At 41.6% G+C, this 118,184-nt stretch overlaps 1 protein-coding gene across 1 annotated transcript; it reads left to right on the top strand.

The window, feature by feature from the left end:
- The first annotated feature begins 20,390 nt into the window (after positions 1-20,390).
- PXYLP1 (2-phosphoxylose phosphatase 1) lies at positions 20,391-108,250 on the top strand. The gene is made up of 6 exons (XM_054040374.1): positions 20,391-20,563; positions 43,759-43,890; positions 75,292-75,453; positions 76,546-76,672; positions 101,575-101,714; positions 105,533-108,250. Exons 2-6 carry the CDS (start codon positions 43,812-43,814, stop codon positions 106,462-106,464), a joined length of 1,440 nt encoding a protein of 479 aa, XP_053896349.1. The 5' UTR covers positions 20,391-20,563; positions 43,759-43,811; the 3' UTR covers positions 106,465-108,250.
- Positions 108,251-118,184: the final 9,934 nt, after the last annotated feature.

A 118,184-nucleotide genomic window follows, 5' to 3' on the forward strand; every position in this document is an offset into this window, starting at 1 on the left:
ACACTTTGTAATAAGTTAGTGTGTGTAGTTGAATTTATTATTTTATATATATTTAATGTTATTGTAGATAGGTGAAATCCAGTTCCCTTTGTTCTGGTTTAAATAAAAACCTGGTTCTGGCTGTAAACAAAAAAAAAAAACCCACCTACTTGCATTATCTTGTCTATCATTAGACACCACCTCCCTCACCTGCTAAGTAAGTTATACCACCACTGTGATGGACCATTATTAAATCTTGGTCAGTGGTTTTTGGACAGGGTGAGCTTGGACGCATTTCAAATTATAACACAAAAACTCTACACTGAGAGGTCAGTTTACAAATGCGATAAAGGTAACAAGTGGTGGACAAAAACTTTTATATCACTATAGTAATAAACCAGCCTAATGTCACTGTGCATGAGATGGGAGTAATCTTGCATATGCTGTACCCCAGTTTATTGGAAACGTCGTGAATTGAGACAGTGAAGCACAGTCTTTGAGGGAAGAGTCTGACTATTTCTGTTATTACAAACCCTGCCTGCTGTTGAGAGAACACACCAATCCCTAAAATGGCAGCGCTCTTTTTAAAAAAAAATATATTTATTATTAATTCTACCTCCTCTCTACTTTAGTAAGTGAGAAAGCTATTATAAAGCTGAAAGCTGCTATGTTTGATCAGGGTATGTATTAGCAATGCAAGAATGTGAAGGCTTCTTGGTAAAAGTATGATAATTAGCAATTAAATATATTTGTTTTTTCAAGGGAATTTTTAGCTTGTCAGGGTAAAATGAGCCAGTAACTGCAAAGTACTCTAAATGCATTAGAAGCATTAGATTTCTGGAGGACTCCCTTATTAAAGAGAAATTTAGCATCAAGTTTTCTTACATTCTATTAAAAACCCAAATGTGACAGTACTACTGTGTCATTTTGAAATTACACAGACCACTAAATGATTCAATCACTGCCTGCTCTGTAACCTTGGGTGCCTTAATACTTGTCTGCTATGGCTAAGAGCCCTGACACCAATATCCTGCTCACAGACAGAGGTCTCATCCTGGCTTCCACCAGCCTAGTTAGGTGCTTAGTCTTCCTATACAGTAAATGGAGAGAAATAGGCACCTCAGAATGCAATCCACAAATACCAACATACTTGGTATGGAGCTACCTAAGCTAGCTAGTGGGAGAGGCTGACCAGAGGGGTATGTACTAAGCCCCACCCCTCTCTGGTACCTATCTCTGCTTAACAATCCACAAATGGAAACCCCTCTTAGACACCTCAGCTGTTTCTTGAGGGGAAGGGGGGAAATGAGTTAGGCACCTGCATTGCTCCACACAAAAACAGTTGGAGAAGAAGGAGCTGAAGTTGACCTTATACAACTTTTAGACCACTGTTTAGAGGACTCACCTGAGAAGTAGGAGCCCCCTCTTCAAATCCTTTCTCCCCAACAGACAGAGAGGGGAATTGAACAATTTAAGTATTTATCCATAGTGGAACAGTAATTGGGCAAGAGAGAAAGCAAGTGAGCGGGAATGATTCTCCAGTCCAGTTGTTAGGGCACCCATGTGGGATGTGAGAGGCCCAGGGTCTAGTTCTCCTTTTTCACTCTTCCATTATTTATCCACAGCTTCACCATGAGAGACGGAGGGTGCCCCACATCAGAATAGCTCAGTGGTTAAAGCTCCACATCTGGCCAAGCAGGGAATTGAATCTTGGCCTCCTGCATTTTAGGTGAGTGCTCTAACCACTTAGCTAATAGTTATAAACTGAGCCAGGCTATTACCTGCTACCACATTTTGCATGAGACCTGACTTGATAGGCAGCCTCAAAGGCCATCTACCAGATCAGGCCCTGCATATGATGAAAGTAGATGAACGCCTATCTTCCCGTGGTTCATGAATTGCTCGGAAGCTTAAGTGGGTGTCCAGACACCTAGAGTGAGGCACAGTGCACGTGCCCAGAGGCAGAAACATAGGTGCCAAGGGAACTGTTACCCTGAAAACGTAGGTGCCACACAAGTTTAGGTGCCTACAGGATTACACAGGCATGGATTGCAGTTCAGCCAAAAACTGGTCCTTGGGCACCTAAATCTAGGGTGTAGGCCCCAAAGTACCTTTGTGTTAGCCACCATTGCTGCTTCCAAAGCTCTGCTGACCTCAGTGGAAATGGCACTGCAAACATAAATGCTATTTTAATTTCAAATCCTATTTTAAGCCTGAAGGAAAAAAAAAAAAAGATCAAGGCATGGTAAAAATGAGACAATAGATTCTGAATGGGATATCAAAAACAGTGGATGTGGGGGAAGGGAGTAAGTCTCAAAGTATTTGACTGTGTCCTCCTGGAGGCTGAGAGATAAATAGCTGCATGGTTGCCTAGAGCGATGATTGTGATGACTGCTTGCTTTAATTAATGTCAAGGAAAATAGTTCCATTTTCTGCACACTGGGGCAGCTGCACACAGCATGCAGTGCTTGGTGCTAGGATACAGATTCAAATCTAATTCTGCCACAGTACAGATATGTGGAAGAGATTCCAAATTAACTAGGGAGTGTTTGTAGTCTGTGTGAATGACACTTACTATATGAAGAGCGAACATGTTCTGACTGTGCATTAGTATGTAATGCTATATATGTACGTTATTTGTGTCTTGTTTGCAGAGCTGCACAAACCTGAGCAGTTCCATGGATTTTACTTGGAACCATTCTGGCCAGACTAGCCTCAGGCTAATATACCCTTTACTCTCATATACCTGGGGCTGAGGCTTTGGTCCTATGGCAGCAAAGAAATTCTCCTTTTCCCCCACTTCCACACATGAGAACACACATCAAAAGGTCCTACAGCTAGATCACTCTTCTTTGGGGGATAGGGTGGGATTAATGAATTTCATATTGACAGGTTCATCCATTTCAATGTGTTTGCTTTCAGATGTGGCATTTGGAGCTCAGTTTGGAGTTAAGTGCTTGAGCGTTGCTTGGGCACTCCTTTTTATAATGAATATGAGTATGTCTTTTATGTATTCTGTGACAGATGGGAGATCTTGGAAGTCTAGAAACTTCAAAAGAGATGTGCCAGAGGCTATGGACACATGGGATATTCATAAACTATTGTATCAATAAGTGGTGTATGTATCGTGTTCCTGGCTTGCTGGGTTGGTTTCCTGGGGAATCTGGAATCACTGGGGAGATAGGGTGAGAGGGAAATTACTGCAAGTTTTCAGTGCTGGTTATGCAGATACCCAGCCCTTTGAAGTTCACCCCCTGGGGGCAGTAGCCTTGACTGGCATTACCTGGGTCAGGAGCATAGGCGTGCGTAGCCCATTTCATTAGGGTGTGCACCCAGGGAGCCCCGCCCTAGCCCCGCCCCCATTCTGCCCCCATCCACTCCCTCCTACTTCCCGCCCCCTGACTGCCCCCCTCAGAAACCCTGACCCGCCCCCTGCTCCTTGTCCCCTGACTACCACCTCCTGGGACCCCTGCCCTTAACTGCCCCCCAAAACCCCTCCCCCTATCTAAGTCTCCCTGCTCCTTGTCCCCTGACTGCCCCCTAGGACCCTACCCCCTACGTGTTCCCTGACTGCCCCGACCCTTATCCACATCCCTGCCCCTAGACAGACCTCCAGGACTGCCCACCTATCCAACCACTCCCCACCCCCTGACAGGCCCCCCCCCAGAACTCCTGACCCATACAACCCCCTCTGCTCCCTGCCTCCCCAACCCCTCTCCAACCCCTGCCTCCTGACAGCCCCCCAGAACTCCTGACTCATCCAACCCCCCCAGCTCCTTGTCCCCTGACCACCGCCTCCAAAGACCCCCCCCAACTGTGCCCCCAGGACCTTCCTTGCTCCCTGTCCCCTGACTGCCCTGACTCCTATCGACCCCCTGCCCCCTGACAGACTGTGGGACTCCCATGCCCCATCCAACCCCCCTTGCTCCCTGACTGCACCCTCCAGGGACCCCCTGCCCCTAACCACCCCCCCGGGATCCCACCCCCTATCCAACCCACCCTGCTCCCTGTCCCCTGACTGCCCCCACCCCTTATCCAAACCCCCGGCCCTGGATCCCTTACCATGAGATGAGGGTCCTAGCCTCCCCACAGAGCCAAATACTGCTCCGCAGAAGCATGCAGCCCCAGCTCCACAGGTGGGCTCCCGAGACGGGAACTTCAACCCCACATCTTCTACCAGGGTCCAGGGCTTCTTCTCCCTGCCCCAGTGTGGCTCCTCCGACCCCCCCCCCCTGAGTGCGGGATTCTCCCCTCCCCCCCACAGTGCAACTCCTGCCGGGGTCCGGGCTTCTCCTCCACCCCCACTCCCTCCCCCCACGTGGCTCCAGCCCTGTCTGGGGCTTCTCTTCCCCCACCCCCGCATGGCTCCTGCCGGTATCTGGAGCTTCTCCCACTGCACCCAGCTGTAGGCTAGCGGGGATCCCTTGGGTCACCTGCTGCCTGCTGTGGCCGGAGTGGAGCCTGGCTGGCAGGGAGCAGCCATACACGTGGACGCCATGGCCACCAGCCCAAGAGGTGCAGGGCAGCCCTAGGCAAGCAGGGGCTGTGCTGCTGCTGATAGCCCTGCACTCCCGCCCACACCTAACCCTAAGGCTTTTTGTCTGTGTGTGTGTGAGAGACTCACTTGGCCCCTGCCGGAGCAGGGAGGCAGGAAGCAGTTGATTTGAGCCTGCCCGGCAAACAGCTGAGAAGGGGAGAGGGGAGCAGCAGCCTTCCCAGCCGGATCTCAGGGCATTAGGGTGTGCCGGGGCACACCCGGCACACCCTGTGCGGACGCCTATGGTCAGGAGGCCTGGGAGACAAAGTTCCCACACTGTAAAAAAAGTCAGACTGATCTGGCTGAGCAGACTCACTCTGGAATAAAGAACTGAGATGTGTGTATGGACCTACCAGGATCCTAGGCAGTGACTTCTAGTGACTTCTAGTAAGCTTAGTGTGCATGTAGACTATTGTTTTATGATGCTTTCTCTGTATTGCTTTTGCCCTAAATACATCTATGGTGCTTTGATTAACGCTGTCATTGTCCCAGAGACAGAAGAACTGCAGGCGTTGAACTAAAATCAGATATACTGGGATAGGCATAGTGAACGACAAGGGGACGGCAGTCCTAAGACTGTGATCTGGAAGGAGAGGAACACAGCTTCCAATCTGGTCACACAGTTCACAATCCAACTCTTTTCCATTCTAGACTCGAGTCCCTCCCACCTCTCTCCTGAATTTCCCTGCCTTTGAGACATGCTAATAAGCTGTATGCAAAAACTGAGCATCATCATTATATTTGAAGGAACAATTGGAAATGGATATGAACAGGGAATATTGCCTGATGTCTGTGTCAAGAAAAAAATATACCGTGGAAGTCTAGAAGCAAACTCATTCTCTTTATAAAATGAAAATCTAAGGGAATGTAGGCATTAAACAAAGGATGTAATCCCAAATACTAAAGGATTCTTGACTCCTGGACCTCAAAAGACTATGGCTTCTGGGCCTTATTCTGATTTAAATCAGGAATAACTACTGTAGACAATAGAGCTATGGCCCTGTAAAAACAGCATGCCAAACCCTGTTTTTTTGTTTTGTTTTTGTCAGAAAAGAGTCTATGTAGGGGTTCTGTGACATCACAATGGGGACATCAAACTGGTGGAAAAGCAGCAACTTTAGGCTGCATGACAAGATAAATTTTTGCCACATACAGACCCAGGTAACAAATTACCAGATCCTTGGATCTCTATGATCTGTGCTTGGTGCAGGACCCCAGGCAAAGGTGGCTTCAAGCCACCTTTCCAACAACAGAACTTAGCACCACCCAGCACCTCAGAGCTACTCTCTGTTATGCAGTCAGTAAGTTTCTTAGGCACTGTTCTGTTGGCCAGGGTTGGTCCCCAGTATGTTCCCTGTGCCAGGAAATGGGAGCTGGGAGTGGGCTTTACAGCACTGAGGGATTCTCTTATGCCAGGAGACTCCTCAGCTGCCCCACCAGTTTTCCAGCTCTGTTTTGGTGCCCAAACAGGGCAAATCAGCTAGATGAACAGTCCAGGATCTGGCCCAGAGCCTCTAGTTTGTAACTAAGCTCAATGCCAATCTAGAAATGCTTTCTCTATAGTGTTTATTTTTAGCTCTTTTATTTAATTTTTTTTATTCTACATCACTAAAATTAAAGATTTATTCTCATGAAGACCAGGCCTGGATAGCCGAAGTGTTAATGAAAGACACACTTGGAGAAATTAAGTACTCTGGCCTCTCCAGGGCAATGAGGAAAGAAGTAGGCAACTGATGGTACAAAGTCACAGCTGTAGAGGCGACTGAAGATCTTTCCCCAGAAGTGCCACACACGTACTTGTAAGAGCCATCATGAATACAGGGAGACTTGCCTGATCTGAAAGTAGTAAGGCATTGTTACAATTGCCTTTTCCCAATTTGGACCTTTCCAGCGCATTGAACCACTCCTGCTGGTTGCAGCTGTTCACAGTAAACTCACCTAGATTTAATGGGCTGATTGTTTATTTTTATACTGTCTCGTTTGAGATTAAGTTTGGATAGGGCTGGAATGAATGCCCAGTTTTGACTGTATTTGTACAGAATCTGCTCACTGGGCAAATATTCACTCATACAAGTTTCACTCAAAAATAAAGATCAGGCAACGGATAATTAAAATAGCCACCCTATGTGGTGGTGGAAGCCACTGCAAGGGTAGCCCAGCCCCATTGACAGCTCTTCCTGTCTTCCCTTTGCAGTCTCAGAAAGCTGTGTCTATTCCCTGCCTGCTCTCTGCCAACAAACACCCTCCCCACCAGCCCACCCTCTATGACACCCCTCACCAGCCTACCATCTACTATATTCACTACCAAAAAGGATTCTGTGATTCTTTTTGCTTCCTGGTACCTAATAGCTCTGTTCTGTTACCCTTCCTCTGGGGAACTATTTGTGATAATGAGCACTATTCACTATGAGCAGGTTGAAGAAAGAAAGATACATTCCCAAGCCTGCATAATCCCTGAATACAATTAAGGTAGTAAGATAAATTCAGAGTGTTTGGGTTAAGAGGCTGTTTAGATGCACAGTACTTTAATGTTCTATATAGAGAGAACTGGGATGAGTGTATATTGTAGATTCTGCAGAGGCAGACAACGTGTATTGGGCAGAGACCCTGACTGATTTACAGAATCCCTCAGCAGGTGTTAATTTTAAGCAGGGATGAGACATTGGAGGTGAGTGTCACAATGGTGTGCATCTTCACTTAGGTATGACACAGCTCCAGCTTTTACACAGCTTACATTCTAGTCACAGAAATGGGGAACATAGTGGCTTTGGTGTCACAACTATTAAGTCATATTAGTGTTTCCCCAAGTAAGCAAACCACACTAGTTTATACACATTTCCACCACCACAAATCATAATGTGTTTATTTCCTTTATAAGATGGAACTGCAGGTTGGGATGCTAAAGGATCTCCCTTGCAAAGGTAATTGTACTTGCCTGCTCTAACATATACTAGTATTAACAAGAAGTTAGGAAGAAAGATTTTAGTAATGTGTATTGTCTTTGGGTTTATTTTCTTTTTACAGTACAGGATCTTATTAGAGAGTGAATTATGCCTGTGTTAACTTGAGATCATCTGTGTCTCCATCTAATGTTTTTAAGGTGCTTATTATCTTTTTAAGTGTTAATAGGTACAATGATATATGAAATGTAAATACACTTGTTAAATGTTGGTAGCAATTTTAATAGTGAGGGGAGGCTAAGGATTTTAAAGGTATCTTCATACCCTCTTACACCCAAAGGTGGTCCCTCCTTGACAGGACTGAGGCATAGTAACTGAAAGGGCAGTAAGGAAGATAGCAATGCCACTGCCCAAATTGTATCTCTTCTGTAAAGTAGGGGACTTCCATGTTCACTATTATCAAGCTAGCATTTCTCATAAACACCAAATGCATTAGAAAAATGTAAACACAAAATACATTTAAAATTCAGAAGTTTCTTGGGTAAATCTTCAGCTTATCTAACTACTGAGCAGTAAAAAAAGTTTCCCTGACATAGCATCTACATAGGGTGACCAGACCACAAGTGTGAAAAATCAAGATGGGGTGGGGGTTAATAGGAGCCTATATAAGAAAAAGACCCTAAAATCAGGACATCTGGTTGCCTCTACATCTACAGATTCCTCTGGCATAAGAGAATCCACAGATTGTTTAAAGCTAGCACTGTTGGCTCTATGCCACCTTATCCTATCCCACTCACTGTGGAGGGGCACATCCCAAACAGGAGTAGCTATCACTTTTCACAACACCACTGCCCAGGCAACATGGCTCCTACATGGGTCTGAATTTACCTAAAACCCCACAAAAAATAATACACTCCATTTATGACAGAAACATCATGATCTGAAAACCCTCCTTCGCTCCCCACTGTCCTACTGAAACAACCCCTCAATTACCATGTAAATACTGCAGTAATGTGTTCAGGGCACCAGTGGTTGCCTAGGAAGCCAATTGCTGTTCCTAGGGGATCTGTTTGAAATTCCAATCCAGATTCTAGTCAGGCTCGAGACTATGGGAGTAGAACTCCTGAAGAGTAGGTAGCTTTGAGTTTCTCCCTCCCCAGCTTCTCTGGGCTAACAGAAAGCAGGCTGTGCCAGACAGAACAGGTGGACCCTGTTACCCTTATAACCAATTAAGGTTATATAAATAGCCTTTCTCAGCAGCATGACAGGAGGAGTTGCCTAGAGAATATGGGATTTAGGAGGGTAGCTTTGTACATTTAGGGGGGAAGGGAGGAAATCTATCAGCCCATGCTGATTATTTTCTGCCTTTGCTTGTTTTGTGTCTGCTGGCTTGGGATAGTGATACTTAATCTGAATCAGCCAAAACCCATTTCACTTGTACAAGGAAAAAAAAAATCCTTTGAGATCTGGGTCATTCAGTGGGGCTAATCCTAGCCCTGCTCCAAGTTAATAATTAACACTGCCTGAAAAATATTGACTCTGAGAGCAAGGATGGATAAATAGACAAATTTGCCACCTAGAATGAATATTAGCAACTACTGTAAAATGGAGATATATTCACTGGTGCGTTAGGGAGTAACCGTACTTTGCTGGCCACCTTTTGAGGAGCCTGAATGGATGTGGCAGACCATCTAGTTATCCCCCTTAAGAGCCTGCCTACTACCTTACAAGGTCATTGGTGATTTAAGGCCATAAATTGAGGGGTAAGGGCCATGAGTAAGGAGCAATAGGTGCTATTCAAAATGGAGGATGGTGGTCTAAACAGCATTCAGATACAGTATTAGGACCCCTGAATATGAATTAGCCATAACTGTAAACCTATTCACCCATCATGATAGCAGATTTTAGAACAAAAGCTAGGCAAGAGTGAGTCATTTGCTTATGCTGTTAAATTGAGTGTACAAAATTATCCAAAGCTACTTTTAGTTATAAGATATTAACAGCAGGACTGTATTAGGATTTGCAAGTGAGATCTGAGAAAAGCATAAGTCACCATTCTTGACAACAAATGGTAAACATTACTTCTTAGTACAAAGCACTTCAAAAAATTACATCACAAAGTGCCATTCAAGCTCGTCTTCCAGTGGCATTGAGCAAAGTGATATCTGTTGATAAAATACTGTACTAGGCCTGATGTAAACATGTTCATGCTGAATGCGGTTTGGCTACAAAGAATACCATTTAACCTCTGCAAAGCAGTAGCAGATGTCAGGGCCATGAAAGTTGGTTTTCCCACTGAAAAAATAATCAGTACTATGGAGTGTGGGTATTTTCTTCGTTTAATTTGGTATTATATTCACCAGTCCTTAAACAGAGAGTCACAAATGGCGCACAGGCAAACCCCTCTTCTGGAAATCTAAGCCCAAAATCCAATGCCTGGTTCTCAGGGAGTAGGGTTTCCAACAGCCTTGTATTATAAGGGAATTCATTATTTAACTAAACAAAATTGCTTGTCCTGACTAGATAAGTATAGATAAGTCCTCACTAGATAAGTACTTTTATTCTGTTTTGCTGAATCTGACCTACTCTGACAACGCTACATCCCAGTTGAAATTCAGGATAAGAGGTGTCCCTGTACGGATTTAGAATTCTAGTGGAGGTGGCCAGGTCAAATTTGCATGATGTTGCAACCCCATGTACCAGGTCACAAAACCCCTAAAAGCTGGCCCCGCTGGCCCTCCGTCATGCTGACAGAGGGATGGCCAGGCCCATTCCATTCAAATTTGGCTTTACCATTCTTCCATCATACATTTACTTTTGAAAAATGTTCACAGTCCTACTAGGGAGCAAGTGCACCCCAGCAATTTAAAGGTATTACAGGACAGAGCAACCTCCCATAAAGAAACTACATCATAAAACTAACACTACATTTCTCAAAAACTGTACCTCATTTGCACACTAAGAAAAAGCACTTATAAGACTGTTGTAGCACCACCTGGTGAGTCCCACCATTATATTAAAGGTAAGTTGCCCTGCTGTGTAGCTGGAGTAATGTCTACACTGATGTTAAACAAGGGAGGTGCTACAGTGACAGCATAGAGTGAAGCTTGCAGTCTCTAGAGAACATTTGCTACCCAAGAGGATGTAATTAGAGTATGTTGAGTTTTGTGGTGATGAGCACATTTGTATTGCCAGAAATGTTACCCCATTTTCATGAGTGTAAAAAGATCCTTTTCACTTCTCTTGGGAGAAAAACAATCGTTATTTTTGAAGATGCTGGAATTAAGAGATCTGATGTTTCAGCTGAACAGGTTAGTAGTTTGCTAGCAGGCACATTATTTATACCCCAGAAAGCTAAAACTTAACAATTAGCACTGTTCTGCACTCACACAAGAGAATACACAAAGGCTGATTTTTACATGAGAAAGAAGGGTATTTGCATATACAGCTGGATGAGCATCCTTTGCTTGTTTAATACCCTATGGTAACAATACAGATTTTGTAGATTATCATTAGGGATTAAATCAACTAGTGAAATAGTCCAGAAAAAGAATGAAATTGTTAGTAATATTCCTGGACTGTATGTACTGTAATTGCAGATTATTGCTTCAACTGATGAATCTGAGCATGATAACATTGTCAGGAAGTTCATGACAAGAGCAAGAGATGAATATACCACATTTAACAGGAACCAGATACAATACAAAATAAAGCTTTTTGAGGGTAAATGTGGTGATTCCCAAAGAAAGTAAGCAAAGGTCATAATTTAAATATCATAAGCTCATAAATGGAAAAATGGCAGACATCTGAGACTGAGGTAACAAACTCTAAAAGGAAACTGGAAGAGATGCTGAAATGCAATGGTACATTTATACAGAGGTGGGTGACTGGCCTTGCTGACTAAATAATGTCATAGTCACCAACTGAATGTCATGAAAGATTTTGCAAAGACTCCAGATGGACTAATATTGATAGGTAATAATATACATATCCCAGGAGGAAGTAGGAATATAATGTTAGAACAGTTACATGTGAGTGAGTCATCATGGTATCAAAAGGAATAGAACCAGGGCTACTTCAGTCAGGCATTGATCATATATGTCATATGACATTCCAAATGCTCTAGAAACATACAAAATTTGTACAACATGAACAAAGCAACCCAAAAGAATCTGGGAGACCACATTAGTTTCCAAATATGATGTGGCAAAAAGCAGGCACAGAATTGTGATTTCAAAGTAAATTCTTTTTAGCTGATTATAGGATGTTCATCTAAATGCTTATACATACTGAGAATGAGTGATGAGACATACCAGCCTGTAATTAACAAGCTTAAAGCAGTGTTTGCTAGAAACAAGATACTATCAGAAATGGTTAGTGACCTTTGTCTAGATGAGAGATTAAAGATTTAGCAAAGCATTGGGGAACATGTTAGAGAAATACACGCCCAGGGTATCCACAATCAAACAGTATAACTGAAAGAATGATTAGGTAGTTAAAACTATGATTTTAAAAAGGAGAAATAGACCTCAGGTTCTGTTAGATTTAAGAAATTGCCTGGGGACTGGTGCATTATATTCTTCTGCTCAATTGCTAATTGGTATTTCACACAGAAATAGATTGGCATGTACTTTAGATGTGCCCAGCTTCAGATAAAAGTGGTTGAATCCCTCTTTAAAGTGCAAACCTCAGCTTAATCTTAATTATGGAAGAGCAAGTTCTGCCTCTCTGCCTTAGAGAAAACAGGCTGCTTCATGTTTTTGGATCTTATGTGTTATGCTGAATTTTAAGAAATAAAATGTTATATTACAACCTTCTAGCAAGAGAAGGTATGTTTTTATTTGACTTCTGTTTGTTTTCAATGAAACATGAGAGAAATGTTACCAGGATGGCTACATACTGCCTGTCAGGATCATAATAAGGACAGCCAGATCCAAGGGTTAAAGCAGCATGAAACCTCAGGCTGGGAGTAACAGAAAAGTTAATAATCAGGTTTCAGGGTCTGAAAGCAAAGTTCAAATCAAGCCAAGAGCACACATGGTCATAGCAATTACAGGAAATCCACACTGTTACCTGAACTGCCCCTTGTGTTTATATAGAGTGGGGGGCCAATCAGTAGCCATGAGCCTGCTGCCTGTCAAACCCCTTCAGGCAGGACTTCCCATAGTCTGTGTCCACAGTGGGTCATGGGCATTGGAGCATAAGCAGGTTACAGCTGTTGCTGGGTAGCAACCTGGAGCAACCAGCTACCTGGTAGCTCTGTAGGCCTCCTAGACCCATTACTCCTGGAAGAATTCAGCACCACTGTGCATGTGCAGAATTCATGTCCCCCGCAAGTTTCCCCCCCCCATAGAAAATACATTCTGCCGGGAAGGCGCTGCAGTGTCACCGACCAGGGGCTGCTGTCTTGCCAGAAGAAAGGGCTGCTGGCTCAGGCTGCTGTGGAGGGGGAAGGGGATAGGTTGTCTTCCTCACAGCGACTTGCCTGTGGGGCCAGGTGAAGAAGCACAGGATATGGGGGCAGGAGGATGGAAAGAGCAGGGCACATGGGGCTGCTGGGGGGTTCACATAGACTGGGTTTCAGAAGGACTAGTGGAGGGGACAGACTGGGGCAGGAGCACAGGAGCTAGTGGAGTGACAGCATTGATCCAAGGAGGGCTGAATGGCAGTGGGGGTGCAGGGTCAGATGGGGGTAGGAGGTGGGGAGTGCAGGGACACAAATGTGGATGGGGGGAGGGAGTGGCTCTGTGGGGGTACAGGGACACTTGGGGATGGGAGAGGAGGGGTGGCTGAGTGAGAGTGCAGGAGCACAAGGGGACTGAGGTGGCTGAGTGGGAGTGTAGGGCCATGGTGGGTGCAGGGACACATGGGGACAGGGAGAGTGGAGTGGTTGAATGGGGTGCAGGGTCACCTGGGGTTGGGTGGAGAGGGGTGGCTGAGTGGGGATGCAGGGACACATGGGAATGGGGGGAGGGAGGGTGCAGGGACAATGGGAACAGGGGCAGATGTACCTGACTGAATGGGAGAGGCTAGGTGTCAGCCAGGGTCTGCCTGGGGAAGGCTCCCCAACTCCCTAACAATTCCCCCCTCCCCCCCAAAAACCCTGTTCATAATTCTCCCATCCACACCCAACAACTCTCCAAGTTCACTCCCAGGTTCCTTTCCAGCAATTACTTCCCTCTCCCTCAGCTCATCCATTACTCCTAACTCCCCCAAGCATTCACATTGCTTCTGAGTGGTGTGGGAAATCCATTTCTGTATTGTAGTTTAAATGAATTATTACTCAAAGTTCTTTATTAATATGCCTAGTAAGAAATCTATTTGTCAAAAAACATTTCCTGAATCTTTTTTGTTGTCTGTATTGTTACAGACATACTTGCTGACAGGTATTCTGAAATAAATTATCAAAATAATTGAAACTGGCATGATTATATGGTGTTATTTTGACAAAATATGCAGAATTTTAAAATATTGTGTGCAGGATTTTAAATTCTTTGGCACAGAACTCCCCAGGAGCAACCTGAGGGGTCTTATAGTGTTTCATCAAGAATAGGAGCAGAATCCAAATCTTATCACACTGATACCTCAGAATATGGCATCTATTAGAGAAACAAGAGCTACTTAAAAAGAAACCTGGCATAAACCATCACACATATATCACTTCTGTAGGGGAGAAAAGACAACCACAGGACACTGCAGATCCTAATAGGATGAATGAAGATAGTGATGGCCTGAAATGAAAGCTAATGATGAACTAGCTACGATATATCTGGACTGGCATCAACATTAAGAGGGTGGAATGTCTGTTTTCCAGGAACAATCAAAGAGTCTGTCATGTTAAAATTGGTAAAGACCAGACTTCAATAGTTAAGTGCTAGTAACTGCTGACTCTATGATGTGATTTCAAGGTAGAACAGTAAGGCCACACACAGGCTGAAGCAAGTTGAAGACTGTTAAGGGTGTGAACAATGGGACTGAGTTTAAAGTCTGCATCACATGTATTTTAAAAACATTGTATGGAACAGAAATCTTCAGGAAGAAATGTAATAGATTGTGGTATAAAAGGAGAAAAAAAACTTCCTGTTTGTGGGTTTGAGTCAGGGTAGCAGCATGCTTCAAAGTTCTAGTTACTTCTCAGTAAAGTTTCAGTTTGTTTATCTGCTGCTTTCTTTGCAGCATCAGAAGTGCTTAGCTCCCATGATGCATTTCTAACCCGTGGACATGAGAGGTTCATGAACACATTCTTATCTTATCCAGGAAGGTCAGACAGTCTACAGGTAAGGTAACACAATCTTCTAATGGATAACATTTAAATTTACAAGGATTCTTACAATTTCCAGTGTAAACAAATGGTCAGAAATTGTATATTGTACCATATATGGCAAGTGACTTTACCTCTGACTTTATGATAAGAAATCAATTGCTACTGAAATTCAGATACATAGTAGGGCCCAGATCCTCAAAGGTATGTAGGCACCTAACTCCCATTCGCTTCAATAACCACTGGACTACAGCATCATTCTCATTCTCTCCCTGCGGTCCAGTTACTGTCCCACTGTGGATAAATACTGAAACAATCTTTAGGCCAGAGAGGGAGAGAGAGAGACTCTATAATACAGTGGTTAGGGCACCAGCTGGGAGGTGGGAAACCCAGGGCACAGTTCCCTGCTCTAATCACTCTTTCATTTATCCACAGTGGAACAGTTTCATCAGAAGAACTTGAGGGAGTCCATGTCAGAATATCCCAAAGATCAGTTTTGTGCTAAAAGTTGTATGGTGAGCATCACCTCCTCCTCCAGCTGGAGTTTCAGTTGACCAAATCTAGTAGGTGGCTTCTGAGCACACCTACCAGATTACATCCTGCAAGTGATTTAGGCGGCCAATCACCTTTTTCGTGAATTGCTCAGGAGCTTAGGCAGGAGACAGGCATCCAGATGCCTAGAGGGAGGCAGAAGTGTGCATGCCTAGGGGCAGAAACAGGCACCTAGGGAGCTTTTATTTTGAAAATGTAGGTGCCTACAAGGAGTTTGGGTCCATCACAGTGGCCCCAAAACTGGGATTAGGCACTTAAATCTGATATGTATATGCCCAAATCTGGGGGTTAGGTGCCTAGGTATCTTTGAGGATCTGGACCAAGTTGCCTTGCTTCACTGAGGTGGTGGTATGAGAGCAGTGAAAAGCTAGTCTGTTCTAAATAGTTTAAGACTGAATGCTTAAAGAATTCTTTTCGAAAGGAAAATTTCTCAAGTGCCTGAAGTATTACCCAGAGGCTGTCTTGAGTGAATCATATGGAGTCTCACACTGAGGCAGGTGGAGTAGATAAAGACTAATGATAATCTTGGTTAAATAAAATGTATTTATTAAGTTTGTTCTTTGTATGTACAAAGTACATTTTCCTTCTGGTTTGTGGGTGTATAATTTAATTCTTTATAATCTGGAGTTGCTTTTTTGTAATGAGATCAGAGTATTTATGTCACATCTATGAATACATTTGTCCTGCTATTTCCCCCCTCATCTTGTATCTGCTGTTTAGCCCCCAGGGAATGATAATAACATAAAGACAGTCTCTGAAAATAACAAAAAGGAGGCAGCCAGGTACAAACACAACAATGGCTACTTGGTGATAATGTACTTTACTCTTAATTTTCTTTTTAAAATAAAATAATACATTTTCTTAATTTGGCCAGCTTTTGGGTTGGCAGAAGCCAGAACTGAGAGTCTCAATTTCGTACCAATCAGTACCTTGAAATCTAGTTAAACCATGAAACTAGTTTCAACCTTCCTCCAGAGGGAGGAGGCTGTGTTAACAGGGCTTGGTCTCTCAGTCACCTATAATTTCTGATTTGCAGGTCTGCCTGTCTAACCTTGAACAGAAGTCAGATAGGGAAATATCAGACTATTTTAGACTCATAGACTTTGAAACCTGAAGGGACCATTGTGATCAAGTCTCACTCACATTGTAAGTCTCAGAACCTCACACACCCATTCCTGTATAGACCCATAACTTCTGGCTGAGTTACTGAAGTCCTCAAATCTTGATTTAAAGCCTTCAAGTTACAGAGAATCCACCATTTACTCTACTTCAAATCAGCAAGTGATCCATGCCCCATGCTGCAGATAAAAGTGACCCCCTCCCCGCCTCCCTCAGGGTTTCAGCCAATCTGAGATAGGGGAAAATTCCTTCCCACCCCAAATATGGCAACCAGTTAGACCCCAAGCATGTCAGCCAGAATCACCAGCCAGATACCCAGGAAAGAATTCACTATGGTAACACAGAGACCTCCCCATCCAGTGTCCTGATACTTGCTACTAGCAGTCGCAGATGGGCCACATGACATTGTAGTCAATTTCATAGTATCCTCTCCATTTTGACCCAATGCATAATGCCTTGTCTCAGCAAGGATTTGGATGCAGTTAATGGGCCTGTTGACAGGTTTTGTTTCCACACGCACACTAGTAAGAGACTGCTAAAGTTTTAAGTTACTGCACAAAAACTTTTACAATGGTTGAAATTCACCCTGATTCAAGGATACCTGGTGGTGTTGCTAGCAGAGTAGTTTCTGTGTAATGAAAAGAATATTTCTGCTACTCCTACAAAGATCTATAGGGCCATAGGAGGGATAGCTCAGTGGTTTGAGCCTTGCCCTGCTAAACCCAGGGTTGTGAGCTCAATCCTTGAGGAGGCCATTTGGGGCAAAAATCTGTCTGGGGATTGGTCCTGCTTTAAGCAGCAGGTTAGACTAGATGACCTCCTGAGGTCCCTTCTAACTCTGATATTCTATGATAGGAGATAGACTGGGGAAAGGTCTGTAGATCCAGTTGAATAAAAATTCATTAGATGTGATAAAGTAGGACTGTGGCCACTATTCCAGTCTGTAGAGTGCTGAGCTGTAGTCCACATGCCCTGGATTCAGAGTGAGAGTGGAGTTTGCCTCACCACATATTATGGTATAGTACAAATAACCTAATGACTTTAACTCCAAGAAAATTACAAATTCTTTTGTGTGTACAGACAAATGTGTTATTCTCCAGAGCAAAAGGATTCTGTGAAGGAAATTAAATCCTTTTCATTAGTTAGAGAACAGATTGGGAGTTCCTGACTGCCAAATCCTTTGTGAATTATATTTAATTCTAGGCCCAGATGGGGATGTAACTCTCCTTGAAAGCACTTACTACCATGCCTCAATTAATGAGATGAGTCATGACAGTTTGACTGTTCTTGGTAATATTTTCAGGATTGGGCTCCAGAGTTAATACTACAGACTCTGACTGTATTGTGTTTGCTTTTTCTTTTGATAGTCAACAGCTGGTGTCCAGTCCCTGTTATACACCATGTAACTGTTTGATAGTTCTGCTTAGTGACACAAATTAAATTTAACTTTTGAAATGTAGGTTATATACCTAAATACGAGTCAAAAAAGAGCAGTTTTACACTAAGATTACACAAATCTGTACAATTTAGTTTAATAGTTCCAGAGATTTTAAAAAAACAAAAACAAAAACAGGTTTATTCAAAAGAACAGACTTTAGGAGAAAATGTGAGACTATGATGTTGTAGAACAATCTTCTATTATGGAAAAAGACTGATTTAATAGTTTTGAGGGTTATACATTATCAATGTCTCCAATTAATTCATAGAGTTATGAAATAAGGAGTCCAACTCAATTTTATCTTTTATTGGAAATTCCAACAGTGTTCCTCTGTCAGTAACTGAAATCTGTATTTCTTAAAGGGGCAATCCTAAAAAGACATGCCAGATCTCAACAGTAGCTCTCAGGAAGGCAACTGTGATGACAGAAACAACAAGAAGTCCTTGTGGCACCTTAGAGACTAACAAATTTCTTTGGGCATAAGGTTTCGTGGGCTTCGCCCACTTCATCAGATGCATGGAGTGAAAAATACAGTAAGCAGTATATATATATATACAACACATGAAAAGATGGGAGTTGTCTTACCAAGTGGGCGGTCAGTGCTAACGAGGCCAACTCAATTAAGGTGGAAGTGGCCTATTCTCAACCATGGACAAGAAGGGGTGAGTATCAAGAGAGGGAAAATTACTTTTGTAGTGCTAACGAAGCCAATGCAATCAAGGTGGACATTGGCCATTTCAACAGAATAGGCCACTTCCACCTTAATTGAGTTGGCCACGTTAGTACTGACCCCCCACTTGGTAAGGTAACTCTCATCTTTTCATATGCTGTATATATATACTGCTTACTGTATTTTTCACTCCATGCATCTGATGAAGTGGGTTTTAGCCCATGAAAGCTTAGGCCCAAATACATTTGTTAGTTTCTAAGGTGCCACAAGAACTCCTCGTTACTTTTGCTGATACAGGCTAACACGGCTCCACTCTGAAAGTTTTCAGGTTTCAGAGTGGAGCCGTGTTAGTCTGTATCAACAAAAACAACAAGGAGTCCTTGTTGCGCCTTAGAGACTAACAAATTTATTTGGGCCTAAGCTTTCGTGGGCTAGAGCCCACTTCATCAGATGCATGGAGTGAAAAATACAGGAGCAGGTATAAATACATGAAAGGATGGGGGTTGCTTTACCAAGTGTGAGGTCAGTCTAGCGAGATAAATCAATTAACAGCAGGATACCAGGGGAGGAAAAATAAGTTTTGAAGTGGTAAGAGAGTGGCTCATTATAGACAGTTGATAAGAAGGTGTGAGTAACAGTAGGGAGAAATTAGGAATGGGGAAATTAATTTTAGGTTTTGTAATGACCCAGCCACTCCCAGTCTTTATTCAGACCTAATCTGATGGTATCGTTTGCAAATTAATTGCAGTTCTGCTGTTTCACATTGGAGTCTGGTTTTGAAGTTTTTGTTGTTGAAGAATTGCCACTTTTAGGTCTGTTATTGAGTGACCAAAGAGACTGAAGAGTTCTCCTACTGATTTTTGAATGTTATGATTCCTGATGTCTGATTTGTGTCCATTTATTCTTTTGAGTAGAGACTGTCTGGTTTGGCCAATGTACATGGCAGAGGGACATTGCTGGCACATGATGGTCTATATCACATTGGTAGATGTGCAGGTGAATGAGCCCCAGATGGTGTGGCTGATGTGGTTAGGTCCTATGATGGTGTTCCTTGAATACATATGTGGACAGAGTTGGCACGGGGGTTTGTAGCAGGGTTTGGTTCCTGGGTTGGTGTTTTTGTTGTGTAGTGTGTAGTTGCTGGTGAGTATTTGTTTCAGGTTAGGGGGCTGTCTGTAGGCGAGGACTGGCCTATCTTCCAAGGTCTGTGAGAGTGAGGGATCGTCCTTCAAGACAGGTTGTAGATGCTTGATGATGCACTGGAGAGGTTTTAGTTGGGGGCTGTAGGTGATGGCTAGTATTTCTGCACATGGTGGTCAACTATAGTTTGTTTTCTTATACAGGGAATTAATTACTATACACATAAATCTTGGGAGCAATAGGAGGCAGTAAGAACATTACATTGATCAGCAGGTATGTATTCAAAGTACTATTAAACCTAGCTCTATCTTTTGATCTTCACCAATTCAAGGAAAAACAGAGAAGTTTCAGATTATGTTATGCATCATGACACTGATGAAGTCACAAGCACCAATGTGCTCATCCTGTGGGGTGCCTCACTGCCTGGGGCTCAATCCTGAGCGGGGCCTCTGGGTGACGCTAGAATGCAAGCCATATCACCTCCTTTGTACAGACGGGAAACTGAGGCACGGGCAGGGGTTCATTTGCTCACTCGGGGAGGCAGTGGCCGCGCTGGGAGGAGTGCCCAGCCCAAAACCCGGTTCCCCTCTGCTCCGCACCTATTGAGCCTCTGGGGCCCAGGCGGAAGGGAGGAGGGTTGCTCAGCACGGAACCCCGGTTGTGGGCAGCGCGGCTGAGCCGGAGGAGTCACCGCGCCGCTCCCCATTCGGGGGAGGAGGGAGCCCAAGCTGCAACCTCCCGGTTGCGGCGGCAGGTGGCGCTGGCGGCTGTCGCGCTGGGCCCCAGGGAGCCCCGCGTGTGCGAGCGGGGCAGGAGGCGGCGCTCGGCAGAACTTGATCCGCTCCGCGGAGTCCGAGCTGGAGCTGTCGCTCGGCGGCAGCAGCAGCAGCAGCAGCAGGAGGCTGCGGGTTTCGGCTCCAGCCCCGGGCGGAGGCGCTGAGCGGAGCAGACGGCAGCCGCGCGGGAGGTAGGAACCGCCCGCCACCCCTTCCCTCGCGCCGGGATCCCCCTGCCCCCGCGCCGGGCACCCCGGGCAGCGCCGCCACCGGGATCCCCCTTCCCCCGCGCCGGGCACCCCGGGCAGCGCCGCCACCGGGATCCCCCTTCCCCCGCGCCGGGCACCCCGGGCAGCGCCGTCACCGGGCGTCCTGCTCCGGGCAGCCTCTTCCCCAGCGGGCACTCGCAGCTCCGCGCTCCTTCGGGCACCTGGGCAGCGCTGCCAGCGGGCACCCAGCTCCGCGCGGACCTTTCCGCGCATCGGGCGCCGCCGCCGAGCTCCCCTTGCCCTCTTCCCGGCGCGGGGGCTGCTTTGTCTAGGGGGAAACTCCGCGGAGCGTGACCCGCTGGGCTCCTCCGCTCCCGCGGGTCCCGACCAGAGCAGCCGGGCTTGAGGGCGGGGCGGCCCCTGCTCCTCCTTCTCCTTCCCCGGTTGGCTCGGGCTGCGTCCGGCCGGCGCTCCCTCTAGGGGGAGTGTCACTTCCCCCAGTGCTGGGCAGCTCGCCCGGCGCCAGCGTGGGGCATCCACGTAGCCCAGTCCCGTTAGGGGTAGTCGGTAGCCGCGCTCCGGGTCGGGTGAGTCTCCACTAGCTGGATTGCGAGCTCCACTAGCTGATAGGGGCTCGGTTCCGTGCGGGCTGGTGCCCTGCCTAGAGCAGCGAGGTCTGGTTCGCAAAGGGTCCCTTAGGTGCTGCTATGCTACCACTAATTAATAATATCCTGTAACCCCCTCCCTCAAACGACCCTCCAACAAACTCCTCCCTTTTGGCATTGAAGAATAAGCTGTGATAGCCCATTAAGGTTTAGTGGCCTTGTCTTCACTAGGGAAAATGTGTGTTCTTACCTTGACACAAGGAAGACAAAGGAGTTTGTAGCTTTCACTCATGCCAGCTGATGTAGCATTTATCTCAACCTGCCAACACATCTAAAAACTACAAACTGCCTTCTCCTTGCTAGGATTTCCCTTTCTGTTACCATGTGTTAGCTAACAAAAGGTGAGAAAGCATCTTTTTTTCTTTTTATTGTGGACTAGCCAATGAGATTTAGGCCCCTAAATTCCTAAGGATATGTCTATACCACCACCGGCAGCAGTCGTCCCTGTCCCGGTGCACTGTCTTGGGCTTGTGCTAGCCATTGTAGACAGCGCTTTGAAGTTGTGGCTGGGTGTGGAGCTGGGACCAGAGCAGCAATTTCAGAGCTGTTTTTTAGAATGCCATTAAGCTATAAGCCCCACTAGCTGGAGTCTCTCAACCCAGGCTGGGAGGTTTGCTTTTGTGGACTTTGTAGACATACCCAAAGTCATTTTATCCATTGGCTTTGTCTGCATGGGAAAGTTTGTCAGTATAATCTAAAGTGTGACTTTACACCTTTATGGTTATCCTGGTATGACCTCCCTTTGTAGACACTAATTCTGGGATGTGAATGGCTTTTTTTCAGTTTAGTTTGTGGCTTGTGGTGGGATATAAGGGAAACCAAAAAAAGTTACTCTTACCAGAATAAATGTGCCCATACAGAGAGGTATAACTAGTATAACTTCCTTATAGACAATTCCTTAAAGGTGCTTTTGGAAATTTTACCCTAAATTTTGCTGATTAGAAGTTAAGCGTCTAAGCATCTAAATTGGAATTAGGAGCCTAAGTCACCTAGGTGACTGAAAATTTTACCCCTAGCTTGTCACTTGACAGTCTGAATGGTCTATTGGTAGCAGCATCCCAGGCAAGTAACTTTTTAAAAAATGGCTAAATAAATAATAAGTAATAATAATAGTAAAAAATAGAATAATCCCTCATAATGGCAAAGGCTAGACAGAATCCTCTCTCTTCCCCTATTGACAGCCTTGATACCTGATTTTATTTATAAAGAGAAAGAAAGGTGAGAGTTAAAATTGGTTAAAGGAGTCAATTACATACAGTAATGACAAAGTTCTTGGCTCAGGCTTGTAGCAGTGATGGAATAAGTCAAGTCTCTGGAGTACATCCACAGCTTGGATGGGTCATTCAGTTCATTGTTCAGAGCTTCAGTTTGTAGCAAAGTTCCTCCAGAGGTAAGAAGCAGGATTGAAGACCTAATGGGGGTGTTCCCTGGACCTTTTATAGCTCTTGCCATGTGGAGAGCATCCCATTGTTTTTACAGTGGAAAATTACAGCAACAAGATGGCGTTTGGAGTCACATGGGCAAGTCACATATTTATGCCCAATTTCCCTTAGTCATTGCAGGAAGCCATTACCTACACTCCAGACAGCACGTTTACATGACAGTCCACTCAGTGTAGATCGGTGACTCCCATGGTCCATTGTCAACCAAGTGTTCCTTGATGAACCACTTAATTTGAATAGTCCCTCCAAGATGTGTTGGGCATTACCTTGTAGGCATTACCTCAGGAGCAAACATTTGAAATCCAAGTATAGAGCCAATACTTATAACTTCATATACAAAATGATATATGCATACAGGTAGCATAATCAGAACCAGCAAGTCATAACCTTTTCATAAACACCTCACTCTACAACAGGGGTCGGCAACCTTTCAGAAGTGGGGTGCCGAGTCTTCATTTATTCACTCTGATATAAGGTTTCGCGTGCCAGCAATACATTTTAATGTTTTTAGAAGGTCTCTTTCTGTAAGTCTATAACATATAACTAAACTATTGTTGTATGTAAAGTAAATAAGGTTTTTAAAATGCTTTAGAAGCTTCATTTAAAATTAAATTAAAATGCAGAGCCCCCCAGAGCGGTGGCCAGGACCCCGGCAATGTGAGTGCCGCCGAAAATCAGCTTGCGTGCCGCAGGTTGCCTACCCCTGCTCTACGACCTTTGTACAATATTTGCTGCAAATATATAACAGTGGCTGCAACAATGATGTGTATGGTCATATTTTAATCAGATAACATCACAACATACCATTAGCTATGATATGTTTTTAAATGTCAGGCGTCAATTTTAAAAAAAAAATCAATCTTTGTGAAGTTCGCTGCCTTTAATGTATTTAAGGAAAGTCCACTTTTTTCAGTGTACCAAAACTTCATCCTAAAAATTTTTTTGTTTAGAAAAGACCTTTTGACTTGTATCGAATCTCCCTTGAAATTTCTTGTGTTTGCATACATTGGGTCCTTTATAGAACGTATCAGTTTTACATAGGGCCCTATCAAATTCACGGTCCATTTTGGTCAATTTCACAGTCATAGGATTTTTAAAAAAGTAAATTTCATGATTTCGACTATTTAAATCTGAAATTTCATGGTGTTGTAATTGTAGGGATCCTGATCCAAAAAGGAGTTGTGTAGGTGGGGGGTGTTGCAAGGTTATTTGTAGGGGGTGGATTGCGATATTGCTACCCTTACTCCTGTGCTGCTATTGGTGACAGTGCTGACTTCAGAGTTGGGCAGCTGGGAAGTGGTGGCTGCTGGCCGGGAACCCAGCTTTGAAGGCAGAGCTGCTGCCAGCAGCACTGCAGAAGTAAGGATGGCATGGTATGGTATTGCCACCCTTACTTATGCACTGCTGCCTGCAGAACGGGGCCCTTAGTCAGCAGCTGCTGCTCTTCGGCCACCCAGCTCTGAAGGCAGCAGCGCAGAATTAAAGGTGGCATGGTATAGTATTGCCACACTTACTTCTGTGCTGCTGCTGGCGGGGCGCTGCCTTCAGAGCTGGACACCCAGCCAACAGCCACTGCTCTCTGACTACCCAGCTCTGAAGGCAACACAGAAGTAAGGGTGGCAATACCATGACCTCCCCTAAAATAACCTTGCAACCCCCCTGCAACTCACTTTTGGGTCAGGACCCCCAATTTGAGAAACACTGGTCTCCCCTGAGAAATCTGTATAGTGTGGGGTAAAAGCGCACAAAAAAACAGATTTCATGGTCCGTGACGTGTTTTTCGTGGCTGTGAATTTGGTAGGGCCCTAGTTATACAGAATTTTTGCCTCCTAATTTCAGTAAAATTTGAGTTCCCTCAAAAAGTGGGAGAAAATAAAGGGTTAAAAGAGATGTTCATAACCATGCCTGTCCGAAGATTGAACTCTCTTGGCTGATCACTTTATGTAAGTGTTAGGAAAACAGAATGAACAGGGGGATGAGCTTGTTACTGCCGATTAAGGGACAAGCACCTATTTTCATCTAGAACTTCACCTTTTAAGAATATTTATGCTATAATTCTTTATAGGTGGAGAAAAAAATCTCTGGAGCAAGTGGATCTAGCATTGAATAGTTGCATGAACTGTCGCACATTATAATAAAGTTATTGTGCCAGCATTACAATAATAATGGGATGCTACACTAACAGATTTTGGCAATGAGTAGTTTTAATACTGATGTCCTGTTTTGACATCTGTGGAAGGAGGATTAAAGCAGACAGAATTGGTAGTGGGTCGGTGTGAGTGGAATGAAAAGGAAAAGCTTCTTAATTTTAATCTCTTCTCAAAAAGGTGACTAAAAGTAGCACAGAGGGATAAATCATATTAACCTTATCTTAGTGGTTTTTAATTGTAGTCATTTAAATATTTTGTGTAAACTCAGCATTAGTAAAACACTACTTTAATTTTTATAACCAATAACTGGCAATATATGTGTAGGCACAGCTCCTTGTCTCCTAGAGAGTTTCTGCTAGACCATCTCCTCCCCAAAGAGAGGGATTCTGATTTACTACGAAAGTGCCTATGGCAATGCCTCCATAATTAGGGTTACATTCTAGAATGGTCTTAAAATGGGCCATAAATTCCTGCTTTTTGTTTTTTTCTTTTTGTAAGAGTAGGTGACCAATTGGTATAACATTTTAAGCCCTTTGAATTTTCTCTGCAGCTCTTGTCTGGTTATTCTTCATAAATTTTTAATAGGTCTTTGAAATTTTTCCATGGGAATCTGACTTTTCATTGTTGACTTTTTCTTTTTAAAACAAGATTGTCCATCTGCACAAAACTTGGCAGGAGGTGGATGCTCTGAGTAGATATGGTGCAGTGGATAGGCTTTTTTTATTGGATTTAGGCTTGTTTTTTAGCAGCTGTTTACATTATTATTGAAATCTTACAAAAAAGAGTAAGCAGATCTGAGTGATGGAGGCTGGGCGCGCAAAATCGTCCCTGTCAGGAGCTACCTTTCCTGTCACTTTATTGCATGGTAGAGAAGGGTTTCCTGTGAAGTTGTTGACACACAAGGTTTTCTGCACAGCTACTGATGGAGAAATGGAGAAAATCTTCTCCATCAACTGCTACGCTTCTGCCTCCACCACAATTTCTCCCCAAGTTCCCACCCTTTTGTAGTGTTACAAAAATCTAGAGACTATGAATACACAAAAAACTTTGATAAGAAGCAATTAGGGTTGATTCACTCACAACCTACCGGACACTAAATCTAGGGTGACCAGATGTCCTGATTTTATAGGGACAGTCCCGATATTTGGGGCTTTTTCTTATATAGGCACCTATTACCCCCCACCCCCGTCCCGATTTTTCACATTTGCTATCTGGTCACCCTAACTAAATCACAAAAGCAAAGAAATGAAAAGTTAACCAACCTAACGTTATATATCCTCTACTCTTCCCCCACATACCTTACCACAAACACTGTACATCATAGACCAAGCACTGGAAACTTAGTTCTGTCCTGTGATTCTCAACCGGGGGTCTGGGGTCCCTTTGGGGGCCCCAAGCAGGTTTCAGGGGGTCCTCTAAGCAGGGCTAGCCTTAGATTCGCTGGGGCCCAGGGGCAGATGGCCGAAGCCCAGCCACATGGGGCTGAAGCCCGGGGCCAGGAGCCCTGCCACCCGGGTCTGAAGCCAAAGCCTGAGCAACTTAGCTTTGCGGGGGCCCTGTGGCATGGGGCTCCAGGCAATTGCCCTGCCTGCTACCCCCTAATGCTGGCCCTGGCTTTTATATGCAGAAAACCAGTTGTTGTGGCACAGGTGGGCCGTGGAGTTTTTAGAGCATGTTGGGGGGGCCGAAGAAAGAAAAAGATTGGGAACCCTTGCCCTAGGACAGTACCTTTCAACACTCCCTTTATCATCCTTCTGCAAACACCAAAACTAGCCTCTCCCACCATAACCAGCTACTACACCAAACATCTGCAACTGCTAGTGTTGGGGAGGTGGGGAATCTGACAAAGGGGTGTATGCAGAAAGGTATATAACCCCTTCTATCCAGAAAGATACCAGATGCTCTCTAAATTATGAATTACTTCATCTGCTATCTATATGGTGAAACAGTGATTCCTTAGTTGAACAGTATAACACTACACAACAGTTAAGGGAAGAAAATTATGAATACTTTTTCTTAAAACTGCACAGGATATTCCAGATAGGCTGACTGTAAGTACCTGGGCCTCGGTTTAATTCAAGCCAATGAAACTCCATGCAGGAGCATTCATGTGATTCTCTTTGCAGTATCAGGATCCTAGTTTGGAATTTGGCAGCACTCAGGGGTTAGCATTCCTTTTTTGTGTAAAGTGTCATGTGATCTTTGATTACAGTTGCCCAATACCTTGATTTTTATGTCTCGGAAGAAATTGAGGCATATGCAGAGGAGGTGAGACTTGTAGTGATAGAGTTGATATCTTGGTACATGTCATATATATCCGATGGTATTTTAATATACTGCATGTATTTTAAATGTAATTGGTTGATCTTAAAGAGCAAAGGTATTTTCATTGTGCTGTATAGTTATGAAATATGTGCCAGGCAATCAGATTGAACAGACAGGGAAGGTAGAGGCTTGTTCATGCCCGAAGCAGCATCTGACACTTAGGGCATAAATAGGATTCAGAATCAGGTTGGTGGGAAGTTGATTCTGTTGATTTGAACAAAATAAAATAAAAATTCAGGCAACAAGAAGTAAAATTACTTAAGACATATATAGAGTATGCTTTAAAAGAACTGTTTATTTGGGCTGAAATAATTAGGTTTGTTTTCTGAGCCAATCAGAAAAGAAGCTATTCAGTAATGCTGCAGTGAGTAAGCATTTCTCAAGTGACCCATCTGTTAGATAAAGTTTTCATAACTGCATTAATCAGTTGATCTAATAGGAATAAAGTCAGTATCACAGAAATTTGTCATAGGGTTACTGTGTCCTGTTTTGAAAATAAACCCTATGGCTTTGTCTTGAGGTCTGTTTTGATAAATTGCACAACAAACCAGGAGTATTTATGCAGTAGATCATTATCCTGTGATGTTCTTTTAGAATTGATGTTCTCCTGTGAGTGAAATATAGAGGCTCTATTCTGTATTGTTAATGATTATTTTAAAGGGACAAACTAATACCAACACCAATTTTGACCATACTCACTTCATTTGACTTTCTTCACATTTCTGTTTTGGGCTGGCTACATTCCCCATGTGTTCGGACTTCTGTTTCATGCTACTTGAATTTCAACTTAATCTTTTGACAGACGTTCCCGGTGATGTCTATCTGGCCTATGATTCCTGAAAGGAATTTGTTAGAAATAAATGGAAAAAACAAAACAAAAACTATGGTGCAAACACTGAGTTTGCGTACGAAAGCATTTAGAAGTCAGTAGAAGTAAAAGTTCAGGTGGACTATGCAACCATCAATCTGCCTGCTAGTGTATATGTTGTCTAATAGCCTTTAATTGACAGATCCCATGCTATTTCCACAGCTTTGCTTGTTCTACTGTCATGGGGCTCAATCTGCTTTAAAGTCACACATGCTGCCTGTTGCCGTTCCCCCAAGAGAATATGTCATTCTCTATAGCTATGGGGTGGAAACATCACTGAAACCTATCCCCACTACATGCTCTAGATAAATCTTCAGTGAAACTCTGGGTTGAAGAAAACCGAAGACCCTGCCTGCTCCTAATGCACCACTAGCCCAGTATCAGGTGGGAGGAAGCTAAACTTTCTAAACAGAGTCTTAGCTGTGTTCCTGTAGAGCTGAGATGGGAGAGTGGCTTCAGTATATGCTGCTGCCCATCAACACTAGCTGAGGGAAAGAAGGGTGAGTATAGTCTGCTGGGATGGAGAGCCACACTTGCCCAGCTCTTTTGGATAGAGGGAGCAGGAAGCAGTTCTGGCACTTAGCTGCCTCACTGTTTTACCTCAGCTCTGTGGCAGCACAGTGTAGATAAACGTGCAGGATAGATAAGTGGAGACCCATCATTCAAAGAGCGGGAGCAGCCGCTGTAGTAGGAGTAGGACCACAAAAAAATCTTACATCCACCCTGATTGAATTGGCCCTGTTAACACAGGTTCTCCACTTGCGAAGTAACTCCCTGCTCTCCATGTGTCAGTATATAATGCCTGCATCTGTAACTTTCACTCTATGCATCTGAAGAAGTGAGGTTTTTACCCTCAAAAGCTTATGCCCAAATAAACCTGTTAGTCTTTAAGGTGCCACCAGACTCCTTGTTGTTTTTGTAGATACAGACTAACATGGCTACCCCCTGATACTTAAAAAAATCTTAGGCCGGGAACCAGAAATCCAACCTGGGAAGTAGAGAGCATAGATAACTTTTATTTTTACTGGTTAACACTTTCTGTGGTGTGATATTTCTTACGTTTACCACAGGAAGTACCTCAGTAAAATTAAGTATAAAAGTATGGTAAAAATCTTAGTGGCAACTGCTGCAGAAGAAAATTGTTTCATTTTAAGGTTAGTGAGAATCAGGTGAACTCTAATGGTTCGATGCTATAGGATTTTAAGCTAGTTGCCAATAAGCAAAAGTCAGCTAGATGACTGGATGCAAGGTTTGTCTTAAAGTGGTAGGGAAGTTCTAGGCTAATCTGGTGAGTGAACGGAAGAGTTGAGTACTTAATCAATTACTCCTTGCCAACTGACTCTCCCTAAACGCATAGATTCTGTTATTGAGGAACAATACACCAAAACAAAGTGGTTTTGTGTATCCAGGATAACAATGGATTCATCCCCAACCCTAGCTATCACAGAAGGTGTGATATTTAGGGGGTGATACTGAACAGGTGGAGAACAGCTAGAGATACAGGATCACATGGGAGTTCAAAAAAGCCTAATTGACTTAAGAGCACAAGTCCCATTGACTTTTTGCAAGAGATTAGTAAATAGAAATAAATGTATTTTTTCATACTAGTACTAATTCAAGTGTTGGACAAGATGCTTGCAGAGTGGTCTGCAAGATTTGATTATTCCAGACAACCTAAAGAATTTGTCTCCAAAATTCATGATTGGTCACCGTATTTTGACCTGAGCCGGTGACTTGATCACCAGTTAATTCTGGCTGGATCCCTGCAAGACACATCTCCAAAGATAATGTTGGGGGGAGGAGAGTGGGGGCGGGGAGGGATATTGTCAATAGAAGAGAATATAGGGCTATTGGAGTAGTGGAAGGCAGAATAAGCATGCAAAGGATTAGACAATGAAAGTGCAGATGAGGGGTGTGTGTGTGCGCACGCGCGTGCAGGGCCATCCTTACCCATACGCAAAGTACGCAGCTACGTCTCTGCTCCGGCTCTTCCTCAGGGTCCCCCCCCCCCACGCTCCACTCCTGCCCCGCCCCAGCCCCACCTCTTCCCACCCCTGCTCCGCTCCGCCCCCACTCCCCTGAGGACTGCAGCATGGCCGGGCCTTCACTCACCGGTGGCGGGAAGTGCAGACCTAGCCGCAGCCACGCTGCTGATGAGTGCTGGGGGGTGGTTCCCCCCGCCCCCCAAGCCGGTTCCCCCCTGCGTGGAGGCCTGGGGCCAGCTCCCCCACTCCCCCCACAGAGGCCTGGGGACAGTCCCCCCACTCTCCTCCGCAAAGGCCCGCTCCCCCCCACAGAGGCCTGGGGCCCCACACATGCTCCCTGTGGTGGGGCTGCATAGTGCCCCAGAACAGCTAGGGATAGCTGTGTGTGTGTGTGTGTGTGTGCATCTGCTTGTGTAGAGGGGGGATAATAATCCACATCATGAGGACGGCCTTTCAGCAATTCAAAAGTGTTTAAAAATTCAACCTTCCCCTGCCCCAGCCTGGCACTTTTTTGAGGTTATAATGTTTTCTGATCATCCACTGTTTGTGAACTGTGTGTTTGTTTACACTCTAAGCCCTTAGAGGGCATGGTGGTACAGTTCTGAGTGCATGGAGGCCACTTAAGATTTGAACGTATCAGGGCATGTGTACACTGCAGAATTAAGTTACATTGACGTACAGCCAGCACAGTAATTACATTGATTTTGTATGTCCAAACTAGCTCTTTCCGTTGGCGGTGCAGATCCTTACCCGGAGCACTTGAGCTGGCTGTCAGTGTGGGGCACTGACAGCCAGAGCCCCGCCGACCAGGGCTGACAGCCACCAGAGGCTGACAACTGGAACAGTCAATACAGTGTCTACACTGACACTCTGTCAACCTAACTACACTGACCTAAGCCCTACGCCTCTCATGGAGGTGGAGTTATTAAGTCGGTGTAGTGTAGGGTGACCAGAGAGCAAGTATGAAAAATCGGAACAGGGTGGGGGTAAAAGGAGCCCATATTGGGGGGGGGGGGAAAAAAAGCCCCAAATATCGGGACTGTCCCTATAAAATCGGGACATCTGGTCACCCTAGTGTAATGGTCGAGTTACATTGGCGAGAGCACCATTGTAGTGTGGATGCTTACAGAGTTAGGTCAACGTAAGCTGCCTTATGTTGACCTAACTCTGTAGTGTAGATCAGGAGACAGTCATTCCATAGCCACTGGTGGAATATTATAATTTAATTAAATGTGTATGTTCTGGGATGTTTGCAGTCAATCAGTGTTACTGCAGGAGTTGGGAGGCTTGCCGCAGAATGGAATTCTGCTGTGCTGCAGAGTGCATGGGGCCATCACTACTTCTCTGCCTCCTTTCAAGTTCCAAATTAATTTTGAAGTAGCTGGGTTTTTTTTGTTTTTTTTTTAAAGCAGGAATGTATTTTTACTTCCTTCCACATCCAGATGGCTGAAGGGATTTTTTTTTTCATTTTTTTTTTTTTTTAACCTTTAGAAACCTGCCATCTCACTAAATGGGGAAGGGAGCGACAGGGATTTTCCTGACATTCTAGCCTTTCATATGATGTGGTTTATGGCATATAAACATACCAGTTCCGGAAGTTTGTAAAGCCTGTGCCTCGTGGGGCCTGCACAGTGAATTCCTGGGCAGTTGGGTTATCAGACAGCAATTTGGAAGGAGAAGGAAAGAGCAAGAATGTAGTTAGCCCTAAAGCAGTGTTAGTTAGGCAGGAAGAGGCACTGCAGGCTGCTCATACTTAGATTTCACAGCCAGGCTGAATTAGTTATTAGGAAGGAGTTAAAGGAGCTCTTGGACCACAATGTGACATCTGGTGTCTCTCTACTTCTGAGGGAAAGGGGGATCCTGGTGTACGAGCTGGCCAAATGAAGCCTGAGCTAAGAACACCCACATGTGCTTTGTTCTGTGCATGTCTCTCTCTCTCTCCTTGTCTCACCAATAAGTATACTGTGTTCATTAACTCCATTACCTTATATTGAGGATTTTCTTTAAATCAAGACCTTTGAGTCCGGTCAGACCTAAGCATGGATAATTTGAGCTCCAAAAAGCAATGTTTCAGCAAGTTAAGATCATGTGAAAATGGGATAGGAGGGTTGTTAAGGTTGCAAGACACCTTCTAATATTATAGTAATAGTTTCTGGCATAGCTGTGTAGTACTATTAACGGGGGCAGGCCATAAAGTCTAAAACTAAAGGATTTGTTTATGATCAAGTTATTTGAAAACTGTTAAAAGCTTAATAAGTTGACAGATTTGATTATAAAGTAATATATTGGGGGGTTTAATGTACAATGCAATCTGTGGTCCAGTATCTTCTGTTCCATTGTAAAATGTATTCTAAAATTCTCATTTTGTCTTAAACTTGAAACCATATTAAGTCTTAATAGCAACTTTTCCATTTACAGAAATTTTATAGCAGCAGTTTGTAAGTGGTTTTCTGCTGCAATGATTCAGTTTTTCAGTCTTCATTTTGGTAACCTAAAAATGTGCAGAATCCTTTGAGGTTTTTTTTAAAGGATAGTCATTTGTACATGTTTGTGACTGGCTTAGCATAAATGAATACTCCCAATAGGCTGAAATGTAAATTTAACAGCACATTGGGGTGGGCGGAAGAGTATGAAGGGAGTAGCAAAAAGTACTCGGCTTCTTTTAAGTTAAAGTGCTAGTGAAACACAAATGGATATAACATTTCCTTGTACTTAATGCACTGGTAGTAGATCTTTTGCTGTTTTTTCTTCTTTTCTTTGTTGGTTGCAAGGAGTGTGGATGATGGTTTAAATTTTTCATCTGTAGTAGAGGATTGTAACTAGTGGCAAGATATTGTATAATTTTTTCCCCAACAGATGTCAAAGAAATAATAGTATGTCTTTGGAAATTCAAAGATTTAAAGTAAATACACTGTTTAATTTTGTCATATGGTATGATGACAGACACATGTAATACAAGCAATTTTTATGAAAAATTCCCCTATAGATAGGTCTGTAGTGATACTAAAGTCTTCCTTTTGTTTAGTAAAGGTGTACTGGTAAGTAACTTACAATAGTATTACTTATTTATCATATTGGCTAAGCTTTTTGTTTGTTTTTCTTAACTAATGGGACTATAAGAAATGTTAATTTTTTAAACTTGAGTGTCCAAAACTAGAAAATATGTAATATCTCTTAGACATTTCAGCTGTAGATCATTTGCTGAAGATCATTTGCTGAAGATCATTTGTTCTTAGTCACTGCTGAAAAATGTAATGAAATGGTATCCATTAGTGTATGAAGAGCCACATTTTACTATTACTGTGGTGTAAATTGGGATTAAGTCCATTGAAGCCAAGGAACGAATTTAATTTGGTTGGAAACATCAAAATAACTGAAGCTAACTATAAACAGAGCCACAAAACAAGGTACTTAAGGAATTACTTTTTACCATGCATCTGTAAACTCTAAATTGAAAAAAGTCAATACATCTACTATATCATGCACCTTTGCGCCTGTATTTTTGTGCACAAGCTTCTGTGCACAGATACAGAAATAAGCATAGGAAGATAACCCAGATACGTCACATTCCATCACCAGTTACTTCTTAGTGATCTTCTATTCTTGATCAGCTGCTGCAAAAATAAAACTGCTTTGATTCTGTTTAATGCTTGTAATCATAACAAAAACTATAACAAACATGGACTTAGAATAAATGCATAATAACAGTTCTATTACCCACAACAATCTCAAGGCTCCCCCACCATCTTTTCTGCTTGCATTTGTCCTGCCAAAGAACCATGTAAATGGAAAATACTGTAAAAATAAAATAAAATACAAAATTGCATTATAGATTATCTTGATATTGAGATACATATCCTAGATATATGCATTTTGTATTTCAAATAGCCAACTAAGCATAAAGACAGAATTCTAAGTTGAACTGGGGAAGAGTGGGGTGGTCCGGCTAAGCAATTGAGTGAGGTTAAAGTATCTAGAGTTACACAGACTATGTCTACATGACAGCTGCAGTGCTTCAGTGTAGACAGTACAGTGACAGGAGGGGTTCTCCCATCACTGTAGTTAATCCACCTCCCCAAGAAGTGGTAGCTATGTCGACAGAATAATTCTTTCATTGACCTAATGCTGTCTATGCTGGGGGTTAGGTCAGTTTTACTACATCGCTCCAGGTTGTACATTTTTCACACCCCTGCCCAACATAACTGGGTCAACCTACCTTTTATTAAAACAACAAAGAATCTGGTGGCACCTTAAAGACTAACAGATTTATTTGGGCATAAGCTTTTCGTGAGTAAAAACCTCACTTCTTCGGATGAGGTTTTTACTCACGAAAGCTTATGCCCAAATAAATCTGTTAGTCTTTAAGGTGCCACCAGATTCTTTGTTGTTTTTGTAGATACAGACTAACACGGCTACCCCCTGATACTTGACTACCTTTTATTGTAGTCCTGGCCACAGACTCTACAGAATAGACCAGATTAGAAGGGTGGACTTATGTTTTGTAACATAAATGACCGATAACAAGGACCTTAGATGGGGATAGAATTATCTGGTGCAAATAGAGACTAAGGAAATCTATTTGATAGGGTTTTGTTATAGACCATCTGATGAGAAGGATCATCAGCATGAGTATAAATGGAAATTGAGGCCTTGTGGAAAGGGCAAACAAATTCATAATTAGAGAAATCAGTTAGTCAAATACAGACTTACAGCTGCAGTACTCCATTGGAAGAATTGAGCAGTAGTCCTATGGGTATAGGTGCATGACAATGCCTCTTCCTTACATCAATGATAAAGAACAGAATTATGCAGAAGCAATTTTAGATTTGATTCTGAATCACATGGAAGACATGATTGCAGATGTAAATAAAGGAACTAATGCAAGGAGTAAATACTTGAACTAGTCTACCGAATACAAGGATTTCAAAGCTGACCTCCACCCTGGCATTTTGTCCAAATGTTTTCCAAGTTTAATATATTATTTTATGTGAAATAAAAAGGAGCTAGCAAGACAGATGTAACAATAAGTGCAACTCATAATCTCCTCTGGGTGAAATCCTCTTTGTATTTCTCCCACCCATTGTTTCCTATCGTGGATAATTTAGACTTTTGCAAACTCCTCAGTGCAGGGACCTGTTATTTTTTTGTCCTCTCAGACTGACATGTTACAGCTCTTTATAAATATAATACCGAAGGCAGGAGGAGGTAGAACAATTGCAATAAGGATATTGACAGACTCCTAGAAAGGCAGGGTGAGACAGCAAGTTGCTTAAAGTTATTCCTCTCAAGTGGAGACAATTGGGGGGGGGGGGGGAATCCCCTTCCCCTGAGCTTATTTTAGACTAGTAGCAGGGGACGGCTTTTGGGGAGTGTAGCAATGCCTGCTCCTGGCCGCTCCACAAATGCAGTCAGAGACCAACTGAAGTGCAGCACCCGTGTCCTTTTATTGTTTGTGTTTGTTCCCCCCACCTATTATTTACAGAGAGCAACACTCTGGGAGACTACTAGCTTCCCAGCCAGCAGGGATCTAGAGCCCACACTCCTCCCTTTCCTGTCTCCCCCCTGCTTCCTGTCTCTTAGCCAGCTTTATAGGGCAGGCTGGCTACCCAGGCCTGCAGGTGGATCTATTCTGGTAATTAGGGTGTGGCCCTTCAGCCAGCCCAATTAATACCCTCCTTCCTCTGGAACAGGGCTAACAGGGGCCTGGCTTGTTTCTCCTAGCCAGCACCCTGTTACATGAGGTAGTGCAGAGCCTAGAAAATAAAATCATGGTGCAGTCACCACCACTGAGAATTTTTGTGAAACTCTTGTGGCATATATGCAGTAGCTGTAGTAACAGCATTAAGAATGTGGAGGAGAAACGCTTACTCCAATAGGCGGATCTAGATAAACTATTATACCTTGTGTCCTGTCTCTCTAATTTCCTGTTACAAAAATTAGTAGATATTAATTTTCTTCTCAAATGTCTGTCTTTAGGAATAATTGATTATGCTGAAACAGCTAAATTTATTGATGGTCTCTAATGACTATACTTACCATAAGTAGTAGTGGCTTGTCTGGCCAAAGTAATGTTTCTCTATTCAAGTGACTAGCTTTTTTTTTTTTTTTTTTTTTTTTGCTTAAGTAATATTATATGATGGCATATATCACATTGGTATGTCATCATGTGCCAGCAATGCCCCTCTGCCAGGTACATTGGCCAAACCGGACAGTCTCTATGCAAAAGAATAAATGGATACAAATCTGACGTTAGGAATCATAACATTCAAAAACCAGTAGGAGAGCACTTCAGTCTCTCTAGTCACTCAATAACAGACCTAAAAGTGGCAATTCTTCAACAAAAAAACTTCAAAAACAGACTCCAATGTGAAACTGCAGAACTGGAATTAATTTGCAAACTGGACACCATCAGATTAGGCCTGAATAAAGACTGGGAGTGGTTGGGTCATTAGAAAACCTGAACCTAATTTCCCCAATACTAATTTTCCCCTACTGTTACTCACATCTTCTGGTCAACTGTCTGTAAGGGCCACTCTCTTACCACTTCAAATGTTATTTTTCCTCCCTTGGTATCCTGCTGTTAATTGAATTGTCTCATTAGACTGACCTCACACTTGGTAAGACAACTCCCATCCTTTCATGTATTTATACCCACTCCTGTATTTTCCACTCCATGCATCTGCTGAAGTGGATTTTAGCCCACGAAAGCTTAGGCCCAAATAAATTTGTTAGTCTCTAAGGTACCACAAGGACTCCTCGTTGATTTTGTACAAGATGCATCATAACTACGTCATAATCATATCCTATAGTGATATCACTATGATGAATATGGGGTGCAGTGTTATAGTCAGCTCCATTCTTATAATTTGATATCTTTTTTCAGGACCTTAAACTGGAGTTATTTTGGGTTTTGGTGCTACCCAAAGATGTCCTGATGAATGTAGATAACACTGATGTGGTATGCCTAACCAAAACAGTGGAGAATCAAAGAGATTTCTTATTGTAGGTATTTTACTAAGTGAAGAAGCATTATCCTCCCTTTTGGTGCAGTGTGCAATGAGATAACTGGACACTCACCCAGATAGAATCACATAAGCTACTATATAACTTTCTGAATTTGGTCCTGTTTGTGAGGCATTAATAAGATATCTATGCTCTGGTATAGAGGGACGCTTACTGTGTGAAATTCTATGTATTTGCTTTCAAAGATCTTCACTCAGTGTTCTTTCCCTTCTTTAAAATAGACCCTTCAAAAGTACAGTACTTCTAACAATTCAAGTCTGAATGTGGAAACTGAAAATAGAATAAAAATTTTCATAATCCCATCTGCTGCTATCACTTTCAGTTCAGTTACCTTCAAAACAAGGCTTTCCTGTATGCAGGGAAAAAAATCCTTACTGTGCAATGAAAAGATACAAGACAGATCAAAAGCAAATGAAAGCTCTCAAAGAGATAGAATTGTCAGTAGTGGATATGGCACTAGTGAGGGGGCTATCTAAATTCTTCAGTAACTTTCCCCAAATTAATCCATGAACGTCACCGTGTACCAGCCCATATCTTTTTTGTTTCCAGGCGTTCTCTCCTCAATTTCCAGACTGGTCTTGCTACTGCAGAGCCTGATAGCACAGTATGGTTGTTGTGACTGTCTCTGGCAATCATTCAGTTATAGACTTTGAAGCTTTCTTCCTTACAACTGTGACTGTTTCCCTTCTCCATTTCACAATGACCACATGACCAATGTGATGTTGCTGGATCTGCCATACCAGATAAGTACAGTAATTGTATGGAAGCAGACTTTGAAGAGTAGTATTGATTATTATGGATACATGCTATTTTAATCAAGTAAATTCATTCAGCTGTCATGGTGATTCAGTGAAATAATGTGCTTACACGCTAAGTAACATGGTAGGTTTGCATCCTAGATGGATGCAGCTAATTTAGAGGTAATGTTATTAGTCAAGTGGCAGAGATGCACAGAATGGTAATGATTATTTTTGGGGGTTGGACAAGTCTAATTTCTCAAGAACTTTTAAAGTCTTTGGTGGTATGGATATATTTTCAGTGCATTGTGTGAAATACTAATAAATAACACCTTTCTTACATAAGCCTGAGGAGACCTTGCAGTGATTTCCAAACATTCACAAATTCAGTCAGACAACATCTCTGTCAAGTAGGTTTCCACATCTGAAGTTGAGAAAACTGAGGCAGAAAGAAGCCATGACTTGTCCAAGATCAAAGAGGAAGTCTGGTAGAGGCAGGAATGGATCCCAGATTTCCTGACTCCCTCTCTCCTATCTGTTAATACCAATACCATTTTTTCAGCCTGGAGTGAATATGCAAGAAATTGCACAGCATACGTTAGTACATAATGACATCTTTATGCTTGAGTAGGTGGTAATGGGGATACTTTAAATCTTCTGCCTTTGTGATTTGTTAGAATAAATATTGGACACAATTTAAGAGGGAGAAAAATAAAAAAATCATATAGCAAGGACATATACTGTATTAGGTGTCCGAGTAGCTTTTCTTTTAATTATTAGCTACATTTGGTTATAGGCGGTATCATTACATTATTCTTTTTTAAATTCTAGGTTGATTTTGTATGTCTTATGATTAGAAATGTCTGAATGAAGTTTGCAGTTCAGCAGAATTTCTTTATCCAGTCTAGCATTATGTCTTGAGCTGAATACCTATATCATTAGTTATATGCAATAAATTCTGTGATTTATACCAATTTATTAACCTGCTGATAGAATGCCAGTGCCGAGAACGCTGAGTGTGGACTACATTTTTAGCAGTACAGTATTTATTCATCTTTTAGAACAAGAGAGTTAAAGACTGGAGAATCACGAGCCAACAAGTAGAGCCAATGTTATGTCAATTGTTGATGATAAAATTGGCCTTCGGGTACTGAGAGCTTTCAGGTGGAGACAGTGAGGCTAGGACATGATCTGCACTCTGAACCAGCCATAAAGTAAATAGATAAAGATCAATATACTCCAAATGTCATCCAAACAGCAGCTGCTCTGTAATACTGTGAGCTTTAATTCTGCAGCAGTATCTCTAATTCTGTAACAGTGTATTTCTAAGGCTTGGTCTACACCACAGAGTTAGGGCCACATAAGGCAGCTTACGTCAACCTCAGTCTGTAAGTATGTATATTACAACGTTGCTCCCACCAATGTAAGTCTCCCACTACATCGACCTAATAATTCCATCTTGGTGAAAGGTTTAGCAGTTAGATCAGTGTAGTTAGGATGACGCAGTGTCTGTGTAGAGCAGTGGTGGGCAACTTGTGGCCTATCAGGTGTGACAAAGATCCTCCTCTATCTTGGTGGGTCCTGCACTTATTGGCGGATTTTCTTGCCTCAGAGATTCACCATATGGGTTGGGGAACAGCCCAGAGACCTTCCCCTCTGGAAGAACCTACAGTCCAGGTCAATTGGGACGTTTGGGGGGAACCCGGGCCCGCCCTCTACTCCGGATTCCAGCCCAGGGCCCTGTGGACTGCAGCTGTCTATAGTGGCTCCTGTAACAGCTGCATGACAGCTACAACTCCCTGGGCTACTTCCCCATGGCCTCCTCCAAACACCTTCCTTATTCTCACCACAGGACCTTCCTCCTGGTGTCTGATAACGCTTGTGCTCCTCAGTCCTCCAGCAGCACACCCTCTCACTCTCAGCTCCTTGCGCCTCTCGCTCCCAGCTCCTCACACTCTCACCACAAACTGAAGTGAGCTCCTTTTAAAACCCAGGTGCCCTGATTAGCCTGCCTTAATTGATTCTAGCAGCTTCTTCTTAATTGGCTCTAGGTGTCCTAATTAGCCTGCCTGCCTTAACTGGTTCTAGCAGGTTCCTGATTACTCTAGTGCTCTGCTCTGGTCACTCAGGGAACAGAAAACTACTCATCCAGTGACCAGTATATTTGCCCTCTACCAGACTCCTATAACCCATTGGTCTGGGTCTGTCACACAGGGTAATCCGCTGATGGGCTACAAGACAGTGTTTACATTGACCCGTCCGCAGGCACGGCCGCCTGTAGCTCCCAGTGCTGCGGTTCGCCGTTCCCAGCCAATGGGAGCTGGGGGAAGCGGCGCCCAGCATGTCCCTGCGGCCCGCACCGCTTCCTGCAGCTCCCACTGGCCAGGAATGGTGAACAATGGCCACTGGAAGCTGCTGGTGGCAGTGCCTGTGGATGGTCAATGTAAACACTGTCTTGTGACCCGCCAGCGGATTACCCTGATGGGCCACTGGTTGCCCACCATTGGTGTAGACACTGCATTACCTACATAGCCCGAGCTGTCAGCCCCATGTGGGGATCACAGCTGGAGCCCCCCTTGCCCCATGGCAAACAGCCCCATGTGGGTTGGCAGCTTGGGCTGTTGACCCCATGGTGGAGGAGTTCCAGCTGTCAGTGCCCCACACAGTTAAGTCTGTGGAAGTGCTCCTGGTGAGGATGCGCATAACCGACGGGGGCATAGTGTGGACATGAAGCACTGCAGTAATTACTCCGGTGGCTGTACGTCGACTTAACTTAGGTCAGTTTAATTTTGTAGTATAGACAAGGCCTAATATCAAAAGCACATTGACTGTGTGTTTGCCTCCTCATCTTTTTCTGATCACATAGAGAGGGTTTTGTTTTTTTGCGGTGAGTTCATATTCTTGCCTTTAGTTTACACTTTCTAACCCCCCTTCTTCTTTTTATGTACTACTCAATTAGAATATACTTCTCAAAGTTGCCAGTTGAATGTCCAGCCAGTATAACTAACATCTATTCTATTGCTTGTATTGCTTCTATTTAATGTTTGCAGTCTTAGTGCTGTTTTTCTCTTGAATACCACACCTATCAGTATTTTAAACCAATTGTTTCATTTCATAATACTGTATCTGTGCATCTGATCCCATGATACTTGATATCAAGTGACAGCTGACAACAAATTTTATTGGCAGACCCTTTATTGAACACAATTACTGTACAGGAACTGTCCCAAATCAATCATACCATAATAACTGTACTTCGTTAGCATGCCAAACCATGTATAATTTAAAAAAAATCTTGCTTTTGTATTTACAATTTCTGAACTATTTAGTCTAAACATTAAATCTTAATTGCAAGAAGAGTGAAAGTTTAAGCTAATTAAACCTCTTCCATAAATATCCTGGTTAATGTAAGACATCTGTTCTCCCCACTTTCTTCAATCTAATGTCTTCTCTAAGCTTCTCTCTCTCTCTCTTCACTTTTTGTGGCATATTGCATTATATACCAACATTATTAACTAATGATATTGGGGTAGGGGAGGTTGGTACTAATTCTTGAGATTTTTCTTCCTCATATATTTTACCTTTTCTTCCCCTCTACATTTAATTTTGTTTTTCCTGTAGTTTTCCTTCTGTCCTTCCATCTGTTTAACTTAACTGCTTCTTTCTCTCCTGGTCGTTTGTAATCAATCATCTTTATGTCTCACTTCTTCTCCTTCACAGCTCGGTTTAGCATCAGTCAGTGGGCTGGCACACGCTCATTAAGAGATTACACTAGTGTACAGTGAGAGCTATTATTCTGAAAAATTAAAAGGGTCCTTTAAACTACAGGTCTTCCTTCCCATTTATATTCTCTCTTTTTAGCCATGCATTTCTTGTGTTCCCATGGCACTGGGGGCATTTTGGAAAAGTATAGGAACAGGCATCAGTTTCTAGTTTCTCAGAATCCTCAGTTCCTTATAGTCTCTTGGAAATTAGTATAACAAAATGGAAAGACAGTTCTCCCAATACAATCCATATCCTTTGAGAGAGACAGAGAGAGAGAATCTTGCAAAGACTTATAACTCCTAACTTTATGTACTGAGAAATCCGATTAATTTTATTACCAGAAAAGCACAGATCCCCATTACAATACTTAAAACTTATAATAATCAAAATTACATCAAGCTGCTTAAATCTACTGTTAGATTAAAATTTTAGAGGTAGCTAATTCAGCCCCACAGTCTAATTATAACATGTTAACAAATATCCCATCCAGTTCCTATCCTGTCCTATTCTCAAGGGAAATTATAAGCTTTTCAGTGTGTCTGAAAGTTTAACAAATCAAGGCTCTGGAGGTCTAAGTGGAGAAGTGCATTTCCAAGCTGGTAACCCCTGCCACCAGTCCATCCCCTTTCGTTGTTTTATAGCAGCGTTGCTCTAGACTGAGCACATTCACTGCCTACTGCTGCAGGAATAATGATTTGAGGGAAGAGGTGGTCTCTCCAGCAATGTGGCCCATTTAGGACTTTAAAGGTCAATACCAGCACTTTGAATTCCACCTAGAAGGCCCAAGGTAAACAGTGCAGTTTTCTGTGCACCAGTATCATGCCAGTGTAAGTTCTAATTAATAAATGGACTCCTCCATTCTGGACTAGACATCTACTTTTTCATTCTCTTGACTTATCTCCTCATAAATATATGCTCCATCATGCTGTGTGCTAGCCACATTGAGTAACTATGTAATCTTATTGATGTTGCCCTTGTGTTTCTTTCCCTTTGCCAATTTGATTGGTTAAGTTGCCTTTAACACTGTTTGACGCCCAAGAAACAATCCAGAGGGCTACAGCGGTGCTGCTTTGAAAACGGTACACAAAGATGAAGAAGCCCACCAGGACAGAACCAGTGCTGCTTTGATATAGATGATCATCTTTGTCTCATACATACTGCATACAGGTCCCTAAATTTTGCTCTTGCTAAGCAGATCAAGACAGGAACCAGTAGAAAGAATTTACTAATATAGTTAATTCACTGTTTTGTGACACCGAGGAGTGTTTTCAAAGGTTTTATCCTTAATCTGAGAAAATAATCTGACAATTTTGAGATCGGGAACCCCCGCCGCGCCCCCCCCCCCCCCCCCATGGACTGTAAACGATCAAAAAGACTGAGGTCAGAATTCCAGCAAGAAGGTAAGCTGCTTCTTCTCCAAAACAAGAAAGTACCAGGAGTGGCATTTTCCATACAAACATCAGGGTACTGGGACAAGAAGAAACATTGGTGAAAAGAAGTCCTTTTCTGTCAACATATTGTGCTGCTGTAAACAGACCTCAAATCAAAGGAGATGGGGAATCACAAAATACTTCTTTCAAGACCAACCAAATTCCTCCATCTTGCAGTCAACACAAGAAAAAGGCAACTCACTCATAACTAGAATTTCTGTTTTACGCACAGCTCGACTCGTAACTCCTCCTCTGAATCTTTATTCTCTTACCTAAGATTCCTATAATTTATTTAACAATAGTGCTGCCCCCTAGAGGGAGTAATTCTTAACCTGTCTCTTTAACAGTTCCGAAACAAAGTATATGACAGTTAGAACATTCCTGGCACGGTAAATAAGGGTTGCTTTGAGGAACCATTAGGCAAGCATGTTGCTTTTCTGACCTGTATTTTGCAGGAGGGTAGGGAGAGACTGCTTTAATTAAAGGAATTTTAGAGTTGTTAAGATTGAGAACTAGCTCTCAAAATAGCAGAGCACTACAAGATAATTGTTAGAGACTGGAGAGAAACAATTACTGTGGTGCAAATTTTGCTTGATACACTGGCCTGAGAGGCAAGGAAGAGACTTAAAGCCTTTGTATCTTGATCAAGCTTCTGTGTCTCCAAAACTTGCATATAAGAAATAACCTCATCTCTCTCTTGCATTCCTGCCAAAATTATACTTGGATTTATTTCAAGGTAGCTGAAGCTTCCATTTGTTAAATATTCACTTATCTGTTTCATTCACAGGAATTGTTCATATATGGAGATAAAACCATGAAGAGAAAGCAGAACGACTAATAATGCTTTTCCGAAATCGTTTTCTGATCTTGCTGGCTTTAGCAGCCTTATTGGCCTTTTTGAGCCTCAGCCTACAATTCTGTAAGTAAAACCTCCTTTTGTTTTGCCTACAATATGCCCATAGTGTAACCAAATGTGTTAAGTTTTTTTCCTTTAAAAAAGCCTTTTGTGTCCTTTCTTAAGCATTTGTGTGTGTTATATAAATGTACATAATTTTTTCTTTTAAATTTCCTTTTAGAAGGTAAAATAATTTAAGAATAAAAATAGTAAAATGGTACATTGCGCAAGTATAAAATCAGGACAATTTGACAAAAAGATCATTTATTTTGTGAAAACAATAGTCCTTGCTAAGAATTTGGTTGATAAAATTGAGTCAATGTAGTTATGCAAAGCTGATGTAAGTAAAAACATTGATTTGTTTTATATTGGAGCAAACAAGATGGAATCCAGTGAATTGCTCTGACAGTACTGAGCACTGAGACTTTTCCCTTCTTTGGTCTTATCTGCACAAGGAAATTTAACTGTGTTTTAACAAAACTTTTGACAATCGAGTTAGCTGACACAATGCTGACCACAAGCGACTGGCTAATGTAGAAAAAGGCAAATCATGTTCCACGTTGTGTCAGCCAATCATGGGTAATTCCAGTAGGGTTTACCCAAAACTAGTAGATAAGCATGACTTGTCCTTGTCTCCAGGCAGCTCTGTGTCAGCTAACTTAAAAATCAGCTTTATAAATGAAATTTACTAGTGAGGGCGAGGCCTATGCACATACCTCATCTTTCTACTGTTACAAACAAAAATAAATAGGTGTTGACTGAAGATAAGGAGAAAAGTATAGACCGAATATAGGAAAATGTCTTCTCCTCCAATGAATATGTGTAGTTTAGTTAGGAAATACTTGAGCTCTTCAGCCCTTGTATTTAATTTTATCAAATTTCATTGTAATAAAATATGCTTTGTTTAGCAGCCAAAATAACACCTGTAAAGGAGAATAGTAGAACCTCAGAATTATGAACACCTCAGGAATGGAGGTTGTTCATAACTCTGAAATGTTCATAGCGCTGAACAAAACGTTATGGTTGTTCTTTCAAAAGTTTACAACTGAACATTGACTTAATACAGCTTTGAAACTTTACTATGCAGAAGAAAAATTGCTGCTTTTAACCATCTTAATTTAAGTGAAATGCGCACAAAAACTGTTTCCTTAACTTGTCAAATCATTTTTTTTAAACTTTCTCTTGATTTTTTTAGTGGTTTATGTTTAACACAGTACTGTGCAGTATTTGCTTTTTGTGTGTGTCTTTGCTGCTGTCTGATTGTGTACTTCCAGTTCCAAATGAGGTGTGTGTGGTTGACTGGTTAGTTCATAACTCTGAGGCTCTACTGTACCTTGCGTTTAAAATGTATCATCCCAAACTATATCGTGAATAATATTTAAATGGTTTTCACATTGCATTTTTGCATTAACTACTCTTCTGCAAAATGTAATCCAAAAACCCATGGCTCAAAAAAAAAATCCTCTTAGAGAATTTGCCCTTCTTGGGTAGGATGTGAGCCAGGCACGCTGTAGGCTGCTGCATGCCATGTCTTATGGCTATACGTGCCTCTGCCTTAATTTTCTGTGTGGGAGGTGATAGTCCTAGAGAGAGGCCAGTTAAAATGTGAGACAGAAAAATATTACCTCAAATGTAAAAATGAGTGTGATAACAAAAATAGATACCCCATAAAGAAGAATCCTTACTTAGAGAGGATGTGTGTAAGTGAGTGAGAATCCTGTGAAATAATGTCTTCAAAAAGGCAGGTAAGTAATTTTAATTTCTTTGAAGAAACCATTTTTCACACGACGCCTGGAGAGTAAGACGACAGAAGGATGTTTCAAAAGGAAAGTAGGCTGCAGCAATCAAGGCTAGCACTGACGGTGAAATAAAATTGGAGTTTTTACCTAAAGAGGACTAAAAGACCATCCAGCAGGTACCAAACAGACTAAAACTCAATCAGATAAGCTGGCAATATTGAAACAATTAACAGCTTCAATTAGCTGAAAGGTTTAGCCAAAATTAAAATAAAGGACATTTCCAAAACAAACAGGACTTTTTTGGAGATGGGAGAGGTGAGCTCCCTTTATCATGGAAATATTCTGGAATACAGAGAGGTTGAATCCAAACAAGAATTCTTAGTAAGCTTGTGGAAATGGCAGCCTTGCCTTTGATGGAGGTGGCCTTTTAGCTTCAGGCTAGTCAGATAAGAAGAGGAAATGCAACTGGAAGTCTATTAAAACATGGTCCTATTGGTAACAGCCCAACAAATTGGTGTCAAACAAAAAGTTGGGTGGAGTTCCTAAGATCTTTTGTCTACCCAGATTCTGTTTCAAGGATCTGTTCACACTGAGTGTGTCAAGAAAGGCTTGGCGCGGATGAGCATGCAGCTTGGAAAAAATGTTGTTCTCCTGAAGGTGCAACTCCAAGAAAAGCTTGGAGAGGAATCTTATATGAGTCTGTAGTACCAACTTATGTTTTTCAAATTTGATATACAGTCAGTCAGGTACTAGAGTCTGAGGGCATGTCTACACTAGAAACTTAAGTTGACCTATGTTAGGTCAACTTACAACTGCAGTGGTTCATGTACGCACTGTCCTTCTTCTGTGGGTGGTGCAGTAGAAGCACTAGGAGTGCTTCCACCAACTTAAGAGGGGCAATGTGTAGGGCTGAGAACCTGGGCACCCCCATAGGAGCAGGGCTGCACTCCCCCTGCCCTGGCTCTTGGCTCCCCGCTGCTGAGAGCCTGGCTGTCCCCCCAGGCTCCCAGCGGGGAGTTCTGTGCCCAGAGTCTAGGCGGCTCCCATCAGGGAGCTGGTAACCTCCAGGCAGCAGCCAGGCTCTAGCTAGAGCTCCCCACCCACCCTGCAGTGACAGACTGGCTTTCTTGTTAATTTCACAGCTCCAGAATGGAGCCTTGAAATTGACAAGAATGACAGCCAACAACTCATGTAAATAACCAGTGTCTACACAGACACTGCATTGCCCTAACTAAACCGACATAAGCCCTATGCCTCTTCTGCAGGTGGGATTATGATGTTGGTGTAGTAGGGCACTTACATCGGCAGGAGCAAAGCTGTTGTGTGTACACTGACATAATTAGGTTTAAGTAAGATGACCTTACGTTGACCTAACTTCGTAGTGTAGATGAAGCCTGAGGTCCACTCACTCCGCAAGCAAGTCACTATCACCAGGAAAATGATCTCCCGTATAAGAAACTTAAATTCACAGGAATCAAATGTTTTGAAAGGAATGTTTATCATACCCAGTATTCCATGACACACAGTAGAAGACTTTTTAATGAGGCGGAAGGATTCAGAAGTGCCAAGCTCCCATGAGCCATAAATTACCATGGACTAGGTCAGGGGTAGGCAACCTATGGCATGCGTGCCGAAGGCGACACGCAAGCAGATTTTCAGTGGCACTCACACTGCCCGGGTCCTGGCCACCGGTCCAGGGGGCTCTGCATTTTAATTTAATTTTAAATGAAGCTTCTTAAATATTTTAAAAGCCTTATTTACTTTACATACGACAAGAGTTTAGTTATATTATATATAGACTTATAGAAAGAGACCTTCTCAAAACATTAAAATGTATGACACGCAAAACCTTAAATTAGAGTGAATAAATGAAGACTCGGCACACCACTTCTGAAAGGTTGCTGACCCTTGGACTAGGTAAACCAATGTATCAGGAAGAGGGATTTTTTTCAGTCATTCTAGTTAGTGTATGTATCCATCTTATCTTTTATTACACACTGAAGTCTCTTTGAAATGTTACTTACATGCTTCATAATAGCCTGACAGAGTTCCTTGCAGTTGTTCACTCTGCAGTCCTGGGATGCTGCTTCATTTTCTTTGGTATTATAGCTTTTCTTAATTGTTTTTTTCATTACATCCAAATTATTTCTGTTGTATTCAAATCATATTACTGTGATTATGGCACAAAATGCATAACTTTGTGTCATTTCCCTCTCCCCCGAAGACTTGTGTACATTTGGATGCTTGATTTTGGTCATTGTCTTGTTGCAATAAATCCTCTTTCAGGCTTCCTCCCTCAAAAATTCATCAGTTAGTATATTACTTCATACAGTACAGTGTCTATTATGATGTCAATGAAACATAGCACACCATCACCTTTAGAAGAGATATGTTCCTCACAGTATGCTTGGTTCCCACTTTTACGCAAAGTGGTGATAATGTAATCTCTTTCAGGTTTGATATATTTTATATATAATGCTTTTTCATCTGAGTGTAACATGCTCATTTTCTGTTTTATTAGACCGCAAAACTTAGTTTCCAAACTTTCAGTTTTTCCATGCTGTCTTAAGCAAATTTAATTTCATTGCCTATGTTTCAGTTTCAAATAACAGAGTGATAATTACAGTAATCTGGGACTTAGTATATTTAGACCTGGAAAATACCCAAACCACGGTAAGTTAGGGGAGCCAGAGATGCATTTGAAGCCAGATTATCTCATGAAATATTAGGAGTGGAAATGAATGCTTCATACTAATGCAAATCTGCGAATTTATTACTAAATGGTGTATTACTGAGACAAGATAGGTGAGATAATATCTTTTATTGGACCTACTTCTGTTTGGTGAGAGAGGCAAGCTTTTGAGCTTACACTGAGCTCTTCTCCAGGTCTGGGAAACTTCGTGTCCCTGCTAAATGTAAGATGGAACAGATTGTTTATCGTAAGTTGTTAACATGTTTCAAGGAACCAATCAAGGTGAAGTGGCATTTGTTACTAGTCCCAACAGGCCACCTTAAGGCAGCGTTTCTTTAATTTCATTGCACTGTGAACCCCTTCTGAACATAAGAACGGCCATACTGGGTCAGACCAGTGGTGTTAACTCTGAAGTTCTACTGTATGCATACAAAATGATGGGGTCTAAATTAGTTGTTACCACTCAAGAATGAACCGTTGGAATCATTGTAGATAGTTCCTTTAAAACATCCGCTTAATGTACAGCAGCAGTCAAAAAAGCTAACAATGTTAGGCACCATTAGGAAAGGAATAGACAATAAGACAGAAAATGTCATATTGCCTCTATGTAAATCCATGGTATGGCCATATCTTGAATACTGTGTGCAGATCTGGTTGCCCCATCTCAAAAAATATATATACCTCTACCTCGATATAACGTGACCCAATATAACATGAATTCTGATATAACGCGGTAAAGCAGCGCTCCAGAGGGGCAGGGCTGTGCATTCCGGTGGATCAAAGCAAGTTCGATACAACGCGGTTTCACCTATAACATGGTAAGATTTTTTGGCTCTCGAGGACAGCGTTATATCGAGGTAGAGGTGTATTAGAAATGGAAAAGGTACAGAGAAGGGCAACAAAAATGATTAGGGTACAAAACAACTTCTGCATGAGGAGAGATTAAAAAAGACTGGGACTTTCAGCTTGGAAAAGAGAAGACTAAGAGGTGTTATGATAGAGGTCTATAAAATCTTGACTGATGTGGAGAAAGTGAATAAGGAAATGTTATTTACTCTTTCATATAACACAAGAACCAGGGGTCACCCTATGAAATTAATAGGCAGCAGGTTTAAAACAAAAGAAAGTACTTCTTCACACAATGTACCGTCAGCCTGTGGAATTTGTTTCCAAAGGATATTCTGAAGGCCAAAACTATAATGGGGTTCAAAAAAGAACTAGATAAATTCAAGGAGGATAAGCCCATCAATGGTATTAACCAGGATGGTCAGGGATGCAATCCCATACTCTTAAGTGTCCCTTAAGTAGCCTCTATTTGCCAGAAGCTGGGAGTGGACAACAGAGGATGGATCACTTGATGATTGCCTGTTCTGTTCATTCCCTCTGAAGTATCTGTCAGTGGCCATTTTTGGAAGACAGGAACCTGGGCTTGATGGACATTGGCCTGATCCAGTATGGCCGTTATTATATTCACAGTAGAGCAGGAGGAGATGGGCTCCTGATGTTTCTGCTTCATGTGGATTTTGAAATTGGGGACAAAGCTTCAGATTATGCTTTCAATCCCTGCCCCAGCAACTTCAACTAATTTAGTGCTTAGTGTGGACTTCAGCTGCTGAAATGCATGATGACTCTGAAATGAATTGCAGCAGGTGGACAGGCCCCCAATTTGTACAACTAGTAAATATCCCAAGTAATGTTTTCAAGTAATGGGCATCTATTTATGTCCATAACTCCTCTTTCCACTTTTCCCCCCTTGATATATGTGGCAGGTGGTTTGTTCATGGATAACCTTCTCTTTTATTTATTTTTTCTAGTAAGTGCACAGCGTATTTACAGCATTTTGCTGTAGTATTTTGCTTAAGTATGTAATATTAAACTTTTTAAAAGACTAGTTTCAGAGGGCGTTCTGGACATCTTTTAAATAATTTACTTTATTGATTGTGTGGTCTAGTGTTTGAAGCAAAGGACTAGGAACCAGATATGTTCTCAATTTCAGTTTGGCTGATCTACTGACAAACTGTACAACATTAAATTCAAATCAGCTTAGCTATAAAGCAAGGTTTCTTTGAACAGATGGTGCCTCTGAGTTGATGTATGCTTTACATTTTTAAATAGTATAGAAAAGTAAGTGCTGCTTAAAACATTCTAATTGAGCTAATTGTCTCTGACCGCTAGATACCACAGCATATTTTCAACTAGCAGACCTTACAACCCTGAATTATTATGTGGTAGGCTAAATCTCAAACAGTATGCAGCTGTTGGCAATTGAAGTTTATTGGTAAATTTGAGCTGTTGCCCTGTTGTAAATATATCTGAGTACGGTAATGTTACACATATAAATAGTGATTATGTATTTATTTCTATATAACATTATGCTTCTAACTGCCCATGATATCCTTTTTTCCTCTTCGTATACTGTTTTTGGCTGCCTTATGGCTGCCACAGGCCCGAGCGGCTCCCATCAAACTGTGGGGTGCGCCAGGGCATGCCCCCCAGTTAGAACCTCTGTGCTAAATGGAAGGCAGAAAGCAGAGGGGAGGGGGGCATATGACCCTGTGTGCCCCCTTCACATGTCGCCTCTGGGGTAATTGGTGGAGAGTGCTCCAGCTATTCCTGCTGGTGGCCGGGAACCACATGCTGAGCCTAAACGCTTTTCTTCTGTAATCAGCAAGCAACTCCCTGCAGGAGCTGCCTTTTCCAGTTGCTGATCTGACCCATCTCCCCAGACTGTTTTAGGCATTTTTGCTATCCTTCCTCGCAGGTTCCATGTACTTTTAAAAAAAAATGATTTTGTGAGACCCTTTTGCTTGGGTGCCTTGGCACTCTGGGAAGTGCTTCAGACCTGTTTCACTGTGGGAGGCTTTGGCATCTGCCCCTGCATTTTACTGCTTTGATGCTATATTGGCAGAGTGCTTGTTTCTTTGTGTTTAACGTGGGCCTTGATTGCCTCACCTAGTTTTTGTGGTGCTTCAGCACCCGCGTTAACAATTGACTATTGGGTTTTTTGTTTGTTTTTTGTTACTGCTTGGGAACTTGCATCTGTGCTTCAGTGCCTGTGTGTGTGGCACAATAGTCCTTCTGGTTGTGTTTTGGAGTACCTCCTTTGACTCCACTTTGGTACTTTTGCCTTCCTATATTGCATTTTCTGCTTCTGGTTTACCCGTGTGAGGTGGTGCTAAAGAGCCATACAAGATTCTCCTGTAGTGAGGCACTGGACTCTCACATTAATGAGTTTATTGTTCTGCCTGTATTCTTTTCATTCTCACATGGTCCCTCTTCCTCATATGCTCAATGTAGAGACACACTTCACAGATCTATTAAATGAACTAATGCTCTTAAAAGACCACCCAACTTCTGGCTTCATTTAACGTCATTTTGCTGGGCTGTTACCCAAAGGACCATCCCTAAATAGCTTTCTGATTTGTCACTATTACAACTTGGTTGGCCTACTACTAGAAGGCCATGTAAAGGCTTGCTTGATCCGAAGCAACAAGCCTTGCAGTTACGTTTCAGAGAGGCAGAATTTCAGGTTGGTAATTTTCTCTATCAACACCATGTAGGTTTATGTAGGAAACTGAAAAGCAATTTTAAGTAACAGTTAACAAATTTTTAGGGACTGTATTATCTAAGTTGTGTCATTGCTTTATTTTGGTTGAGATAACTGACTTCCCTGAAACCCACCACATCCATCCTTCCCAGAGTTGTCTATTTAGTTCTGTTAATAGACTCTTATTTCCAAAGTGAAGTAGTTCGATTTTAAATGCTCTGAAATTATTGGATGCAGAACAACATCCATACAGTAATGGAATAATTTGTTAAATGATAACTAGTTTTATGGTTATCAATTAGAATAAATCTTCAATAATTAAGAGAATTTCTTGCTGCATAATATTAAACATGCAACTCCTTAAATTTACAGTTTCAAGGAAAATTACTTTATGCTTTTAGTGAGAAAGGGAAATAAAGTACAAAAGCACACTTTGACATTCACCAGGTTAACTATATTGAGAATATAGCAACTTAGATTTTAGATTTACTGTAGAATTATCTTCTGTAGTGCAAATACATTTGTTTTGTTTGTCATGGTTGTCATCTGTATCCAAAGAAAATCAAATTTAAAACAAAAACAGAACATCCAGAACTTTGTATGTTGAATCGAGAGAATGAACAATAGTAATGGTTCTTCATGTGTGCTTTATATATTAAAATACCATATGTTTTTAAATCACACCACCTAAAGTTTATGGTACGATATATTATCCATTAAACAGAGGTAGGGGTGTGTGTGTGTGTGTGTGTGTGTGTGTGTGACAGAATGTCTGTCACATTTTCAAGAAATTATTCTTTGAGAGAAAAAGGCACAATGTATGCATAGGGATGGATGTCTAGGGAAGCTCCTGCTTCCTTCCACAAAGACCACAATTGAATATTTTAGAGGAACCATTTTAAAAACTCTGCTTTCACACGGCTCAGGCTGACTTGGTTTAAACAGGATTTGGTAGGTTAATATGGAAGAGTGTGAAAAAATTATTTTCTAGGCCACAGAACTGTTTATAAACTCAGTTTAATTCTATTTTTTGACCCCATCTGTGATGGTTTGCTGAGCTCTAAACACAATCGTGTGAGTCAAGTTAAAACATGATTAAAGATGAGTGTGTGTGTATGTGTATATGTGTGTGTGTGTGTATATATATATATATATATAGAGAGAGAGAGAGCGCTTAATATTTGGCAAAAACTAATTCTAAATCGATAGCTAGGTTTCTAAAAATCTTAAGACATCTCTCAGACCAAATTATAGCAGGAAGGAAATGAGAATGGAAAATCAAGAGTGTTGGTAACAAATAGCCATCTGATACAAGCAGGCTTGAATCTGGTGACTGAACGTGCAAAAAGTGTTACATGTAATTAACAACTATATTTAAGCCTTGTAATTGCAATAGTCATCTTTATTAATATAATTCCTACTTTAAATATTCATCAAAATAAAAAAAGGAATTCCTGTTTCCAAATTAAAAAAGGTGGAACCCAAATAAATGCATCCTAATTCCAGTTTAATTCTTCGTTTGAGTTTTGGATAAATAATAAAAGAAGTTTAAACTACTGTGATTCAACCTGGCAAATGGTCTTGGATAAAACTGGAACCAAACTATATTTGCTAGGAGTTCCCACCTTTATAAGTCTTTCCATGTCCAAATTAATCCTAGGTCCCATTGTATATTTATCCTGGTATCTAATTCTCAGTTTTGTTTCTAATAACTAAGCTATCAAAGTGGAGTTTTGTATAATACCTGCATGGTTGGTTAGTAAATTGTCACTTTGCTTGTGAAGTTGTACCTTGTCAAATCCATTCTTCTTAGACAAGTTTTCTCTCTGAAGTGGAGCTTAAGGTCTGTTTTGCAAAGTTTAAAAGAATATTATTGGACACACTTGCTATTTCTCACAGGTGTCCTGTATATGAGGTCACATTGATTAGATCTTCCTTACTGTGGAGGCCAAGTAACTTTGGTATACATCCCTACAAAAGACTCTGAGTAAAATCCTCTCCCCGTTGAAGTTGAAGGGAGTTTAACTTCAGGGGGGCAGGATTTCTCTCTCTGAAATGAGCTTTTTTCTTTTTTAATGAGCTGTAACTATTAATTTTATATTCTGCATATGTACTTGATTTTAAATTCTGCTCACCTTTAAATGTATTAACTAGATTTCTTCACTTTGAAAATGTTAGTCCTTTCTTTCCTAATATATCCTTACCAACATAGATAATTCAGCAGTTATTCAACCAGCCAGCCACCTACAAAAACTCCTTTCCATTCATTGATTGACTGTTGCTCTGAGTCATGCTGCTTTTCACGTAATTAAAGATGCATTTCTGATTCCAATATCTTTTCATCTTCTATGCTACATGACTCAATATCTTGGGGAAGTTGGTTCCAGAGTTTAATTATGTATTGTGTAAAACATGAGTTTCGCATATCAATATCCATTTTAAATTATTGCCTTTTCATTCCAAAGCCCATCTTGTTTTTGTTTCCTGGAAAGACTAAATAGGCAGGGCTTGATTGGCATCCATTCATTATCATCTATCTGTTTCCAAACTGTGTAGTGCTAGGATTAAATTTAGCTTGCTGCTTTCAGGGAGGTTCAAACTTCACCTACGTGAGCCAGCCGGGCCCTTACGTCCCATGGCAGATATGCCTCTTAGTGCAGCGTTTGCATTGTGATTCTTCCTTGGGATTTCCATGGTAGTGCAGCTGTGGCTGAATCGGAGCCACCACACCTTTGAGGGTTACCCAGAGGGATGTATTTTGGAACGTCCACTCTTTTTGGGTTGTGCTGTCTGCTTATGGGCCACCCAGTGGTGTGGAGTTTGGGTGCTTTAATTCCACCATCCCCCTCCTGGCAGGCTTTCTGCTGCTGTGGTGGTGCACTGAGACTTGAATCTAGCCCCTAGTAGCTTCCTAGTAGCTTCTTAAATCATTGTCAGATGAAAGTTCTCCTATTGCCCCCGCCCAGACCTCTATTTGTTGCCTTCTTGTAGACTCTTCTTTTTATGATGGATTTTACTGAGATGCTGTGATCAAAACTAAATACCTTTGACTTTCATAGTGACATTTTTACATCTCTATTGTACTCTGCCCCCTTTTAATACAGCCTCTTGTTTTTCAGACTGATGCTTTGTTGGAGCTGGTCAGTCATGCTTGATCATTTTCCTGAGTGCTCACAATTAATTCAGAATGCATTCGTCTAGCCCATTTCATTTTAGTTTCTTCAGGGCTTTCAAAATGAATACCATCTAGTCCCAGTTATTAATTGCAATCTAATTTCTCATAATAGTTTATCGGTCTTCTGCTTGGAACTTTTTGTCTCTGGGTGCGCCTTACCCTTCAATGAAGAATAACTCTGGCATAGGTATCTCTTAATCATTCTCTGTGATGAAGAATGTAAATAGGTTATCCTGTATCCTTCCTGAATTTTTCTTTATTCTTCTCAATTGTCCCCGTGTTACAACCTGGCGCTCTAGTAGATGTACAGGTCATCCTGCAAGCTTTTCTTTCTGATACACTTAAAATTCCTTTTTCTTTGGCTAGCTGTTCAGGTTTCTTCTTAGGCCTCTTAATCTTCATCTTACATTTTACCCATCAGAGTCTGTTCTGTTCCATTATCCTCAGTTATGCTGGTTTCCATTTTTTGAAAAGAGATAATAGTTTATTCAGACTAAAGTATCTTGTCATTTAATAATGCAGGAGTTTTTCCTAATCCTTTCTTGTATTCCAGGGTTTGCAGTGCTTCTCTGACTAATGAGGTTTCTTAAGTTGCTTCCATGCTGATTCTGTGGATTTTAATGCTTTCCCTTCAGGCAGGTTTTGATCACTTACTTTTAACGGAATCCCTTCTCCTGAAGTTTTTTTTTTTTTTTTTAAAGTTCATTCACTGAGAGAAAAGCAGTGATTTACATGCATTAGGTGGCACCGTGGTTCAGGTTGTAATAAAATAGAGTCTAAACCTGAATAATGCATGTTCAAATCCTACAGCAGGACTCACGCTCACACCCATTGCTGATATTGCAGTGAAATGCTAACACAGGTCAAGTGGAAATTAGCTCCCATCACCATTTATGATGAGGGAATTGTAACTGTTTTGGGACAACTGCAACTGTATTCCCCCTCTTTAATCCACCAAGGACACCTACTTTAAAGGCTTCCGGCTCCCAGCCATCACCTCTCTTGGGCAGAGACTCATGTCTCACTCCCTTCTGATTGTTTTTTTCCCCCAGGCTCTACAATTCCCTGCCTACACGGTGATATTCTCAGCAAGCCAGACTGTCTAAACAGGCTAGCTGCTCCGTTTTGCTCTCTCTCCAAAGGCTATGAACAGTGTAATTGTCCACAGATGCAAGTTACCACACAGCTCTTTCTAAGCAAGCAAATACTTTCACCTTAAGAATGAATTACAGAGAAAACATATTAAAAACCATAACAGAACGTACATGCATGCTAAAAATCTTAGCAGAGATCGTACCTACTCCAACTTCAAGCTCTAGTAGGTGTCAGTCCCTCAAAACCCACATGTGGATTTTCCCCATGGCTACAAGTTCATAACTGTTTCAGATTCAGAACCAGAACTCAGGGAGGCTGGGAAGTTCAGTCATTCTGTTCAGTCTTACTGCTCAGATCTGTGATCTCAAGTCTCTGGGAATGGGTAATCAGCAGTCACCTTTCCTCAGGGCATAGCTTCAAAAGGCTGGGTTTTTACATAACCTAAGATACTTAAACTTTATTCAATAAAGTCTCCCAAGGATGTGGCAGGACATTGCTACATCTGTGACAGGGATAAAATTAGTGTTTTGAAAACATTCCCATTTTCATTTGGAGGAATTCTGTGTGCCAACTGTTGTTTTGGACCCCCAGCATGCACAATGCACAGATGCGCACACCACTGTTTGGAGCAGACAGGCAAGGCTAACCTTTGTCATCTTCCTCTGTGCCAGTCTCTGCTACTTCAGTGCCAGTGGAGGTGCACATATTTATATAAAAGTCCCAGTGGAGCAAACTCTTCTCCCACAGTGCACTGGTCACTGCGTAGGTGCCTATCTGGTGGAGTTTTTGAGTTCTATTTCTCCAAAGTCCAAAAGACACTCACCTGTACATTTAACATTGTGTGCTTCCTCAGCGTAAACTTTGCCATTGTAGTGTTGCTGGACATGTGCTCCTTGCTAGTCTGAGGCAAACATCCATGTCCTGGTGGCCATTATAGCCAACTGTGAGATAGGCACAGCTAAGCTCTGTAATTTCGAATGACCGGTTGTGTGAACACTTTGCCAAGCAGGGCATCACTCAATATGGCTAGCAGTGCAAGGATAAATTAAAAGGGATGCAAGATTAGTTCAGGATAGCAGATGGTCAAGCACAAGAGGGAAAACCTGCCAATTTTATGTAGCAATATATATTTTGGAAGAAAATGTAGGTTTATATCCTTAGCATTTTGTATCTTATAAGAAGGCTTTGGAATTAAAAAATGAAAAGAAAATGTTACCTTTACCACATTCCAAGGATTAACTATCATTAATATGCCTGTGAATCCTCTAATTTCAATGGCCACTGCTGAATTACGAGCATTGAAAAGTAGAAGAACCAGATGTCTGGTATAATTCGCCAATCACTTGACCAGTTTGAAGGGAATGAAAAAGAGAAAAGTTGTTTCTGGAGATGCAGAGGGAAATGAAAAAGGTTTTGAGTTTTTTGAAAGAAAAAGAACAATTCAGGCACGAGGACAAGGAAATGCTGCACACTTCCAGCTGTGCCACAGATGAAGACAAAGAAAACTAGAACACAGAGCACCTACATTTCATGTCTCTGTGTTTTTAAAGCCATGCTTCTTTTCCTGTTTTCTTCTTTTACGCTGGATACTTACAGCAATTGGTGTCCATGTTTGTGGTTTTGTTATAGGTAACTTGTACTGGTTTCTTTCGGCAAGAATCTATCAAGCATACTTTGTTTTACCATTAGTACATCGTTCAGTCTCTATATCTTTCATCCTGAGTTTGGTTTGGCAAACTTTAGTGTACTGACTGGGTTCAGTCCTAATTAGCTCACAGCTTGATGTGCTATGACTGCATTCTAGATAAACTGGTAAGAATTATACAATTTACAAGATTATATTGCACTCTACATACCACCTTTCATCCAAGGATTTCAAACAAGCCCCTGTGGGTAGGAAAATAACATGCCCATTTTACTGTATATAAGCAATCATGTGTTCACATCTTGTCACTAGATAACCCGTAGCACAAACAATACATTGATTTTAATAATGCTTTCGAAGGGCAGGATTACATTTGTCTTCTATAGAATTTGAAAATGTTTACAACCAGTATGGTGGTTTTAGTGTTGACAAGTAAGAAATGCTGAAAGTTCTCTAAGCAATGCCACGTATCCTTGCTGTTATGCCAATTTAAAAAAAAATCTACGATGAAGCCCCTATTATACAGTTTAACAGGTTTAATTTAACTCCGTCTCAAAACATGACACTGCTATGTCTTCCCTGTTGCACTTTGGTAAAAGTAATGTCATCAGTGTAGAACCTTGCCTATGCATGCTAACCGCACAATAGCCAGCCACATATGATTTTGTTTACTTCATTGACCTATTGCAAAGTTTCCAGATAATGCAACTGGAAATAGTAAAGCAATCCTCAGAAATCTCAATTGGAGATAATGAGGCTAGTGGGACTGCAGTGCCATCTGCATGCAGGTGACATGCAGTGCTCTATTTCTTTTTCTTTCATGGGCTATGCAGCAGCTATGTCCTCCCCAGTGTCTGACATAGATAAGGCCATAATGAAAGCAACCTAGCTGTGGCTGCATGCAGAGAAAATGGGTGTTTGGAGCAAATGGAAGGTAAAATGTCTGCCCCACATGATCAAGGGAGTTGGTTTCGTGTATATTTACGAACTTTCAAAGTTGCATTTCACGTACCATAATTCAGTAAAGTTCTGAATTAGAGGCCTCCTCAGCTGAAGTTCTGTACTGATGACCTTGCTTTGATTATGGCAATAATAGTGGCAAGGCAGTATTAAAACCAACATCTAAGTGGAGTTTGAAGTGTCACAGTATTGTTAAAGGTGGGATTGCTTCCATGTGTGCTAATGCTAAACACTAAAGAAAAGCAATAGCACAGGGTAGGGAGGAAACTCCCGACTCCCCCAGCCCACCCCCCTCTTTTTTTTGAGGGAAGGGGGGACATGATAGCTTGGGGGCAGTCTTGTTTTTTTAAAACTCATTTGACACTCTAAAGTCTATAAATAGAAACCAGTGCAGCATCTGTTCGACAGTCCCTTCCTTTTGAAAAATTAAATTCCATTCCACTTTGTTAAATAATGCAACTGCATGTTTAATGAATGGGAGAGGCCTCAGAATTTCAGCGGAAATTTCCTCACTGTCTACATGCTCCCATATATCTTGTGAATGGGATACTGGGAGCTCATTAGTTTTGTTTAGGGCTCTTGATTAATCGCAGTTAACTCGTGATTAACTCAAAAAAATTAATCGCAATTAAAAAAATTAATCACAGTTATTTGCAGTTTTAATTGCACTGTTAAACAGTAGACTACCAATTGAAATTTATTAAATATTTGTGGATGTTTTTCTACATTTTAAATTATATTGATTTCAGTTACAACACAGGATACAATCTGTACAGTGCTCACTTTATATTATTATTTTTGATTACAAATATTTGCACTGTAAAAATGATAAAAAAATAGTATTTTTCAATTCACCTCATACAAATACTGTAGTGCAATTTCTTTATCGTGAAAGTGCAACTTACAAATGTAGATTTTTTTTTTATTTGTTACCTAACTGAACTCAGAAACAAAACAATGTAAAACCTTAGAGCCTACAAGTTCACTCAGTCCTACTTTTTGTTCAGCCACACTAAAGAAACAAGTTTCTTTACATTTATGGGAGATAATGCTGCCCACTTCTTATTTATGTCACCAGAAAGTGAGAACAGGCATTTGCATGGTGCTTTTGTAGCCGGTATATTTATGTGCCAGATATGCTAAACATTCATGCTTCAGCCACCATTCTAGAGGACATGCTTCCATGCTGATGATCCTCATTAAAAAAATGTATTAATTAAATTTGTGACTCAATTCCTTGGGAGAGAATTGTATGTCTCCTGCTCCGTTTTACCCGCATTTTGCCATATATTTCATGTTATAGCAGCCTCAGATGATGACCCAGCACATGTTGTTCATTTTAAGAACACTTTCACTGCAGATTTGACAAAATGCAAAGAAGGTACCAATGTGAGATTTCTAAAGATAGCTACCGCACTCGACCCAAGGTTTAAGAATCTGAAGTGCCTTCCAAAATCTAAGAGGGACAATGTGTGGAGAATGCTATCAGAAGTCTTAAAAGAGCAACACTCCAATGCAGAAACTACAGAACCCAAACCACCAAAAAAGAAAATAAACTTCTGCAGGTGCTATCTGACTCAGATGATGAAAATGAACATGCGTCAATCCACACTGCTTTGGATTGTTATCAAGCAGAACCTGTCATTAGCATGGATGCATGTCCTCTGAAATGGTTGTTGAAGTATGAAGGGACATCTGAATCTTTAGCACATCTGGCACTTAAATATTGTGCAACACCGACTACAAGAGTGCCATGCAAACACCTGTTCTCGCTTTCAGGTGACATTGTAAACAAGAAAAGGGCAGCATTATTTCCTGCATATGTAAACAAACTTATTTGTCTGAGCGATTGGCTGAACAAGAAGTAGGACTGAGTGGACTTGTAGGCTCTAAAGTTTTACATTGCTTTGTTTTTGAATGCAGGTTTTTTTTTACACAATTCTATGTTTGTAAGTACTTGTAATGGGAATTTAATTGTATTAGGTGAATTGAAAAATACTATATTTTGTTTTTTACAGTGCAAATATTTGTAATAAAAAATAAATATCAAGTGAGCACTGTACACTTTGTATTCTGTGTTGTAATTGAGATCAATATATTTGAAAATGTAGAAAACATCCAAAAATATTTAAATAAATGGTATTCTATTGTTTAACAATGCAATTAATTTTTTTATCGTGATTAATTGTGATTAAGTTTTTTAATCGCTTGACAGCCCTAGATTTGTTTAATATAAGCTACTGTGAATGCACAAAATAACGTTTTTTTTAAACCACTGCAACTCTGGCTCTGTCAAATCAGATCTGATTTTTTTTTGACCAGCTCAATAAAGGGGGAATGTCCACAACCTAGTATCCCTGCCAAATTTTCACTTTCCACCAAATTTCCTTGGTGCTCAGGCTGTTTAAGGAAAAAGCTGACTTTATTCCTTTAACAGAAAAACTACATTCTTTTATTCCTGTGCTTAAAAATAGCTCAACCTTTTAAAAATTAGACTTGGGGGAGAGGGTGGTCTTTCTCTTTGGCTTAGAGCAAACCTACCAAATTTTAACCAGAAAATTAAAAATTTGAGAAAATTTAAGAAACCCCAAATGATACTTTATAATAATGGAAACATGTAGGTAAGCTTAATTATAGGCGTGTGTGTGTACCACCTGTAGTAGTAATATTTCCAGATGGTAAGCACATCTCATCTCTAAGAACTGGGTAGGCAACATTATCGGGGCTCACAGAATATCAAAGAAAACTTGTCAGATTGGAATAATTAAAAGAGAAAGTATCAACCTGCATTCTTTGTGCCCCCTTTAGAAAAAATGGTTAAAACTGATGGAGTGCAACACCAGTGACTTCAAAATATTGTTGGCACCCTCCTATTTTGCACCTCTCTGCTGCAACTGTCCCTTTTGATATCTGAGAAAGATAGTTGCCTCTTCTTGGCTTCTGAATGGACTCTCATTATGGCCAGCTGTGGCATGGCTGGGCTGTGTTTATTGTAATAAATAATTAATTTACTATTATTAACTATTAATAATTTGACTGCAGGGCCATCTTCAGCTGTTAGTTTCTAAGGCCTGGTTTACGGTGGGGGTGGGGATTTGACCTAAGATATTCAATTTCAGCTACGAGAATAGCGTAGCTGAAGTCGACATATCTTTAGGTCAACTTACCTCATGTCCTCATGGCGCGGGGTCGACTGCAGCTGCTCCCCCGTCGACTCCGCTTCTGCCTCTCGCCGCAGTGGAGTACAGGAGTCGATGGCAGAGTGATCGGGGATCGATTTATCACATCTACACTAGATGTGATAAATTGATCCCTGATAGATCGATCACTACCCACCGATCTGGCAGGTAGTGCACACATACCCTAAGATGTCACCTTAGCGGCTGTGTTTTAATGCCTGAATTTTAGTAGTTTTAAAATGATGTTGGGCTCCTCACTCACCCACGCTGATGAGTAGGATGATGACCAATCAGCATCCAGAATTTTCACACGCTGTAGGACTCCTTACTCTCCTTCTCCAGTTAGTTGTTTTGTGTCTCAGAGCAGGAAGGTGACTGCTGCCGCCATATCAATCAGCCTTTTGTCTCTTGGTCACAGAAGATTAAAGAAAAAGAGTAGGCAACCCTCAAGTGTGCCTCCTATAGCTGCACTTTCACGTGAGGGACATAAGCGTGTGTTGTTTTGGAAGCTCTGGCAATCGAAATGCTGCTTCTGCACAAGGGGAAAGAAGCCCCTGTGCAGGGCAGACACACTCTTCAAAGCAGCGAAGTCACTGGTTAAGGTTGTCCCTTGGGCTGGAAAAGACAATCAAAATCAGCCCACTCACCTCTTCAGACTCCTTGGTCTTTATCCATAGTCTCTCAGAATATCTTCCCAGTTGCAGGATATTGATCTCTCTTCCCCTTTTTTCAGAACAGCAGAGGCTTTTGTCTGCAAATTGCCCCACACCTGTGGGGTTTGGGGACTGAGTTCTTGGTTCTGGGTGAACAGATTTTTAGCAGGGCAAGTTATACCCAGATTCTCTGGGGACTGGTCCTCATTTGGTCTGTCAATGCAAATGAAGAGGGAAACCACCATCTTCTATCTCAACCAAGGCACAGAAAGCAATTTAACCAGTAAATGGGAATTTAATTTGCCTATTGTCATTTTGAAAAGCAAACTTTCCTATGCTTCCAAGGCTACAAATACAGCAATAAAGAGGCCAAGGGAATTTTAAAAAATGTTTGTAAGTGTCTAATATTATCCAGTCTGATCTTGAAATAGATTCTCCAAAGGTCAGTGAACAAAATGAAAACTCAGTTTGTGGATTTTAATGATTGCTGCTGGGGGGCCTAATGTGTATATTTAAAAGTTCAGAAAATAATGTTCCCTTTGAAATGCCTCCTGCTATACTGATCGTTGCCATCAGACAGTCATGAATTTATTTCTCTTTGGTAGGAAAGGAGGTTTGCACTCAATAGCATTAAGAGAACTACTCAAGTAGGCTTTTGATGATGTTTTTGTTCTCTTGTCAAAATACATTTGTGCTGAAGGTTTGCTGCAGAAATCTATGGTTAAGGTGAACTGCAGTATAAAGTGCTGCCGCAGCAAGTATTTGTTCAGTTCTGTTGAAAAGCATTGGCCTGACAAGAATGCTTATTCAATGATATCTACTCCTTGGTCACTGTGCTTTTAAATATTTTGCTTAAATATTTGCAGTATGAACTTTTTGGCCGTCAGATCTACTTTCCAGTTTATAAGTTACTAGCATACAGATAAATGAGGAATAGTAGTAGATGCTATAATCTGCGTGCGCACACTCTCTCTCTCAGTCCCAAATTCACTCTGTGTAACAGGGTAGGGTGCTGGAACATTCTCTGTGAGGCATAGGAGAAGGAATCCTCCTCTTCCTTCCCCCCAGTTCTGACCACTGAGCTGCTGTGTGGTGGTACTGTGACCTCAAGGCTGCAGTTTGCCCCATCCATAGGCACCAACTTTTCCTGGTGCCGGTGGGTGCTCGACTCCCCCCCCCCCCCCCCCCCTGACTCCATTCTTGCCCTGCCCCCATTCCAACCTCTTCCCCAAAGTCCCCGTCCCAACTCCGCCCCCGCCCTGCCCCTATTGAACTCCTTCCCCAAATCCCTGCCCCGGCCCGCCTCTTCCCTGAGCGCGCCGCATTTCCCCACCACCCCCCTCCCTCCCAGTGCTTGGTGGGGCGGAGGTGAGCTGGGGCAGGGCGGGGAGCTGCTGGTGCGTTCAGAGCATCCACCAATTTTTCCCCATGAGTGCTCCAGCCATGAAGCACCCACGTAGTCAGCGCCTATGGCCCCATCTAGCTCTTGTGTCTATGGTCAGGACAAATAACTGGGTTGGTGGATCTGCATAACAGTGGATCATGCACTGGCCTGTTTCCAGACTTTCCTTCATGTGTATGGGAGCAAAAAGAGGATTGAATTGTTGGTATCCAGCACAGCCCCTGCACATGGTAAGTTTATGTGACTCTATGCAGTTCAAAGGTGGGGCTGGGAAGCGGGAAGATTTGACCCATAGTTCTAAACTAATTTATTTTAATGATATGGTTGGTCCCTACAATACATTTTTAATCGAAAGTTTGCAAGTATATATAAAAGACACTAAATGTAGCTTGATGAATTGTCTTACACTGTTTTACACTATTTTCTTAAACTTGTCCAGAAATGAAGATTTCTTATTTTAAATCAACTTTATGAAACACGTTTTATCAATGGGTTGTTTTTTCTCTGCTAATCCAGAATTAAAGTAGTAATTTTGTTATGTCAACTACCTACCCCCCTTTTAAGCGCAATCATGGTAGTATATGAATTGCAAACACAATAAAAGCTGTAGAGTACCAGAATTCAAAAGGGGGACTACTGACAGGTGGGTAGTGGATTTTTATTTATTTATTTTAAACTATTGTGTAATCTCAGGAGTAAAGATTAGTGTATGATAACAGAGTTCCTAAACATACATTTCCATTTATTCTATATACTTAAGTAGTTAGCCATTGATTAAAAAAAAAAAGTATAAAGGACACTAGAAAATATAGATCTGTTTTAAATAATGTGTACAATTTGATAAGCTAATAATATCTGTATATAGTTAACAACTAATAACAATTTTAGTTACAAGATGGGGACGCATTGGTTAGAAGTAACGGAAGAGGAGAAGGACCTAGGGGTCCTTGTAGACCGCAGGATGACTATGAGTCGACAATGTGACGTGGCGGTGAAAAAAGCCAATGCGGTCTTGGGATGTATTAGGCGAGGTATATCTAGTAGGGATAAGGAGGTCCTGCTTCCGTTGTATAAGGCGCTGGTGAGACCTCATTTGGAGTACTGTGTGCAGTTCTGGTCTCCCATGTTTAAAAAAGATGAACTCAAACTAGAACGGGTGCAGAGAAGGGCGACTAGGATGATCAGAGGAATGGAAAACCTGTCGTATGAAAGGAGACTAGAGGAGCTTGGGTTCTTTAGTCTGACAAAGCGAAGGCTGAGGGGGGATATGATTGCTATCTTTAAATATATCAGAGGGATAAATACAAGGGAGGGAGAGGAATTATTCCAGCTTAGTACTAATGTGGACACGAGAACGAATGGATATAAACTGGCCGTGGGGAAGTTCAGGCTTGAAATTAGACGAAGGTTTCTGACCGTCAGAGGGGTGAAATATTGGAACGGCCTTCTGAGGGAAACGGTGGGGGCGACGGACCTGTCTGGTTTTAAGAATAAGTTAGGTAAGTTTATGGAGGGAATGGTTTAATGGTAAAACATAGTAGCCAAGGAAAACCAAGCAATGGTACGTAAATAGTATAATGGCCAACAAGGGTCAGGCTAGAGACTCTTGCCTACATGCTCGGGGTATTACTGATCGCCATATTTGGGGTCGGGAAGGAATTTTCCTCCAGGGTAGATTGGCTGAGCATCTGGAGGTTTTTCGCCTTCCTCCGCAGCATGGGGCAGGGATCGCTAGCAGGAGGGTCTCTGCCGATAGAAGTCACTAAAACACAGGATTGGGGACTTCAACGGCAGAGTCCAGGGAAGGGTCTTGTGGCCTGCAGCATGCAGGGGGTCAGACCAGATGATCATAATGGTCCCTTCTGACCTTAAAGTCTATGAGTCTGAGACTGCCGGCTCCTCCCCAGCACTACGCATAAGTCTATCTAGATGTCTCAGGAGTTCCACAATCTTCGCACCAGGCAGGCAAGAAACCATGCAGTTCTCCCGGTCATCGCCCTCCCAGCTATGTATGTTTCTAATGATTGAATCCCCCATAATTATTACCCATCTCTTCCAAATAACTGGCGTTCCCTCCCACTGGAGAGGTATCCTCTGTGTGAGAGGATACCATGATGTCATCTGGAAGGAGGGTCCCAACTATAGGATTGTTTCCCTCAGCTCCTGTTGGATGTTCTTTCCCTGAGACTTTCATCCTCCTCAACAGCACATAGGCTGTCAGACCAGGGGTGGGACCGTTCTACTGTGTCCCGGAAAGTCTCATATGTGTATCTCTCTGTCTTCCTTAGCTCCTCCAGTTCAGCCGCTCTGGTCTCCAAAGCCCGTACACGGTCTCTGAGGGCCAGGAGCTGCTTGCACCGAATACACACATACGCTACCTGCCCATAGGGCAGGTAATCATACATACTGCATTGAGTGTAACAAACAGGATAGCCCCCACTCTGCTGCTGGACTTCTGTCTGCATTCTCCTTTTACTTCTGCCACTCCTTCCTTTGTTGTTGCTGTTTTGTTTTTATAAGGGAAAGGGTTTGGCCTTAAGTTTAAAGAATGTTAAGTGTATCTAACTCCCACTAAACTCCCTCGCAAAACTCCCCTGTTCGCCATTCCTATTTGCTAGCTCCTTTGGTTGTTTATGAGTGGGCTTTTTAAAGCCCTGGTCTTCCTGAGTAGCCCCGCCCCCGGCTAAGGGTTGATGGGTGCTAAAGGGCTTAGGGATCAATGCCTTGTTAAGAAGTGCTCAGTTTTGCCTAGCAGGCAGCTAAGCTCAGCACATGGTCCCCCAAACCATAGGCGCCGAGTTTGTAATCTGCCGGGGGTGGTCCCAGGGGTCTGCCCAGGCTCGACCCCCACTCCACTCATTCCCCCAATGCCTCACCCCTTCCCAACCCAGTTCCACCCCCCCCCCCCCCCGGAGCATGGTGCACCCTCGCTCCTTCCCCCTCCTTCGAGTGCCTCCTGACGCCGTGAAACAACTGATTTGTGGTAGGCGCTAGGAGGGATGTGGAGGCGCTAATCAATGGGGCCCGCTGGCAGGCAGGAGGTGCTGGGGGGAGGAGAAGGTTCTGGTAGGGGGGCTGGAGCACCATTTTTTTTCCCTGTAGGTGCTCCAGCCCCAGAGCAGGCAAGCAGCAAGCACATCACAAACATACACTACAGACAACAAACTTACCCCAAGAGTCACGTAATCGCTCCTCCTTCACCTGAGCACGAGGAAGAATTTGGGATTTAGCTGTGGATGGCCTGGAGGGAGACGTGTCTCCAAGAATAGCTCTGCACTGACAAGTCTCCTCTTCCAATATCAGACATTGCCCAAAGTCTAGTCTCTTTTCTCCTACCTGCATTAGTTGACTAGCTCTTAAATGTCTTTTTTTAAACACCCTTCTACTCATAATGGCTGTGAATATGACATCTACTGAGTGAGAGTTGTTTGTCCAGCACTGGCCAAACCAACTTCTCTCTAACGTGTTAGCAGTTAAATGGAACAAATAATTGTACAGCTGTATATGCACTTAAGGTGAGAGTGCTCAGCTGCAGCAAGACATTCTTATATTACAAAACTGCAAAACGTATGTACAGCTATCGGAAAGATTCAGATTGGACAGGTGGATTCTGTTCTGTCACACACCAGCATATTTGAATGTCAATGGTGTTCAAATATGCATTTGTATAAAAAGCAAAGCTCTAGAAGTGGCCCTGCGCAGTGGATTCAGGATGGCAGGAATCATAAACTAGTATGGCAGGGTCCTGAGTTGAGTGCACTTCTGATGCTACCTAACTTTTAAATTGACAGCATTATAGGTTATTTTATACTAGCAGCTCTCCAATTCAAACCTTATCTGTCTTTTCCAGACTGCTTTTAATGCTGTATATCTGCCAGAAGATTCTTCCTTCCCCATTCCATGTTTCATTGTTTCAACACCCCTCTACCTTTTCTTATTGTTCTTTCCTCACCAGTCCTCTGCTTTACTCTTCCATTTTCTTCCCATTTTAAACAAAATAAAACAAAAAACCCTGTGGCTATCATGAGGATTTCAGAAACTTGTCTGGTCTGCAGTGTACCATGTGACCCTCGGAATGACCTATTAATACCAAAAAATCTTTACCTTGGAGGGAGGGATAAGTAACTGTTTTGTAGTTCCTGACATACTTGTTTGCTTTTACAGGCTAGCATAAGATTACCGGATAGTATTTTTGCGTTTTTGCTGTGTGGCTTAATTCCATGTCAATGCTTTAAATAGTTTTCTGACATGGAACTGAAAGAACCTTCTGTCTTATAAATGTAGAAATTTTTTACATCACTCTGTGGCAAGAAAAAAAAAATGCAAGTGGCCATTTTAGCCTTGCTCCACACTTTCTTCTCAGACCCATTGCAGGAAAAAAAAAGTTTGGGACATGGCTTTGTTGTCTACTTTTATGCTTCTAGGTAAATGTTGATTAATTTTTTTCTGAAACTGTCTTTCTTCTGTATAAATTGCTGCAGCACCACTATGTATGTTTTTAATATTCAAAACAATACCGGAAGAAATGGAAAGAATTTATAATTCAATGGTTTGATAGTTTAATGTTATACAGCATATGCTTTGTTCTGTGTGGACTGAAGTTTGTAGTAATTTCGTTTTCTGCAGTGTGCTGTTTTTTGTTCCTGTCAATCTCAACTGTATTCTTTTTATATACTCAAAATCTGTATAGAATTGCCTCCCTATAGTTATTCATCTAAGTATAATATTTGATTTTTTTTAATTATATTTTCTTTCCCAGGGGACTAGTTCTCATGTAGTCATGGATACAATTATTTTAAAATGCCTGTTGTAATGAGTGCATCCATTGCTTAGAAACTATATGTCTAGTATTTATGTTCTGTGAACTCACTTTCTGGAGTTCATAAATTGTTCTGCAAAAACAAAAGAACAAATTAATCGGACCCTTTTTAGATTTACTGGGTCACATTTAAAATACAGTGAAGATAAAACTATTCAAAGGAATGTTAGTGTTTAAAAAGTAGCTATTTTTTATTCATACACAAGATTTTCTCTGTTTGCTTAGCCCAAACTGTTTACATATTTTAAAATGTTTCCTCAGCTTCTGTAAAAGATCAACTTTTTTGTAATACACTCTTTTATATGAAAAGTCTGTTTTTCGTTTAAATATCTCTAATCTGCAATTCAGATGTTTACATTGCTAATAAATTGAAAAATACGAAAACCTTGGGATAGATAGCTGGTACAAATTGTTTTAGCTCCATTGTCTTCAATGGAGTTACCCTGACTTACGTTAGCTGAGAGTTTAGACCCTTTTCTCCCATTAAAATTTTTGTTAATAGAAAACACATTAGAATTCAGACATAAAGATTCCTAGACCATTGGTTATGGTGGTGTTTTTTCTTCTACTATTGTGGCCAGCCTCCTGCAATTCTCTTGGAGTTTTAACTGTGCAGATTGCCCATTTTTGGCACCTTTTATTTTTGACTGATATTTACTTACGTGTTACTTTTTTTCATGTTTTAGACATTTTTTGGCTTGTCAGGACAACAGTCAGGGCTTCCTTGCTGTTGTATTTGGATGTTAATGTAAAAATCGTATCTTGTATCTTGTTTCTATTAGTCCTGACTTTTTAAAATATCCTTTAAAATAATTTTATACTACTGCTCCTCTAGTTTTAAACATTTTTTACAAGTTGTGAACTTTCTAAGCTATTTAAATTTCATCTCTGTTGTCAAGGTGTTTTTATAATAATGATATACATAGATCGTCTTTATAGCATAGTTTCAGTGTAGGTGAGGTTTCCAAAAACCTGCAAGAGTATACTTTAAATCTGCCTTTTATCAATTGCACTGACTTCTGGAAATGCTCAGATAGCAAATTAATTAAATATGTTGAAATTTTCATCTTACACTTTTGGGTCCCTCTCCTGACAAGAGAAATGCTTAAGTCCTGGCAGGATAAGGGCCTTATTCTAAAATACTGTTAATTGGGGCTCTAAATTTGCAAATGTGAGCACTGACAGAGAACTGACTGTACCACAGAGATACATTTAGCTCAGTTTCATTTGATCCTGTACACCATGCATTATATTGATAGCACTAGAGGCTGAATTCACATAGTGTAAAAATAACTATAATATGTCATAGCCATTTATTGTAATGTAAAATACATTGTACAGTAGAGAGTTAACCTTATATCTGTTTACAGCAGAAAAATCAGCAAGAGATGGGACAACATTAGGTGGCCAACTCCATGAGTTACTTGCTGGAGCGATTCCTGTGACCCCATATTGCCATGGGCTTACTGGTCAATAACTCTGCTCAGGCAGAGACAGCGTTGGCACTGAGGAGTAGGAGTTTCAGTAAGGAGTACTGACAGTGAAAACTGCTGCTCTTCTAAGAGCTTTTAATAGCTGCTGCATGTGGAGCAGAGATGAGGTGGCACAGTTGGAGAAATAAAATTTGTGTGCCAAGTATTGGGGAGTGGGGGAGGAGCAAGGCAGTGGGAGGAGGAGGGGGATGCATGCAAAGAAGGATTAGACAGTTAGGGAATAGACGAGTACAAGCAATGAAATCAAAAGGGAAAAAGGCACAATAATAAAGACATCAGACTGAAAGGATGACAGAGAAAAGGCAGAAGGGGAGGGAAAAAAGAGAAGTTGAAAACAATTGAGAGAAATTCTGAGATTGCACAGGGCAAAGTGGGAGTGGATGTTAATCATTTAGAGAGGGAGGGGAAGAATTGAAACTTTAAAAAAAGTCACAAACAGGTATTTAAATTACAGTATTTTTTTATTGTTCACTTCTGACATTGGGTAAGTAGAAATAACCTTATTGTATACAGCCACTAGGAGTATAGAAATTGCTATACCAGATCAAACCCATATATGAATAGAACAGAACATAATATCCCAACTGAGGGCTTATATAATAGACTGATATAATGGAACTATAATATTTTCAGTGTTGTTTTCCTATCCCATTCCTTACATGTTCAGGAAAAAAATCTGATTTTTTGATCACTGCTACACATTGAACAGAAATTTAAATTAAAGTGTGTCCACATTAGTGTCCAGGGGTGACGCCTGGGTCTTTTTAACCTGAGTGCTTACAGTTAATTTAGACACCTCAATTTGTATGAGTCGTTCAGATCATTCCTTCCAATGTGCATTATTATCTTGTATTTGTCAAAATTGAATTCCATTTGTGGTCGGGCTGCTCATTTGGCTGATTTTGCTGTGTCCCTCCAAAGTTCTTAACAGTTTTCTCTATCTTGACTAATCTAAATAATTTTGTGTCATCAGGAAATTTTGCCACTCAGCTGTTCACCCATTTCCATATAATTGATAAATGTATTAAGCAATACTAGTCCTTGTACAGAAACTTTGGACAGCCCATTGTCAACTGGTCTGTAAGTAAAACATTTGCTACCATCCAATCATGCAGAGTTGCAGCTGGTTTTCAGAGAATGCATATTCGTTTTTGCAGTTTAGCCACTTGATTTTTAAATTCCTCAGAACTCTTGGGTGTATTCCATGTGATCCTGGTGACTTGTTGCTCTTTAATTTATCAGTTGTTCCAGTACTAATTCTTTTGATACTTCAGTCTTTGGTAGTACCTCATCTTTGTTAACTGGATAGCGTACGCCTGTGGCAGGTAATTCCCCCATATCCCCTGTGGTAAGGACTGATGTAAAGAAATAATTTTGTTTCTCTGCAATGACTTTATTCTCCTCTTTATTGCTCTCTTTTCTCCCTGATTCTGGCTTCCTGTTTCTAGTATACTTAAATATTTTTTTTCTGCTTTAAGGGGTTACACATCATCTTTGTTATCTTATACTTAATAGTTTCAAAGCTAAGTCTAATGATTTTGACTTTTTTTTTTTTTTTTACTTTAGCTATAGTATCACTGTGTTAGTTGTTGGTATGATTTCCCCCCAACTACCCACCAATGGATGTTGAACTTAATTATATTGTGTTCCCTATTAGTTACACCAACCCTGTATGTTACTTAGGGCTAAACTGATAAAAGTGTCTCCTGTTGTGTGCTCTGGAACTAGCTGTTCTAAAAAGCAACTAACTTCTTATAGCATTTGAAAGTTATCTGTCTAAACCTTGTCTCCTTGGGACATGTGGTCAATTTATATGGGGGTAATTGAAGTCCTCCATTAACTGTTTTATTAGGCATAGGAACTACTTTGATCTCCTTCAACAATGTGCATTTACAGAGGCTGGTAGTATAATCTTACTAGTATAATTAAGTGTATTCTTCTGATTTGAGATTTATAGCCATACAAATCCTACTGTAAGTTCCTTTCCACTCAGTCAGCAGTCCAAGAGATGTTGACTAGACTAATGATAACTTATTAATATCTTTAAAAATATTTTAATGCAATATTTTAAAAGTCTCAGTGTGCAATAATCTTAATATGGGAGGACCTGAAAAAATGGACGCAGTGAGTAGGGAAATTCTGGAGGTGGCAATTGAGCCTTGAGAGTAGAATACCAACAGTTCCCCCTTCCTATCCCACAAAGTCCAAAGGTTCCATATTCGTAGATTGCGCCAACCCTAATTCTGTGGGTTTTCTTACTTATAAATAAGTTTAAAAACACAAGTAGGTGAAATTCAGGGCCAGTCACCATAGATGTTGCCATGTCAGTAGCTGGAGCAGTACAGAATCTGAAAGACTTGAACTTTGGCTTTGGTGGATGAAGAGAAACCAATTTTAAACCTTCTTAATGTGTGTAGACTATAGTACCTTAATTATTTAAATCTATGTGCATCTTCTGTTAATTATTTTGACTTGGACTCTTAAACGTTTTCTGTATTGGTTGCATTTTAGTACACCTTTTAAATACTTGGTATTGTTTCTCCCCACTTCTGCACCCAACACACCAGCCAATCCACAGAACAAATGTACCTCTAAAATCAGTGCCCTTCACAGTCGTGATGTGATTTGAGGAATTACCACGGACAGAAAATCAGTAAACCTTCAGTTTTGAAATTAGTCTCCCCTCTTTGCAGTTGAAGACTAATGGGAACAATATGAACTACTTTTCCCATCATTTTCAATCAGAAAAATCTTTCCCTCTTTGAAAAGAATATGTTGGCAGGGGCAAAGCCTTGAGAGTTCATTATTATGGCTGCAGTCTTTGAGGGCTTACTACATAAAATAATCTTCAAACCTAGGCAATCTGAAGAGACTTTGTCAACTCAACCTTGTCCAAAATTTGGATTTTGTAGAAACAAGCTTTTGCAGATCCAAAGACCTATGAGAAATATTTCCATTTATTTTTTGTTTCACAATACAAGTTTGAGCTGACTTGTGTCTCTTTCAGTTTAGTGTGATACTGCCAAGGGCATTTTACAATGACATTAATATTCACTTTTGTTGACTTTTTGTTTTTGTTTTAGTTGGGTAAATCCATAATAGTTAAACTAAGTAATTTTTCTGTATATTTCTAAAATCCATATCTCTTACATTCTTGTGAAAGGGACACTGAGATGTTGTGGGCACCATGCATGATTTAATGTAATTTAGCTTTTTCTCATATATTTTAATGACTTTTTCCAATTTAAAAAGTCTGTGCTATCATCCAACATGAGTGAATTCTATTTTTAGACTTCATTTGTGTACAGCATTTCAGTTTCAAGTTCAATGATTATAAAGTGAATAAAAATTATTAGATATATTTTGACATCCTTATGAATATTTTATTGCACAAGTAAACAAAAAGTCTGGATGGGGGAAGAGGGTGATATCTGAAAATTGTAAAATCAAAGTTTACTAAAAACATGTTACTTGAGTTTATCTATGAATTTTCGATAGGAGCCGTCCCAGGGCTGCAGAGGGACACTGATTAGCATGAGACTAGCTGCGGAGACAGCTTTCAAAGGGAAATGTCTAGGAATATGTGAGCCCACTGCAGCTAGCTTCACATGTAAAACACTGCAGCTTTAGACTGCCAGTTGGACAGCAGTCACTGATCCTCCGGCGAAAGTGCGTCCATGCAGATAGCTGATTGGCAAGAAGTGATCCTGCATGACAAGTAGTAGTTAGGCCATGCTTGATCCCTGGGCTGAGAAATACTCTGGGATATAAAAAATTACTTCAGCTAAATTTTTCTTATCACCTAACCATTCTGGACTAATGTGATTTTCCTGTATTGTTTTTGCCATTCTCACTATTTACTAGATCATAAATTAGGTAGATAAAACAATCAAAACTAAAATGTACTACTTTCTCCATACATTGCACTTCCCAAGGCCCCAGTCATCACAACATACCTTAAATTGATGACCATTTGTACTGAAAATTTTCAGTGGGTTAAATTGTCCTATGTGTAAAACAAGATTGGCTGCCACTCACAAAAAGATGACCTGTTGGAAGTGTAATAAGGGTACTTTAGACCTGTTCACTGGGTGTTCTTTCTGTACTACTAGCAGTCAAGACTTCTGATGTTTCCAAGGAGATGATGAAATATAAAGCCAACAATCTGTTGTCGTTTCCCTGTCTGAAGTAGTCTCCAGGCAGGCAACCAAAGCAACATTTCTAACTAAGATACTCTGTAGAGTGAAAAGCAACCGAGGAAGTTTCTGAAGTAAATGCTTGTGATATTTACTGTCAAAAGGGCCTAACAGAGTTAAACTATCCTGAGCTATTAAACCTGACTTCAGAATAAAAAGAGTTGGGGAAATTCAGTCATTCCCATCCCCATAAAGAACAGACCAAAATCTGTTTTTCCCCTTTATATGGTGAATTTCCTTTTCTAAATATTAAATTTCCTAAACTGTTTGCTCTGGTGCTTTTTACCAAGGAAAGTCCCAATAGTCCCATGGCTACAAGTTTCTTTACCAAGATGTGTGTCTCTTCTTTAGCAACTCCTGCCCGACCTCTCAGGGTCTATGCTGAAGAGTCAGGATATCAGCAGTCATGGGAGATAATGAGTCATGTCTTATCCACTGACTGTTGATATAGGTTTTTAAATTCCTAGTCCTGCTGCTGCTCTTATCACCCCATGGAAAAATCCAACACAAGAAGTAGTTCCAAGGAAAAGAGTGCAAATGACAAAAAACAGTGACTCTTATGTCCAAATAGATTTCAGTGTCTTACTCTAAAGACTGCCTATGCAAGAGAGCTCTTTAGGGTCTTCCTGATTTCGTTATGTAACGGCATCAAAAATTGACAGAATGAACACAACCCAGTGGTCTAGTGTGACTGATTTTCATGGAAGTCCATTTCCTGGTAAAATAACCAATTTTTACAACTGAGTATTTTGCACATTATTAAAATAGTAATATGGATGTAATGACCAGTTTTAATTTACTACAAATGTTGCTAATTTTATGTCTTTTAGTGCACTTAATCCCAGTCAACCCAGTCAAGGAAGATGGGCTGAACCCTAAGAGCCGAAAGAGAATAATGCCTGATCCTCTGACTGAACCCCCTGCAATTGATCCTATTTATGAAGCTCGTGTTTACTGTAATGTTCCTAGCATAACTGAACGCAGCATGGAAGGTAGGCTGTCAGACATGGTGTAGGCAATTGACAGGGTTTATTTCATTATTAGGTCCTACATGTTGGCACTGGAAATGGTGATTTTAAGTGTGCATTGTAAATGCTTTAGAACTTGGAGCTAGCCACAAACATCTTGACTGGCTGCTGAAATATATTCAGTTGCCAAAAATGCTCAGTTCCTTCTTCCCCTCATTGTGTATTTTGATTTTGGAGTTGGTTGTTAAAGGAGATCTACAAAGGTTCTTCTGACAGTTAAATTGTATGTAAGATCCACAAAGAGACGGGGGGACAGGGAAAGAAAATATAGATTGTAGCTGTTGTTTAAAAATATTTAGTATTTTGTTGGAAACCGTGTAATCACGTCCTAGTGGTGTGAAATTTGAATATGTTAATGCTGAAGTCTCAAAGTGGGACATAAGCAATTGGAGTGCTTCCCCAGAAATGACAGGTTAGATTGGTGAGAACCATGGAAAGAGATAATGATGGGAGGGGAAAGCAGCCTCTATCTTTAGTTGAGGAAGACACTTTTTGGACTGCTCACCCCGTAGTATGGCACAAAGCATCTTAAATCACTATACCTTTGTATCATCCACTAATGTCAGTTAAGTGCTTATATCAGTCAGTCCCCTTAGAAAGTAAACGTAAGGTAAAGATAAAAAACCAATACTTTGATCCAAAGTAGTCCACATTTTGGTGATTTTCTAGGCATGCTGGAAAAGTCATCTGCTGAACTGGGTTTTTGGAGAGGGCTGTGGGTATGCTTCCCAGCATGATTAAAGAAGGGAAGGAAAGGAGCTTTATGGTAGCAGAGTTTCTTTTTGAATAATTATTCTAACATTTCTGGGGTTCTATTGTAGTATTATGTGTTGGGCGCCTAGAGCCTTTATAGATGTCTTTTTATTATTTAAATTGAAATAAATACTTCAGGACAAAGGACTGTCTCTCCTCCATATTCTCTAAGCACTGAATACAATGTTGAAAACAACAGATAATTAACAATAATGCATGCTTTTTTACTTGGAATAGTAGAATTGGAAAACATATGGAGAGGATTAAGATTGCTGTTTAATTTTACTTCTTCCTTCCACATAGGTCATGCACCACATTATTTTAAGCTTGTGTCTGTCCACGTGTTGATTCGCCATGGGGATAGATATCCACTTTATGCCATTCCCAAAACAAAAAGACCAGAGATCGACTGTACATTGGTGTCTAGAAGGTAAACATCCTGGATTTTACCATTTCTCTCTCCATGTTGACATTTACTGTAACATTTCCAAATATGTGAGAGCTGAGGCATGGTGCATGAACAAAATTAGAGAGAGAGAAATTACTATTGTTGTTGTTATGCATCCAGTGTGTAAAACAACTATCTGGGAATGGTTGATTGTCTCTTCACTCAGCCATGAACGGTTGTCCAAGTTTTATTATTAATCATGTAGCAGTCTGTTGTTTTGCAGTCTCTTTTGCATGTCTACTGCTTGGATAAAGTTAGAGGGTCATTGAATTATCAAAAAATCCACTGTGTTAGCTACACTCAAAATAGTTTGTCATTGAAAAGATGGCTTCTATCATAGCAGGCCCTGTGCATTAAGATGCTATTTAATCTCTTCATTTGGTCCTTAAAAATGTAAAAATCAAATGATGTAATAGTGCACAGATGCATGTGAATATTTTTCACACAGATTATATTAATGAAGCATTTTGGTTGGGATTAATTGGACAAAATTGTAGAAATTCCAAGTTATGGTTCTTACAACTGTAATCCAGCTCACTCATCCATGTATAGGTTTTGTATTAACATATATTAATATTAAGATAAATGCCTTAGTTTTAATGGCCAATTTGTTGTCATTTTGTGTGAGATTCAGTTTCAATTTCTTGAATTTGGAGCAATTTTAAATTTTAACCCTAATATATTAAAAGACAATTCAGATGATTTTTCAAAGTGACAGAATCATAGACTTCTTTAAAAAAAAATCTACTTTAAAAATTAAGCTATTTAGCACAAGTAATAAAATGTAATAAGATTTCATTTAGGAGGCCATTTCCTGGGTCCAGATGGGAAATTGAACTGAAGATGGTGGTAACTCTTCAATTGATTTAATTGGTAAAACAATTGACTTTGGCTGCTGTTTGTAGGTAAGGTTCAACATGTATTTAATCATTCTTGAAGGGGGTGGATAAATGGAGCTTAGTTTTACATTATCTTGGGTACTTGTAGGCAGATGTGATTAGCACTTGAGGAGAGATACTACCCCTGAGTACTAGGGCAGTGATAATGTCCTCGTACACAACTACAGGTTGAATTGGTAGTTGAAAGTGCTGTTGGTATGTAAACTGAATGTGTCATTCCTATTCTGCAGTAATTTTACTTTGTTCATTGTACTTCTTGGTAGAGAAGCTTCCTTGGTTAGTTTTATTGCTGGAATAAATAAAGTTCTGCTGGTTTGCAGTGCTCAGCATACTTTCGGCTGTGAGCGTTGAATATGTTTTGCCCCCATTCACATAAGTATTTGAACAGAATTCAGCATGGTTGAGGATGGCATGGGTCATGGGGGGCCATTTGTGACCCATCTGGAGTCAAACAGCTGCCCACTTAGTGCTGGTACCTACAGTCTCAGACTGAACTTAGACCCAATTGCTGGTAAGTCTCTAGACCTTTAAGTCTGATTGATATATCTCATTGTAAACATCTTGTTTGTGACCCAGCTCCCTGACTGTCTTTTCTGAGTGGCCTCACACAAAGCATTTTCACATGTTCTCTCCTCCTCCTAAGTCAACTAGGATTTTCCAGGATTTTCCTACAAGCTGGCTCCTCTCTCTACTGGGAGCAAGTCTGACTGCTGTGAACTCCCATTAGGTCCCTTTCATCACTATCCCTCTTCTTAGCTTACAGCAGCCTCAAAGCCTTGTGTGCTGTCCTGCTTCTTTTTTGAGGTAACCATTACCCCAGCAAACTCCAGAGCACTATTTCCTTGCCACTTCCTCACTCTGATAGCTTGGTTTAAGCAAAGATAATTTTCCTAGCCTTTCACTTTGACCATGTTACCGCTTTGCATCCCCCCCTTCAGTCGCATCATACAAAAGCTACTTGTCTTCACTTTCAAGGCCCTTTACAATTTACCTCCATCCTACTTCTCATCTACCATTCACAGTTGAGATGTCACTGCCCACCTCCAGTCGGCCCACTATGCCAGCCTCCATCATGCACTGCTTAAATTTTCAAACAGTCACCAATCTATTTCTCCCGTTCTGCCTCTCAGTTTTGGGAGGAGCTCCCTGTAAACATCCACGAAACTACTTAATTATCCTCCTTAAAACGTTCTCCTTTTCCGTGATGCCTACAAAAAACTTGACAGTGGTTAGAGACCACTGCCTGTCATGCTGACTAGTATTGTTTTCTTGTACTCCCCATCTGTCTGTATCCATCTGGTGGTCTCTTGACTTATACATCTCTACCTCGATATAACACTGTCCTCGAGAGCCAAAAAATCTTACAGCGTTATAGGTGAAACCACGTTATATCCAACTTGGTTTGATCCGCCAGAGTGCGCAGCCCCGCCCCCCCGGAGTGCTGCTTTACCGCTTTATATCCAAATTTGTGTTATATTGGGTCGCATTATATCAGGGTAGAGGTGTACTGTAAATTTGGGGTAGGGACTGCCTTTTTATTTTGTGTCTGTACAGCGCCTAACACAGTGGGGTCTTGGTGAATGATTAAGTCTATGAGGCATTACAGTAATACAGATAATAAATCTTATGATTAGCATGTTATGTTTAAATAAAAATATCCTATTCTGATACCAGTCCAGAGCAGCACATATTCTTAGGGATTATCTATCTTCATATGCAAATCCTGGGCTACATCTGCTTATAAAGAACCAGAACCAATTTAATTGAATATCTACACTAGATACAGTGCCTCTTTCAGATTTTAAAAACCTCTTGTCCCTTATCTAAATGAAGCATTAGAGACTGACTGCTTTTTCCACATCAATAGGAAAGAATTTCCATCTCAGTTAATCAAATCTCCTTTCCTGCATGATAACAGTAAATTGCAATCTCTGTTCAGTGAGTTCAGATCCAGCCTCTGCTATAGAAATTTTGAAACTTCTAAAAATATTTATATTCCACATGTATAAGTTACCTTTGATTTTCATTTCTTAACATTTATCCTTAGTGTCGAAGAGAAAAATAATACTTTTTCTTCAGTTTAGTTTCTTTTTGCATTGAATATCTTTTTTGGGCGGGGTGAGTGGGGGGAGATTGCACATGTGTCATTTTAATTTGAGCTCTTTGAGGTAAACAGATACAATGTCACTATTCAAAAATTACTATTTACCAACAGTTACCCCACAGTACTATTTGAGATGCCAGGGTCAAAGCCAAAGTAAAAAAGAAAAATATAGTATGTCAGTTACCTCTGTGTAATAAATATTTTAATGACAACCACTTAATTTGAATGCTTGGTGCTTTTATTTCACATTCTACGACTGCCTACAGCCTAGCACTTCCACTGGTAGCAGGCCCAATTCCGGTTGCAGACATTCTCTGAGTGTTGCCGCTACTTTTGGCAGCAACATTTGTTCTTTTTTACTTTAGGTAGTGCTCAGTGATATGAGAGGTGCAGTATGGAAGAATCAAAAGTGGACATTAGAAACATACAGTATAAAAAGACTTCACCCTAGTTTGTTTGTTTTTTATTTATGCTGTACTTGAGTCATTGGTGGTGATTGAGTTCCCAAAAGACACAGTTTTCCCCAGTGAACATTCTGAGGTTATGTCTACACTCAAAACCCTCAGGAGCAAGTCTCAAAGCCTGGGTCTACAGACTTGGGCCCACGCTACGGTGCTAATAACAGCTGTGTAGATGTTCTGGCTCAGTCTCTGAAACCCACCCTTTCCCAGGGCTTCAGAGCCCGAGTCTGAATATCCACACAGCTGTTCTTAACACTGTAGCCTGACCCAGGCTCTGAGACTTGCTGCCACAAGTTTTGAAATGTAGTATAGACGTACCCTCAAAATTTTGAAAGCTGAAAGTAAAAACAAAAAATGAATGCCCAACATAAATATCCTTTTCTATCAGTCTGTAGTTTTGCTATGCATATTGATTACCTAAGACAGAATGAATAGCTGCAATATATTTTTGTTAATTATTTCTTCAGATATATTTGTCCTTCTGTAAAGTTGGGACCACAGTCCATGGTGAGGGGCATTGAGGTCAATGTATCCAAAGCAACGTACAAGAGCTAAGTGTTATTAAGTAATGTCTTGCAAAACTTCTTTGTCTTTCTCTTTCTTTCCTCACTGGGACAGGTTTGTGGGCCAGAGCAGCAGAGAATTTGACTACAAATCTCATTTGGACCAGGGCTGGGTTTTTGTAAGGTTTCCAGTACTTCCTATCAATTACTAGAGTTCCAGATAGCCTCATGAAACTGCCAAATGCAATGAAAATTAAACCTTTCCTAACCTTAAAATAGATGCAGTTTAATATAAAGAGTAGGAGAAGTTAGTTCATTATTTGACATAGTTCTCACATCCTGGTTATATGTATAAAAATATTTCTTGTAAAACAATTTTTCCCTGATACCGTATGTCACCATTGAGGACAACTCCACCTGTGTTTTCTCTCAGTGGTCCAGCAAGCGCGCCTACTTTCAGGCTTCCAGCTCCCCAGCCATTGCCTTTTTTTGGGCGGAGACCACATCTCATTCCCTTCTGACTAGAATATTTCCCGGCTACATAGTTCCCTGGCTACACTGTGTTAATGCTAGCAATTTTCATTGTCTTATAGCAAAGAAACAGTTATAGAAAAGATCATGGGCAGAAATTTTGGGAAAACAAATTACTTGCACACCCTCACTTTGGAAGGGAACACGAGTATTAATCTCTTTGGCTGTGATTTATCACTGGTATAATCAAGGGTTAGGGCAGTCAGATGTGATGCAGGCCACATCACTCCCTTGTGTACTGTTGGCTGTGAAACTGATGTGCTTTAACTGCATCAGTCCTGTGAGCCATTGGCTTGTGGGTACTTTGACTTTGATAGTCAAGAGTCAATTTAGTTTAATGCACACACATTTTTTCAGGAAATTTAACTTTTATCTTGTTAAAACATGGAATACTGTATGAAAAGTGCATGCTATTTTGTGAAAAATGTCTGATATAATGTTCAGAAAAATATTTGGCTGTGTACAGGTTCAAATATGTACTGCTACTGTGTTTAGAAAGTTAGATACAGTTTAAAATTGAATAGTATTATTTACCCCTAATATATTACATTTTTGAAACATGTCACAGTGAATTATTACAATTAAACTTAAGGGGCCCATGGATACTGTATTGAATCCACAAAAAAGCAGAGATCTGTCTTGACCAATAGTTCTGTTAATTTGCTCCATCCAGTTCTGAGATGTTAAAGTGTAAAACTTAGATAAAAGGTCCAATTAATCAATCAGGATTCTAATCACTTATCTACGTGGGCAAAGTTAGGTAAGTATGGATTGATGCATTCTAAAAATTTTCAATTTGGTTAGACAGTCAGTTTCCAATATCTCAAACATTATACCCTAAGCATTTATTTATTTAGTCAGATAATTTATAGTGTAAAAAAACTTCTTGTTTTAAGATATGTCAGACCAAAATCCACTGTTGGTGAGCATGTGCCTCCTTCATATGAGTTTGGCTTCTTTTGAATAGCAGAGTCTGGTGGGACCAGGCACATGCTCTGTGTTTCCCCACCCCGTTCTTCCGTGCCAGGGCATAAAAGGCAAAGAAGTCCTCTCTGTTCCTCTTTGCACCTTTGGCAGCAAGATGGAACCCAGCAAGCGTCCGACTTGTTGCTACTCTTCTTAGAGACTACAGTCAGTTTTTTTTCAACTACTCTCAGGTAAGAAAAGTTAATCTTCACACTTCCATTTCCTTAAATTGGACATAACAAAATAAAGCAGCAAGCATTGGTCACTTCCTCCTCTATATATGCCCTAGTAAGTGGAGGGAGGTGCTTTGTGCCAAGAGCTATACCTCACAGCAGACTCAAACTGTCGGGCAAACCTGCCCATCTTGTGACGGACTGATTCACATCAAAGGCGAACATAGTTAGTGCCTTTCTTGCGTAGGGGAGAATCACATCCCAGGTAGATGCTCTGTGTGAAAATCCTTCTCTAGGTTCGGCAAATCCAGGGATGCTCAGCTCAAGTTACGTCTGCAAGAGCAGTCCACACGGGTCACTTTGGACTCTGATGTGATGGTTTCTACAAAAGTGTAGCTGGAAAAGTCACCATTGGCCAGCACTTCCTTGAGCATAGGCCATGCTCTTGGATCAGAAAGTGAAAGGAAGGCAAAGAGGATACCCGCAAAGCCAGCACTGGTGTATTTGATGCTCATGACCCGTGGCATCAGTGAAATCTTTACCGTGATGAACCAGGGGACAATCCAGACTAATGAGCAGCTATGTCACCCCTACCCTACAGCCTTGGGTGCCTTATAATGCCTTGTTGAAGTAGCTTCCAACTGAGCTGGTCACAAACAGCCTTCCAGTATGCAAGCCATACCCTGAGTGTCTGTCTCTCACTGCAGCCTTCCAGCCACACTTGGTTTACGCTTACGGGTACGTCTACACTACGGGATTAATCCAAATTTACAGAATTCAAATTTTGGAAACAGATTGTATAAAGTCGAATGTATGTGGCCACACTAAGCACATTAATTCGGCGGTGTGCGTCCATGTCGTGGGGCTAGCGTCGATTTCCGGCGCGTTGCACTGTGGGTAGTTATCCCATAGCTATCCCATAGTTCCCGCAGTCTCCCCCGCCCATTGGAATTCTGGGTTGAGATCCCAGTGCCTGGTGGGGGAAAAAACATTGTCGCAGGTTGTTCTGGGTACAGCCTCACCGCTCCCTCCATGAAAGCAACGGCAGACAACCGTTTTGCGCCTTTTTTCCTGGGTGAACACAGCAGACGACATACCACGGCAAGCATGGAGCCCGCTCAGCTCAAGACAGTAGTCATGAACATTGTAAACACCTCGCGCATTATCGTGCAGTTTATGCTGAACCAGGACCAGAAAAACGAGGCAAGGAGGGGGTGGCGACGGCAGCGCGGCGACAAGAGTGATGAGGACATGGACATGGACATTGACACAGACTTCTCTCAAACCGCGGATCCCGGCGCTTTGGAGATCATGTTGTTGATGGGGCAGGTTCTATCCGTGGAACACCAATTCTGGGCCCGGGAAGCAAGCACAGACTGGTGGAACCGCATAGTGTTGCAGGTGTGGGACGATTCCCAGTGGCTGCGAAACTTTCACATCCGTAAGGGCACTTTCATGGAACTTTGACTTGCTTTCCCCTGCCCTGAAGCGCCAGAATACCAGGATGAGAGCAGCCCTCACAGTTGAGAAGCGAGTGGCAATAGCCCTGTGGAAGCTTGCAACGCCAGACAGCTACTGGTCAGTCGGGAATCAATTTGGAGTGGGCAAATCTACTGTGGGGGCTGCTGTCATGCAAGTAGCCAAAGCAATCATTGAGCTGCTGCTACGAAAGGTAGTGACTCTGGGAAATGTTCAGGTCATAGTGGATGACTTTACTGCAATGGGATTCCCTAACTGTGGTGGGGCGATAGATGGAACCCATATACCTATCATGGCACCGGAGCACCAGGGTACCCCGTACATAAACCGCAAGGGTTACTTTTCAATGGTGCTGCAAGCACTGGTGGATCACAAGGGATGTTTCACCAATATCAATATGGGCTGGCCAGGAAGGGTTCATGACGCTCGCGTCTTCAGGAACACTACTCTGTTTAAACGGCTGCAGCAAGGGACTTACTTCCCGGACCAGAAAATAACCACTGGGGATGTTGAAATGCCTATAGTTATCCTTGGGAACCCAGCCTACCCCTTAATGCCATGGCTCATGAAGCCATACACAGGCAGCCTGGACAGGAGTCAGGAGCTGTTCAACTAGAGGCTGAGCAAGTGCAGAATGGTGGTGGAATGTGCATTTGGCCGTTTAAAAGATCGCTGGTGCACTTTACTGGCTCGCTCAGACCTCAGTCAAACCAATATCCCCATTGTTATTGCTTGCTGTTTGCTCCACAATCTCTGTGAAAGTAAGGGGGAGACCTTTATGGCGGGGTGGGAGGCTGAGCCAAATCGCCTGGCAGCTGATTACGCGCAGCCAGACCCCAGAGCAATTAGAAGAGCACACCAGGAAGCGCGGCGCATCAGAGAAGCTTTGAAAACCAGTTTCATGACTGGCCAGGCTACCGTGTGAAAGTGCTGTTTGTTTCTCCTTGATGAAAACCCGCCCCCTTTTATTGACTCATTCTCTGTAGGCAACCCACCCTCCCCCTTCGATCACAGCTTGCTTTCAAAGGAAATAAAGTCACTATCGTTTAAAAATCATGTATTCTTTATTAATTGATTATAAAAAGAGGGAGAGAACTGAGACGGTAGCCAGGGTGGTGTTTGGGAGGAGGATCGGAGGGAAGGAAAAGGCCACTAAAAAAAGGTTAAAATAATGACAGCCTTTTGTTTGGGCTGTCCACTGGGGTGGAATGGGAGGGCGCACAGAGCCTCCACTCCCCCTTCCCCTCCCCGCGTTCTTACACATCTGGGTGAGGAGGCTATGGAACATGGGGAGGGGGGTTATACAGGGGCTGCAGCGGCAGTCTGTGATCCTGCTGCCGTTCCTGAAGCTCCACCAGACGCTGGAGCATGTCTGTTTGCTCATGCAGCAGCTCCAGCGTTGCATCCTGCCTCCTCTGATCTTCCTGCTGCCACCTCTCATCTCGAGCGTCTCGCCGCCACCTCTCCTCTCGAGCGTCTCTCCTCTCCTCTCCTCCTCCTGTCCTCATGTTCACTGGCATCTTTCCTATACTTTGAAACCGTGTCCTTCCACTCATTCAGATGAACTCTTTCATTGCGGGTGGATTCCATGATTTCCGCGAACATCTCGTCTCGCGTCCTCTTTTTTCTGACACCTTATCTGAGATAGCCTTCGGGATGGAGGAGGGAGGCTTGAAAAATTTGCAGCTGCTGGAGGGAGGGAAAAAAGGAGAGCATTTTTTAAAAAGATACATTTTACGGAACAATGCTTATACTCTTTCACAGTGAACAACACTATTCACATTACATAGCACATGTTATTCCTGTGCAAGGTCGCATTTTGCCTCTTAATATTGAGTGCCTGTGGCTTTACTGCTAGAGATCACAGACGCAGGTCCAGGCAACAGAATTTGGCTTCCATGCGGCCATGGAAGGCCATTGTCTTTTGGCTTCTGCGCCCTCCTTTCCCACATACCAAGCAAAGCTCGTTGAGTGCTGCGGTTTTCCTGTTAACCTTCAGCAGCAGAAAACAAACTAACCCTCCCCCCTCCCCATCCAATTCTCTGGGATGATCGATTTATCCCTCCTCCCACCACGTGGCTGGTATCAAGGAAGATCCCTGCTAGCCACACGTGAAAAGCTCAGCGCCAGTCCCCCTCTTGTCCCCCTCAAGGCGCTTGGCTTACTACAGGGAAGGATTTCTTTTCAGCCACCTCTGTCCTCTTAATTAAATTCCCATATTTCAACCAGGTTACCATGAGCGATATCACCCTCCTGAGGATTACACAGTGAGATAAAGAACGGATGTTGCTTGAATGCCAGCAAACACCGGGACCATACGCTGCCAGGCTTTGTCATGCAATGATACTAGATTACTTGCTACTAGCCTGGCATGGTCAAGTGTCCTACCATGGAGGACAGAATAAGGCTACACTGCCCGGAAACCTTGTGGCAAGGCTTTTGGAGTATCTCCAGGAGAGCTTCATGGAGATGTCCCTGGAGGATTTCTGCTCCATCCCCAGACACGTTAACAGACTTTTCCAGTAGCTGTACTGGCCGCGAATGCATCCCAAGTCCTCAGGGCAAATTAATCATTAAAACCATGTTTTATATTTTAAAAGGTAAACTCACCTGAGGTCCCTTCCATGGGGTCATGGTCTTGGTTACTGGCTTGGGAGGCTTGGGAGGCTACGGTGTGGCTGATGAGATTACCTCTGCCTCGGAATCCACGGTCAGAGATGGGGTAGTGGTGGCGGCCCCCCCTAGAATTGCATGCAGCTCAGCGTAGAAGCAGCATGTCTGCGGCTCTGACCCGGAGCAACCGTTTGCCTCCTTTGTTTTCGGATAGGCTTGTCTGAGCTCCTTGACTTTCATGCGGCACTGCTCCGAGTCCCTATTGTGGCCTCTTTCCATCATGCCCTTGGAGATTTTTTCAAAAGTTTTGGCATTTCATCTTTTTGAACGAAGTTCTGCTAGCACTGAATCCTCTCTCCATATAGCGATCAGATTCAGTACAGTCCATGCTGGTGCTCTTTTTCGATTATCGGCCTGCGTGGTTACATGTGCTGATGAGCTCTCTGTGGTCACCTGTGCTCTCCTGTGCTGGGCAAACAGGAAATGAAATTCAAATGTTCGCAGGGCTTTTCCTGTCTACCTGGCCAGTGCATCCGAGTTCAGATTGCTGTCCAGAGCGGTCACAATGGTGCACTGTGGGATAGCTCCGGAGACCAATACCATCGAATTGCGGCCACACTAACCCTAATTCGAAATGACAATATCGATTTCGGCGCTACTTCGCTCGTCGGGGAGGAGTACAGAAATCGATTTTAAGAGCCCTTTATTTCGAAAGAAATGGCTTCGTTGTGTGGATGGGTGCAGGGTTAATTCAATTTAACGCTGCTAAATTCGAATTAAACTCATAGTGTAGACCAGGCCTTAAACCAGAAGAGCTTCAGGTGCTTGTAACTGAACCTTCCAGAATGATAAGGTGGTGCTGAAATATCACCCATTCAGTGGGCGGTATGGACGCTAATAGAGAACATTGGTCAGCACTCTCCACAAATCAAACTTACTGTGTGAATTAGGTCATGTACAGTTGAGATTTCTCCCAGACTTTGGTCTTTTGCATGCCACCAAATAACTCTATCACGGGGCTGAGCAGGCAATTAATTTCTCTAACAAGATGAACCAGGAGCTAATTGCTAAGATAGGATTTTTAATTATCTGTCTCTAGGGAGTGAGATATTTCCTTTGGAAAATAAGGAGACATAATTCAAATCCACTTAGAGATCGTAAAGGGTCTGATCTTTTCATCTCAGAGAATGTTGGCTATGTTATAATATATACAAGAAAGCACCTTTGCAAAGATAACTGGAAATGATGATGTTGGGTGACTAGATTTATTTCAGGGGGATATGAGACTTCATTTTGATATTTTGAAGAGAAGTCAAGGTTGATGGATGGCTAAAAAAGGCATCTGCAGTTCCTTGTCTTTACTTTAAAATACTGTGCAAAAGTCACAGCTTTTTTTAAACGGTTTACTCCCTCTTAGTGGGACTGCTCAGTGGAAGTGCTTAAATAAAAGAGAGAGAGCTTTTTACCTGAAGGCTACTAGCTCAGTCTACCCAGGGACCTGAACCTGCAATCCATATGCTGGCAGACCCCTGCACTCCTGTGGCGCTTAAAGCTGAATTAAAATTAAAAAACTATTTAAAATTGTAATCTGTGTTAAGACCAAAACTAATTATAATCTATTAAAATCATGCAAATTAAATATAAAGTACAACTAATTGGTACATGTTTGCTGCCAGGTTTTAAAGAAATTTCCCATGAGTTTAGCAGTTTGAGTCATTGGCTAAGCACCTGGAATCAGAGTTAGTTGAAGTGAAACCAGGTTTGCCACCAGTAGTCTCTTCTGCAGGTGTAGAGAGAGTATTTTCTTCATTTCAGTTTATTCCACTGGTTCAGTTCATTGGCTAGTTCATTCAAAATTAAGAAATCAGTTTGCCATTGAAAAGGCAGGAAAGCTTGTTTTTCCCTTTCAGTCTCTGAACAGAAATTAAGTGTGAGAGGATGAGATCTACTAGTTCCAAAATCCTGAAGGACAAGGGGGCCAGAAACAACCAGTTAAATTAACCAACTACATATAATACTTCATTTGTTTAATAAATCAGTTTTAAATGCAAAACATGGCTTGATAAACATTTTAGTGTAACTTTTAATTTAGTTTTATTTAGCAAAAATGTATTAAATAATGTTTTGTGTATTTTTAATTGCATTTGAATTTCCATCCAAATGGAGCTTGACACAAATCACAAGTAAAAAATTAATAATCTTGTAAATAAGATAGGTAGTGTTCACCATTTTCTAATATAAAAATTAAAAATCAGTGTAAGGATAAGTTAAGCTTATATACTTGCTTAAATAAATGAGTGTAGATGTAGTATATATCTTCCTGATCAGCAAAAAGAAACACCAAATTTAGTGTTATGCTTAGTTGTGAATCAATGTGTTTTAATGGTTACCAATCAATGCAAATCAAGCTTTCTTCAGGAAGATAGAAAGTACAAAAACAAAACATGATTAAAGTTAATTAGATAAATCAAGGTTTTCTGCTTGCTAATTTAAATCGTAATTTAATTCAGTGATTTAAATCACTAATATAAATCAGTCCACTCTGTGGAACCCCTTTGTGCTAGCAGTTTTCTGTATGGATGTAAGGGTTCTTTATTATGGATCAGATTGTAGGAAAAGGGTGTAGGTCAGTAATGACTGAAAATAATTACTGTTTGATGGCTATTTGATTCTTCTGCCTGTGATCTCAGTCTGTACTGTAGTAGAAAGGAGTTTGTATCATGAAAACTACCCATAAAATTTAACTGACTGGTAACTCTGCGGGCATTCTCAGCAGAATGTCCAGGTCAGAGAGTTAATGGTTTTACAATTCAAGAGTCCTCTTACCTCTGTTCCCTCTAAGGCAAGGTGGAAGGCATTGCAGTCTGAGGAAGCTTGCCCATGCCTGTTAGTAATTTGTGGATCAATAGAATGTCAGTCTTCAGATCTGTGTATCCACAACCTTTCATAGCCACTAAAAATGAGAACTTATCTAAAATTGAAACACTGTCTCTCATGGGAACAATCCTCTTGTAAATTAAAACCCTGCCTGCGAGAAGAGTGGAGCAGTCAGTGAAGGGGACAGCTTGAGGTGCATATGCCATAGTTTCAAGGCTTGGCAGAGGTGGATCCCTTAGGTAAAAACACTGGCATTTTTAATTTTGCTGCCATCATTTTGGATGGTACGTTGTTTTAATGTCAGGAGGATTTTAGTGTTTTTTGCCTGTCGGCCTTGAGTTCCATTATGACTCTATATTGGCTTTTAATTGCAAATTTGTAATCAGGATATTAAAATATATATAAATGGCACATTTTTGAACTGTAGGTTTGTTGCTATTGAATAATTAATCTGAGGTGTCTAATTAATATTTCAATTTGTTTAAACTGCTTGGACTTTACTTTCTGATAAGTATTCCATTCAGATTCAGTCCATTCATTGTTTGATATTAGTATTCTGCTGATGAAATTCATTAATTACACAGATTATGCCACAGCCTGATGGACTTTTAATAGATATGTAAAATAGCTTTGCTTGGGCTTTGTGAATTACGGATTGTGTCATATACATAAAATGTGGGATGAATAGAAGAAAAATGGATGAAATGCTTTGGAGATTTATGTCTGTAACTTCAATTAACATTTTTACTATTTTCAACATTCAGAGTGCAAATTTACAGAGGGAACTTAAACACATATTTTTCTCGATGAGAATTATTTTTATGCCTTTGATCCAAATTTTTCCATAGTAGTTGTTGTTCCTAAAAATAAAGTAACTATTTTGTCGTGTTTTTCTCTCTCTATAACAAATACTTGATTATAGTGTGTCAAACGCATACAGAATAGAGAACATCAATTTACTAAAATAAGTTGAATTTAGAAAAATGTAATCGGAAGAGATTAAAACCATTACAGAAGAATGTTCCAGTTTAATAGCATGTTGGTTTAATTGGCAAGTGCTTGTGAGGTATTGATGTGACTAAGTTAAATAACAATATTTGAGTTTTGGGTATGTCTCATGCACAAGTGGGTGCAACTCCACTTACTTCCGAAGGCCTGTATCTGCTTACAGTAGCAGGGAATTTGGTCTGTGGTCTTTAAGGCTGCTGTGCTCCCACCAGTGCTAGAAGGCATGGCTGTAACAGTACACTCATGCTCCATTGCTGTCACCAGTGTAGCTCTCAAAGGGTAGTGCAGTGTTGGGAGAATTTACAGAAAAAATAACAGCAGAGTCCTCTCAAAATAAGGTGCAGAGGCTGTCAAGAATTATGCTAAATCTTATTTAGAAGCTGATCCACTTATCCTATAAACCACATGGCAGAAGCATATGGCAAGGCTAGAAAGTGGGAGTACTTCTACAAAAATAGTTAAAGGCTGAAAAGTACTAATTTTTGGGGAGTCCTGCCCAGTGACATGTCCTAAGAAAGTGAAAGTTGCTGCATTTTAGTGAGTAAGTAAGGCTAAACTGTATTGTGTTTCTGTTCAAAGTTCTTTATGCAGATTAGGATAATTTATTAATCCTATATCCCTGGCCATTCATTTGTCTTCCAAAGAGGGAAATAATCCAGTCCCTCAATCCATAGCTATTTGACTGCTCAGAAGTTGACATCAGGCTTGCATAAAAATGTATGTGATTCCCTTGTGGAGTTATACAATCATCTAAACTCAGTAAGCATAAGAAAAACTGAACTTAGTTTCAGTATAACTGTGAGCCAGAATATATTAAAATACAAATACAATAAGCTGGTGTAAAACAGCAGTTCTCAAACTGTGGGTCTGGACCCCAAAGTGGGACCCCTCCCCCTGCACCAGAGGCTCAGGCTGGCTCAGGCTTTGGTCCACCCTCCTGAGGGCGCATAGTAATTTTTATTGTCCAAAGCGGGTTGCGGTGCAATGAAGTTTGAGAACCCCTGGTTTAAAGGGATACTCCTGGGGGAATTCAGCAACAAAAAATTATGTGCACAATATTTTCAAATTCTGCATATTTTATTTGACAAAATAACACAATATTCACGCCAATTTCAATTATTTTGGTCATTTATTTCAAAATACCTGTCAGCAAGTAGATCTGTAACAATACAGACAACAAAAAAGATTCAGGAAATGTTTTTTGACAGATTCCTTACTAGGCATATTAACTCTGATGATTCATTTAAACTACAGTACAGAACCATATTTCCTGCACCTTTCAGAAGCAGTGCATGGGGAGTCATGGAGTAACGGAGGAGCTGAGGGAGAGGGAAGTAATTGCTGGGAAGGAGCCTGGGTGTGAATTTGGAGGGTTGTTGGGTATAGGTGGCAAAAGTATGAAACAGGTTTTTTTGGGGGGCGGGGAGGGATTGTTAGGGAGGTTCCCCAATGAAGATCCTGTGTGACCCCTAGCCTCTCCCATTTAGTCTCCTTTCACCCCCCCACTCAGACATCCACTCCCCCATCCCTATGTGGTCCTGCACCCTTTCCCCTCTGTCCCCACTCAGTAACCCCATCCCTACGTGGCCCCGCACTCCATCCCACTGTCCCCATGTGTCTCTGTGCTCCCACTCATCCACCTCCTGTCCCTATGTGGCCCTCCACCCCCTCCCCCATCACCGTGTGGACCTGCACCTCCTTCCCCCCCGTGTCCCTGCACCTCCACTCCCATTCAGCCCCATCCCCCATTTGTCGTCCCCAACTAGCCCTTATGAGCCCCTGTCTGACCCCCCAGTAGCACCATGCTGTCTGCCTCCCAATGGCCCCTGTCTCCTGACTTGGCCCGACAGGCACTGTAAAAAAAGGCAGGTTCTTTCTCTTCCCTAGCTGGCTGGGAGCTTCTGCTCTGTTTTATTGCCACAGTGTCCTCTGATGGGAAAATGGCAAAACTGCAGCAACTTTCCAGCTAAAGTTATTTTCTGCTGAGGCTGCTCTGTTCTATTGCCACACCACCCTCTTCTGGGCAAAAGGTGGAACTGCAATAAATTTCCCGCAGAAGCTTTTCTCTGTGCAAAATATTAAAAATATCCACAGCTCATTAATTATGGCACAGAATTCCCCCCAGGAGTGAGAGGGAGAAGGATCTGAGCCAGGTGTGACCAAAGGCTTGACAGATCAGTAGGAGCTGTTAAGGGAGATCTCAGATAGAAACCACACAGCAGACACTGTCTCACCTAGTAAACCAGTGGCGTGATCTGGGTTCTGATGCTCAGTGTTCATAGGATGAAAGAGCCTGTCCACTTCTCGTCTTCTGGAGCACGTCTGTCTGGCTCTAGCCCGACTTCAGTAACTCCAGTCAGTACACAGAATGGAAATTTGCTCATATTCCTTCAGCAAGTTCCACTTCCTTGTGGACATGTGGAGGTGAGGAATCCCTTTTCCTGGGTATCCTCACATACTTCCATAGATTCTCTCCTGAGGCGTGCAGATGTCTTTCAGCGCACAGATTCCTGTGCTGTGAACACAGCACCTGGCCAGAGAAAGATTTAACAGAGAGAGTGCACCCCACTGCATTCTAGTGTACATCTTTAATCTGTCAAATTGGCAGCTTCCTATTTGATTAACTATTCATTTAACTTTTTCTTCTCGCTATATTTAAGACACATTTTTAAACATGTGACTGAGTAATTGAACACGATGATTAAAATATCATATTACAGCACAGTTTTCCTTTAATCATAGTCTGACAGCTTGTCTTCTGTTTGTCTTTAGCATCTTGCATTATTTATTCTATTTATGAATATTTACAAATATTTAAATTATTAAAAAATAAACATGTATTTTCTTGTCAAGATAAGATTTTAATGTCAGTTTCACTAATAAATGCTGTACTCCATCATTTTATTACTCAGTTTGACCCTGTAATTTTCATGGAAGTTTAATCTCAAATGACTTGTAGATTCCAATATCTATCTTTTTTTTTTTTTTTTTTTAACCTCACTAAAACAAACATATGGAGCATAAGTTTCAGAGTAACAGCCATGTTAGTCTGTATCCGCAAAAAGAAGAACAGGAGTACTTGTGGCACCTTAGAGACTAACAAATTTATTAGAGCATAAGCTTTCGTGGGCTGTAGTCCACGAAAGCTTATGCTCTAATAAATATGGAGCATAGTGGTTTGCCAAATGTCATAAGTAGTCGTATTTATTGGAAAGAAAACAAAACAAAAAGAACTTTCTACTCAGTTTAATCCACGTTATGTGGTAAAAGAATATTTTTTAAAATATGCAGCCTACTTGTAGCAAGAATACAATTGTGCCACAGAATGTGATTTGAATTATTAATCAAAAAAAAAGGTTCTAGCCATGATGGGTGAAAAAAAAATCTTCCAGATGTAAATTGGGTGCATTGACAGTTTTGTTTTCCTGAGTTAGCCTCAAACAGTAGGTCTGAGGTGCATGAACTGTCCATATCCATCTCCCTGTTTTAACTCTGAAGTCTTGAGTTGATGTTCTATTTTTATGCTCAGCATTTGAATGAACATATCCAGCTTAATGAGTTCACTGTATGATCCTGAATGGCCTCCCAGGCCTTCTGGTGTACCAAGAGCGATACCTTTCTCAGTGGCAAAAGCTCCAGCTAATTCCCTGACAATTTCCATGTACTGATTTGAGTTCCCAGAATCTGTAAAACCTCCGTTTTTAAAACTTTAAATAAGTGCAGCAGAATTTCTAAGCTGCTGTCCCAGAGTGTCACAGAAGCAAGGGGCCTTGCTGCAGAATGTATGTCCAGCTTGTTGAGGACTTAACACGACCTTTTGTGCATAAATCACATTTCATGCATGTGGGAAAAACATGTATATACCTAAAACCATGAATTCATGTCTCTCGCACACATGCACACTCACGCACACACACACACAAAATGTACTCCATGGCAAACTGGACCCAAATTCTACAACATGGCTCCTCTTGGTTCTGTATGTGTTGCAGCTTAGGTGGGTTTTTTTTGTTTGTTTTTGTTTTTTAACAAAGATACCAAAAATAGGAATTTCCCAATGTGCTGTATACGTTCAGAGGCATCTAACTAGTTAACAGTTTAAACCACAAAACGGAAGTCAGGGTTCATTTCTCATCAAACCAGCTAAAATATCTCCTGATTTCTAGACCTACAGTAACTCCTCACTTAACGTTGTAGTTATGTTCCTGAAAAATGCAACTTTAAGTGAAACAAAGTTAAACGAATCCAATTTTCCCATAAGATTTAATGTAAATGCGGGGGGTTAGGTTCCAAGGAAATTTTTGGGGGGCAGACAAAAGGCATTATACTGTATACTGGATTGTACTGTACTGTGGTTGGGAAGTGCCCCTGGCTTACCCCACACAGGCACAGCCCGCTGCAGGCAAGGACGCTAGGAAGCACCTTTGCAGCAGCAGCTTCCCTGGAGAAGAACAGGCTCAGACTTTGCCGGGAATGCTCCATGCCCGCCTCTTCCTGTCCCCGTTCCACTCCAGGCCTACCTCTTCCCACCCCCACTCCACCTCCTCTCCAGGGCCACATCCCTCCCCCCTCCCAAAGTCCTAACACCACTAAACAGCTGTTTGGCGGCGCTTAGGACTTTCTGGGAGGGAGTGGGAGGAGTGGAGACGCAGCACTTCCCCGCTCCTCCCCCTCCCTCCCAGAAAATCCTAAGCACCACTAAACAGCTGTTTAGTGGCGTTTAGGACTTTCTGGGAGGGAGGGGAAAGAGCAGAGACATGGCGCTTCCCTGGTCTTGCCCCTCCCTTCCAGAAAGTCCTAAGCGCTGGGGCGGGGGGGAAGAAGGCGGAGAAGCGGAACTTGTGCAATGCTCTCTTGTAAAGTCGCTGCTCTTCCACAGAATCTTACAAGCAGGCAGCCAAACGACGTTATAAGGGAGCATTGCACAACTTTAAACGAGCATGTTCCCTAATTGAAACAACGTTAAGCAGGATGACGTTAAATGAGGAGTTACTGTAATCCAATAGAAACAAAAACAATTTCATGTCAGGATGAGTCAGCTAAGTTTTTGCCATTGGTGTATATATGGTTCCTTTTCATGTAGTTTCACAATATACTTTCCTTAGTGCATAGCAATATAACATGAACAGAACTGTCATAGTTTTGGCATACATTTATTTTTTTCTAAAAAGGGTTCTAGAAGATCTAATATAAATGCTTTTAAAGACTTAAAAAAAATGTTTGGATTTAAACATTCTTCCACATTGGTGTTAATAATGCATGAAAGCCAGAAAATGAAACTGGCAAATGTTTTTTGTTATCCCAATATAGATCTGTATCTAACCCCAGTGTAGTATAATGCATTGGTAACAGGAAGTCACATGAAAAAAGCAAGCACGTGTTATTGTTAAAAGGAAATAAATGCTTGTATTTTGTTACAGGTAATCATCATTTTATTTTACAGCAATAAAAACTTAATTAAAAATCAAAGATATAAATAAGTCATTCAACTAATAACCAGAAAATAGATGTCCATGATCAGATAAAGTTAGATGGTAACAGCTGATGAATTTCACAATGTACTGGCTGACAATTTAAAAACAAATTTTGGACTGACTTGATTTGAAATAGCTGCTATATTAACTCCTGATTCACCAACTGCTGTTTGTAATGCTGCTGCTATAATAATAAAGAAGTCAGTCAAATTACACAATGAATCCCTTTTATTGCACTTTGAGTCTTCTGTGATGTTATGGAAATTAAATTTTACAAATTTCTTTGAGGGCTTCATCTTTTCAACTACACAACTGAGTCATTTTCTTTGCTTCCTGCTCAGAAGCAGTCCCAGCAGTCTTAGCAGTGTTGCCTAGATACTCCATCTCCTGCGGCATCTGTAAATTGGCTGATTCAACAGTAAGATTGGTAATCTAAATAAAAAAAATCTTTGGGAAAAGGGAATTTGTCAACTACCAGTTTAAATACTACTGCAAGAATTGCTTTTCAACACCACTTGCAGAATTCTGTTTGCTTTTATATAGAAACTTTCCACAGTAAAACCACTAGAATACTTTGTTGTTTGTTTGTTTCATACTGGAGTTTTACAATAAGGATAGAAAGCAGAAACACATTTTGGCAAAGAAACTCCATCATTTCTGGATTGCTTCTCTACTTTTCTGAAATTATAGGAAGCAACCAGAAAGCTTTCCAGGTCTGAAATCCAGCTTTCAGAATAGGGAATCCAATAACGTAATCGTCTGTACTGATTTCTGTGGGTGTGTGCGTGTTCAGATGCCCCCTGGGTTACGCAAATCCGACTTACACCAAGCCGCACTTACAGAAAAAGTTGCGTAAGCTAGAAATAGGAGTTGGGTTTTTTTGAGGGGGGGTTCTTTTTTTTGCGTCATTGTCAGGTATATGTTTCCAACTTACACAACATTCGAGTTACGCAGGGCATTCCGGAACGGAATGCTTGGATAAGTCGGGGAGCATCTGTATGTTAAAAAAAACTTAGAAATTAAATAACTTAATGTATCAGTTTCGTGTTTTGTAATTCATTGACATTCAAAGGTTGCTATTAAGTCCTGGATATTAGTTGTTCTGTCCTAGTATTGTGTATCACTCCCTTCTGCATTGTACCAGTAATAATGCTTTGAGAGATGATATCTGCTATGTGGTTTCCGTTCCTTCCCTCAAATAATTCCTAACAGTTTCACCAGGGATGGGATTAGTCCACTAGAATTATAGGTGATGTAACAGAAGCAGCAGAGCAAGTAGTAGAGCAGCTCTTGCAATTTGTCTCACTGTTGTGTTGGTTGAAGAGCTTAACCAAAGAGCTAGAAATGTCATTAAAGGGGAGCATTGCTGGGAGAAAAGTACAAATGGCAGGTTACGCCGGCTAAAGTTTATTAAAAGACCACAAAGGTTTTAGGCTTGCTTTTGGTTAGCCAAAAAAAAAAAAAAATTGTGATCATGTTCTAGCCTTCAAATTTTGTACAAACCCGTTGGCAGAAGGATTACATACAAAATAATTTTCTTTAAATGTATTTCTTTTATTTTAGATTCATTTTCCTGAGACACGTCAAATGCACTAAACTTTTTGTAGGTTTAGTTAAGTTCCGTATTTAGAACAGGATTAAGCTTTGTAGTACATGGCCGAAGTTGCTATATTAGGAAACTCGAAGTGATCTAGAAATAAAGAAAACTTTTTATGGCCTGTATTTTCCTAACACTGCACTTTATTTGACCTACATAAAAATTTCCAAAATCTGGAAACAGCGTGGAATTGGCTAAAATCCCATAAATTAATTTGTTTTCCTTCCAAACTGTATTAATACTACAAAAAGAACAGGAGTACTTGTGGCACCTTAGAGACTAACAAATGTATTTGAGCATAAGCTTTCGTGGGACTGGGAGTGGATGGGCCATTACACAAAGTAAAACTATTTCCCCATGCTTATTCCCCTCCTCCCCCCCCCCCCCCCCCCCAGTTTCTCACATCATCTTGTCAATTGCTGGAAATGGGCCATTTTCATTACCACTACAAACACTCTCCTGCTAATAGCTCCCCTTATCTGATCACTCTTGTTATAGTGTGTATGGTAACACACATTGTTTCATGTTCTCTGTGTGTAAATATATATACATATATATATCTTTCTACTGTATTTTCCACTGCATGCATCCAAAGAATTGGGCTGTAGCCCACGAAAGCTTATGCTCAAATAAATTTGTTAGTCTTTAAGGTGCCACAAGTACTCCTGTTCTTTTTGTGGATACAGACTAACACGGCTGCTACTCTGAAACCTGTATTAGTACTGTAAAACTTAAACTTTTCTTTATGCCCTTTTTCTTTTCTCACAATTTGTCACTGCTCATGATTTTCCACTTACATAGTTACAGTAAAGTACAAACAACTTTTTTCTAATACCTACGGGTAGGACCGATAGCTCAGTGGCTTGCACATTGGCCTACTAAACGCAGGGTTGTGAGTTCAGCCCTTGCGGGGGCCACATAGGAATCTAGGGCAAAAATCTGTCTGGGGATTGGTCCTGCTTTGAGCAGGAGGTTGGACTAGATGACCTCAGGTCCCTTCCAACCCTGATATTCTATAAAGAAAATTATAATACACACTGTGGTTTTGGGAATCTATTTAAGACTGCAGACAAAAAAGAAAGGGGCATTTTGATCCCAATTGAGTGAACTGATTTGCCTGAGAGCTAATGCAATTAGTGTATCTTCATGCTAGATACATTCTTGTTAACAAAAGACATCTGCTCCCATGGAACTATGCATCTAGGAAGATCCCATGTGAGCACTGTTGCCTTTATATTGAGAAAATCTGATGCCAGATTTCTTGTTTCAGAATGCTTTTATTCAGATGGCATTATGGCACCCTCTAGAGGTTCAGATAACTTTCAGAGAAAAGCATAAAGTTCGTAGACATTAGTTTTCATATCAGTTTTGTATATTACTGTGGCAAAAGTCGGTAGGGTGTAGATGTGTGTCTTTATTTGTTTTTAAATAGTTCTATATAAACTTTTCCATAAAAGTACTAGAGACCCTTTAAGAATTTCTCTTTATAAAGTCAAAGTCAGTTCTGCTTAAAACCAAAATCCCAATCAAATTGTTTCTAAGTAATATTAAGAAATAGGTGGCTATATCTCAAATTGATGGCTAAAAGCCATATTGCGGCGATGTCAACAGTCTTGGATTTCCATGGTTAAGTAAGCTGTCTAGAGCTGAAATAGTTGGGATAGGGATGGAGGGGAAATACAATGACACTGGACTAGATGAAAAAGTAGAACCTTTTAGAAGTGTATCTTGTATGTAATGGAATATGAGAATGCAAACACACCATTGTTATGATTTTCAAAGCTTGTGTGTGTGTGTTTCGTATTTTGCATTTCTGCATGCATTAAATATATGACTTAACATGTACATCTGTGATATAGTCCTGTCATGGAATTTGAACGTACACTTTTAAGTTCCCACCCATACACAGAAAAATCAGACTATTCCTTTGCTTCTCTCCTCATTTTTTTTCTTATTATCTTCTTGCTTAATCTTCAAATACCCCCTTAAGTAGCCCACCAACAGCAATGATATAAGAGTTCATATTGTGGTATGGAATCACCTTAGTTGAGATTTTCAAAGCAGGGTGAGGAATTTAGACACATCTTCCATTAATTTGAGCTCTGAGTTATTGCAATGCCTTGGGATATAGGGAACACCTGTTAATTTCAGATACTTTTTGCTTATATCCATGACAGTTGTAGCCATGACACTTGTATGATAAGAGAATGTTTGCAGTCAGTTACTGTTACTGCATGTGTACTTTATTTAATTTCTTAAAATAAACACACTACTTCCCCAGCTGTCTCAGTGAAAGGCCAAAGGAACAGCTGTGGAGTAGCCATCTCCTCTTGATGGGGTGTAACTTTAGGATGGGGTTAACCATCTTTCTGTTACAGCCATCTTCACTGATGAGAAGGAAAGGCCAGTATCTATCAACCTCCTTGCTCCATACTGCTGCCTCTCTGTTTCATTCTCATAGAGCTGTCCATTAGTTACATGCCACAGTGACAAGGACACCTTGGAAGCTGCAATGCATGAGAGATTTTAGTGCCACTGCGAGTTCCTAGGTGTGCCCTATATCCGAGGACATTGCAAAAGTTTGAAATGGAGCAACAGCCAAGACCTGACTACTTCAGAGCTAGAGCTATGTTTCTTTTTTGTAGTATCAGGGAAGCCAAATATTTACTTTTCACATAACTGAAATTATTTGTTGAAAGAATGTTATGCGTTGGTGTAATGTTTAAATATTGATCCTTGTCCATGTTATGACTGAATGTCCAGGGGCAACTTCCTTAAGCTTTGTGCTGCTCAGTTTTTCTACCTGTAAAATGAAAATACTTGTCTCAGAGGGAAATTGATGAATGTTTCGTTAATGGTGGTAAAGCACTTGGAAAGGCTTGGAAGTGCAAAGTTTTATTAGTAGTGAAATACATACTGCATGTATATAAATCAGGGTATCTTTGCAGGGATATTTGGTCCTAAAAATGACTTTTAGTCACTCTATTAAATTGTGAACATGTAATTTAGATATTGCCACTAACACTGACAATTTATATGAACTAACTCACTCTCACACTCTGCTGCTAGACAGAGATTATGGAGAATATTTGATGTTCATTGTCGGTTTGCCTGCCTGGGTAAAATACGAAGTATTCTGTGAATATCTCCCCTCAATCTTACTGTGACACTGCTTGGTTTGTTTTGGCCTCATTCATAACTGTCAGGTCAAGAGTGTTAGGATGCATGTCATCTCATGTGTCTGTACTGTGCCTGATGCAAAGGGCCCCATTTCATTTAGGCTTTTTGGGTGCTACTACAATATAAATGAAAATTTAGCTGTAAGATCATGTCAAGTATGTATAAGAATAGTTTTTTAAAAACACTTTTGCAAGTGGTTACAGACTAACACTATACTATTTGATACAAGGAGTATCTTATTCAATTAAAGCTGAATGTGAATTTGCAGGTGGGTAGTTACCCCATGAATTATCCATTAATTTGGCCAGGTCATGTGGGTTAATTCTTCTACTCTTACAAAAAGTACCATGGTGTTTCTAATGGCCAGGAGAAGTTAGGAGGTTGCTTTGTCTTCTCATTTAAAGACAGTTCCAGCAGTGGCACAGTGCCCTTTAAGAAACTGAGTAGAAATGTAATTTGGACTCAGAGAAAAGTATGACTTACTGCATTGCCAACAGTACTTCCTGCACTATAGTACCTAAGAATTCCCTGAAGATCTCCCATCTAAATACTGACCCCGTCAGCCCTATTTAGATTATCAGACCTGACAAAATCACAAACCAAGGTCGTGTGGCTACAGACCATGCTGTTGAAATGGAGTAGTCTTTCTGGTTCTGAAAAAAAATCCCTCCACACAAGGGATTTTTCCCAAAATTGTTATAATGATATTGGTGCAAGTAACCACAAAAGGTACTAAACTGAAGAATGTTAACTTTTATTGAATTTTTGATATTCTTGTTGGACATTCGGACACATTAAAGTTCTTTATTTTGTCCTCACCAGTTCTTTAATATCAGTGCAGAGCTATGTGGCTGGATTTTTTTAAGGAAAGCCCTGACTAAGAGCAGATGTTTTCTCAACAGGAAATATCCCCTTGTCATGAGATTACGTGAACTGACCCTAATTAGAACTCTTCACTTTTCTGAGCTATTTTTTGCATTCACTTACGAGAGTGTTTATGTTTTGGTTTACCTCTTCAGGAAGCCATCTCACCCTCAACTTGAAGCTTTTATTAGGCATATGTCCCAAGGCTCAGAAGCCCAAATGGATGGCACCCTGAGCAGCCTGCCTCGTTACCCCAGTCATTCTTTGTGTGAAATGGGAGAACTTACACAGACAGGTAAGTTCCTGTACCTTCTTCTCGGTCTCCAACAAAACATAGTCCACTTCCAGGGCTCTGTGGCCCTGTTTAGATAGGAATTCAGTGTGTATTAAGTAGAACCATGTTGAAAAATGATTCTGCCAGCTAACTTTGTTTCCAGTCCCAGTGTAGATGGGATATGGCCATGTCAAAAGCTGCATATACCACACAGTCATGATAGTGTCCTATACCTTGCCTATATTCAGCCTACTAATGCATCACTAACATGTTAAACCTCAGAACGGCAAACAGTTGCCATTTAAAAAAAAAATCAACCTTATTTCCTTTTCCTTCCTCTCCCAAACATGGAATTCCTCTCTGCACCCCCTAAAACTGTACATTAGTCCAACATCCAGGAAGAATAATTAATGCTGAGTTGGTAGCAGGCTTACAGTTCAATATCTGATGATCCATCAAATTTAGAAATGATTGGCAAGATTTAATTGACAATTTTCCGCTGTGATGAAGTTTCTGCTTCTAGCCCAGGGAGATCCTGAGAGAGCACATGTCAAATTGTGGCACTTGTCGGTATGGAAATGGAAACTCTATTTTAGATTATATGAGGGGCTTTTAATGTATGAGTTTATTTTTCTTTCTCTTTCTGAGTTCTGTTCAATTGGATTAAGTTGATATGAAGGGAGCCGAATTTTACAGATGATGGGATTAAAAAGGAATTCCAATTAATTGTTTAACAATTCTAAAACATTCCTGAACTAGCTTGGCTCTAAAATATGACATGTATAGGACACATGATGGCTTTGTTATGTAGTGTATAGCTTTCATTGGTAGCAAATGGGGATTGTTTGCTTAACTCTGTCATGGCTTTACTCCTTGTGCGTAACATTCTGTCCCTCATTTATTCTGATAAAACCTTTATATTACACCATCATGCATTTCCTGTTTGTAAAACCATGTTACAGTTTAGGTCAACCAAATACATTATCCTCACTATTGTAATAAAAATGAAGTATATATATCACATGATATATGAAAACATGTTGGACTCAGGTCCTCAAATATATTTGTGTATTTTATGTGTATTATCAATTCTGGTCAATGTATAGCACCCGTTGTGTATAAGCTACAATCCCTGTTTGTACATTTATTTTTATTTGCTGTCCAAATATTTTCCTCCAAAATTAACAAAAGCCCTTATAAAACAAAACAAAACAAAATCCCTATCTATAAACCTAGGGAAAGGCGTCATTACACAGTTGGGTTGAAATGTGGTTGTGAGCAAGGAATTAGTTTTGCTGTTGTCAGATTTCTTACCTCCATATATGGATTTATTTTGCTTTCTAAAAAACACACTAGCAGCACACACCTCCATGCTCTGGACTCCCTTTATAATATTTAAAACAATACTGAACCATTCATATCCATTGTTACTCCTGGGGGAATCTGGTGCCTAAAAATTAAAAATTCTGCACACAATATTTTAAAATTCTGCAAATTTTATTTGTCAAAATAACACTACATAATCACACCAGTTTCAATTATTTTGGTAATTTATTTCAAAATACCTCTCAGCAAGTATGTCTGTAACAATACAGACACACAAAAATTCCCCAGAAGTAGAGAGTTAAAGAAACCCCTATGTTAACCCAGTTCCTTCTTCCCTGCCCGCTTCCCCCCCAGAGCCCAGCCAGTGGCCCCTCCCCAGTGCAGGCGCTCACACCCCCACTCCCCCCAGAGGCCTAGCTGCTCCGCTCCCCTCCTCCCCCCCCAAAGCCCAGACACTCACAACCCCTAGCCCTACACCACTCCCCAGTGGCCAGCTGCCTCCCCCCACTCCGGATCAGACACTCACGGACCCTACCCTACCCTCCCAGAGATCCACAGGAAGAAACAGCCGGATGCTGGGTCCCAGGCTTGCACAGTTTCCTGTGTGCTGCTGTCTCTTTCCTTCAGGGCGTGCTGGGAACTGCAACTGCTGGGAACCCTCCAGTTCCCACCCCCTTCAGCCAGCCTTGCCTTCTATTTGGGAGCTGGGCTCTGCCAGGTCCAGCGGCTCCTAGTGGCAGCCAACATCTCTGCAGCCCATTTCTATGGGTAAAAAAGGAAATTCTGCACGCACAACATTAATTTATTCAAAATTCTACATTGCGCAGTGGCACAAAATTCCCCCAGGAGTACACTGTGGACCACCTGCACATTCTTCATTTCTGCCCCATAACATCATTATACCTTAATTCTATCTCTTCCCCAAATACTTATGAATAATGGAGTTCTTTGCAATGTATCTGGAAGGAGAAATCTGGGCTCTGGCCAAAGAGGGTGGCAAACACATTGTAGAGTTGAGGAGCCTCTGTGGAGAATGCCAGCAGCTGCCTCCTTTCTGTATTGAGGAAGCACCAGCTATAGTGTCTCACTGATCGGACTTTTGATAATGGTCAGTCATACCACAATAAATTCCCTCAACCTTCTGGAGCCTGTCAGATCTCATCGATCACCTTGGAGTGGATCATTGAAACAATAACTAGTTGGCCAGTCCATGCTGAAAGTGTAATCATAACTTCTCCAGACCCATTCCTAGCACTAGATCCAGATTGTGGCCAGCTAGATTTGTAAAACCAGAAACTAGCTGGGGTGGCCCTGTGGCTGTCACCATAGCCGTAAATTCCGGAGTCAAATCAAAAGAATCCTCCTCCTCATGGGTATCAGTCGCTGAGTGACATTGGCCTCCCCCTGCAATACCACCCATCTTGAGGAATCTGCAAAGCTATCCCAGGATTTCTGCCATGCAGCAGGGTAACCTATACATCAATCTTAAATCTAACTTTACCCCATCCCGGGACTCATCCATCGGCTGTATGGGTCAGTTAGTATCCAGAACTGACGCTCCCTGTGACAACGTGTAAAGGTGCTCTGGCATGCAAAAGTAACCGAGTTCTTGCCCATCACTTGGCTGCGCTGGACAGGGTTGTAAAAGGAAAAGGGAGTCTGTTGCAAAGGAGCCTACTGTAGGGGAAGGGGGGCACTTCTCCCTTCCCAGCCGTCTGAAGCTGTAAAGGCCTGAGATGTGGAGGGTGTTATTCTGTAGTATGAGTTGATTTGTGCCGGCTTTGAATTTTGGTTCTGGAAATAAAGCAAGCTCTGAAGAAAGAATGGGAAGAGGCTGGTCGTTGGGACTTGATTTCCTTTCCCTAGTTTGAGAGTCTGTATTCCAGCTTATGCTCCCCTAACCCATTCCAGGTTTGTGACATGCACTTCTTAAGGGCTGTTCTGAAACTGTATGGCTGTTTATCTGTGCAAGCAGCACTGTGTTAACAAATTTCTCCTGGAAACTGAGTTAATCTCTGAATGTGGATCCATTTTATAAACCACATAGTATTTTTCATAGATCATCAGACTTGCTTTTCTGTTCGATTATTTTAAAGTTCTATATCCAGTACTACTCATGAATGAGCTGCTTTATTATTAAAGGTTATAGAACTATCTGTTTATCTACACTGAAGAGTATACAGAGCTAACCTATATTTCAGATTTAGGGGTGTGTGTGTGTGTGTATGTATGTGTGTGTGTGTGTGTGTGTGTATATATATATATATAATGTATATATAAATCAAATTTCACTCAAGCTTGGCTGTTATTCAGGAACTTTGTGAAATCTTCCTGGATACTAGCCAAGCTTAAGTGAAATTTGATTCCTGGGTAAGATCAACATTTTTTTTAACTAATTTATGCATGTTAGAAAACTGCTAAATTGTCATTTTCCAAAAATATCAAAGTTCTAGACATTTCCCAGAACCCGTTTATCCGAACACTGATAACAGGATTTTTTGAATCTCTCCTAGGTGTTGTACAGCACTTACATAATGGACAGCTATTACGGGAAATTTATATAAAGAAACATAAACTGCTATCAAGTGATTGGACAGCAAAGCATCTCTACTTGGAAACAACAGGAAAAAGTCGAACCCTGCAGAGTGGGCTAGCACTTCTGTATACTTTCCTTCCAGATTTTGATTGGAAGAAAATTAACATAAAACATCAGTGGAGCACTATCTTTTGTTCTGGAAGCTGTGATTGCCCAATGAGAAACCATTACCTAGAAGAGGAGCAACGCCGCCAGTATAGCTTAAGGGTGAAAAACAGCCATTTGGAGAGAACATATGTGGATATGGCAAAAATAGTAGGCATTCCCACTAGGCAATTAAGAGCTTCTAACCCAATAGATTCTATGTTGTGCCATTTTTGCCACAATGTCAGTTTCCCTTGTACTAAAAATGGCTGCATTGACATTGAACACTTTAAGGTAATTAAGACACACCAGTTAGAGGATGAGAGAGAGAGACAAGAAAAGAAACTTTATTTCTGGTATGCACTACTGGCTATTCATCCTCTCCTTAATCAGACTGTTAACCGGATGCAGCGCATTGCAGAAGGCAAGAAAGAAGAATTATTTGTCCTTTACTCAGCTCATGATGTAACCTTGTCACCTGTTCTCAGTGCCTTGGGCATTACAGAAGCCAGGTTTCCAAGATTTGCAGCCAGATTAGTCTTTGAGTTGTGGCAGGATGGGAAAAAACCCAGAGAACACTTTATCCGCATCCTATATAATGGGTTTGATGTCACATTCCAGACCTTGTTTTGCCAGGAGCATAACATGCATTCCAGCAAGCCCATGTGTCCTCTGGAAAAGTTTGTTCATTTTGTCAAAAGGGGCATGTTTTCAGTTTTTAATGGCACTAATTATTATGATGCATGTCGCAGGAGACCATTTTAAAGGGGGGTGTTGAGGAGAGGAAGAAATGTTAATTTGTGTTTTGACACAAGGTCTGTGTGTCTGTATTGGTGGAGGGGGTCGAGTTCACCTTTTGGGTTTCCCAGTTCTTGTACATTAAAGTACAAAATATTGCTTGAAACAGATTTTAATACAGTTGTATTTTCATCAGAAGACATTCTAGATGTTCTGGAGTAGAAAATAATTTGCTAGGTTATTTTAGTATGCATATGAACACATTTGCTAAATTATCTGTAATTAATTGATAAGTTAAATATGCTACTGTAAACTGGACATTGCTTGAAAAAGTTTGAGAGTATAGGTTTGGTTCCTCTGTATTCTAGGGCAATATTTGGACACTGCAAGTTACCATTTATAAACAAAATGGGTTTTTTCCACCATATTATCATGATAGTTTTAATACATAAGGAGCACACTGGATCAAAAGTATTTTATGAATTCCAACCATCTGTAGTATAGTCTTGCTAAAGAAATCCTGTGAAAGGAACATCCTTCCCTTTGCCAGAAATATTAGGGGACAAGTTGGCGGAAATACACGCATGTGTTTGAGCATGCGCAAATGTATGCATGTTTTTTTGCACACAGCCTTCTGAAAACTTGTCCCTCAGGTAGATATGCTGGATGAATGGATATAAACTTCTCTTCTTTTCTTCTTTGGCCTGGTCCACACTAACCCCCCACTTCGAACTAAGGTACGCAAATTCAGCTACGTTAATAACGTAGCTGAATTCGAAGTACCTTAGTTCGAATTTACCGTGGGTCCAGACGCGGCAAGCAGGCTCCCCCGTCGATGCCGCATACTCCTCTTGCCGAGCTGGAGTACCGGCATCGACGGCGAGCACTTCCGGGATCGATTTATCGCATCTAGACAAGACGTGATAAATCGATCCCAGAAGATCGATTGCTTACCGCCAGACCCGGAGGTAAGTGTAGACCTACCCTTTGATTGCACTTTCAGCACTTTCATAAATAGTTTGAACACAATCCAGAAATGTTAAGGGTGTGTGACTGTCACTAGAAACAGATAAGTAAATGCTAATGTTACAGATAAACATGAGGGGGAAATTAGAACAGTAAATCAGTCTAATGGCAAAATTTTTGGATCTTTCCTTTTAGTAATTGTATTCATGCTGATAGACTGTGGTACAAACCAATGTGTTTCAGTCTGATGTTGTGGTTGTGTGAGGCAGAAAGACAGCTTGACTAAACGCTCAGAAATTTTGTAGTCCAACTAGTATTTTTATAGACTAGGAAGATGTTATTTTATAAGACGAGTCTGGTACATACTGTATTGTGTGTATGTGTAGCACACTAAATTTTTCTTACCTGCTTGGTTGGCAGAGGGCTGTGAAAAGCTGATTTTTGTAGGTGCTTTCCCTTGATCAGGATAAACAGACTTAGGAACAAACTAGCTTTTATGGATGATTTACCTTGAGCCACCATAGTAGGTATGAAAACTCCATTTTTAAACTACTTTCATCTCTTACAAGTAGTTAATACAGATCCAATTTTTAATACAAATGTTTGAAAAGGATTTTCATTACTAGAGTATTGCATTTTATAATGGTGGAGTTTTTTACATGTCTAGAAATAATTATGATTTAGTTTGTGGTTTGTGACTTAATGGTGCTAGTTAATCAAAGAAAATGTAACTGAACATGAGATTCTCTAACTTGATCAGCATTCCTGTCTCTCTCTCTTTCTCTCTCGTTTTCAAATGCTGAATTTGAATACGTTTCTATAAATAAAGTTTTGGGGAATATTTGTACACTTGTGTGTGCTTTGAGTTCAATATAATTCTTGCTTTTCTTTACTATACTCAGCTTTTAAAATTTATCTTGCAAGCTGTTGTTTGCTTCATTGATAATTTTCACTGTCACTGCATTATTTAATTTTTTTTCTGTCTCCTTAAAACTGTTTCTGAGTAGGGGCTAGTAAACACATTGTAAGGTCTTAAAGAGAAATAAAGGTATAAATCTTAGGTCTTTTATGTTGCATTAGGAGTGTGTAATCACAGGAAAAGTTCCTGTCCCTCTGTATATGTAGCAAATTTAAATTGTTCTTCTGGTGGGTTGGGAAGGGTATAGAATGCATCAAGTTGAGAGATTTAGCTCACTTTAAACAACCTTTTTTTAAACTTATTGAAAATGATCAGCTTGTCTAAAGTAGGCATTGCACTCCCTAAGTCACTCTACAAAGGGCTGCTGCAATAAATAATTCAGGCTGATAAGCTGCTGTTTAAGGCCTGTAATGGGTATATAAACCCCACACTGGGATAGGTGTTAAGGAGCAGTTCTGGGCCCAAGTGGCTCTTCCCCACCATATCTGCTGAGCTTGCTGCAGCTGGAGGAGGAGCTTAAAAGATAGCCAGACAGCTCAGAAGGGGAGCAGGCAGGATAGGAGGAAAGACCTATCTTGACACTCCTTAGCTGGAGTCCTGGCTGTAGGGACGGAGGGCTATAAGCGGTGCTATCGCAAGCCCTAGGTGAGGGACTAGTCTTTCCCTAGGAATAGGGAACCATTCGCTCCATCTTCTGGTGAACCGTTTGTGAGGCTTTTGGATTGGGAGGGCCAGCAGTAGGGAGTGGCCCAGAGTGACAGCCCTGAAGCACTCCTTGGTGTTTGATAATGCTGCCTGTCATAGGCTCCTGGGCCAGAACCCAGTGGAGAGGGAAGGCCTAGGCTTCCTTACCAACCCCTTTCCTGCGAAAGGGTACAACCCCCTTCTCCCTGGAGATAAGGGGGGATAGAGACATTGTAAACCCTGAGGCAAGGGCATGCAGCCCACAGAGGCCTGGATGCGAGCTGAAAACTTTCTTTTGTGGGAAACATATATATATTTGCATTCTGTTAGCCCCCTGGAAGGGGGCTGACTCAACAGTCAATGTGTCTGGTGGCCAAATCACATGCTACCAGAAAGGAGACCGTCACAGTGCCGGGAGTGACCACCGGCAGTGGATGCTAGAAACAGGACAGAGTTGTGACTCAGCTGCTAAACCCCTATGCAGCGCCATCAGTAAGCGCTGCCCATCGCGGACCCCTGTACATTTTCAATTGTGAGATTGGTGCTCTCTGCACGTATGCACCCTCTAGCAGCATTGCACCCTTTGCTGTGTCCAGGTGCACCAGAGAGGTCTGTTCCAGAGGATCATCTTGGGAAAAGTGTCTGTCTGTGTTTCTTCCTTTTATTAGGTGTCATGGGTACCACAGCAGGGTTTACTCTTTTGCTCTCTCTTCACAGGAAGAGTCTGCTCTGAGATGTGATGGCTCTATGGTGTGGTGTCAGTGCCGTGTGTTGGGGTGGGTACAAGAATGGATTCCTCATGTCAGGAGGTAAAATGTCACAGGTGAATGTGGAGGTGGCAGGCCCATGGGTCTATGGAACTGGTTTTGGTGCTATTCTCCAAGCCTCTGTGTGAAGTGTAGCCAAGATGGAAGGTTCCATGGGCTTCTTGGTCCTGTTCACAGGCCTTACACTTGAGCCCTGCTTGGAATTGGGTACCCAAGGAGAAGTCGGGGCTGATCGTTTTGCCTGTGTGAGGATTGTGAGTGCTGACAGCAGCCATTATAGGCCCTATATGGGGCCCCAGCCCTCTAGAGTCTGTCTGTCCCTTTTAGGGATTCGCCAGTCAGAGTGGTCTCAGTGTGAGACAAGCCCATGAAGGTTCAAAGTTCTGCAATTGACTGGAAACGAGAGAAACATTTCCCTTAAACGTAATACCTAAAACTAGATGGAAAACTGTAAAAAGGGGCTCTATGGAAGAGCCTATGGTGGAGAAGGTAAACAGCTGCACTTCCTTAGATAGACTGAGGCCTGGAGCGCCTGCCTCCAGTAGAGGGTGCGGGTGTGCAGCCCCCACAGACACTGCTTTGGAAAAGGCTTCCATGCCCAAGGCAGTGGGGGTGCTACTTCAATGTGTGTCAATGTCCAGAGGCAACTTGAACCTCTGTTACTGATGAGTAACGTTTCTTTGTTTCCCGAGTAGCAGCCGTGTTAGTCTGTATCCGCAAAAAGAACAGGAGTAGTCTCTAAGGTGCCACAAGTACTCCTGTTCTTTGTTTCCCGACAGCCCTCTTTTCCCACAGCCTCTTCTCCTCTCTCAAACTCCATTTCGATGCCGCTTTTTCCTCTCACTGCTGGCCTTATATGGCCGCACAGGATATTGATGGAAGAAGAAATACCCGCAGCAACTCATTTATCTAAGGCAACGTAGTTTCAGACAAGAAAATCATGGGCACTAACACACTTAATAAAATGACCTCTTTAAGAAGGTCAAAGAATGGCGACAGAGCAGCACTTAGAGCTCATTGCTTAGAATTGTGCTCTCAAAACACTCAGCCTGTTATCTTTAATTACTACAAAGGCACGAGCTGAACTAATGTTGATTACTCACAATGTGGGTTGAGTGCCAATGGATTTGCAGAGCATCATGAAAAGGACCTGGGGCATTCCATATAAATGGAGGTGTAATTTGACCCTTCAGCTTTATATAAAGGCCAAAAGAAATGCGTAAGAAGAGAATTGCATGACTAGGACATAGCAAAATGCTAAGAAATAATGAAAGAGGGGGCAAAGGTCTTAATAGTCTGGCTTTTGTTTCTAGCATTTTTGGCAGCTCAGTTTGTACCACTGTGGCTATGTACATGCATTAGAGTAAATAAATAAATAAAGGGTGGGGGAGGTCTTTAACCATTTCCATGTGTTGCTGTTCTAAGATACTCTGTTATGGTGCAGTATAAATGATTTTTATAGAGAAGTAAAGGTTATGTCAAGATTAAAAGCTAAGTGCTTTTTTTTTTCCTTATGGAGAAAACCAGTTCACTGCATCTTTAAAGGTTTCAAGTATTTTAAACTTACAGGAAATTCATTTAAGGGTTTTGCTACTACTGGAACTTTTCCAGAATTCAGACTAAACCTAGTATCTTTGCAGCATTGTAAACAAACTTGCATTACTGAAAAAGAGAGAGAATTAGGACTGTTTGTGAGTGAGAGGGAGAGAAGCAGGGAAAAATTGGGGCTCATGAGAAGAACAGGCATGACAACTCTGTGTACTGAAGCTTTCTGTTACTTAAACACCAGCATCACAAGCTTCCCCACATGGCCCACAAAAATGCCTCAGTGCTAATCTGGAACAGTGGTTCGGTCTCCATCTACATTCTTTCACTAACCTGTCTGTAAAGACTGCCAGTGAATGTGCCATTCTCATGTTTTCCATTGTTTACCCTGAAAAGCACCTTAAAATCTGGATCTACTGGAGGAACGGTGCTCTATAAACCAAGATGACTAAGTTTGTGTTTTTGACATAAAGGTAAGAGAAGGCCAAATGGTACAGATGAACTGAGCTCTCTGAGCTTTGAAGTTGATATCCAATTCTGGATCCATACTTCAGGACTTGTGCCTAACTCTATAATGGGAAAAAATGCATCACTGAATCTGGATAACCTTGAACTCTGTGGGAATTTGGGTTTGGATAAGATTCTTGATCCAGACTTTGACTCAAGTTCATCTCTAGTGGGAAGAGGTGTAACTCTTCTGCTTGTTTTGTAAGGCTAGCATTTAAAGGGTTAATCCTCAACCTGGTCTTGATCTTTTAAACTCTGCACACAGGCACATCTTATACATCCCAAATTAAATTAGTTTAGAACCTGTTAGTATATATAATAATACTAGTCCTCTGCTTCCTCACGGGAGTTGGGAGGCATAATTAATGTTTATATGGTACATTAATATTCCTAGAGACATGGGTTCTAGAGCCGTAAAGCTAGCTTGATGTCAGGATAGTCACCTCAGCCATCTGACCTGGACAGAGAGGGAGTGAGCAGAGGCACTAAAATGAAAAAATGCAGCGGATTAGAAAAAAATTGCATACTTCAAGAAAATCAGTGTGTCACCTTTTTGAAGCCACAGGCTTTTAAGGTCTGACCCAATTCCCATGGAAGTCATTAGGTGTTAGATCAGGCCCTCTCTCTGGTGCGGAACTAATTGTGATAACTGAACTGTGCAGCAAGTTCAGCAATCAATATTATTTTAAGGTTTGTAAGTAAAATGAGACTCACCAACCCCAGCACTCACAAAACTCTTTACTGTTGGTAGAATATGCCTATGTCCCAGCAGTACTTTTCCTTCCGTTTTGAACATCCATTCAAAAGGATGGGATGTTTGTGCACAAAGGGATATTGTAGATCCAGCACTGAAAGACCCGCGGTACCTCCCAGCACTTAAGGGGCTAAAACAAAGGCCATTGCATGGCTTAGTTGCGTTCACACCACTGACCCTTCTAAGGAGATGAAATGATGAGCCAGGCAAGCCATTACATTTCTTTCATGACTAGGTTTAACAGTTTTGCATCATTTATTGTCCAATTGACAGTTGAGAATGGATTTATATTTGGTACACAACCATAATTTTGCTACGTGGATGACTAGATTAGATATGCAAACCGGGAAAGCTTGACTGAATGGCTACGGGTTTAATCAAATGGACAGCATAGAAATAAAAACAGCTGATACTTTACAACGAAGCTTAAAAAAAAAAAAACTTGCTATCCTGAAATCATCCTGTTGGTTTAAATAAAACTTAGGTCCCGGTCCAGAGGTGCTGAGTTCACCTACCATTCCCATTGACTATAGCTGGGGTTGTGAGTGTTGAGTGATTCTCAAACTCATACTCTTCTTGCATTTTCATGGCAGAAACAGGGCGGGTTATTTCCCATTCTTCCCTTTTATACAGTGTCATTTGTGAAATGACTAAGGACACTAGAACGGGTGAACTTCCTTTCCCATATTTTAAACCCACTTGGACACTGTAGTGCTCAAATGGATTGGCTTGAGCCCTAGCATAATTGGCTTTGCATTCAGGAGAGCTTGAGGCAAAAGCTAATGATGAAATGCGAGGATGAGTAATGGGGCAGCAGGCAGAGGGAATCCGCAGTGTGCAAAGACAGAGAAGTAAGACTGTAAAAATGGGCACGGATATGGGAAGGTGAGAAATCCTAACAGAAAAATAAATACTATATGTTTGCATATGTACAGATAGGACACACCTTTGTGTTGGCTTCCTGTTGTACAAAACTAATTTTTGCTTGATTTGATGTGAAAAACAGCCCATGGAAATTTTAATTTTTCCATGTGAAACTGCCTCTAACTTACATATCTTTTGCATAATGGCTTGGGTGGAAAAAGTCCTTCCTTTTGCATAGCTCTAGTGTTAGTCCCTACGTCTAGAAGATATTGCTCAAAATACATTGGGATGAGTAGGGCAGACACCGAATGGCAGATTCATGATGGTATCCAATCTTCTGCGTCTATTTCTCAACTATTGCTTTCTGGTGATGGATTAAATGCAGAGGTTGTGTTAGCAGGAGAGATGGTGACAGTGTAATAAATGGAAAGGGATGGTTATTTGCCTGTCTTGCAAACCAACTTATTTTTTAGCACACTATTTGTCTCTTAAACTGAACTACTAATTAACAAACTGGCAGTAATGTACCAATTGCTGTACCATCAAGAGGATTACAGAACACGAGTAATTGAATTTCACACAAGACATGTTCTATCAATACACTGCGTGAAAGAACTGCTGAGGCTGGTGACATCACCAGCAGTGACATCACCAGAGGGGGCAGAGCTTCAGCGGAGGATTGAACAAGGTGATAGGAGACTGGCTCTCGAAAGAGGGAGATCTGGGAATGGTAAAGGAGTCGGAGGGCAGACAGAAGACCTGGATAGACTTGCCTGGAGAGGGGGGGGCTAACTGAAAAAGGGTTAGTAGAGCTCTGAGGAGGGAACTAGAGGAGGCTGAAGAGAGCTCAGCTTGGTGACTCTAGCCCCAGCTGCTTGCCCATGTAGGTCATGGTGGACTCTGGAGGGGAAAGAGGAAAGTGAGGGACTGCCAAGGCTGTTCCAGTAACCCAGCATCAAGGGCTGGTAGGGGAGGGATAGCTCAGTAGTTTGAGCATTGGCCTGCTAAACCCAGGGTTGTGAGTTCAATCCCAGAGGAGGATTGGTCCTGCTTACAGCAGAAGGTTGGACTAGATGATCTCCTGAGGACCCTTCTAACTCTGATATTCTATGATAATAACTGCTACAGGCAGCAAAGGTACCAGATAAAGAATCACCAAGTGTGTATATGTGTCGGGGGGGAAGAAAGCAGATTGTCAGACTGTACTATTAAAAACTAAGACACAGAGTAGGAAGTGGAGGGCTCAAGGCACTGGTAACAGGAGTTAGTGCATTTAGCTTTCCATACTGAACCAAGCCCAGGTTGTTGGTATCATATGGCAGTTACCAGCTGGTGGCTCTTGGTAACTATGTGAGGTGAATCAGCAGAGAACTGAATGAAGTGAGAGAGTGAACCCTCTCTCAGCCAAAGAAGTTGTTCTTTCAGAACAAGATTAAGGCTGCTGGGCTGTGTGAGGAAGCTTGGATTGCCATGTTGTCTCTGGGCTGTGGGTAAAGAGAGGGCTTTGTTTTCCCATGTGCTCAAATCCCACTCTTTAACAAATAGTAAATTACAAAATAAATTAAGTTCTGTGGTCAGTGCACTGTGGTATGTGCTAGAACACAAACACTATCACTCTTGGGGGGACTATTTTTCAGTTGTGATTTGACCTCTTCTCCTTTTCCCCTTCATGCCCATAAAAGGAGCCATCCCACTTTGTGTTTGCTGGCATCACTTTTAAAGTGGCTAAGATCTGACACACTGTTGTGTGTTGCATAGCCAGTGTCGGGACACTTCAGCCATTGCCTTGGAAATGGGCCCTTGCCTCGACACTGCTTGGCCTCTCCTATAGTTAACATCCAGAGCTGCAGACAAAGGTTGTGAGGAATTGCTTAGACTGTCTTTTAAGGCAACTGAAACCTAATAATACTTTATCCTTAGGGGTCATTCATGTGTTGCTGCTGAGTGCCTTCAACCCCCATTAAAGACAATGAAGATAGAAGGTAATTTAGTATTATGCTTGACTGGAACCTGTCAAAACAATTCATGATCCCCTCTCCCCGACCCTGAGGTAGGTGTGCAGTATTGTACCTGTTTTACAGTGAGTAAATAGAGACAGATGTTAAGAGACTTTCCCAATGTAAATGACTGGGCCAGATGTTGAACCAAGAATCCAGCTCCTGGTGACCTACTCTAACCATTGCATCACTCATTGAAATGCCACCTGGACCTTTTAGATTTTATAGCTTCTAGAGCACTTCCAACAAATCAAAAAGAAATGGCCACCTCTTCTCTATAGTCAGCCTTGGCAATAGATTTTGAAGTAGTGCAATTAAATGCAATCTGTTATGCACGTCCACAGTGAATTGCTGCTGTCGTTTTAGGGATTGCCTGTTCTGTTAGTGCAGACACTATCAGTTTTCTGCAGTTAATTCCAGTCACTACATTAATATCTACAGTACATCATTCTTCTGAATCAATCATTATTTCATGTGGTGTTAATATGCATGTGTAGCGCAGGCAGCATCCTGCAAACTTCTGCTGAGCATTTTCAGTTTTGTTTACATTTCATAGAGATGGATAATTAGAAATTATGGATAAATAGCATCTTTCATCCTGATGGATCCCACTAGGTTTTTACACTCTACGGTGTCCTGTCTTAAGGGACCGCCCAAGGAGCTAGCAAAAATCAGTTGTCAAGTAGAAAGTTGGTCTGAATGAAATTGTACAGTACTGGAAACCCTAGGGATATTTTAAAGTGCAAGGCAGGGGCTTGTGTCTTAGAAGTGGCCCTTACTGTAGGTTTTGCAGGTATATACAGGGAGCATTTTACTTGCCACTCATATTCAGCTATGCTGGAAATTATTGTTCACTTTATAATTACATAAGAACTGGATATTTATGTCCTGAAGACTGCAACTGCCACTGTCAATTACTAGAGCTTCACCCAGAAACCCGAACACTGTATAAAGAACAGGAGTACTTGTGGCACCTTAGAGACTAACAAATTTATTAGAGCATAAGCTTTCGTGGACTACAGCCCACTTCTGATGTGTATGCAGTAAGTTTCACTTTATTTGGAGACGAATATAGAGACATAGGGTAACATTTTCAAAAGGGCCTGTAAGACCCATTTTCAGAAGTGACTTAGAATCCTATGTCACTTAGACAATTTGAAAAATCTACCCATAATAACTATCCTATCTCCCTGGCCCTAGGCATTCACATGGTCATAGATTTTGAAATTAGAAAGAGCCTCTAAGCATTTAGTTAGGGTTACCATATTTCCACAAACAAAAAAGAGGACACTGGGGGGGGGGGAAGCCCCGCCCTAGCCCCGCCCCGCCCCATCCACTCCCTCCCACTTTCCACCCCCCCTGCTTCTTGTCCCCTGACTGTCCCCTGCTGAGAACCCCCTACCCTAACTGCCCCCCCCCCAGGACCCTACCTGTCCCCTGACTGCCCTGACCTTTATCCACTCGCATGGGTGGCAGGGTTGTAGAAATTTTGGTGGTGCCCAGAACCCCCCACCCCACCTGCCTAAGGCTCTGGGAGGGGGGTTGGGTGGGGGGAGGAGGTCTGGGGTGCAGGTCCTGGGCTGGGGATTAGGGTGCAGGAGGGGTGCAGGTTCTGGGATAGAGTTTGGGTGCTGGGTGCAGGCTCTGGGCTGGGGCAGGGGGTGGGTGTGCACTAGGGGGTGAGGGGTGCAGGCTCTGGGATGGAGTTTGGGGGTGAGAGGCGGTGCAAAGGGAGGGGGTGCAGGCTTTAGGAGGAAGTTTGAGGGCAGGAGGGGGTGTGTGGGAAGGGGGGAGGGGGATTGGGAGGGAGTTTGGGGATAGGAGGGGATGCAGGGGTGAGGGCTGTGGGTCTGGGGATGAGGGGTTCATGATGCAGGAGGGGGCTCAGGGATGGAGCAGAGGATTAGGGTGTGTGGGGATGAAGGCTGGGGGGTTTGGGGTGTTGGAGAGGCTCAGGGCTAGGGTGGAAGGGCAGGGTAAGGGCAGCCTGTCTTCCCATTAGTGGATGGGGGCACTAGGACCCGGGGGCAGCAGACAGCAGTTGTCTGCGTGTACTCTCAGAGCCAGCACATGCAGACAAGGGAGAGGCAGACAGGGAGGGGGGGGGGACCCACGAAGGGGGGGATGCACGGAGGGGGGGTGGCAGGTGGAGGCTGGGGACCCATCCAACACTCCCCCGCTCCCTAACTGCCCACCCCCACTCCCCTTACCATTCTGGCTCCACGTGGGTCGGTTTGTGTGTTACACAGGACTACAGACAGAGGGAGGGGGGAGCAGGGGAGGGCTCTGGCTGCTGGAGGCCAATAGGAGTGGGTCAATCGGCCTAGCCGCCCAATCAGCAGCCACGCTCTGCATGGAAGGGAGGGAGGGAGGCGAGGGAGAAAAAAACCCCGGACATTTTAACCTTGTTACCAATTCCTCCCGGACGGCTATTTAGAGACGCAAAAGCCGGACGTGTCCGGGGAAATACGGACGGATGGTAACCCTAATTTAGTAGTATCTGCGCAGGTTTTCTCGGAGAGCAGAATACACCTATGGCTATTTGTGCTTTTAAAATGAAGCCCTACTGCCAATTTTTGTTCTGTTTTTGGTTTCCATTTAATTTTCTTATTTCCCACTCTTGCATGGAGAGTTACAGTAGTGTGAGGTGAGGGACTCCGCTGATTGAACACCAGTTTGCCTCTGTGTCTGACTTTGGGTGACATGGTGGGAAAAGAGCTCTACTCCACTTGATCCTTCACTGG

Source organism: Malaclemys terrapin, chromosome 9 (genome assembly GCF_027887155.1).
Source record: "Malaclemys terrapin pileata isolate rMalTer1 chromosome 9, rMalTer1.hap1, whole genome shotgun sequence".
Taxonomy (NCBI): domain Eukaryota; kingdom Metazoa; phylum Chordata; order Testudines; family Emydidae; genus Malaclemys; species Malaclemys terrapin.

Coding starts and splice junctions, on each gene's coding strand:
- PXYLP1 (XM_054040374.1), top strand. CDS start 43,812: ATGCTTTTCCGAAATCGTTTTCTGATCTTGCTGGCTTTAGCAGCCTTA. Junction 43,891..75,291: donor GAGCCTCAGCCTACAATTCT/GTAAGTAAAACC, acceptor TATGTCTTTTAG/TGCACTTAATCCCAGTCAAC. Junction 75,454..76,545: donor AACTGAACGCAGCATGGAAG/GTAGGCTGTCAG, acceptor CCTTCCACATAG/GTCATGCACCACATTATTTT.